The sequence below is a fragment of the Haemaphysalis longicornis genome, unplaced genomic scaffold (genome assembly GCF_048455015.1).
Source record: "Haemaphysalis longicornis isolate Haplotype H1 unplaced genomic scaffold, Haemaphysalis longicornis Haplotype H1 scaffold_2, whole genome shotgun sequence".
Classification (NCBI taxonomy): domain Eukaryota; kingdom Metazoa; phylum Arthropoda; class Arachnida; order Ixodida; family Ixodidae; genus Haemaphysalis; species Haemaphysalis longicornis.
In genome coordinates, this window is record NW_027526295.1 from 13,134,504 (window position 1) to 13,278,682 (window position 144,179).

The 144,179-nt window shown below is 48.0% G+C and overlaps 1 protein-coding gene and 1 long non-coding RNA gene across 3 annotated transcripts; one reads left to right on the plus strand and one right to left on the minus strand.

The window, feature by feature from the left end:
• Positions 1–12,575: 12,575 nt before the first annotated feature.
• On the minus strand, positions 12,576–80,558 carry LOC144168756 (N-acetylneuraminate lyase-like). 2 transcript variants are annotated; one of them, XM_077697717.1, is made up of 11 exons: positions 80,406–80,557; positions 67,194–67,249; positions 61,854–61,924; positions 61,660–61,747; positions 61,059–61,116; positions 58,025–58,100; positions 53,067–53,159; positions 43,936–44,081; positions 33,712–33,843; positions 31,346–31,385; positions 12,576–12,861 (listed from the first exon to the last, which is right to left on the minus strand). In XM_077697717.1, exons 1-11 carry the CDS (start codon positions 80,424–80,426, stop codon positions 12,716–12,718), a joined length of 927 nt encoding a protein of 308 aa, XP_077553843.1. In that variant the 5' UTR covers positions 80,427–80,557; the 3' UTR covers positions 12,576–12,715. The 2 variants fall into 2 exon arrangements, with proteins under 2 accessions (XP_077553843.1, XP_077553844.1); XM_077697718.1 differs by lacking the exon at positions 12,576–12,861 and adding an exon at positions 16,454–16,512 and having other exon boundaries at positions 80,406–80,558.
• Positions 80,559–80,576: 18 nt separating this feature from the next.
• On the plus strand, positions 80,577–97,832 carry LOC144168757 (uncharacterized). Its single transcript, XR_013322223.1, has 3 exons — positions 80,577–81,126; positions 93,486–93,600; positions 97,445–97,832. It is a non-coding gene; the product is annotated as an uncharacterized LOC144168757 (long non-coding RNA).
• Positions 97,833–144,179: the final 46,347 nt, after the last annotated feature.

Below are 144,179 nucleotides of genomic sequence, written 5' to 3' on the forward strand. Positions count from 1 at the left end.
GTAATTTCGACATCTAAATCTCCCACCAGCCCAACTGGCATTTCATCGGTAGCGGCGTGAAGCCTAGCTGTGTGTGCACGACCCCCCTATTCAACCTGCAAACAGTGCACGGATAAACCGGCAACCGGTGATGGTGCATACTTAGGCGTGAAAGACACCGGCGAAAATGTCGCTCGGAAGGCCTTCCAAGCTGAACCAGAAATATGGGCTCAAGCTGGCGTTCCAACTCGGGAAGTTTGTCTTCTACCGTGAGGGATTCGCAGCTACTTGAGGGTGTAAATTTGAGTAGAAACGGCGTCGGCGGGTTTCGGTTGTTTTAGGGGGCAGCTCTTTCGCAGCCGTTACGCAGGCTTTGTGGGAGCGGCGTCTGTTTATATCCGCGTAACCGAGTGAGTGAACCCGGCAGCGACGAAAGAAAATAAAACGGAGAGGAGCATCTACCGAAGAGGGAAGTAGAGTACGACACGTGCGGCTACGGCGTCATCTCTCTCAGTGCCTTTTCCTCACACGTTTCATAGGTCGCCACCAAGGAGCACCTTCCCCCAGACACTTTTCCCAGACGTTGTTCTATTCTCCGCTAATCCAAACCACGTGACGTTTGTGCGGGAGGTTCAAACACGATATGCAACAACATGCTCACTTCTCCCTTGTGCAGGGCTAATCCGAACCACGTGACATTTGCGCAGGAGGTTCAAACACGATTTGCAACATGCTGCCCGGCAGCGGCGGCGCACTGCGAGGTGTCGGCAGAGTGGCGCACGCCGCCATAGGTTCACTGATCACGCGAACACTTATTGATATGCAGCAGAAATGCGCCGTGACCGAGAAGACTGCAGCTCGCGCTGCGCACAAATTTCATATTACGGAGTGTAGTAATCGGCAGTGCATTTTTTACGCCCATCCGCGCTTCTGTTTATTTTTTGCAATCATCTGATAAGGAGATTCGCCACCAGGGGGCTGACGCAGCCAGAGGAGCTTCGCTTCGGCTCGCGCTTTATGCCTCCCAAACAGCGAAGCTGCACTAGCGCTGACTAAACGACCACTAATATCGAGCGCCGGACTTTCAGACGTCTCATCTGACACCAAGGTGAGACAAATCGGACCTCGAAAGCCCAGATTGTCGGCCACGGGAAACAGCCAGCGCGCAGCGCCCGCTAGGCCTACTTTGTAGGCCTAGCTCTTTGAAACAACAACCGAGCCGCCGCCAGGTGACCATGTGCAAAGTGCTATCACAGCCCGCACCCCACATGGCCGACATGGAATTCGATCAGCTCAGTGGACGCACCATTCACCCTGACAACCCGTGGATCCAGCACATCAAAAAACGCAAGCCAACCAACGTCCCGGCCGCGCAAACAAGCCCGATCGCCCATGTGCGCCGACCACCTGCCACGCCGCCCTCCAAGACGGTGGCCTGGGATCCGCCACCAAGACTCCCAACAAGCAACTACACGATCATCTACCGACCGCGCGCCGGGCTCAACCTCGCTCGACTGACCACCACACCACTCACCGAAGCTTTTGCAGCCAAATGTGAGCTCGACCTGCCGTCCTTCTATAAGAAAGTTACCCTCCTTGTGCAACCGACTCAGAATGTGATCGTCGCAAGTACGCCCGACCCTGACCTTGCCATCACACTCAGCAACATACAAACGCTTCAGATCTCAACAGGACTTTGCGAATTTGCCGCCTATATGAAGCTTCCACCCGGCACCTGCCGGGGTATCATCCACGGTCTGGAAGCCACCATTACCGACTCAATCCTCCACAACTATCTTCTAGGAAATGAGCCGGCCCTCATCCACTCACGATTCATGGGTCAGACTGGATCGGTGCTTCTGACTTTCCAAGGTAACCACGTGCCCTTCTACGTGAAGGTGGGCAGCGTCCTCCACCGTTGCCGACCATTTCGCCGGTGTGCGAAAGTTTGCCGCGTGTGTGGTGAACTTGGGCATCGCATGGACGTGTGTCCCCAACCTGAGGACTCCAAGTGTCCAGACTGTGGCCAATCCTCGCCAGCCAAGGGCCATGCGTGCCAACCAACGTGCAAACTCTGCTCACTACCGCACACCACAGCAGGCAAGGACTGCCCGCGCCGCTTCCGGCCAACCGTGCGCAGTTGCCAGCTCGAGGACCAGGAAGCCCTGATCTCTCGGGCGAAGGCGGCGGCGGATGGCTACCCACCGCTCCTAACTCTTTCTCTCCCCTCCCCTCTCCATTTTTCTGAATAAACGTTTTCCTCCTCCTCCTGCTGCTCATCTGATAACCGCACTACCGCCGTTAGCTGCGGACTGCGCATCTTGCTAAAGGGTCATCGATGGAGGCGAGGGGGAAAATAGTTGTGAAAGAGGTGTCAGCGGTGGTTAGGGGGAATACCGGAGCGGGGCCGAGTAAATCGATGACACCGGAATGAAAAACTGGGAGGGTTGGACATATACTGCTTTGCTGTAAAAACAAGGAAATTCACCTTCTGCAGAAAGATGTTGCCCGTGTGACAGTGAGCCAGAGAGAGAGGAAGACGAGCGCACGTGGCCGATAACAACTACCAAGGTGACGATAACAACGACGAAGAACTTAACTTAACTTTGGTGTGGTGGTTTTGTGTGGTGGTGTTTCCATGTTTATGTTTCCAATGCTTTCCGATATGGCCGGAAAATAAAGGCCAGTTGATAGTTGCGCTTTCGTAAGTGTGCATCTTGTCTTCCTCCGTTCTTCGTGTTCGTTAATTTCAATTTAGTGCAGTGTTTTTACAAGAAATAATGTACCAACTAGCCCAGAATCAAGCTCTCATTGGTTGAAGACTTCCTCCCCATCGAGCAACCACATATACGTGGGTTGACTGATCTTTTAAAGATTTTGACGCAACAAAATGCTTATTTGGCCCAGATCAACTGACAACTTGAAACCACCAGCAATATTGAAGCAGAGATGTTTGACACGTTCGGTTTTGAATCCATGGTAACATTTGCAAAACCGAGACTGAAACTGAGTATTCCTGAGTACAGAACTAAGCAAGCGCGCATTGTGTCCATTGAACCTCGAATAAGGTGCGAGCTACGGCAGCACTGGAAGAATAAAGAGATAAATTTGGAACATATAGTCGTGTACTTCCTCTAAGCTTGGAGACGACGACGACGAAGCAAAAGCTTCCAGCCACTTCTCTTCAGCGCGTGCTGCCGGACTGACGACGACGAGGAGGAGGAGAGTGTCTCGGGCAGTTGTGCAGAGAGTACGTGCAGCGACCTGGGCGAACAAGAACGTCAGTCCAGCGCGTGGTGTGCTGGAGCGAGGTACTTCATCGCTGAGTTGTACAAGTTCGCCTTAATAAATTACCTTGACTCAAATGGACTGCTTCATCCTCATTCTTGCTACGTGGCACAGGTGGGGGTGCGGGGTAAGCACCTAATATCGAAGACCACTCTTGCCTCTGGTCTGTCCAGCCCCGAAAGGCCTGCTTTCATGGCACACCAGTTTATCGCTCTAGCCGGTGCCTGTTAGGCTTAGCTCCCGAGTTCAGAGCTCTGCCTGGAACACGCCATGCTCGTGGCCCCCACGCGATGGCGTCAGCCAATGCAGCACAGGTGACCTTCTATCAGCCACGTGCCCCCAGCTGCTTTAACGGGAAGGCCTTCGAGGATGTAGAAGACTAGTTGGACCAATTTGAATGAGTCGCCAGGTTCAACCAGTGGGACAGTATACACAAACTTCGTAACGTGTACTCCTCTCTTGACGACGGCTAACAGACCCGGTTCCTAAATAACGAGGTGAATATGCGGACGTCGGGAGAATTCCGTGAACAACTTCTCGAGACGTTTTCGGGAACGGACCAGCGTCCCCACGCGATGCGTTTGCTCGACTCCCGCATCCGAAACCCAAACGTATGTTGCCATGTTTGCCGAAGATATGGCACGTCTGTTCGAGCGGGCTGATCCTGCGATGGCCGATGCTAAAAAGTTGCGCTAACTGATGCATGGGGTAAAAGAGCAGCTTTTCGCCGGACTGGTGCTGGATCCTCCACTCACAGTGCAGTCAAGGAAGCCACTGCCATTGAACGCGCCCTTGAAGACCGGTCTCGCCAATACAGCAGGCTTACGAACCAGGCATCGGTCAATGTTAAAATGTTGTCCACCGTCAACGAGAGGGACCTGGGTGGCCTTGTTTGGACCATCGTACAGGCAGAACTGGGGGAATATAAAGTTAGCTCCCCAGAGCCGGCAATCACTTCCGCCTCTTCGATCGCCGAAATCGTACGGGAGGAATTCCGACAGACACGTGTTCCCCCGGAACACAATGTAGAAGCACCCCAAGTAGCCTATGCAGGGGCTCTCCGCCGCCACTTCGTCCCTGCAGCGCCACATCAGGAGCCGCCAGCTGACTTCATGCCTTCCCCACGGCCTACCTTTCGTACTCCGGTCCACAAGATCGACGTGTGGCGCACCGCGCACAACCTCCCCTTGTGTTACCATTGTGGAGAACCAGGCCACGTCATCCGTGGATGCTCGTACCGCGAGATAGGGATGCCGGGATTCTCGCCTGCTGCTCGGTGCCCGCGCGTTGGAGAACGACCAGGAGCAAATGAAGATTACCTGGCTAATAGGCAAACCAACGCGCCGAACCCTCATCGGTCCCGCTCTACGTCGCCGGCTCGTCCCAGTTCACCCTATCGCCACAGCGAGACACGAGGAGCAGGGTCGACGAGCCGCCTTCGGGGAAACTAGAAGCAGCAACCTCAGGGAAGGCTGCCGGCGGCCGAATTCCTAATGACCCTCCATCAGCGCCGTGATGCGATCCACCGACGAATCCCCATGAAGAGGTGAGCACGGGCCATTCCGTATGCGGCAACGGGCACCCCATAGTTGCTTTAGTGGGCACCGGCGCCGATTATTCAATCCTGAGCAAACAACTTGCAGATCGCCTGCGGAAAGTAACAACCCCATGAACTGGATCCCAGCTCCCTTCCGCAGGGGGTCATGTAATGACGCCAATTGGAAAGTTTTGTCCGGGCTGAAATGGGAAACATGTCTGATGTATCAGTATGATGTGGTGGTATATTCACCGACGTTGGAAGAGCATGTCAAGCGGTTGTCCGCACAGGCTATACGGTCCGCCGGACTCACACTGGAGCGAGAAAAATGCCATTTCGGATTCAAGGAACTACGCTTTCTAGGGCACGTCGTCAGCCGTGATGGAGTTCGTCCAGATCCCGATAAAATTGCAGCTGTTTCCAAGTTTCCCACTCCGGTTGCTAAAACTGTTGTTCGACGGTTTTGGGACTCTGCTCCTACTACGGGCGCTTTATCGCAAACTTCCCAAATAGCGGCCCCACTTACTCACCTCACCCGGGATGACGATGTTTTCCAGTGGACCGGCAAGCAGCCGACCGACAAGCAGTGGACCAACTTTACACGAACTTAGACACCGCCTACAGACACCACCCGTCCTAGCCCACTTCGACGAAGAGGCTCTCATACAAGCCGTTCTCACACAGCTACAGGATGTGAGGTGAGGTGACTGTGAGAGGGAAAGAGGTTCCCAGCCTGCACCACATTTGTATCGCAGGGAGAGAAAAGGGTGGGGAGGGGGTAGAAATATGGGTTGAGGTAGTGGTACAAAGGTGGATGGGGCAGGAAAAGGAAGGAGTAATGTGGAAGAGAAGATAGATCAGCGTCCACCGCCCGGCAACGGGAAAACTATCAGCGGGCTTTTTTTTAACACGAAAGGAAAATTTCCTTGTTTGAAACCAAAAATAAGACAAATCTAGAAGTATTAAAAGAAAAATAACAAACAATAAACCTTAAGAACACTTCGTTCTAAAAATTGATCACTGTCGACTTGGATCCTTGGTAGACGTTTTGTCTTGTTTGTTCTTGTTCTCGAACTTTACTTGATTCTTGATTCTTTGATCTTGGTTTGTTGATCTTCTTCTTCATGATTTGTTCGTGACCTGACTTGACCGGGTATAGAGATCTGTTACGCCTGATGGTTTGTGATTGTGTGTTGTTCGTGTTCTGCTTGGTTTCCTAGTGTTGTTATGGTGTAAGAAGGGAATGACTGGAGATGTGGGCGGAGGAAGCCTCACTAACATGGCCTTTCTGCTCCATCCCCTTATCATATGCCATCTTTTATATTGTCGTGATTGATCGTGTTGGTTATGTTTGGCCTATTCTGATGCTTGTAGAATGAATTCAATAATTTTTAAAACCATCTCTGCTAAAATTAATCTTGTTTCCTCTTCCTTAATTATTTCCGGTTTTCTGTTCTCCAAGTGCTCTCCTAGTTTTTTTAACGAGTCTTTTCCTTTCATTTATTAAGAGTGGGCATTCTGTTGGATAATGATCAAAGTTATCTGTATCCTTGCTACACTTGCATGTAGATGCCTGAGTTATTCTGAATCTTGAAAAATAAAACGGGAATCTACCATGCCCTGTCAGGGCTTGGGAAGAGTAGAAGTTTGTAGGAAAGTGGTCCCGAATAAGATTTACGTTCTTAATCAACCTATAAGTATAACTTGCTTTGCCATCTTTATTCCACACCTTATTTCACTCCTGGTTTAACTTGGTACATAAATGTTTCGAAATGAATGATTGTGTTATTGGAACAAAAGATGGTTCTCCGTTTCTTGCGGCATCTTTCGCCAATTCATCTGCAAAGTTATTGCCTATTGAGGAGCTGTGTGGTTTTACATAACTGAGTTTTATACTTACTGCTGCATTCTCTCTAAGGACTAGCTTTAATTCGTTAATTATTGGATTTGTGTTAAGTGGGTTTTTTAGTGCTTGGAGTACCGACCAACTATCGGTAAATAGTTGATGGCTATTGTTTGCTTTGTTTGTTATTCTAAATCCTATTGCCTTTTTAATGGCTATAAGTTCAGCTTGGTAGTTGGAACTGTATTCTGGAAGCTTAAATTTTTCCGTTCTTACTATTTGGTTGTTATTGTTAAATATTACAAACGCTGCTCCTACTTCTTTTTCTGTCTTTGAACCATCCATATATGTTGTTCTTGTTTCTTCTGTGGGAGTGATTATAATACCGCTTTTATTTACTTGGTGATCTGTCCAGAGTTCGTATTTTTTCATGATTTGATTACTTGTGTATAGCTTGTCGTCACATGAAAATGTTTTACCCTCTTTTAGTACTCCATACTGTTCAATTTTTTTTTCAATTGTTAGATACACTGGCGAGATTTTCGCCATAATGTTTAAGGACAGGTTTAATGTTCTTTTAAAAGCTTTCGTTATCATTCGTAACGGTAACCTTTGGATCGCCTGTAGTTTCCTTAAAATAGTTACCTTCCGAGTGTACCACACCGGTGCTGCGTAGGTAACGATTCTTTCAATGCCGCTCTTATACATAACTCGCACTAATTCTCTTTTTGAACTCTTGTCGTCGTTTAGCGTCCTGTTCAGGTTGTATGTTAGCTTAGCTATTTTTCCTTTTAGATATTTTAGATGAGGTAAAAATGTCAACTTATTATCTATTATTACACCGAGTAATTTCATTTCGTTGACTGTTCTTATTCTGCTTGAACCCATTTGGGGTATAAGTGGATTGGTTTCATACTGTTTTCCTATTATCATTGCTTGTGATTTGTCGTTATTTATGGTTATTCGTTTGCTTACAGCCCAGTCATTAGTTGTTTTTAATACTCTGTTTGTTTTCTCTTCTGCATCTTTTCTTGATTTAAACTGAACGATGATTACTATATCATCTGCGAAAGCTTAGATGTGGGTTTCATATGGGAGTTCTTTACCTAGTAAGTCAGCTATGGTGATATTCCAGTAAAGTGGGCTAAGTGGTGAGCCTTGTGGCTAGCCCAGGTCTAATGGCTTAATAACCTTAATATTGTCAGATTCGTAGACAATCTTCCTCCTTGTAAGTAGGCTAGGTGTTAGTTTAATTAAATTACTGTAACATTTGTATTCTTCTAGTTATTTTGTTACTATAACTGGGTTAATAGAGTTGACGGCTACAGGATGGCGTCGAGAGAGTGGTTACTTACGCAAGTAGGTCTCTGTCTGGGCCGTAGATAAACAATTCAACAACCGTGAAAGAATGTCTAGCCGTTGTTTGGGCCCAAGGCAAATTCCGTTATTGCTATGAATTGTTGTCACACTGCTGTTTTTAAGTCATGCCAAGCCTTTGGCATTAGCAGGGAAGTCTTCGGAGCTCCCTTCGTGACTCAAACAAGGCAGAAAAAGTAAGCCTAATATTAAATTAGAAAGGGCATGAAATGTGCGCTATGTCTTCGCCCAAACACCACGACGGCCAAGGTACTGAGTTTGGGTGTATACCTAACACTATCGACAAATTCACTGAGGCGGTACAACAGCTCGTCGGTACAACAATAAATGCGTCGGTACAACAGCTGCTGAGCAGCAAGACGGCTCGGAGAATATTAGAGCGTCTGGGATACCAGACAGGTGAAATTGTCAAATACAGTATAGAGCTGACCAAGCAGCTCAGGGAAAAACGTATTGTGTAAACCCTGCCAAGAAACATCAGCCCGTCGCATCACGAGGCTAGACGCAAAAGTGGAGCCATAGCCCTGTAAATTAGGTATGGTGGCAGGACTGACTTCCTGTACACAGACGCGGCGAAATATTAAACGAAAAGAGATTTCGCGGCAGTTGCTGTTACGGAAAACGGGGTCACCGTCTCGTGCTGCACGGTACTGTGCAAAGACGTACAGAGGCAAAAGATTCAGCCATCGCTCTGGCGATGACTCAATCAGGAATGAAAACGATCGTGAGCGACTCGAAGTCCGGCATCAGAAATTTTGATCAAGGCAGGATCTCCGATGTCGCATGGATGATCCTCGCGAACGCAAAGGCGCCCATGGAACAGGCAATATTAGTGTGGGCACCAGCTCATAGGGGCTCGTCGGGAATGAAAAGGCCCATGCGACCGCCCGAGGTCGGACAGTCCGTACGATCGCCGCTGCCACCGAGACAGACTTGGTTCCTCCGTACGCGGAGCTACTCCCGAGTACAGACGACGGGCTAGGAAACTTCCATGAAATAGTGGAATACATCGACTTGCGAGGAAAATACTACCCCCTGCTTACCCGCACCTCAGAAGGAAAGAGGAGATATACTGGAGAAGGTTAATGACGGGGTCTTCCCAAACCCCGTATTGTACCGTAAATGGCACCCCAAAGTATCCGACTGAAAATGTAAAAATTGTCAGGGTATAGCGGAACTCGCTCGCATGGTCTGGACGTGTCCTTCCTACAAAAAACCTCACAGAAATGCCGCATCCTGTGAGGCCCTGCTACTCAGGCAGGCCTCCAGTACTCAGAGAAAAGTCATCGGTCTCGCCCTAGAAGCCGCCGAATCTCAAGGGATTCTGGCTGACTGAGGGGAGGGGCACACCTTTTTGAGCTCTTTGCTGGTGTAAATAAAGTTTCACCTCCTCCTACCCCAGGGTGTTGTGCACTCCCACCTGTAGTAAGCGCGCCGTGCTCGTGGTTTTCGTGAGGCCCAGTGCCGATTTGGAAGCCTTACATACGAGTATTGATCTTGGCCCGCTTCATGACCCTCCAGTTATGGTACGCGGCCACGTACGCAATGTGTCTGATGACTAAGGCCTGGACGAGTCCCACGAGGTTGTCCTCCTTCATACCCGTTCTTCTCGAAGGAATACAGTGGATGAGGCGAATTGCCCCGGCCGTCTTGCTTTTGAGCTTGGCAGGCGTTTCACCATTTCTGTTGTTCTTCCAAATGATCATGCCCAAAACCTTGAGTCTAGTTACTTCGGGGATGTGTTGCCCCGATGCGGTGACTATCTTGATACGGTCGGCTTCGCACTGCGGTGTCTTTCCCGTGCATTTCGGTGCGATCACGAGTAGTTCAGACTTGCTAGGCTTTGGGTCGTTGCTTTCTGCGGCTCTGCGACGCTTTTTGCGGCAGTGGGAAAAATATTTGCACGAAAGATCGAAAAGTCCAAAATCCTTCACATCACATGTATCCATGACCTAAACAAGATCTTGCAGTACAACACACACCACAGTTTTTCCATGCTGCGCACATGGATTCCTAAACTCTGTCAGATTTCTCAGTTATTTCGAACAAACCAAACCTTTCATGCCTTCACTTAAATGCCCGATCCGCACGAAACAAAGACGACTTAATTATCACCCTTCTCGATAGTTCCAACATTCACTTCGACGTTGTAATGATTACAGATAGGTGGTATCGTGATAGCAGCGAAGTCCTTAGTCAACCTTCTTATACGTCACACTTTTTAAACCGAATAGGGGAAAAAAGCGGTAGAGTACTGATGTTAGCAAAAACTAGTTATCAGTGTGAAAAAGTCGCACAAATTTCTCAAATTACCGATAATTATGAAATAGCCGCTCTGCAGTGTAGCTATGATATATGCTCTGTGGTATACCGCCCCCCTCAAGGAAACGTGACCACATTTCTTTCCTTTCATGACACCTACCTAAGTTGAGCTATTGAAAACAAGCACAGGTTAGTATTAGGTGGTGTTGCGACCAGGAGGGCCGACCCGAGCCGAGCTCCGTCGCCTCCGGTAGCGTGGTGTGAAGCGAGCGGCCAACCGCTGTTCCAGCCGTGAAGAAGTCCAGAATCCGTAGGCTAACGTAACTGGTTACTTCATAGCGAGAGGTCAGCCGAAGCCAAAGAACAACGCCCCGACGGGCGAGGCAACCGTGCAGGACTCGAGCAGAGTGACAGCAATCATTCACTGCTCGAACAGGAATGGGTTATAGCGCTTGAGCGGGGTCTATAGCCCTTGAGCGGGGTCTAGCCACAAGGCCACGTGGCCTTGTGCGCCAGATAAAGTGCAAATTTTCAGAGGAGGAGAAGGACCGGCGTGAAAGAAAATGTGCTGTAGTCCCGTACGTCCATAAAATGTCGCACGGTTTGAAGAACGTAGGGTCCCGATACGACGTAAGGGTGTTGTTCTCCGCAAAAACAAAAGTGGGCAGTCTCTGCCGCATTGTTAACAACAAGACCTGGCCTAAGAAAAAGACGAACGAGTGTGGCGTCCCCCATACGCAGCCTTTTGTTCGTGGTGTGATTGGCGTCGTTTACAGAATCCCGTTATCATGCAAGTCTGTGTATGTGGGCCAAACTGGACACTGTTTAAACATTCGTTTGAATGAGCATGCGTCAACTGTGAAAAATTCAACAGGCGCCAATTTGCTTGCTCATTGCAAAAAGTGTAAGTGTCATCTGTTGTTTGGTGACACAGAGGTGCTTTACAGGCATAATGATCAAACTGTCAGAGAATTGGAAGAGCCATACTTTATCAGGGAACATAATGACAAGTGTTTAAGCAAATCACCCATTATTCTTCACGGGAAGGTACACGCTCTAATCGGCACAATGTTTGTTTAATCTGTTTTGTGTTCATGTATAAATTTGTTTTTTTTTAATAAAACCAGTAGTTGCGAGTAAGTGCGTGTGTGTGTCCCTCCTCTTTGTCCTCTTTGTTTGTGCGCTTTGAAGTTTTTCGATATTGTAACTAACGCAGTCAACACTGAATTCATTGTATATGCTAATGACACCAGCTTAGTTTTTTCCAGACACGACTTAAGATGGCTTACAAATACAGCAATCAGTGCACTTGCACAACTGAACAACTAGAGTACAATAAATTTGTTAACAATACATGCTTCGAAGAAAAAAGCACTGTTATTTAAGCCAAAAAACAAGCAATAAATGTGGAAGTACGCCTTATTTTGGTACTCCTTCCGTGGAACTGGTTCCAGTAGTCAAACACTTGGTGTTCTTTTTGATGAAACTATGCTTTAGAATGAATCTTTCTATATTGTGCGGATAAGGCAGTTGATTTTGACCAGTTCTGAATTAGAGGGGAGGAGGTGGAGGAGAGCATAGCTACGTATTACGGCCTCTCTCGCCTCGTATGACCTTCCCGCCCCCCGCTCACCCTTCACTCAGCTACACGGAAGAACGGCTTTGGCGACTCCTACAAACAGAATATTTACCTAACAGAGCTCTCCTTCACAGTATTCACCCCTCCCTATTCTCCTCTTCCAACTGCACCTCATGCGGCGCGAAAAGCCCCCGTACAGCACCACATGTGGGCCTGCGCCGACGACCCCTTACCCCCAATCACAACTCCGGAGCAATGGGAAACGGCGCTGAGCTGCTCTCACCTGACGACGCAACAAGCCCTCAAGGACAGAGCAGCCAAGGTCGCTGAGAAGCTGCGGCTGCTGGCCGCCAGTCTCGCCCAACAGGGCTCGATATGATTAAATTGTTCCCTCTCTCTCACACCAAGCTACCCTTACCTCTCGCAAATGTACAAGATGCACGATTTAAATCTTACGTGACTATCGCCTACATGAAATCTTTAAAACAAAGGAAATATTTTTGAAAGAATTCATGCAGCAATGAGACACTAAAAAGCGTGCAACTTAAATCCCATTTTGAGGGGCACCATTCTTTTTTGTGTATGGTCTTGATAAATCATACCCAGAAGCACGTTGAAAGTCTTGCAGGGTGAGATAGTTCTGAATACGAAGCATGCTTCCACTGACACTGACTGAAAGCATATCAAGCAAAACACAATGACGCCATGAATGCTGTGTCATCAGTTTTCTCGAGATCGAAGCATACAGGTGTCTTCGAACTTTATTCCAACTTTAATGGCCCTTCATTTAGTTTTTGCAAACAACCAGCCGCCAAAGTACTGTTGCTCTTGTTTTACAGGGCTGAATTCATTACAACAAAATCCCCAGCTGGCGGATTTCTTCGGCCAACCTTTCAGCGCTCTCCTGCGACAGGGGGACGACGGGAATTCTTGTGTCCCCGAAGTTGAGGCCGCTGACTCGATTGGCTGCAGCCTTTAGTGACGCCACGGAGAAACCTGCGAAGCATATTACAGTGAAGCTGTTAGCCTCTCGTTAGTCGCAAAATTTCGTGTCGTAAACAAGAAACCCAGGCAGTGCCCAGCAGGTCTCGAGCGGCCATATTAGTGCAATCGCACCAAAATTCACACTCTTCCCACTGATTTAGACTATGTGTTCGTAGAACTCCTCCCGGGCACTCGCCAGCTTAAAAGCACTTTTGTTGTGAACATCCAGAGTCCTCCCTCTCAACTGCTCCCCACGTTACTCCCACTCATTCGCATCGTGCGGCAACGCACCGAAGACCAAGTACTGGTAATTGTAGGAGCTTTTAAATCCCACCACACCACCTGGGGTTACCCCAAGGACAGCAAGAAGGGCACGCAGGTTTACGAAGCCATACGGCAAAATAACCTGCACCTATTCAATGCTCCCAGTGCAACCCGTATTGGCAACCGCGTATCTCGTGACTCTTCCTCGGACTTGGCTATAACTTAAAATGTTACAGACCCAATTTGACATTCCTCCCAGACACATTAGGGAGTGATCACCACATCATCAGCCTGCAGCTGCCTCACACTAAAGCTACAAAAGCTCGTCTTGGCACTACACGCTTAACGGATTGAACACAATTTCGTCATGACACTCCTGCCCAATTATATTCATGACATCGAAGAATGGTCAGCTGCCATCCTAGACACAGCACGGAAGTTCAAAAAGGAAATCCCGCTGACCCCTGACACCCTGGTGGTAGATGCCCACCTCGATCATCTTTGGGCTGCCCGCCGTGGTCTAATCAAGCGATGGAATACTCGGAGGACCAATCGGCGCCTCCCCATACGGATCGCTAAGTTGAGCAAGGAGGCTGTGGAATATGCCCAGCATCTTAGCCAGCAAAATTGGGATCAATTTCGTACAAAGCTCCAAAGAACGCTAGGCACGCGACGACCTTGGCATCTTCTCAGATCCCTAATGGGCAACAACGAAACCAAAACAGCAGCGGCTCACCAACTGCGCCGCCTCATTCAAAAATCTTCCGGCACGTAACAAGAACTTCTAGATGAGCTAAGGGAACCATGGGCACGACCAAACGGGGGCTTGTGCCTGCCCCATGCTCCTTACACAGGCCCCCCAAACGCTGAACGCGATGCGCCCTTCACCCTTCCAGAAATTGAGGCAGTCGTGCCCAACCTCACCCGCAATACCACACCGGGTAAAGACCGCATCCAGAACAAATGCTTGCGCAATCTCGATACAGCCGCCCTTGAAGCTTTATCAGAGTACATCAACAAACAATGGAATGCGGGTACACTACCACAACTCTGGCGGCACGCGGATATTACTCTTATCCCAAAGCCTAAGAAACCACTGACTCCAGCAAACCTTTACCCCATTTCACTGACATCGTGTGCGAGGAAACTGTATGAACATTTAGTGCATAACCACTTGGTAGTACACATTGGGGATAATGATCTGTTCCCAATGACCGTGTTTTGGTTTCGACCCCATCTGCCAACGCAAGATATTTTAATCAAACTTAAGTCGGACATTATTGATCTCCTCACGTCATCCCACAAGCGCTGCATACTCACTCTGGACATCAAGGGTGCTTTCGATAACGTTTCACACTCGTCAATACTTGCAGGACTCGCATCTCTCGGATGTGGACAGCGCATGTATGACTACGTCAAGGCCTTCTTAACGGACCGTACTGCGACAATTGGTATCGGATATCTTCGATTGTCCGCGTTCACGATTCAAGCGAAAGGTACTCCGCAAGGGTCGGTCATCTCATCACTGTTATTCAACATCGCCATGAACGACCTCTCACCGCAAATGCAGTCAATTCCCCACATTAAACACGCACTATATGCGGATGACCTTACCGTCTGGACGCCTACTTGTTCCATTGGAGAGCAGCAAGACGCCTTGCAGAAATCGATTACTATTACCTTTCACTACCTCCAGACACGAGGCCTGCAGTGCGCACTCGAAAAATTGGCTTTGCTGACGCTCCACTCCCAGCCTTCTCACAAATCTGCTCGAGGTATACCTGAACATCAACTGGCCATTGCAGGGCAGCCAGTCCCCAACGTCCCGCAACTGCGGGTGTTGGGTCTCACAATACCCAAAAACGCCTCTGGACTGCACACAATTTCCCCTCTACATAAAACCCTGTCGCAACTGATGCACCTTCTGCAACGCATCTCCCACCGCCGTCGAGGCCTTAAAGAGCACGACACCCTACAGATATTGCAAGCATTGCTTATCAGCCGCATTACCTACGGAACCCCAAACCTCGCTCTCAAAACAACCGAAAACGCTCGACTCAAAATCATCATTCGGGAAGCGTACAAAACTGCGCTTGGCCTCCCCACTGCCACTGCGACCCGAAAACTACTTCCTTTGGGAGTCCGCAACACGTGGGAAGAGCTGCAAGAAGCCCATCATTCAGCTCAATTACGGCGCCTGCAATTGACTCCCACAGGTCGACAAGCATTAGGACACCGCCCGATACCCCCGAGGGAACAACAAAAACGCATCCCTCTAGCCGTGCGAGATTGCATCCGAGTGGCCCCAATCCATTGAAATATGCGCGAAAACTACCACATTGGCCGCCGGGATTCTCGTGCTCGAGCCCTTACTGCGCGATACTGGAACGACCCCAGCGCCCTGTACACCGATGCTACCCCCTATCCTGCGTGCGCCGGCCACGTAGCCTGTGTAGTGACACATATTGGCCAATGCATCAATGCCGCTACTACTACAGCAACCTCAATCGATGTCGCTGAACAAATAGCCATTGCCCCATGGCCACCACTTCCCGCTCTCAGCCAGTTACTATCCTCACCGATTCACAGACAGCCTGCCGAAACTACCAGATTGGCCCCATTTCATTATCAGCCCTACTCATCCTCCAAAACACCTTTGCTAACACCTATGCTAACACCTTTGCTAAACACCTATGCTAACACCTTTGAAGAGATTTGTTAAAGTGTCGTATTTTTTGGACTGTACCACTCCTGTATGAGCCTTTAATTTGGCTTACAGTATGAATAAATAAAATAAATAAATAAAAACTGCTCGACAACCCCCGATATCTGCATCGTCTGGGCTCATGAAGTGGCTCATGCCGCAGCCCGGATTTGATACACCGAGCCATTGCCGATGGTGGCCAATGTCTACCCTCTCAAGATAAACCCCACCCACTGAGCGGCCAATGTCTACCCTCTCAAGATAAACCCCACCCACTGAGCGGCTACACAGAGATTCTCTCCCATTACAAGCAGCCTCCGCAGCCGCCGCACCCTCCCACCACCACACTAGCGCCTATCCAGAGAGGAAGCTACAACTTGGCGGCGTCTCCAGACAAATACCTACCCACATCCCACCCGCCTCCACCTCATCTTCTCCACCCAACAACCTTCCCTCTGCGCCTCCTGTCCCCAGCCTGGCACCCTCTACCACATCATATGGAGTGCCAATGAACTCCAGACTTGCCCCCCACCCCCCTTCCAACCCAACCTTCCAGCAGTGGAGGGCTTCCCTGGCCAGCCCGGGCCCGGATATCCAGCTTACGTTGGTGACCCGAGCACGGACGGCCAGCCGAAGTCAAGGCATCCCGGACTAGTAATGCCTTCCACGGAGCGAGGCCCGCACATCAGCCTCTGCTGGAGAAATGAAAATATATTTTTCTCTCTCTCTCTCTCTCTCTCTCGGCGAAGACGCCGAGTGCATGCGCCAGGCTAATCAGGCGTGCAGCACAGAGCTCAGTATTTGTGTCAACAAACTACAAAATAAGCTTCGAAACCGCATGACGAGCGATAACGTGCCTGTGAACAATGGGAACTCTGCCCCCCTCATGTGTTGCTGGTAAAGATGAGGTTTCCACCTGCTCTCGAAAGGGGGGAGTAAATGTAGGTTCGATGTTTCTTGATGATGATCTGCGTTGGTGCCTGATGGTCGCGACACTGATGCCACGACGACTATAGTTGGTGAGAGTTTTTAAAACTGTATATTGAAGCGAAAGACAAATACGGAATATTTACAGACTGAGGATAGAGTTAACGAAGTAAGAAATAACGTGAGAGTCCTCAGACAGCTAAAACTGTGTGCACGCGGCACCCCGTCAGCGACGGACCCTGACCCTGACCCTGACTGCCCAAGTGGTGAGATCCTCCATAGCCGAACCTGGCTAGCCCGGCAATACGCCAGCCATGCATTGCACATTAAACCTTGAGGATTCGACCACGAGACCACGTGTCTCCTGATTTAATGGGTTACTTAGGCTCCACCCCCGATACACAGGCCAATCCGTATCTCCTGGCGACCTGATTGAATGGATTACCACGACCAGCCTAAACCACGTCCGGCATAACCCTGAAAACCCGGTCACTCTCTCTCACCAGAAAAAAAGGAAAAGATCAAAAGCAACCAAAACAAATACAGAAAACCCTCAGAAACCCGCGGAGGCACGTGCTAGTGGCAGGGACAAGCTTCTACGAACGCGGCCCGCATCACCTTTTCGCACGCCTCGTCCAAGACCGGACAGCCATTCCCAGCAGCTGCGACCCATAACCATCCGCCTTAACGAAACCCGGTGCGCCTCCAAGATTCTCCGCTGTTGACAGGCGATGCCACGTTAATTGGAATGTGGGCCAGAATTACCGCGTTGGGAACACAGGATACGGCGGCCGTCGCAGGCAACGCATCTCACGCATCCACCCCGAACACCCTTACACGCCCTCACTCCGCGCGTGGACGGGCCAACAACGGGAGAACTATCGCCACAAATCGGCCGCTGTATAACCACAGTTGACAGCTCCAAGCTCCCCTGTCTCCGGCGGTGCGACGGACCGAATGGTTTTACAACCGGCCATTCTGCTAAACGTACACGCAGTGGGCCACAGAACCAGCTGCCGCCATGCTCCGAAGTCAACCCTTACAGGGGGTTGACTTCGTTCGAGGGCGAGTACATGCGTCAGACTAGGCATTTCAGCCAGAGAGGCAGAGTGCAAGTGAAAAGCCAGCCCAGACGACGAGGCAGATTTCATACACTCCCACATCACCATGTGAAGTGGTTTACAACAGCTTCGCTGGACTTTGGCAGGGCGGGAAGAGGTTTTTTTTTTCGTGGTGTTGCGCTCGTAAGACCTGGGGTCCAGCGTGGGAGATGTTTGATCTGCTGATTGATATTTACAACCCGGTAAATATTTTGTCGCCAGCTACATTTCTCTTGTTCGAACAACAATCTCCCGCTTAACGCATGCGGGATGAGTTGTGAGGTGGCTGCCAGCTGGGCCAGATGATTTCGTGACGGCGGCGTCGACAATATGGCGTTGTTACCTACCCATTGGTAGGTAACGATGATTTTAGGTTTAGTGTGTGGCTTAAACCTAATAATTGTATTTCAGGAAGATGTGGCTACGCTCACACAACGCTTGGCCCCTCGTCTTGTCTTGGTCCCCTTCCCCGCTGTAACTATTTAATTGTGACCCACTAACTTGCGAACAGCTACACGTGGCTCACACAACACTTGCGCGCCGGCTGGACTGCAGATTATCCCATACGCAAGAACGCCAAGGGATCTGCTGGTCTGCGCTGATAGGCAGAGAATGCATCTGCATTTACTTTGGCCTATGTCGCTTTATTGCCATCCTGTGAGACTTCTTGGGATCGGACAAGGCTTGTTGAATGTGCAACTGTTTATAAAAGTACCTGGTTCCAAAGGGCATACTGCCTCCCCTCTGAAAGTGCATTTTGTTGTGGCACGTACGTAGCAAGAAATAATGCAAAAGCGGAACGTCGGAAGAAGCCGAATGCGACCGTTCTTCAGAATTTCAAAGGTATAAATTTTGAGCTTTCTCGGACACGGCAGCCGCTTTTAGATGCGAAGCATCTCATGGTCGGGGCTATGTCCCTCGATTGTCGTTGTCGTTGTTGCGTCGTCCACACCCCCACTACGCACGCTCGGCTTGCTGAACGCCCTGTCCCTTCTATGGCTCCTGGAGCGGCAGTGTTGCCGGTGTCTTCCTGGGCCGGCACGAGACGAGCACGCTTCACACGACTTCAACGTTTCATCGTCGTCGGCAGCGGCGTGCGTCGGCGAGTCTCGGCGGGCCGTGATTACAAGCAGCCCACAACCATCCGGGGAACGTGCATCGACCTCATCTTCAGCAACTTTAGGGTTCATCCACTACAACAGCCCTTGACTTTACATTTCACAGACCATAAGGCGGTTATAATCAAAGCGGAACGCCAACCACAGCTCGACGTCACCTACGTTGAACATGATGATGATAATGCTTAAATAAAGACAAATTCATACCACGTACAACGTCTCTCTCTATCTCCCTCTCTCTTTAACGCCTCTCCACTCTAACACCCCCCACCCCCCTCCAATAAAATTACACCATCTTCCCGTAGAGGAACCCTGAGGAGTATGCGAAAAAGCCATGGGGTCAACGCAATTTCCCATTTCGTAGTTCCGGTAAGTGAAAAGGGTTGTATTTACCATGGAAACCAAACGGTAAATATAACGGTAGCTACGTGCCTCAACCTCACGGAAACGACGAACTGAAAACTAATGGATACTTGAATCGACCCCGTGCCTGCTTCGCATACTACTCAGGGTTCCCCTACGGGAAGAGGGTGTAATTTTTCTGATGGAGGCGAAAAGCGAAAGCTCGCGTGTGTTCGAGATTTCGGCGCACGTAAAGATCCCCAGAGAGGGAAAATTATTCCGGCGCCCTCCATTACGGCGCGCCTCATCGCCTGTGTAGCGTCGGCGCGTTACACTTCCTAATCAAAGAACATTTCCATTTCATCGTTTGTTTGCTCATCATTTTTGCAATAGAGTCCGCATTTTCTTGATATTGGAAATACTGATATAAATTGCCGAAAACGTCTGTGCTTTATATGTCAGTTCTCACAAGCCTTTACCAACAGCAGTTTCGTTAAGATGAATGGAGAATGCGAAAGGCAACACCAGCTGATTTGAAACCGTGCCCCTTAAACTGGAGTATGTTGCCTCTCCTTGCTCGCATGCCTGCACACGCCGCAAGGGCGCCGAAAAAACTGCTAGCGAGGCGCAGTGACTCGAGCAAGTAGCAATGACCACCTGGTGCATGTTTACTAGAGGCGGAGTTGATCATGTCAAGGGGATGGCTGCTTCTTCCACCGTTGCCGACGCCAGTAATCTGCCTAGTTGACAGGGGACGCTTATCGCGGAAGCACGGGCAGCATCTGTATCGGGCAGCGTCTGTGTATCTCGTGTTGGGATCTTCAGGCAATTTTCGAGCGAGTGCCTCGGATCTTGCCTAGAACAGGCCTCTCAAGCTTGGACGTTCCCTGAATTCCCTATAGGCGGCGTAAAAATCGACGCCCCACGTGACCAACCTACAGCGCAGTTTTCGACCATCAAGTCCACCAGACGGCGCAAACGAAAAGTTACTTTTGGTGGAAAATACAAAACATTCATTCCGTGACTCAGAGAGCCAACACAGTTCGCGTACAATGTGTTGTTTAAAAATATTATTAACAAGTTCCGCATCAAACATCCGTTGAGCAAAAATGTATGCCACTTTTTACGAACAGCTGACTGGTGCAACACCTCGCTTCTGAATTCACAACCACAAAGCCGCCAATTCAAATTGAAACCGCTGCAATGGCCCACCGTTTCTATGTGCGTGGAGCACTGGTTTCGTGACTGTTATTGCTGTTATGTGCTTTTGCATCCATCAGTTGTTGAGAGGACTGGCAAAACACGGGAATTGAGTGCTTGTGGAGTGACAAATGTGGGAAATTCCGCATCGGAACACAGCTGTCCAGGCCAGAATATTTGATTCTTCCAACAGAAGGTGAGTGTTATGCACTCCGCTAGAAAGACGGTGCAAACGAAACCGTTGTCGCCGTCAATACCTCATTTGTGCAGGACTTCCGCTGGAATATTTTCTTATTACATGATTCAAATATAAAAATGCCGCATTCCTCGGAGTTTTTTATCGGGGTCCATTCGGAGTTAGCCAAAAAAACTTGAAGAAAGAGAAAAACTCTTAAGAAACAGCCTCTCAACTCTCCTGGCCGCTCTCGAACATCTAGAACCAGAAAAGTTGTGAGCGCATTTGCCTCAAAAGGTGTGGCATTATTTCCGATGGAACTTTTTAGGCTACCAAAAGACAGCAATTCGCCCAGGCTTTACCTAACTGTTGCCGTTCTGTTTTGACGCGTTAGTGAGCATTTAGTCAACAGCGCTTTGCTACAATTAAAGTTTGCCTTCATAGAGACGTGGTGATGCGAGTTAGGTTATATTAGCATGCCTTGTGGCAGCTGATCCTTGCGTCATGGTTAATACGCGTGAACTAAAAAAATACTCGGTTATTTTTTTTTTCAGAGGTCGGTGTTCATTTCGACATTCTGGCTGAACCTTCAACATTGTCGGCGCACGCAACAACTGCACCAAGGACTGGCAGGCCATTTCAACTCTTCGTGCTTGCCTGATATGACAGCCATGCGCCCGACTGGTGTGTTTATGTATATTTAACTTTTACTTATAGTTGTTTCCCTGAATTTGTCTGACTTGATTCTCTTAACTATTCGCTCTTGCAATTTAATTTGCATTTTTCATTCATTCCTTGTTTTTTTGCAGATACAACCAAAGAACACACCGGAAGGCGACCACATCAAGTTCTCAGCACGAGCAAATGTATTATTTTGCCCGCAGATAAATGTTACAAAGTTCCAGGTATTTTCACCAAATCTTAAAAAGAATGTCAGCATATGTCAATGCGTTCATACATGTGATGTGCATATTTCTGAGTATGAATGGAATAGTTGTTGTTCAATTCAAGAACAGGATATTCGGTGTCTAAAAATATTTAACTTCGGGGAGTATTCGGTGTACTGCAAATATTGAGACGCATCGAAATGTGCGAGGTGATATTGTTACATAGCTAGCCACAAAGCTCACTCTAGCCCCGAAATCCAACGTTTATAAATAAATCACGATGCGTACATATTGGCAAATGTAAGAAAGCAAATGCGTGTTCTAGTTTACTTTCTTCCATTCGCTTTCACTACTGCTCAAGCGTACATCACTTTCCCTGTACATTTACGACACTTGGCACAAAAAAATTGCTGTAAAACCAACTGTACAGCTCCTGTTATCAGCCTAAAGCAAGTTCGTGCAAGAAGCCGAGAGGAAGTAAACTTTATCGGAGCAGCTCATTTCTGATAGACACCATAATTCTATGCTCTGGTGATGGAGTAAGTGTCTGCTTTGTTAATAGCGCTGTGTGGACCTTGCAGGTGGGCTTTAAACCTATGTACACAAAGAAATGTGAGGGGTCAGAGTTTTTCTTGGATGTCTGGAGAAGTAGTAGCCCGGGTCATCTAGAAACGGGGATAAGCGTGTGGCAAAAGTGAGGAAGGAGGAGGTGTGGTGCTTTGTACCGCTAGGGCAGATTGCTTTAGCGAGTTGGATGGGTTGCCTGCGAATACCTCGCAAGGGCTTTTTGTACGGAATATAATAAGGGAGGCCACTGCTACACTCAGTTATTAAGCGTGTGAAAATCCCAGATCCCTCCAGGGCACAATTTTACATGTAGCCACCGACTGTAAATTGTTGCACAAGTTGGTGAAAACTATTCAATCAGTACACCATGATGTCACTCTCAAAAATAGTGCACGCAGGCAGGTCTTGTTCTAAATTCTAAGGAATGGAAGATAGTAGATACTATTGGTTGAACCTACAAGGAGACTAAGAACTTTAGGTCGTGCAACGAACTGTGCAGTGCAGTCCATGCATTGCAGTGTCAAATCATATTTGTAAGTTTTGCTTACTAATGTGCATGGTTTTTTTACATTTATCATTCACGGAAGCATAAAAATTGCTTTTAAAATTTTACTGTCAATACAGCATAAGGCCATCCACATTACTACTGGCAAAATTCAACATTTCATTTATTTACACCTGAAAGGGCATTACATAAGGGGGGGTGGGGCGGGGACTCTTGGCTGAAGTACAGTCAGCGTTGCAACGCATACAAAAAATAAGACGATGAGAACAAACAGAATACAAGATTAACGAGGTGAAATTCAACTCATTGCAGCAAATGGTGTTAATTAGGGTAGTGGAACTAACAATGTGGCTCTTCGACGTGCAAGTGCGAGTGAACACAGGGTCCGTAATACGTTATTGTGCAGCTATGTTCTGAAATCACATTTATCCTCTCTTGCTTACGGAAATTAAATTTCATCTCGCATTTTTACTGTGTAAATATGAAGGTAAAATTATTTAGACCGAGCGTGTTTCACCACATTCTATAAGTGATCAGCAAGCGAATATCTCATTCATGAGTATTAATTACAGAACATGATTCGTAACCGCCCTAGAGCGTAATCAACAGCTGATACCAACGTTATGTACATCCTATTGTTGAACGGTAAAGCTACTGTTTATGCCAGCATCAAGTATAATAATGGGGCATGCAAGAAGCATCACTGTAAATAAACTAGTTAGCAATTTTCACGCAACAGAGCATATCGGAGTACTTTTAAAAAACTTGAAGTGTTGGTAAAGAAAGTCAGATAAATATTTTTAATGTCGCAGGTGTTTTTCTTTTTTTTGCTTTTCTTTCGATTTGTGATGCTGCTTAGCGCGTGCTTGGAGCCTGTCGCACCCGCCAAAAGAGATAGAGAAAAAAACGCCGTGCCTCCAACACTCGCTCATGGATTTTAGTTCTATTGCTACGTTCAAATGTAGATATGTTCGCAGTAAGCGATAGAGTTCGCAATAACTATCGCTTTAATCCGAGAGAATTTCCAAGCGTCTGTGTCCTTTGTAACTTGTCGCGACATCCAAAAAGAAAAAAAAATATGGGCAGCAGAATATTGGAAGCAATGTGCCCTTCGTTGGAAATCTTAGCGCAAGTGAACGAGTTGTTATGGCAAAAAAATGTTCTAACGAAAGCGACGTACAATTGCAGCGATCGAAAGGAAATGATGTACTGGCCTCTGTAAACTTGCGGATGTCAATAAACGATTTGTTCTCACTTGCTGCTCACTGTGGTCTGTGCCAGACGAGGCCATCTGGTCACATGGCGTAACATCACTTCACTAACGCGGCGCAAGTAAACACGCGGTCAGCGTGCCAGCCAGGAACCAGCAGGAGCAGTGATCCGGCGGCCGCCGTGCAAAGGCAGCCATGTTATTAAGGAGCTCAAGCGGCCTGTGCAAAAAGCATCCGCCATGCTTACAAAGCCTTGTTTACAGCGGCATCAAGCGGGCGTGCTCGGTAGTTCACGACGCCGCCACTGCACTTTTTCTGGCAGTACAGGCAAAGCTAGACCTTTGCTTCTCTAAAATCCTCCCTGTTCTGTGCCTAAGGGCCCTATTCTCGACTCCACAAATTGCCGGCAATTCTGGCAATTTGCCGGAAGTGTTTTCTGATTGGCTTTCAATTTTGGTCACGTGCTTCCGGTTGACAAAGCGGTTGTGTGTGCTGTCGTCATTTTGACGTTTCATGTCGGTTGCGGACACCAGTGCTAAAGTTTGCCTTATTTCTCGTTACTAAAGGCGCATAATTCTTGGCCGGCAATAAAAAACCAGACTAAATGAAGCGGACATGACAACGTAAGCCTGTCTTTGCTATTCAACAACAATACTGCTTGTAATACACACCCCCTCTGTGATTGGCTGAGTAGGCGTGACGTAATTTAAACAGTTGGCGGGAACGATTACGTCATGCACTGGCAACTTCAGCCTGCGTAAAAGTGACGTAATGTTACGTAACAGCTTGAAAATGGCGGCTGTTTTTGTCGCAAAATACAAGCAAAATAGCGCACAAAATTGCCTCGGCTTACGGCTCCGCGAAATGTGCGGCAATTTGCAGCAGGCGCAGTTTCGCATGCGCGCTGTTTAAAGCATGTTTCCTACCGAAACAAATTATAGTTTCAACTGCTTCCAAGTCAGCGATCATGGAGCATACAAATAACGTACAGTATTTTGCTTTTATGTTTGGCAATAAAATAAAAATTATTTGTTTGGCGTGACCGCAACATAAGAGGGCAGTACAAGCCTCTCCATGACAAAGAGAACCCAATGCATGGCATCTGTCCATACTCGTCCTATAACTGGACGAGTAGGGGCGGCTACTATTTTTTTATAGTAAGCTGTTGGTTCACTATGACATGATCGAACTCAAGAGAAAAATAACAAAGAAAAGTGACTATTTGGTTCATGACAGCACTGATTGAAGTCGAGCTTGACGAATGAGCGTATCGGCGAAATCGGTGCGCTCCGCGGTTATCAGGCGTAGCGCTTCGCTGCTCTTATGTGTCATACTAGCGATGGTATCGGCCATCTTTTTCTCTAATTACGCCATAAACTTGTAACATAGCAGCAGACGATGGCGTGGCGGCGGAGCGGCAGGGAAGGTGATAACGCAACAAAGCTTGCATTGAAGCAGAGAGCCCAGCTATGTTACTAAAAGCGATTGAGAGAAATAAATAGATAAGGTAAAAAAATTGTGTGGTGTTCTTTAGCTCGACATTCGCCTTTCCCTCGCTTTTGGATCAACGTTACTCGATCGCTTTTTGGTGTTGACGCCAAATTTGACCTCCAGAAATGTGTTTTTCTTGTGAGCCTCAGCTACCATCCTAATTTTCATATTACATGCCAAGTGTTTTTATATCTTTCTTGCACTATATTTGATACCTTGGTAGTAATCTTTATGAGTGACTCGTCAAATTACACTGCATGTCGTCATAGCTATAGGTGCAGCACGTCACTGATTGCTTACGTCGTGCTTACGCAAAAAAACATGGGCGAATTGCCGGCAATTTGTGCAGTCGAGAATAGGGCCCTAGGATGCATGTTACGTGGAATCAACACACACAGATGGTTTCTTGTAGTGTTGGTGATATTCTGGCTTTCTTGTCGGCACCCGCGATGTTTCGGCTTCGTTGCAACTGAGACAGCGGAGGGCTCCTGTGCTTGTAGTAGTGAATTCTGATTAGCCGGCTTTGTGGTCTTCGGCCCACGCGTTGTGTACGCCTCGTTTGAGCAGTTTGTCGGTGGTTTTCATGACAGGAAGGCCCATAGTGTCCTTGGTTGCTTTTCTCATCCTTGGTTTACACTCTAAAGCCCGTACTACATGGAGCGATTTCGCCTGCGAATTCGCTGATGCGGCGCCGCTCGTGCGGCAAAACCGCCTTTTTTCGTTCCTGCGGCAAAGTGCGAAACATTTGAAGCGGTCGAGCAAACACCGCTCGTGCGGCGTGTGCGGCGTAGAGGGGCAGGACCTGCGGCCAATAGGAGCACAGCTCGGCACCACTTGCACGCTTGGAAACCAGATGGCGTTGCTTGTACGAACGCGACAAAAGCGCGGGCACACCAAAACGTTTGTCTTCTCTGCTGTGTGTGCGTATATTGATAAAGAATTGGCGATTCTTATATAAAACTGCAAATAAACTTATATTTACCGTAAACCAGGCAGAAACAACTTGCCAAGAAAGTAAAATAAAACCACCCTTGATAAAATCACAACAACCTTTGCTGGTGGCAAACTTAATTCAGTCTGCCAACAAGGCGCATCTGAAATGCGAAAATCGTGGCGTTCGCAGGTCCCATGTAGACGACAATTCCCGGCATTGCGAACTTCGCAAGTGCGAATGTTCGTTCCAGCGGATTCGCAGGCGAAATTCGCTCTATGTAGAACGGGCTTAAGATTTCGGCGTTTTAAAAGGTCAGGTGTGGGGTGCCGATACGTGACCCTGCTTGTTGTAAAGCTCCGTCAGGTGTCTTCATCTTTCAGCCCACTTCGTCGATTCGAGATTTTTTGACGACGTGGGTGGCCTGTCTGGCTTCTTGCTGTAGCTTTGGAAGAATGGCTGCGACCGATCGACCCGTGCGCGCCAAGGCCGAGAACACGAAGGGAGTTGACCTTTCGAATTTCCACTCTCTAAAGAGTGACGCACGAATCAGGATCCAAAAGTTTGGGTCCGGTTCTTGCGTTCAAGCCTTCAGCACGAGATGTTCAGACCACTCCGGAGCGCAATATACACCGCAGCAGTCCAAACACATATTTTACTATACCGTCGATACCTTCTTGCAAGTGTCCTGCTGCTGTCCAGTTGTAGGAGCTGTCGCCTATGGGTGAGAGGTCGTGAGGTCGTCTGCGCGGGGTCGTCTACGTAAAGTTTATGTTTTCGTGCTTCGATTGTCTTTAGTTCATCGGCAGGTGTAACATGGTAATGTTAAAGAATTGCGGTAAGATCACCGAGCCTTGCTGCGTTCCCTTGTTGGGTTGGTGAAATTTTTAGCCTCGACGGTTGCCGACGCTCACGGTTGCCGTGTGATTGCTGGGGAAGCATCACGCATATTTATTTATTTATTTATTTATTTGTTTATTTATTTATTTATTTATTTATTTATTTATTTATTTATTTATTTGAAAATACTGCAGTCTCTTTCGAGACTTTTGCAGGGGGGGTACAGGTAAGTAAATGCAAATACATACAAAATATGGCAGCAAAAAATACAACATAAAATGCACAACAATAGAAATGCATATCTTATTACAAACACTTTTCAAATGAAGTCAATGACTGCTGTGTTACCGCTTCGTTAATGAGGTCCTTCTATTCAACAATTGTTTGAGGAAAAAATGAATATTTGTAACAGTTATTTCGAGTGTTCAATGGGGTTATAGAGTAAGATGTAAGATGGCAAGTTGGGCTAGTTGGTGCAGATTAAGATTCATGGTGAAAAAACAGCGTAAGGAACACGGGGACAAAAGAGTGGCTACGACCGATACAAGACGCGTGGCGGCGTCTTGTATTATAACCGTATGAATATTTTGGGATGCTACAAGTGTCAGCGAAGTAAAGCCCTCTAAGTAATTGAAAGAAGAACTTCAGGCGGCAAATCCGGTTTCTTTCTGAGACGGGCAACATCCCGATTTGTTCAAGGAGAGCTGATATTGAGGTGCGCCCATACGAATTATAAATAAATCTTGCAGCCTTTTTTGCAACCTTTTTAATTTATTCATATCGGATTTTGGGAATGCGTCCCAGATTACTACTGCGTACTCTAATATTGGTCGGATAATTGCATTATATGCAAGAAGTCGTACATTCGGTCTGGACGATTTTAAGGAACGCCGTAGAAAGAATAACTTGCTTAGTGATATAGCTGTGATGTTGTCTATGTGTTTCGTCCAGCGAAGCTTGTTCAATATCCATAGGTCGAGGTACCTGTAGTGTTCTACTTCCTGCAGACGAATATGATTAGCGGTGTAATGGCACTGGAAGGGAACCTTTTTATGGGTTATTTTCGTGAAGGCAGTTTTTTAGAAGTTGATAGACATTTTCCACTCGTTGCACGAAGCAATTATTTTATGGAAGTCATTATTTAGTCTTAACTGGTCTTGTGGAGTTCTAAGTTCTAGTTATTAGTTCTAGAATAGTTCTAAGCTATGGGATTACAACTCGCAGTTTGCAGATTCTTTAAGGTCTTGTCGTGCTTGATTGGTCAAAGGCGACTTTGACGTCGATGACTTGTAATTCCTGTCTATGCGGTTCATAATGTTACCCGCGAGAGGCAATAAAATGTCTTCGATAGACAAATGTTGTTCGTACAAAAGCATGGGGCCCGATATGAACCCAGCCGCTGTCCTAGAGATACGCCTTGAGACGTGCATATACTATATGCTCAAGTAGTTTACTCTAGCAAGTCAGCGATATACGGCAAAGATTCTAGATGTGTAGCGGCTTGTTTGGCCTATGAATCATAGTTACTTCCCGATGCTTCCGCTTTGCTTTTCGTTCTCCCGCTTCCCAGCAGAATTTTTTTTTATTTGGGATAGTATGCCCTTTGGCATAAGGTCCTAAAGGTACAAGTTGGCAGCCGTTTCCCGGAGTAAGTCCAGAAGACAGCGGTTGTGGGGCCCCCTCAGCCATCGCTGAAGATCGGGGGGTCTCTCAGGATGCAGGCCTGTGCCGCGAAGGTGTCGGGATCTCGCTGCACTCAGCGAAGGGCATGTCCATAGCAGGTGGTTGGTGTCGGCGTCTTCGGCAGGAGCCGTAGAGAAGGGGCAGTTTGTGGTAAACGGGGCATAATATCGCGGTGGCCACGCCCGGGTTACCGAAAGAGAGAGGGCCACCCCAACTCGAAGTCTACTCAGCAAGACCTCCTCCCAGCGATCCAGCCCACTGGGAACGTCTGTTCCACACGGTGGGATGAGAGCGCGTGTGGTGCAACGCAGATCTTCCATTAGTTGGAGAAATTGGTCATGTCCGTCAGTTGTCAGCAATGGCAGGGACCGTGGAACCGACGTAACATGACGGGAACTATCCGCCGCAATATGAGCGGTGATAGTTACACGCCGGATCCACGACAGTCGGAGACCGCTGGGGTACGTGTCCAGCAGGTTATGAATGTCTCTTGAGACAGACGAGTTCGAGGCTACACGTCTCAAATCCCGTATGGCCGCCGTTGAGTCGGTGGAAATTTGTGCCGTAAAAGTTCCAGGAACTTGAAGAAGTGCCGGTAGTAGCGCTTGCAGTCCGTCCCGGATGGCTGTAAGCTCCGCCAGCATAGAAGGCCACGTGTGGAGTGTTTCATAAGCGCAGTTTTCGTTCACTTCTGAATGAGAGGGGCATTCGATCGCCGTAGTTAAAACGTCGTCTTGGGCCCCAGAGTCCACAAACACCTCTACAACTTGGGGCTGGTTCACAGTGACCGTAGATTGCGCGTCTGCGTTTCCCGCCGACCGACTGTGGAGTCGAATGAGCGGCCGGTTGTCGGTCACTTGATGCTACAGCCAGGGCGGGTGAAGAACGGCGAATGTAGATCGCCAACGCTACTGCCTAGGAACAAAATTAAGTTTGTGCTGGCCTGCGGAGCGGCGTTTATGTACAAGCTCATCCAGGGTGTTAAGTTGAGCTTCGGCCTGAAGAGTTGGTATAGGCGTTATTTGAGGGAGGCAGGTGATCGTCCGCATTCCAGCTCTATTAATTGCTTCAAGTCGGGCCCACTCCGCTTGGAGCATATGCTGGAATTGAACCTGATAGACAAGTCGAGGCTGAAGTATTGACCGTTCCAAGAGTCGGGACATTTTGAAGCACGAGCCTCCAGACTTTTGCGAAATGCGTCAGCTAAGGTGTAGCATTCGACCTCCTTGTTGGCAGGCCGATCGAAGCCACAAGGAAGCTGACCCTGACGATGAAAATCTCCAATCCCAGAGCGCGAAGAGAGGTGGCAGTGCGCACAGGGTGGCCAGAGAGCTGTAGCGGGATCGGTGATATCTCCAGTCTACGACGGCCCTAAGCATTGTCCACGGACAGAATGGCTGTTTTTTCGACTGAAAGCGACAGACCAGCGTATTCACATCATTTCTGGGTGTCCATTAAAGCTTGTTGCAGGCTGGATGCTTGCCGAGACAGGTCTGGGTGGACAGTCCATACTGTAATATCGTCCGCATACACCAGACGGTGTAGGTCTAATATGGAGCCAAGATGCCAGGCAAGCGGCAGCATGACTACACTAAAACAGAAGGGTGAAATCACCGACCCCTGAGGCACTCCACGGACAGGCGTAAAATGGCCATAACTTTTTTTTCAGACGTTAAAATACTGTAAGAGCACCATTGAGGGTAAGTTACGGAGAAGCTTTTTGGTAATCTTGTATTCGCCGGGCGAGGTGTTCCTTTGGATTTTAGTCAAGGCGGCCTCCTTGTCAAGCTTTTGTTGAGATGGTTATCAAGGTCGGGTTTGTATTTTTTTATTTACAAATACTGCTGTGCCAGTTTCTAAGAAAAAGCTGGAGTGCGTAAAGATGTTCATCACGAAGAACAAGTTGCTGCTTGGTATTTGTGAAACCTGAGGCGACGCCAGAGGTAAACTTACGTTGAATCTTGGGGGTATGAAGGTTCACTACTCTTTTCGCGTGGCGCTCCCCTCCCAGTGGGTGATGATGTTTAATGTCAAGAAATGGCCCAGTAATGGCCTAGCGGTTGACGTGGTCAAGGAATTGGAGCAAGGGCGACAGTACCGTTTGGTGTTCGGCATACTACGCGTGATGGTGCGTATCAGACAGAGCGTGGGAAGAACAAATGAGAGCTAATATTACTCAATATCAGGGAAAGTGATTCAACAAAAATGGCTGTTGTGACTTAGCTAAATTACAGGCGTTTAAAGAAAGCCGAACTTGAGAAACGTTGCCTGCGAAGAGCGGCGGAACAGTGTCACAATTTCTGCCAGGCATGTATACAGAGAAGATCGGTAGTTTCTATCTCGGTGGCAGGGCGAAGTGTTTGTTCTAAAAATCATCTCAGACTCATCAGGAGCACGCGGCAATCATAACTAACTTCGAACAGGCAATTTTGCCTATCCACATTTCTGTTACCCCTTACCAACAAATATTTTTTCATGCTAATATTGCCTAATTTGTTTACACTAAATTTGTTTCCACAATTGTTGCTTTTAAGACACAAAAACCACTTACCATGTTTGCAGAGGGTGTCAATACCATGCTTCAGCTTGTCCTAAATAAAAATAAGTTGCATCAGAGGTTGTGTACTCGTCTTTTTGTTAGGAAAACACATTCCAGAAATGGTTCGAATTTCGCAAGAAAGAATTTGATTGTAGTAAAGCCAGGAGAAAACGTTTAAAATTACAAGAAATGGCTCATGTGGGGATAATAAATGCTTCAGTATAGGAGTGGTTTTTTGGGCGAGTTAGACATTCATCGTATAAATAAGCGCGAAAGGAACAAGGACAAATGAAGTGGATGGGACACGGCGCTACTGTCAACTCAATATTTTTACTGTGACGTTCGATTTTGTACGGGAAGATTTACAGCGAAAGAAAGAAGGAAAGAAAGGGGGAGGAGCACAAGCAAATACATAAAAGTGGATGATAACAGTTCGAAGGGCCGCATTGCAAAGGCACTTTTGCAAGGCAAATCCAATGATTGGATAAGAATTGCAGTCCTTTCTTTGTCAGTGATATAGAAGCTGTGCTAACGCGTTTGTCTTTCAAAGAAACTATCTGGTAGGCCTCGATGATTTCTCTTGTTAGCTGATCCTCGTGTCGGGCTACCATGCTGGCCTCATCAAGATATGGCCTACACTCACAATCTCTGCAGCGTATGCCTAGATGTCCATTAATCGTCTTATCTACATTGTTCCTATGCTTTCTAAGCCGATCATTTAGGCAACGACCTGAGTGTCCGACGTACTGCCTGCCACAGGATAAAGGAAAGGAATATACGGTGCCTTCTGAAAAATTTAAGAACCGGTCGCGATGCTACGTTGTGCACTTGTTTTTTTCTTTTTTTCCTTTCCATTGACCCTGCTCATTAGTTTGGACAATTTCTTGGGAGCAGAGAAGACAACGTAAACGATGACGTGTTTTCTCATTTTCTTGAGATTGTGTGAACTGCCGTATAGATACGGCACGACAGCGCACTTTAACTTTTCTCTTTCTCCCTGGTTTCCACGTCTGGCTTTTTCCTAAGCTGTTTAAGCATTTTATCGGCGACCGACACCAGAAGAAATGAAAGGACCCTGGAAGACTTTAGACGTATTGTCTGTTTTTTGACACTATCGTCCAGGACATGGGAGCAGGATTTCTTAAGCGCATTTGTAAAACAATACCTAGCGATCCCACGTTTATTCAGCTTAAATAAAGTGCGCCGACTGAAAAGGGAGAATCGGTTTCTGGCTACACGGATCATACTCCCAACAGATTCGCCCCTTTTGCTTCGACACATGAAACTCCAAGTTCATGTTCCATAAAATTCCTCGACCTCAGGCTCTAGTTCTGTCCCAATCAAGTCTGTTGGGAGTATGATCCGCGTAGCCAGAAACCGATTTTGCCTTTTCAGTCGGTGCACTCAAAGCTGACTAAACGCGAGATCTCTAGGCATTGTTTTACCAAGCTGAAGAAATCCTGCTCCCATGTCATGGACGATATTGTCAAAAAACAGACAATGCATGTAAATTCTGCCAGGTACCCTTCATTTCTTGTGCTGTCGGTCGCCGATAAAATGCTTAAACAGCTTAGGAAAAAACCAGACGTGGAACCCAGGGAGAAAGAAAGAGAATGGTTGAAGTGCGCTGTCGCGCCGTATCTACACGGCATTTCGCACAATCTCGAGAAAATAAGAAAACACGTGAACGTAAACGTTCTCTTCTCTTCTCTAAAGAAATTGTTGAAACTAATGCACAGGGTCAATGGAAAGGAAAAAAAAAACAAGTGCGAAACGCAGCATCGCGACCGGTTCGTGAATTGTTGAGAAGGCACACTATATTTCCTTCCTTTATCGTGTGGCAGGCAGTACGTTTCGCAGTCAGATCGTTGCTTAAATGATCGGCTTAGCGAGTATAGGAACAATGTCCATAAGACGATTAACGGACATCTGGGCATACGCTGCAGAGATTGTGAGTGTAGGCCACATTTTGATAAGACCAGCATGGTAGCCCGACACGAGGATCAGCTAACCAGAGAAATGATCGAGGCCTAGCAGATAGTTTCTCTGAAAGACAAATGCGTTAGCACAGCTTCTATATCACTGACAAAGAATGAACTGCAATTCTTATCCAATCACCAGATTTTGATTTGCAAAACTGCCTTTGTAACGCGGCCGTTCGAACTGTCATCCTCCAATTTTGGTATTTTTGTATTTGCTTCTGCTCCTCCCCCTTGCCTTCTTTCTTTCGTTCGCTGTGTATCTTCCCGTACAAAATCGGACATCAGAGTAAGAATAAAGGAGTTCGCCGTGTACCGCCCACTTCGTTTGTGCTTGTTCCTTTCGCGCTTACTTTTACTATGCTTCAGTATACTAAGTTTAGCCAGAGCATTTCTTACCTGGAATACGCGAGCCACTGCCATGTCCCCACTCTCATACAGGTCTATAATCTTCTTAGCGAGGTGGCCCTGGTAAGTGAAGGTTCCTCCAATCGCGGCCGTCAAACCCAGTGCCAGCCCGGCAAGAAGCATCTGAAAGTAAAGCAGACGGTGTTGTTAGGGAGTAACCTTACACCGTGGGAGTAACTGGCTGGTCACTGGCCAGGGTCTCTGGGAATTTCGACGCCTTTCGCACTATATTTCTTTAGGTGATAATCCCTTCTCAGGTGTATATATGTCGTGCCTGGACATTTTCATTTGAATGGTCGGTTCAGTTTAATCGTATTGCGATTGCGAAATGAGAGTATGGAGAACTAACTGTCAGCTCTTATTAACATGAGGCATTAAAAACTACGGTATCACGATCTCTTTGCCCGAAGTTTCTAAGGAACTCTCTTCAAGGGCTGCTGACGTACTTTTCAGAAGGAAAAAATTGTTGGGGGATTTACCTTGGCGTTTTGTCGACGCTGAATTCGAAAACACGTTTACTGCATGAGTAAATACACGCAAACCACCTTACTTCGCCAAAACCGAGAACCCCTGCACAGGGCCCAAGCACAGCACCGGCTGCTTTTCGCAATTAGCCCGCGGTACATGACGTCATATCCGGAAATCCTTGCACTGCGCTGACCCTTTGTCCTGAAGAGCTCATTTTGTTCCCTTATGAAAATGATTTTTTTCTTTCTGTTTACTTTGTGTCTCCTGCATGTTGACTGCGTGGCCTTTCTTTTGACTTTTCCTTTGTGTTACCTCTAGGACATAAGCAGGCTGTGTACTTTTTTTAGACTGCCGGACAAACAGCCATGATGTTTTACCTTTATATGTACTATGGTAAAAACGAAGTTTAAATTTCTATACGAAGGTTTTATTTCAGACGAGAAGTCTAAAACTTTAAAACTGACTTGGCTTCTTCTCTTTCTGAGTTCCGCTATGCTATTCCCCATGTGTGTACTCAAGGCAAAATGAAGTTAAAAGACTTTGGCCTATTTACCCTGCGTTGCCTCTAAGAAATTGGGTGGAAGATAGAACTTGAATTTGCTGTCTTATTTTTCTGTGTGCCGTAATGAAGGCAAAATGAAGTCAAAAGACTGACTTCTGTCCTTTGTGTTGCCTCTAGGACATTGGGTGGAAGATGTAACTATTGGTTGCCTTTAATTCTTTTTCTGAATAGCCGTAAACTAAACAATCCTGCTGTGCTTCCTCAAGTAAACATGAAGTCGAGCATGTAAGCCTTAATCATACTCGAAAGGTTAAGTTTTTTGGCTTGGCTAGAGATGGTAAGAAAGAATGCCGATGGTTTGTGGAAATTCTGCAGCACTGTATACGTTATTTCGTGCTAGTGAGGTCTGATAAATTCGCAAAATAATATTACGAACTGGTACGCTTGTATGAAACAGTGGCGTAAGAAGGATACAGATATATTGAACGAGGCTGTTCGAAGTGCCTCCTCCCTCCCCTTACGAAAAAAAAGTGGGATGGAGAAGATATACAGGCCAGAAAAAGTAAAAAAAAAAACGAATAGAAAACAAAGCAATGAAAACAAAAACAACCTAAAAAGTGGCTTCCGATTGTCCTAGTCTGTGTTATCCTTCAGGGTCGTTGTAAAATGGCTTATCCTTGCAACTAAATGCTGAAGGCGTGTACTGTTTATTGGGGTAGAGCTTGCGGTAGAAATATATTGCGACAAAAAAAAGAGGGACACAGCCAGAGGAGAGCAACAAGAGCAACAACAGCGTCAAAATATAACCTAAGGCAAAAAACTTCAATTAAAACACAGTTAAAAAAAAGGTCACTGAGGTGGTTTCAAACCACCGCCCTTTGGATCAGTAGGCGAGTACTTAACCTCCAAGCCACCGAAACAGAATGTCGCGATTTTCTAAACGTAGGTCTAAATATTTGAGCTTGCGTAGTCTTGCTAACCCTCCATTTGAGTGAAGAATTATATTTTGTGTGCGTGCGTGCGTGCGTACGTGAGTGCGTGCGTGTGTGTGTGTGTGTGCGTGTGTGTGTGCGTGCGTGTGTGTGTGTGTGCGTGTGTTCGCGTATGCGTGTGCACGTGTGTTTGTGTATGTCTGCGGGGAATAATTTTTTATCCGCCCGTTCTGTTTGTGAAAAGTAAAGAAGTGAATGCTTAGACGCTAACACACAAGACAGTCAATCATGATGTAGATGACGATGATAATAACTTTGTTAATCCATTTTTATTTGCTTTTGAGTAGCAACAACTTCCTACAACAAACGACGTTGCTCGCATCAAGAAAATATACTGCAAATATTATATGTTTGCTATTATCAACTTTAAAAAACTACTATAGTGGCGTCTGCCTAGTTTGCTTCAGGGGTGATCATGACGTAACCAAGTAACTGCTAAAACTCTATGACTGCTATATAGCCAACTGTAGTAATAAGTCTAGTCTAGGCTAGCATATATGCAGTCATTGTCATAGGTGCGCTATGGTCTCTAGAAATACATATTCTAGGGACCATAGGTGCGCTGTGCAAGAAAAGACGTGCCTGGCTGGTTGTGTGCGGTTTTGGTGGTTTGTTTTCGATTTGCTGGTGTTACGTGAATTACTACGCGCTCCTCCTGCCGTAATATTACGTGTTAGTGCTCTTGTGCCACCTGAAACGTCGTGAGTGCTGGCAAAGCGCCTGTGTCGTCGCCGTACTGCGCTGCTGTAGCAAATGCACATCGAGGTCACCATTTGACAAAACACCTGACAAGTTGTGCGTTCCTACGTGAATCAAGAGTCTCTACTGCAAGTTCCAGTCCGTCGGCGCGTCGTGCGAAAAATGTTGCGTGTTCTGCCGTAAGTGATTGTTTATCGTGGTGCATGTTAAAATTTTCGTCCGCGTTCCGCAGCGCCGTTTTGTTAAACGTGTTTAGTATTTTCCTTGGTGTTCGGCTCGCCGCGCTTCTTTTATTATAAATTACCGGCTGCGTCAGCGCGGTCACATGAATGGGCTTCCAGGAGCGGCGACCAGTGTGCTGTGTGAGTGATCGACCCCCTTGCCATTGCCGGAAACGAAAATATTATCATGCTGACGACCCAGCGGCCGCCGCTTGCCTTGGGTTGATTCGACCGCTAAAGCCTGTTGCATGAAAAAAATAGAAAACTGCGTTAATGGTTGTAAAACAAGGCGCTGACTCCCCGATTTTTTTTTTTTGAGGGGGCAGTTGACCCACAGTATATTTTTTACAGGACGTTTTCTCCTCATGTATGGCGGTATTATCGTGAATAAGTTATCATTCTGCTCGGTGAAATGGATTCCGCTGTTGTGCCTGCTGTCTCGCTCTGTGAACTTGATTCTGCTGTATGTTTTCTTGTTGATTTCTTATGTACGTAACATAATTTAACATGTATAACATGTTAAACATGCCTCCTTGTAAAGGGGGGCCCGAACCCTTGTCAAGTGGACTAGTCTCCACTTATTGTTCGGGCCTCCTTCCAAATGTTCTTTGGAAAAATAACGATGATTTGATTTGATTTGATTAAAATTTTTGCCAGTCCTCAAGGCACATAAATTCCAAACATTCAAATAATTCGTACTGCATATTCGCGCTTTCAGTATTATAACAAAGTTGTACAAAAGGAAATTTATTAAACAAAGCTGTCGGGAAAGTTGGTGCATTAAAATTGAAAAATAAAGTGGGACTTCGACAACGACTTCAAGGAAGAACGACGGGACAAGCGCTCACTGCCAACTAACATTTATTTGAAACAAAACCTTGGCCGCCTGTGCGCAAATTCCTGGCAAGCCCAAACAAAAACAGTGCGAAAAGAAGCATGCCAAGCGTTTTCATGCGGGGAGGCCTATATAGACCAGACTGGAAGATGTGTGAATGACCCGGCACGCGAGCAGAATTCTTAACTTAACCATGATACGCGCGCGCATTTACCCGCGCATTGCGAAGATTGCAGGCCTGCAGTTCTTTGGAAAAATGCAGACTTTCGTTTGAGCAGATTCGAATTCTCGGCAGGAGTGATAATACAGTGGCGAGGGAGCTCTTGGAAGCGTTTTATATTAAGAAAAAATGGGACAAGTGCGTCAGCGATACATCTGTGCTTTTGCGTGGCACCGAGTTTGACTTTTTGCAAACGTCACTTTGAATGTGTCCATCACCTTTTGGTACTTTCTATATAGTGAATTCCACTGTGCATGCTCCTAATCATACCCTCATAAATACGAAAAGATGTTTCAAATGAATCTTAGATGCAAGTAAGCGCTTGTCCCGTCGTTCTTCCTTTGTGGCGTTATCGAAGTCGTGCCTATTTTTCAATCATTGTACAAAAGGGTCATCGTTTATTGGTTTTGCTGGTTTTTGGTCTACCCCTTGTCCCTCTGCTTGCAGGATAGAGGTTGTGCACAGGCACTAACAACCCTGGACTTAGTAAGGTCCATTGGGAATACACCTTCCCAGGCTATTTTCTTTTCAACAATTTTCTTTCAAGCACTAACCGCAGTGAGCATCCACACATGTCTTTAGCAATTGCTGCCCTGACCATACCAGGAAACGTTAAAGGCCCCTGAGATGGGGGTTTTTGGGGGGTCGATGGTATCGGAGCACAACGGCTATTTCTTGAACTAATCGTGACGTAATATTGCGCTCTTGATTAATTCACTCTTAGGCAGAAAGGACTAAAAGTTCGTCCTTTCGGGGACTAACGGCCTCTGCCACAATCATTAGTCCCTTTTGGGACTAACCGCGAGGGGACGAACGGTTAGTCCCCCACCCGGATGGTCCGCTCCGATACTCCCCAAAGACGAACTGCGTAGAGTGCATAACAAAGAAAAAAAACTCCAGCACCGGCAGGGATCGAACCCCTGACGCCCGGATTTCCTTACAAGGAACCCGAGGCGCTATCCACTGGACCACGCCGCCGGGGGGTTCATTAGCCAGATAATATTCAAGTGTACAGCGTGTAGTTCTGTGCATAACGCAACAGATCCATTGCAACTGGTGCCCGAATTTTTATCTGTGCAAGCGAACGTGACCGCGTTTTGCGCCTTGCGCTTAGCGCTTTGTTAGGTTTAGGGACTATTGCTCAGTTCGATTCGAAGTAGAGCCTCACATTCATAGTTTTTTCGTAAATAACAATCAACTCGTCGTCGCCTAGTTGAGATAGGTAGCTGGGAGATCGGACGACTCATTTGTTTCCGCACAACTTAGCGCAAGCTAAGTGCTTTCTTAGTGTTCGATACATATGTTATGTGCTCTATGTAACGTATGTGAAAGGTGTCGTCTGTGTGAGTGTCAGAATAAGAAAACATGCCATATTTTCCTGCATCGGCGAAAGCGAATTCGGTGTTGCTTAGCCTGAATTCTTCAAATTCGCGTCGCTAAACGATTGCGACTGTGAAATTCAAGCGGGTTTTACAGCAGTTGCAGCATTGTCATAGCTTTGGTGCCCAAGGCAATTATGTACCGAGTGTAAAAGATAACTTCGAGACGCTTACCTGTAGCGAGCCTTTTTGTTTTGCAGTTGTCATCAGCAACATGCGTTTTTTTTCTAGTCTGTTAAACATATACATATTCATTGCGCTCAGGAATCCGCTTTTGCTACTGTCACTAATTTTTGAGTTACTGTTAAGGCGCTTGAAAGCTTTCATTGGCCGTTATTATCTCGCACGACTCGTATGCAACACAGCGTATCAACATAACCTCGCCGAGAAGCGTATGACAATCGCGCTTCGCCGCTCCTTGCCATTACCCGCCGCTCTACTAACCCTAGGCGATTTTCTCCCGTGGCACCATCTAAAGCACCCAGTGACTGCAATGCCTTGTGTTTCGGAAATATAAAACTGTTCGCAGACATATGCGCGAAAAAGCAACGACGCCGCCATTAGGGGATTTACGACGCAGCAAAGAGACTAACTGCATGCGTTTCGTCTTCCCGTTACTCCTTATATATCGGCGGGGACGAACAGTTAGTCCGAATTTATGCACACGGCACGTACTCTGCCGCAGATACTCCCCTTGAAGATGAACGGTCGCCCGCGAAGACTAACGGCTGTATTTTAGTCCCTATTTTAGTCCTTTTTGCCTAAGAGTGTTTAATCCATTTTTTAAGAGCATAAAAACATGAGAATGCTACAAAAAAACATCTTTTGTGTGTGTGTGCGTTTACACAGTCGCATATATTTGTTTTATACCGGAGTGTAAAGCACTTCCACAACGGACCAAACCGGGCTCGACTATCCTCCGTTCTCGGCGGAAGGATACAGCAGTGAGCGCAAAAGCAACGACGCTTGCAGCCGGCGTGATCGCTCAGCGCTCCGTGTCTGGTGTTGGATATCATCAGTTTTCTTTGCGTTTGCTTTCTTGGACGCTGTACCCGAAAGGATTCTTTGCACCATCTGTGTTCAGAGCGTAGCATCGACGTTTCAGTTATGAGGTGGTAACGAACAGCGCGCCAAGAGAGCGCCGCGCAGACGACGAAGGAGGAGCTCCGCACGCAGCGCTTGGACGACGCCGGGCACTGCTCGTGATCACGAGCCGCACGCTCAAGTGCGCTCACGCGCGCTGAATAAACCAGTTCAAGCCCAAACGCTGTCGCAGCTGATTCTCTGCGGCGGTCGCGACAAGGGAAAGCGCATGCGCATCCCGTAACGACAACTCCTGCCAAAGCGTTTCATTTCATTGCTTCTATCGAGTCATTGTCGCAGGAAAGTGTGGTTTGCTGCACCGGCCTTCTGAATGAACCTTAGCGTGCTTTTCCATTTACCGTGTTAAATGAAGCAAGAGTAGCCGTTTGCCGCTGAAAACGAAAGGATTGCACTCTGCGGTTTCTGCATTCCGGCTTACCGGCTCTGCCAAGTAGCGACATCTGGCGAATTTGTCTCGAAGCAAATGACACAAAAGTTTGCTGCCCAGAACTGTTCGCTTACGCTTGAAATAGCTTGAATATTGGACGTTTTAGATTGAGCTCTCACAATAAAATTATTTACTTTTAAAAGAGCCGTATACTTCTGCTGTAGAGCTTACGCCACCGCTAAATATTTCGATATAAAATGAGTAAGATATATTGTAATGATTCCGCAGTTACCTATATTACCTTGCCCAACACGATTTTAAAAGCATAAAAGAGCTATGCTAGTTCATAAAGGCATCTGAATCATTGGAAGCGTGGGAGGCTGGAGTAGGGGCGGAGATTTTGCTCGCTCATTCTGAAAAAAATTGTCATTTATGGTGCGCCTGATCATCATTTAGCAAGAATGTAGTAAACAACATCAACTAAGATTGCTTGCATGGAGCGCCGAGCGCGGCGCATTTGCTGGGCCGTAAAGTTCCGGAATAACGCGCCCAAATTTAAGTACAGTGATATCAAGTGAAAAATACCAGATGGGCGAACTTTCGGGTCAAGCGCGGAAAGGACGAATAAGTGACCGCATCTACACATGAAGAGATTATTCGGGTTTGTTTTGTTCACTCATCGGCGCTAAAGCCATGGATTTTACGGGGTGGGCGCGTCTTTCAGTAAATTGAATATTTCACCCGTAAAAAGGGGTGGGCGATGTTTTGGGGGAGGGCGTTCACTCGAAGCTTTCCGGCAATCTAATCAAGATGCGAGCGTACATTTCGCCGGCGCAGGGGGCTCGCTACTACAGTCGCTAGAAATTCTAGCCTGACGGTAAAAATACGTTACCGTTCACGGAAACTCTCGCGCATGCAAGGTCGACTTCCGCAATCACCAGTATCTCCTGCTCAAAGTCCGTAATGACTGAAAAGGTAGCTTAAAAAAAGGGTGGGCGTCGTCGTCTCATGTGCGACCCATTCGCTGAAGTAACCATGGTAACGAGGACGCTCTAAACCAAACCGCCGCCGTCAAAAATCTCATACATTCCGGCGGCCAACCATGAAATGAGTGCTTCGCCTCGGACGAGGTCGGACTATGTCGTCATCGCAAGCCGCCGAGCCAACAAATAGTTCTGTCTCGTCGGGGTAATAACTTTTGTTAGCGTGAGTGAATATGCTTACTATTTTTGGACGTGTTTCTACAAGAACTATAGAGTAGTTTTCTGACACAAACAAAAACACTTTGAAATCCATCTCAGGGCCCCTTTAAGGTATGTATTGAGGACTTTCATTAATAAATAAATGTCTACACTACGACCAGCCAGGGTTGTCAACAGCGAGTGGGATAAAAGAATTAAAGGAACAGCATTCGCCGCTTCAAGAAAGACTAGCACTAGACTGCAAGAGCACAAGCACGAAACTAATTCACTGTTCTAATTCACAAGCACGAAACTAATTCACAGGAATTGGGAAGCCAGGAACGCTTAGTCATAAAAAGGGTGCCTCATGGATTGTATGTACTTGCACGATGACGAGATTTGTTTGCTTCAGACATACTTGTCAACTTATACTATACATTCGTACGCTTCATCTTGAAAACAGGCGCGGAAAGACGTTGACCAAGAAAGACGTAGACCAAGACGTTGACACACGACGACGCGCTACTATCAACTGGCAACATTTATTAAGAAACAGAACTATATAGGGTGACCAACCGACATTATCCAACTGATTAAGACTTATACAGAGATTATCAATAAAAATTCATCATCACCAGCCTATCCACGCCCACTGCAGGGCAAAGGCCTCTCCCATTATTCTCCAATTATCCCGGGCCAGCGCTAACTGTGACCAATTTCCCCCGCAAACTTCTTGATCTCATCTTCCCTTCTAACTTTCTGCCGCCCTCTGCAACGCTTGCCTTCTCTAGGGATCCACTCTGCTACCGTTAATGACCAACGGTTATCTTCCCTAAGCATTACATGCCCTGCCCACATCCATTTCTTTTTCTTAATTTCTACTAGTATGTCCTTAACACGCGTTTGTTCCCTGACCCACCCCGCTCTCTTGTCCCTTAATGTTACACCTATCATCTTCCGTTTCATTGCTCGCTGAGTCGTCCTCAATTTAAGTTGAACCCTCTTAGTGAGCCTCCAAATTTCTGCCCCGTAGGTGAGTACAGGTAAGATGCAGCTGTCATACACTTTCTTCTTCAGGGCAATAAAATAAAAATTACCCCAGAAATAACAAATACCACCTTTAATATGCTATCACCGCACGTGTCGTCCCAGAAACGTAAACTGTGCGTCTTGCAGACTGACTAAAGGATTACGTGCGCACATCGACCCCTCCCGGCTGACATACCAAGCTTCCATAATGTCCCTTTGTGTCCTGCCCTGTGCCTGAGTCATCCGGTGCGTGAGTCAGCCTTCAGTCAGTCTGCAAGACGCAGAGTTGACGTTTATGGGACGACACGGGCGGTGATAGCATTTTGTAGGTTGTATTTTTATGTCTGGGGTCATTTTTATTGATAATCTTTGTATAAGTCTTAATCCGTTGGATTATGTCGGTTGGTCGCCCTACATATTTCTGTTTCTTAATGTGTCCAGTGGCTAGTAGCGCGTCGACCTGTGTATTTATTTACTTGGTCAACGTCGTTCCGCGCCTGTTTTCAAGATGAATAAACACCAACTCGCCCAACTTTCCATCCTGTTAAACTTAATTCGTACACTGCCACATAACTTAATGCATCTTTGTCTGGGGCTGCACATATAAAACAGCTCTGCTGCTGGTTCTTCGGTTACAAAAACGAGCACTTCGAGTAGTTTTACGCTTTTCACACAAAGGAATAGTGAGCATATTTGAATTTTTTATGTACTTAATACTGTAACTTAGTGACATATAACATCCCCAAGGCCAGATTTCCATTGATCCAGAGGAAACCTGATCCGCTTGAAACCTATGTAAACAATACGACATCACTGAATCGATGACTTTTAAGTGCAAAAACACAATTAATTCTTCTTTTTGGTATCATGTTCTTGAATGTGCATGTTCTTGAATGCGCATCAATTTTCACGTAATGGTCACATATACGGGAGAAAAAATTTGTACTTTCCTTTCTTACGGTAATTTTATGCTTTGATTTGTTAAAACTCACACTGTTGCTGACTTCAACTGCGTGTGTGCGCCACCAGCCACTTTTTTTGCTCCAGTCATCCCCAATATATAAATTGTGTTGGCAGTACGTTACACATAAAACAGATAAAATCACAAAGTGTAATTCCTCAACAATACACGACGATGGATAAAAAGTTTAATCCACCATTCAGCTGTTCCAACAAGCGACACCCATGGAGGCCCCGCTTTCTGACAGAGGCACCTACCTCTTCGAATCCGAAGAATATCTTGAACTCTGATTTGTCCTTGCGCAGAAATCCGGCCAAGTCACTGAGGTCAGCGCAGGAATACTTGGCTCCACACAGAGCAGGAACTCGGAGCTTCGCTTCAGGCAGGAACTCCGACATCCGCACTATTGCAGAACCCACAAAAAGGCCAAGTCAGGGAATAACTTTAGCTCCTCCTGAGGCGAAGAGCTAGTAATTTTTTAGCCATTCCAGTTGTAACACAATAGTGGATACATATTGGAATATTGGATCAAGTAAAATAGCTTAAATCGAGTAGTACCCACTGAGGCATGTCTGAGATATTAGGTACTGTTAGTCGGGAAAACGTCAAATGTTTTTCCGAAGTATTGCGAGAATAGCTTGAATTGGGTCGGTCGCTGAAAGCAATCGACAGCGTACGGAACTATTTCTTGTCACACAATGGTAGTGAGGGCGAAACGTTTTTTTTCGGAGGCAGGCCAGGCTCAAACATCCGTATTTGTTCCATATGTTGACGTCCAACGGGGTCGCCGGAGACAAAACAGTAGTGTTTGTGCTTGCGTGCTTTAAAATGGCGCGTACAGACGATCGTCAAAGGTGAAAAACTCTTATTTCACAGTACTGTATATTGGCAACAAAGACGGCCTGATATGGGCGACAAATAGGGTCGCATATCGAAGGACATGAGTAAAACTTTCTGACTTCCTTCTTAGTGTGGAGACACGCTTTGACCGCGATCACCTAACTCACATGAAAATTTTTGCTCGCTGACAGATAAATAACAGGGGTGTCGATCTTTACTGGGTACCCTATGAATTTTTTTTTTCGTGTGTGAGCGCCAATATAGTCCTTCATGAGGCTACATTGAGGAAGGCCGTAACAGACTGCATTGCCGTTCATTGGCCATAATTGCCAATAACGCCAATGTAGCCCACTTGTTGCGGATTTCCAATTTGCCGCCAACATGGATAATGATGATTTATTTATTTATTTTATTTATTTACAATATACTGCGGTCTTGAAAAAGACCAAGCAGGAAAGGCACAATAATTAAGTGGGAAACGCACGTAAGCGTGATAGATGAATGATAAAAACAAGCGTACATAAAATACAAGAAGATAAGTACATTATACAGAGATGTATAGATGAGCTTAAACACAGGTTAACATGACCTTCAGAACAACGGAGATGAGTATATCTCCCTATTATACAATCACAATTGCGATAAACAGTAAAGCAAGTCGAGTACAGACTACAGTACAGACAATATGGCACGCTCAAAATGGCAGATGGACTGAGATGTGAAGACCACTTCAGGCAGTGAATTCCATTCCGATACTGTACGTGGAAAAAACGAATTCTTGAACATGTTTGTGCGGGCTCGATACGGAAGCAAATTGTGCGTGTGCCGATGTCTCGTGGGGCGCGATTGAAATGGCTGAATGTATACCGATGCATTTACCTTTGTGGAACCAGTATAAAGAGCAAACAACAGTTTCAGCCTATCAATTTTTCGTCTATCTTCCAGGGTTGAAATGTTGTTCGCCAGCATTAGAGAAGTTGGTGAGTCAGTGGTCCTATATTTGTTGAAAATGAACCGTATAGCGCGTCTTTGCACCATTTCAAGCCGGTATTTATCTTTTTTAAGGAAGGGGTCCCATACAACCGAAGCGTATATGTGCGATATCGACTCGGCATAACGGCGCAAAAAAGCATTTGGAATTAGGTCTGGCCCTTCTGACGACTTTTCATTTATATCCAGCAGAAGTGCGAGAACGCCTTCGCAAGATATAAATGATGATTTAGAAACGCTGAGAACAAAGTGGCGCGTTTGCATGCACGGGGACTGCAGCAGGCACGCGCATGAGTTTGGAACGCTGCGCTTGTACTACCGTGTGGCACGGCTTTGCGTCGCTCTCTTCACGGCGCTGAAGAACGGCTTTCCTCTTGCGTAACATTGGTGCCGAAAATCCGGGAAGCAAGCCAGCATCGCAGCGAGCCTTTTTTTTACGAGCTGGGTAAGTCTTTTCTTCAGTTGTGACCGGCATGGATCGAGTCAAGAGCAAGCGCGCGTCACAGCGGGCTATGAACACGAAGATAATCAGCGAGGTGGACCAGCTGCTCCAGTCACAGCAGTTTGACCTTTCGGCCTTTCGTGTCATTCACGGACGTCTCCGAGCAAGCAATTCAGCATTGTCTGCACTCAACGCCGAGCTCGAAGCCCACCTGACCCACAAACAAACACAAACAAGCTTCTGTCAGGGAGTACGAAGACGCAGCGAACAGAGCCCTGGCGTTATATGGACGTCCTGAAATCCCCTTCTACGTCCCAGACTTCTCCTTCATTGGATGACGACAGCAGGGACCGAAGAGCTGCGAATTCGGGCGGGCAAGCTTTGCCTGCTACCCGTGAGTTTGGAGCAGGTCTTCCGAAGTTAAAACTTCGGCGTTTTAATGGAGCAATAACGCGATGGCAGCCTTTTTGGAACATGTTTTCACATTCCATCCATGCTCCAGTCCATGCTCCGTCCATGCACCCGGCTATCCAACACCGACCACTTCCACTACTTAGTTTCGCTTCTCGACAGAGCTTCTGCGGAAGCCGTTGCGGGCATTCAAATTACCGAGTCCTCTTACTCATACACTCTAGATGTCCTCAAAAATCGTTTTGGAAACGTAAAGCTCATTGGGCAGAAGTACTTAAAAAACCTGCGGATGCTCAGGCCTGTCGATTAATCTAGTAACATGGCTGCTTTGAGGAAGCTTAACGATGGCGTGCAGGTGAACCGGTGAGGACTAGAAAGCCTGGGAATAGCATGTCATCATACGCGGCTATGCTGAATAAGGTGCTTTGGAAGGTGATAACTGGCGACATGGTTGTGGACTACTTAAAACGACAGAGCCTTGCTGCGAGCACATCTTCTACAAGCAGTCAAGCTTCGTCGGAACAGGAGATGGAACATCTGCTCTGTTTTCTGCGAGTGGAAGTCGAGTGCAGAGAAAGAAGCTGTCAAATCAGCAAGCCACCGCGAAGTCATGACGCCGAACGCGGATTTAAGAAGCAGCCGTCTATTCCGGTCGCTGCGGTTCTTCGCAACAACGCAAATACCTCTGCTTACTTCTGCGCCTCTACGGATCACAGGAGTGAAGAATGTTCTAGCGACATTGACTTAGCTGACAAGCGAACTCGCCTGTAAAGTGACGGCCGATGCTTCAGATGCACCGCAAAGGGACATCTCGTACGGAGTTTCCGAAGGAAGGTCCAATGTCAATCATGTAAGCGCCGACATGCTACCACGATGTGCAGCTATGGCAGCGCTAAGAATTCTTCGTCGGAATCGGCTCGAAAAACGCAACAGGCAGCGATGCACATCGCCACACGCAATCAGCCGTCCCGCGACTCGTCAGCGACGTCCTACTACAGACGTTCAGGGAATTGATGACGACTTCGTCCCATTGCTGCTACGTACGTGTAGTTTTTGATAACGGCAGCGAACGCACTACCATTAGACAAGATGTTGCCTCTAGGCTAAAGTTGCTGCAATTGCCGAAGTCGATCTGGCCATCAGTTCTTTCGGCCGATCTGGAGGTCCCAAGAATAAGTTTAAAGTCGCCAGAGCGACCCTTCGCAGTCACCATGAAAGTACGCCTGCTGAGGTTGAAGCCATCGTCGTGCTTTTCATTTGTGAAGACGTGGCTGAAGCACCGAAGGACAACACGCTTCTGCAACGCCTGGTCTCCCAGGAAAAGCTTCTGGCTGACCCCATTGCCTTCCCCGGTATGGAGTTCAAGCAAGGAGTAGGCCTTCTCATTGGATCCGACCAGATCAGGAAGTTCGCGCCAAAAACGAACAAAGTACAGTGGGAAGAAACGAATCCTGCTTTGGTCGCCGTCCGCACAAGCCTGGGATGGACCTTACAAGGACTGCCATTTCGGGAAGATAGCTATACATGCAAAGGCAGCAGCCTCGTGTGCGTTCTGCGCATGGACGCGCACGCGAATGAAGACTTCTGTTCCTCTTTTTGGCGGTTACGGGAGGTATACAGAGTTGGCCTTATGAACACGCCGAACTTGCATCCCAGTGAACGATTCGGACGCAGATCCACCGACTCAACTGTGTTTTGAAATGAACGCTATGAGGCACAACTCCCACAGAAGTCCACAGCGGTCTCCATGGCAAGAAAGCCCTTTCGGGAGCTCACGGAGTATCTCCACAACATTCTTCAAACGAAGACGGGATAAGATTGTACGAAGATGCTGTGAGGCAATGCCAGTGGGGTGACCACGCAGAAAATGTGAAGGGAACGTATTGTCCGGATAATGCCTTCTACTCGCCGCATCGTGAGGTCCTCCTAGAGGCGTCAAGAACCACTATCCTTCGTGACGCTTTTGACGCATTTTCGGACGCTGTGAGAACGTTGTCCTTGAACGACGTCCTTTAAGAAGCATCATCCTTTAATAGTAACCATAAAAAGGAACCGAATCTCAGCGCGGCATCGGACAAAGACAGATGTCCAGTACAACTGCCAGAAGATCATCACTATAACAACCCCATTTACAGCGGTCATGAGCGACTTCACCGTGGAGTCAGCAATACTTTCGTTCAAGGCCGCAATGGTGCCAAGGTAGTTCGAGACCGACAATTCGGGAAGACAGACCACAGACGTTGCGAAGTGGATTCACTCGCCTTGTCCCTCCGGCGTCGTCGTCGTCGTCGTCGGCGGCGGCGGCGGCGTTGTCCAGCCCTCCCCCATTCTCCTCGCCGCGCCAGCTGCGCTCTCCGCCGCTCACCCCCTCTCCTCTCCGATAGCGAACACTCTCGCGAGGGGCATCGGATTGGATTCAATTGGGTTGGCTTGGCTTGGCATGGCTTGGCTTCGCTTCGCTTGGCTTGGCTTGAATTGGTTTGGATTTGGATTGGATTAAAGTGGATTGTGTTGGATTGTGTTGCGTCATAGCCGCGGCACGTTGCGTCATAGCTGCGGCACGTTGCGTCATAGCCGCGGCAGACGCGCTGGGGCCGGCGCATGTGCAGTACTCTCTCTTCCGCGGGTTCCTCTCCTTCGGGCGCGCTGCGCATATGACCCGTGTGCCGTTCTCCGGCGAAGCAACATCCATGCTTGGCTCAAACACCTAGAGTCCACGCCGCTTTACAAGTACGCCAGCGTCGTCATCGACTGGGACCGGCTTACGCAGTCCCCTCAACGTTATGCGCGCTATAAAACGCGGTCCCTTCGCCGCTCCGCCTATGCGTCGCATTTACACAGGGGTTCCCGCGAGGGGAGGTGAGAGTTTTTCAAGCTGCAAACTACTCAGGCCACAGCGCTACCGACTGACAGTCAGCAAGATCCTGGTGACGTTTTGGAAACTGGACAATATGGAAATGGTTAAATACCGACAGGCTATGGCAACTGTTGTGACTGTTCTTCTATGCGAGTGAGCATTTGGTGGGCGCGGAGGGTGTTGCGGTTTTCTTATTTGCCGCCAACATGGACAGTGATGATGATTTAGAAACGCTGAGAACGAAGTGGCACGTTTACGCGCACGGGGACTGCAGCAGGCACGCGCATGAATTCAGAACGCTGCGCTTCGACTACCGTGCACGGGTTTGCGTCGCTCTCTTCACGGCGCCAATACAATGTGAAGAACGGCTTTTCCCTTTCGTAACACCATTGAGGCCTTCGTGTCCCTTTTTTAAATGTGAATGCATTTCTTAGTCGGGGGTTGTCGTGCTCCGTCGGCGTGCGCCTGCATTCCTCCAGCGCGAGCGCACGTGAGCGCGCGCCTCGTAGTTCTGCCTTCGTCGTCGTCGTCGTTGTTTCGGCGCGGCGGACCTGCGCCGCTACAGTCTTTTTAAATGCGAATGCATTTCTTAGCGGGTGGTAGCTCGGGCGGGAGTAGCGGAGGGCAAGGGGAGAGGAGGAGCGCGCTCGGGCGTGTGAGGGCGCTCGCATCGCGGAGCTCGGGCGGAGTAGCGGAGAGTGAGTGGAGAGGAGAAGCGCGCTCGGGCGTGTGAGGGCACTCGCATCGCGGAGCTCGGCGGGAGAGAGAGAGAGCTCGCGCGCGGGACGGGCGTGTTGCGCGGGTCTCTCTCTCCTCTCCGCGTACCCTCTCTCCGCTCGCTGCGCTCGGAAAATGTATATAAATGCAGTGGAGCGCACGCCTCTCTCCGTTACTGCTTGCCGCAGTGCACTCATCGGTGCATCCAATGCATTCGCATTTCCGCACGATCCCCTTCGGGGAGGTGGGGGGAGTATTTTTTCTTTTCTCGCCTCTCCCCAGCCACTTTGTTGAACGAGTAGACCATCTATTGACCGCCATTCGCACCATATGTCATTTCTAACACCCCTTCGCTCGCCTAATATGAGAAAAGGTGTATTGCCCCTGGGTCTGTTCCTTAAGCAATGTAATTCATTTCTCACATCCAAGTGTCACTCCCATTATTTTTGATGGTTCGGTTGACGGACGCGTGTGCACGGTGTCGCAACGAAATGAAAACCAGAAACAAAAACAAAAAAAAACTGAATGTCTGGCCGGAACGAAAACGAAAACTTAACAATATTTATTACTTCGTTCAAGAGCGAAACCAAAAAAAATTTTGTTTTGGTTTTCGGTTTGAGTGGCATTTCATTCGTTTCAGGATTCATTGAATTTCCATTCAGAGAAATGGGAAATTTCCGTTGATTGCTGCCATGAAATCATCTTTCCTCTCTATGGCACCCACTCTCATTCAGAGGGCTTGCTGCCTGCTTCCATACTCTATCCGTTTGTGCCGATAGGCGCGCTGCTGAGGTGCACGCGTTATTGCCACGGGCATCTGGCTTCGATGCAGACGTCATGTCCTTGTTTATTTTATTAGATGCGACGCATCTCTTGCTCTCGGGCTTGTCCCTCCTGCGTCGTCGTCGCGGCGTCCGTCCGCATCCCTCCTCCGTTCTTCTCTCCCACAGCTGTGTGCAACACTCTCACTCCGGCTCATTAGCAACACCAGCTGGCGCGCTTGTTTGGCGCGCGCTTCGCTGCGTTAACAACTGCTCCGGTGCGCGCAAGTGCGCGCTTGCGCGAATCTCCTCTGTTGTCTTCTCTCCTTCAATCGCTGTGAATATAAAGCGGGTGTCGCGCCGCGGCGGTTCAATCAAGCGCTCGCTCTCGCACTGACGTGACCTTGCTTTGACTACTTCGTGCTTGACTTGATTCTTCCGATGAAGACGTGATGGAAGCGACGGTTCCTTCAGTGAGTGGTGTGACACAACAATTACGCCCATCGTCCCGCGTTTAGGAACACCCGCATGTGATGGAAATGCATCACCCGCGTTCACAACACGTTTCACGCGATTTAGAGAATCAACCCAACGGAAACACCAATTGAACCCCCCGATGCGTCGCATCACACCAGCGTACCCTCGCGGGAGATGGGCGTAGTTTTTTATTTATTTATTTATTTATTTTAATCAAGTACCCACATTAGCCCCACGGCATTGTTTAGGGGGTGTGATACATAAAAAAAAACACTAATATTCTAAAATACGACTTAAGAACCAGAGGCAAAGCGTACAACCTTTTATATGAACACCAGCATACACCACTAGCAGCGCAAAATGCAGATTACAGATTACTCAATGCAAACAGCTACAAGTCGTGTTGCTCTTGTAAGCGAGTGCTGCCAGAGCGCAGCGGAAAATACTTCATCAGGAGCGCGGAAGCAACAATGTCGGGCAGGGCACTCCTATCTATTATAGTATTTTAGAAAAATACGCTTGCAACGCGGAAGTGCGCAATACTTATTCACCAATTTTTGTGCTGATATATATGGTGGAAGGGGGGGGGGGGTTTCTTAAGGTACTGATGTTAATTCATTGCTGCATACTCGCAAACAATCTCTTTTAAGATTAAAAACAGGGGATTTTCAGTGTTCCGTGAGACAAACCGTTTTAAACTTCTAACAATAAGATCACAACTATATGAGTTTTTCAAAAATTTGTTTCAAATCAATTATTAAGCATAACTTCATCTCCTGTAACGTAATTTCACAATTCTAAATTCTTTCATAGAATTTCATAAATATCAATTTTACTCGCGCAAACACGAACCGTTATGAACCATTACGAACCACTATTTTTTTCGTTCCGAAGCTGAAACTAAACGGAACTTTTATTTATGGAACTAAACAGAAACCGGAACGAAAAACATTTCGTTCCGACACCCTGCGCGTGTGTACTTTCAGGGTAGTTAGTAAGAACCCAAGTTTATTACCAACCCACTCACCACAGACCGGAACTTTAGATTGGTTGTATACAACTCTTCGGGACAGCGGTGGGCTACTGTTCGAAATATCAAAATTTTTCCAAAGGCAGACCAGCATATAGGAATGATGCATTTTATTTGTTTATTGTGGTTTGTTTCTCGTGGTTTGGACCAGGACAAACAGCTTTTACATTGACCAACTTGTTCTAAAATTCCAAATGTCGATTGAACATTACCCTCAACACCTTTACGTACTTCTTTACTAGAAAAGCTTTCTAGCCAATGTTATTGAAGTATGCCTAGAAGCTTTGAAGACAATGTTTTTGCTCTCAAAATTTTGTGTCCAAAGAGTGCATAAAACGACGTGCCCCGCTAATGCACGCGGATATTATTCATTTGTTCTTCTACTTGCTCATTTGCTCTTTCACTTTTGCCGTCAACCTTCCTAACTTAGGCTTCACGGCATGTAGTAAATAATTTCGGGGAGATGATGTCTTCTTGCCTCACACATTTCCTAATAGGAAGCTTCTCACCGCAGGAATGCGGGCTAGCTGGTGATGGGATTTCGACATGGTAAAAGGCGCGAAAAAACGGGGACGCAAGGAGGAAAACTTGAACGGAACAAGCGCTGGTCTTAAACAAGCGGGGGTCCTGTGCAACACAGTGCGATATTTGCGCCCGTATTACTCAGCACGAGCGGCAGCCTTGCACTTGCGTCCGTTCCGCGTAAGTGCTCTTTCATGTGTCCCCATCGTTTCGCGCTGTTACCATGTCAAAGTTTCCCACCTTCAAGTTTAAGACTAGTTTCCGTGCATACACATACAACAAGTGTGCAATGCAATGCAATACAATACATATTTCAAGTACTCCCGCAAATGCCGACGCACCGTTCACACGTGTGAAGTCCGGAATGTGGTAGTATATGATAGGAGTGTTCGGCGCTGCCTTCGCAACTTCCTCGATGTAACGGGCAAGGTGATCTGAAAAAGAACAAAAGGTGTATGTTGCTTCGGGAACTAGTTTCTTAAAAAATTAAATCTATCGAATCCAAAAACACAATGCGCTTTTAGGAAGCTGCGACAAACAAAACCTTGACGTCTACAATTAGTAGCGGATAAAAAACATGAAGTACAATAACATACCAAAAGAAGTCATCAACACTGGAATGAGAGGGCACCTCAAACGTGTATTCCAATCATTGCTTTAATGCTTAACTTAAGCCTCACACTCGGTAGCTCGCACAGACTTGAGTCCAAAAGTCACTTTTGCCAATGAATCGGGCCGGCAACGCAGAGAGCGGCAAATAAAAGCGAAGACACAACACAGAGTGAACGATGAAGAAGTTTGGTCGAGTTGGTTTTTCACATTAGGATGAAACGCTTCTTGCGGCGAACATTCAGCAATACACGCGCTAGCGCGTTGTTTCAGCATGCCTCGTGTCTGTAAGCTTCTCGAAATGCCTTGTTTGCAATTTTGAGGAGCCGCGAATGTTAATTAAAATAATTGACACGGCGCTCTTCTGGAATTATTCAGCAGAACACGTGCAAAGCACAAACTAAATGATGTCACAAAAATGACCAAGCTCTTCTGAATGGCAATTTGCCAGTATGTACGATCACATTGACCAGACCGCCATTTGCATTGGTGCAAGGGGCCAAACACAATAGTTTCAAAGTTGCATTTTAGTGTGCTTGTCACTGGTTTTCTTAATAAAATGCATAAGAGAAACATAATAGCTACATTCTGCGTCACAGATATAGGGTGGTTTGTTCCACAGGAGCTTTGTGATGCTATTCGAATGTCTTAGGGGCGGTGGCTTGAAGACATGGTGTAAAAGCTACAATCGAATGCACCCATGACGCCAGAGGAGGTACAATTTGCCTCGTGAATTGTGCCGTTTTAGCAATATAACGTCATGGTTTCTTTCCAGGTAGTTCCAATACCACAGAACGGTTTCCGTCCATTCGCTTCCCGTTGATCTCCTTCACGACTACTCGGTGAACAAACCAATCATAACAAGATTTCAAGCATATAATAATCGAGGTTTACATACAGGTGTGTGCGCGGCCAACTGCAATATGACTTTCTCAAGATAATTTCGACCAAATTGAGGACTAGAGGCATTCGCGAGAAATCTGGTGTTATTACAAAACGGATACCTTTGATGGACCACCCCATGAAGAAATCCCGAATGAGCCATGCAGGGAATCACTCTAAAGCAGCCGTTGCAAACCGCTGGTGAAAATATATGACCAGTAGCTAAGCACTCCAGTGTGCTGTAAGCTTCAAAGTTGAGTACGGGATTCCCCGTTGCAACGTGACTCCATTGCGAAAAGTTTTGATGTTGCTGCCGCTCATTCACTTCCATTCTCAGGAATTCGCTCGCCTGGCTCTGGCTCCTGCATGGGAGTGTCACGCCTTTCTTCGAAGAATCACGGGCTTCTATGGATCTATGGCCCTCGCATTGTGGTTCCCACTGCCGGAGGAATGGCCCAAGAAGTCGGCTCTGATCCTCTTTTATATTCTCGTTGCCTGCTTAGCGACCTTCTCCGCCGTCGGTGTGTTTCACTGCGTCCGAGTTCCTCTCCCCCCTTCTGTCGTTCGGGAATGTTTGGGGAAACTTCTCGACTCCCTTCGAGAGCTCCTTGCCAGAGTGGCACTTGGGCTCGCATGTTGGGTGTTAAGGTGGTTGTTAAAAACGGTAGGCCTTGTTGCACTTTGTTTTGTGTCCCGGGCACACGTCGGTTCTGTGTAACAATATTTCTTAGGTTTTTAAATGCAGAGCATTTCTTTAACTCACGGTGTCACCCGTTCTTGGCGTCCGTAGTTGTCCGCATCGCTGGCAGGTGCGCCCTGTCGGCGCGATCGTGGCCTGATAAAGGCGGTTGTCGGCGAGGCTGGAACGCGCTCATCACCGCGCTATCTCGTCAGCCCCGCTCCTCCTCGCCTACTCTCCGCTCGCATCGCGCGCTCTCTCCGCGGTCGGTTCGCGCCCAACAGGTGGGGGCGCGCGCGTCGCGGGATCAACATCTCTGGCGTGATCGTGACGTCAGCATCGCGCGCGCGTGGCGCGATCGTGGCGTGATAAAGGCGGCTGTTGGCGGTGCTGGAACGCACTCATCGCCGCGCTCTCTCGTCAGCAGTTGCCACAAGTGCAACAACATTAACGTAACGCAAACTACTTAACGTCGTGCGCCCCCGGAAATGCTCTGCATTTGATCGTGCCCCTCGCGAGGGGGATGTTTCTTCCATCAGGAAAACGTCTACCGCTGGCGGGAATCGAACCCGCGTCCTCGGGCACAGCATTTCTTCCACCCGTCGTCTTGTCATCGTTCACTCAGTTAGGACGGTGGCGCTGCTGAGCCCAGAAACGGCCGCCAAAGGGCTGCGCCCTAAAATGACAGCTTCAAAATGTTTTTCTTTTCGGGTGTCATGCTTCATGTGTAGGTAGCATCACATTTTGTTTCCTGAATATTAGGCCTTAATAAATGACCTTTCTTCGTTCGAAGATGATGATGAGCAAGCTAGGCTTGTCCACGCATGTTGCTCGAGCCATTGGATGCTTTGTGTTAACCAAATTTCTCAAGATGTTCTCCGGCGTGTCATTTTGCGGGATGTTACGTATAACGCCGCTGGACGTGTTTGTTCACGGTGAGCGCACGCCATAGCTTCGTAAGTTACTCTTCCAACGAGGAGTTCTCGGCGTTCTTGCTCCTTCAACGAGAAGTACCGTAGGCCTCCACACAGCCTACGGTAGGGCGCTGATCACGAAGGCATTTAATTTTGAGCTGGCCCGTCACTTGCATTCCTAGAGCGACAGGCATTCGCCCGCAGCTGTGACAATTCAGCCACGTTGTTATGCTTCACTAAATTCAGGCACGTCGAGGACGTTTCTACCCGCCGCGGTGGCTCACTGGCTAAGGAGCTGCTGAGCACGAGGTCGCGAGTTGGATTCCCGGCCGCGGCGGCCGCTTTTCTGATGGAGGCGAAAAGCAAAAACGCCCGTGTGTACGAGATTTCGGCGCACGTTAAAGATCCCCAGGGGGTCAAATTAATACGGAGCCCTCCACTACGGCGCGCCTAATCACCTGCGTTGCGTCGGCGCGCTAAACCCTGCAACCAACCGAGAAAGTTTCTCGGCCGTGCTATAATTTCAGGTTGTCCCACAGCAGTTGCGGAAGCATCAGGTGTTTGTTTTTGCTTTGTTACCGTTCCCAAATTGCGCTCAGGGTTGTTGATCGTGGTAGCCTGGCCATGAAAGCCCGTTCTCGATATTTCTAGCGCTGATCCGAGCTTCTCGACTTGTCCACGCCGCAGCTTACTGTGGCTTGGAGCCATCCGGAGGTATTGTTGGGTAAACGTGGCTCACTTTCGACTTAAATATCCATTGGGCAGAGGTTCGTACGGTCTGGCTCTAGTTTTCGGGCTGCACTTGCCCCTTCGGCAGCCATGGCGGCCACGCCACCGGCACCCGTCCGGCCATAGCCTTAGCGGGGCGCTCATCCAACACCGGTCGCCAAGTGCCTAAAATGAGTGAGTCAGCGGGTGCTGTCCGGTAGTGCCGACGGTAGTGCCATCCGGTAGTGCCATGAACAACAGAATGACACTTATCTTGTAAATTTCCGTTAGGAATTAGCGAAACCCATGGAAAACTTATTGAGGCGCCGATCAACTGCTGAGGCATTATATAGAGAAAATTTAAAGTCGATTCGCTTTGGTCGATGCCTGAAGTATTCTTCGATATACTGTTTTTTCTTTTTTTTTGCTGCTGTCTGTGTCGATCATTTGTATTTCGTGCTCCCGTTCCGAGGTGCGTGCCCTTGTAATTTCCCCTCCCCTTCGGAATCGTAGCGCTCGCTTTAACCTTGGCGTCGTTTACACGGATATTCAGCTCGACAAGCGCGACGTCTACTTCTTATTTTATTAGGAGAGCTTTACCTGCCCATGCAGTGAAACTATCGCAATACGGTGAAGGCGTTAGATACGGGTATCAAGCATGAGGAGATAAGACCCCATGAGCCGGAACGCGGCAATATATAAGCTAACCTTCTTTGTGCACTTTCGTCTGCCCTGCGCCAGTCCAGCTACATGCGCTTTCTATCAGCACGATAAGCAGCCCCTGTGCGTGGCATTCCCGACATGCCTCGCCAACGTATTGCTCGTCCAGGCTCTTCATTGCGCACTCTCAGTCCCTCAGTGAAAAGTCCCGATAGAAGAACAAACGCGATTTTACAATATCAGGCACATGGAGTTTCGCGCTGAAAATGCGGGGCTTTCCAACTACCGAAGACAGTGTGCCCACACCGACAGATACTCCATGCGGGGCACAAGAGCCGACAGTCCCGAAAACAATTGTGGCACTCGCAGGCTTTGCGGCATAATTATAATTTTTTATACCACTGAACTATTAAAAGGCCGACAAAGGCTGCTTCATAAAAAATTTCAAGCACTCGCGCCTCCTCGTGGCTGATGGTTTGTCTGTGTGTTATACCTAATGTTCTCGTATGTCTTTACTCCCTTCGCGCTATTTACGAATTGTCTGTAATACTTTTTGCATTACATTATGCCACATTTCTGAGTGTATGTGCGGAAAATGGTAATTTCTTATGTGTTTTAAGCTGTGTAATCATTTGTTCGGCTCATACGCCCACTTGCTGCTTCCACGCAAACCATTTGATCTATTCATAATCGAGGGTGTTGATCTATTCATAATTCACAGTCGATTGACTCTGGGACCCCCTTCGGTACACTAATATGTTTGTATACGTTTTATGCAATAAAGTTTTCCTGTCAAGAAAAAATATAATCACTGCCCTGAAAATAAATCCGGCGATCGTACACTTACCATTCGTGGGACATCTAAAGTAAAATGGAGGCAGGACAGATATGGCGTCGACGTTGAGACTTTCCGCGTGGGTCGCCTGGAGGGAAGGAAACACGACAAACAACACAGACTGCTTTTGGCAGAATTTTGGTAGAATACCCTGTGCACAGAACACACAGTTGGTGCAAGGTAAACATACTTGGTCAATTATGTACACACGCTAATGTATGAAATCTGTAAGAAAATTTACCTTACGTTGTGCGTGTTAAGGACTCTGAACTTTTGTTTTGTTGTAAGAGATTCTTCAGCTTTTCCTCTTGCTTTCAGTGTATGAGGCAGATGTACTCGTCTAGAATACGTGTCAGAAAAACAGCGCGACCGAGGGTACAGAAAGGTAAGTAACCACACGAGTAGCGCTGAGGGCCATCGCGATAGCTACGCCGCACCGCCACGCAAGTCGCCCGCTGCCACGGCATGGGCACCACTAACTGAGTATAGGACATCTTCGCTCCTAGATCATCCATTCGAGTCTGCCGTCCCAGAGTAGCTTTCCAGGGTTGTATTTTTGTCGTTAAAACCCATGCCTGTGTGAACAGAGTCTGTTTCCTGTTCCCTGCCACATCTTTTTTCCGAAGCTCTGAAATTAAACAGTAACGCCACGCGCCCATTTCCAGTGGTATCGTACACACGCCAGCTTTCCTACAAATTTAGGAGTATTTCTCTTCGATCTGACACCCAGACTGCCTTTTCAGCCCTGAAAGAACTTCGAAGCTTGGGCAAGACAGCACGGCCTCCTTTCGGCTATCCGAGAGCTTCGACAAGAAGCATAGAATTCATCCAGTGACCTAAGTTAGCGATTCGTGTGACAACTTTTCGAGTAGTTCATGTGTAATATAGAAAGGAGACTAGACAATCGCCCAAGTGAACTTTAGAACGACGTCGAGAATCAGTCCAGTAGATTTCTTGGTTTTCACCTCACCTCGTGCGGGTGTTTGGCTAAATTAAAAAAATGGCTACAATCCACGCTGTGAAGGTGCTTGGAAAGCAAAGCTGGAAACGACACCCACAATAATCGCCACTCTAATCGTCACTTCAATCATCACTTGAACTCACACACGTGGCTCTACGAAGAGCGAAACCAGAGATTCTGCCAGCCGTTACCTGAGATTCGCGGGGCGGCTACCTAACGCGGCAGCGTCGGCCACGGCCGGGCTAGACAGGCGGACGCTGCCACTGTAGCCAGGCCGTGCGTCGGCAGAAAGAAAACGGAGAGACGCGTCTTTCCAAGGGTGCGACAGCGAAACGTAGCGACACTGATGTGCAAGCTCAGGACTACACCACCACGCAACAGAAGCGCAGACACCGAAAAAATTCGTCACTTGAGCTTAGTGATTCCCAGTTATACCGATTTAAACTAGTTAGTGTAGTTTGTGAATTGCGAGAAAGCTGAGGGAACTTTTATAATCGCTGTTTATCAGATACAGTTTCTCCTTTCGCCTGTAATACCTGTTAAAACACAACCGAATTGGTATTCACCAATTTAGAAAATGGAGTCCCATTCGCGGCCAGCAGTGCGGAAGAGTTAGCGTTTGTGTAGCGGCCAGATGTCTGTATGTGGTCTCTACATTTTGTTTTCCACCCTGTAAGCCAATCCTTAATGTACCTTCGCCATGCGACCATAATTCCGTCCCGTCCGCGTTACCAAGTAGGTGCTGTCGAACAAGTTAATCAAGCCGTGCGAAGGAAGCGCGCAGTGAACGCGAACCTGCGCCAAAACGAGCCCAAAGCAACCGTCGCTCAGGTAGGCGACAAAGCCGGCGGATTAATTCCCGCTCCTGCCCGCGGGGAACGCTGGGTAATAGCGCCCATTCGCCATGCTCAGTAAGGGAAACGCGCCCTCCCCGCCCAAGCCGCGGTGGGCATTTCTTGCGGCGCACGCCAAGACGAAACGGTTGGCTGGCAGAGGTAGAAAGCTGTGCTATAAAAACGGCGAGGCGTCCTGCACAAACACAGAATGCAAGCGGCTCGTGTCATCATGGCAGCCGAGCAAACTAGAAAGCATGCGATAAATGTGTGTCTTCTATTTCCATCACTCTGACGGAGAGAACTGGTGTACCTCCGCGCACAGTTTCCCACGGTTTTCTTGTGCATGCTATGCATTTTCGGAGTCACGATAACAAATTTAGCTCACAGTCGCTTTCAGTGTCCGACATTCTTGTTCCGTGTTCGCCATAGCACAGCTGGTTTTATGTGATGTTATATTACTGCAAATATTTTCTGATACAACTGGATAATTAGAAAACCGTTGAGATCACTATTAGCCGGTGATATTTTTACTTTTTAAATGCAATGGTGCCACCTAAGCCGCATAATTCATTCGGAGCGCCCATGTGGTCAGATAGTGTTAGATTCACTACCAAACGCAGTTTTGAGAAGTAATAAACCCGTGCATATCGGACACATATATAACGCCGCAATTGGCCCCAGTTTCTCAACTGTTACAACTGTAATTTTAAAAGCTTCTGATCCCACACTACGCCAAAATGACTCTTTCCCCACAAATCCTTACAGTTCCCCACGAAAATACAAACCAAAATGAACGCACTAAGGACCACGACCTAATCCGGATGGCGTCGTGTGCACTACTTTGTCTCTATGTGTGTTTTGGTGTTCTGAAGGGTAATTATGCAATGTCAACTCGCTTGAACCTATAGGCATTAACCCTCACCTGTGGGGCTTGCATTCGAATATTTCTAATCCTACACCACGCTAAGAGAGAACGCTAAGAACAGCTTACAATATACTCGTCGTTTGTTAGGAATGTTATGTTTACTAAATTGCATGCGGAAGCAAAAGAAAACTTGTAAAAATGTGAGTTATCGGCATTTTACTCTAGAGTGTGGATTCGTCGAGATAGTCCTCATGTAAAAGTCAAACAAGTAATCACGTCATTGTTTAAACACGAGCACATGCTTCTAAACCGTTCATGCTTCTTATGCGTACAACAGTAGCTATTTGATGGTCCGCATGACGTTCCACCCTCGCAAGAACTCACCAATTCCTGTGTATCAAGTATGGATGACGCCGTCACGTGAGCGATTAGGAGCTCTAGCCTGCAAAAGAGAAATTCCTCAATCGGTATTTCTAAACGTCACAAACTTTACATGCCTTGCTTGATTGTTTTGAAGCATTTAGACAAATATGAGTGGCTCATGAGAGACAACGCAGCTACATCCTATTCAACCTGTAACCGGTTTATGAAATGATCACAAAATACTCCACATAACATGTAAAGAGGCCCATGTTACTTTTTTGCGTGCTTGTCTTCGCACCCACTTCGATATTCAGAGACTGTCGACCGGAAAGTGGAAGCAAAAAGTACAACGTTTGTACTCTTCATTTTTTTAATAAAATAAGTCTCATTTAATTTCCCGAACACTATTATTGCAGAACAATTTTTAGTTCAAAAAACATGCAAATGTTCTCTAAAATTTCGCTGGTGTGACATTTTATGTATTCTTGTTACAAGCACTTAAGGTTTGTGACTGTGTATTCGAGTATATCTCTCGCACTTTTCCTGTGGAGTAGAACTGATCACCATTTATTAGAAACACTCCAAGTACCTTACTTAGTAATAATCAATATTGCAGCCTTACTTTCCCTTTGAGCATTGGACCCATCTTTCAGTCAGTTTTTTCCTCTCCGCGACAGTCAGAGAAACACCTTCGCCTGTTGACCCATTCACTGTGGAGGAATAAATGAATACAAACTCGATCACCACAGTAAGTATGCATAGACATTTAGTTTGTTAATAAGGGCTGGTTAAGTAGTGTGGACGCTTTCTTCGTACCAAATGCTCCAGTAACACTTTGCTTCCGAAGAAGTTCCACGTATTCGTCGATCAGGTTGAGGTTTATCTGCCTGAAAAGAAAACAGTGTGCCTAAATATTCAATCGAACGACAGCAAAATGGCGCGAACTTATCTCAGCTCACTTCAATCACACTTGCTCAAATGGCATGCAATAAAGTATCACGGCACACTATGTAATCCGCCCATTCGGATAGTTTCTACTCAAGGAGCAAATACAATGTATCTCACCCAGGCCTATTTTGTGTAAACGTATTTACTCATCAGGTTCTAGCCATCCTAGTTTTTAGTGCGTAGTGGAACTCGTTCGTTTTGTTATTGGCCATGGTATGAAACGACTACCTTGCCCAAAAGCACGTTCCTCAAGCAAATACGTCTGCCATAATCAAACACCTCGAAGGGACTGCCTCCTAGGCGTTCCTACCTGGTGACAATGCCCTAAAAAGGTGACAGCAGAGCTTGCGCAAACGCAGCGTACACGCCTGAAATCATCCGTAGACGGTTAAATGGCGCCACGCTCGGAGCCCTTCTGCTGGGCGCATTAAATCGGGCACTGCACAAGCTTGAGCAGCCGTGACTTGCTTGAGAAATGGCGAGCCCCTACTCACCTAAATGCCAGTCATGGATCAGTCCGCAACGAACCATGTTTTCCCGGGAAAACTGGCCGCTACGCGCTGAAAAGCGGTCTATTTCGAGCACTCTGAGGTGACCCTGGTGAACTTCCCAAGACGGCATTCCTGGCGGAACGAACCGAGCTATCCGCCGGCTATATTCCCTAACCACTCTTGGACTACGAGCCTCATTAATCAATCAATCAATCAATCATTTATTCAATCAACCACGCAATAAATGGTTTTCAGTTGCGAATGCTATGTTGTAGGACTGACCAGATGCGGTGCGAACTCGAAAACATGGAGCTTTGAGCAATGGATGGCGCTTTCGATTCTCCGCAAAATTTTTTTTTTTGATGGAGTCCAAGAACGAAAACGCCCGTTGGCGAGATTTTCGGCGCAGGCTAATGATCCTCAGGTAGTTCATTACACACAGCGATTGGGCAAGTTGGTGCATTGTGATTGAAAAATAGAGCGCAAAAGAAGAACGACACAAAAGAAGAACGACGGCACAAGCACTTGTCCCGACGTCCTTTTTTTCTGTCGTTGTCCGAGTCGCGCTCTATTTTTTGAACCCCAGGTAGTGCATATTACTCCGCAACCTCTACCACAGTACGGCGCCAAACCTACGTTCAGTGTGTTTAAGGGCGTTAAAAGACCATCCAAAAAAGAGTAAGACACTATCTCGCTACAAACTGTTCACAGCTTCTCTGGAGGGGTACGTATACGCGGAAAGCTGTTCCGCGAAAACGCAGGTTTTAAGATAAACAGAGAGTAGTTGAGTCATTTGAGATTTGCGGACGGCATAGTATTTCTGAGCGAGACTGCAAAAAAATGCTTGAGGAACTGCAATAAAAAAACATGGCTGTGGGACTAAAAATAAATATGAATAAATCTAAAGTAACGAGGGATAAGCATGCCGTAAGGCTCTCTTCAACTTAGGAGACGAAGCGCTAGGAGAAGTACAAGAATAAAACCACCTAGGTCAGATGGTTAGTGCTGACCTCAACCACGAGAGGGAAATCCGGCGCCGGATAAGTGTGAGCTGGGCAGCCCTCGGCAAGCACTCCCAAATAATGAAAAGCAGGCTACCTGTGTCACTAAGAATAAAATATAGAACCAGTGCATGCTGCCTGTTATGACATACGGAGCCGCAACTTGTCACCTTACTAAACAAATGGAAAGCAAACTTAGATCTTCTCAACGTGCCAAAGAACGAATTATGTTAGCAATAACATTCAGGGTCAGGAACCCGGATCAGAGAACAAACTAGAGTAAAAGGTATCATAGTTGAAAAAATAAAAAAGAGATGGGCTTGGGCTGGCCATGCAGTGGGACGAACCATCCGGTGGACAGCGTGGGTACCCAGAGATGGGTCTAGAAGAAGCGGAAGGCCAGTAACACGATGGAGGGATGAAATACGGGAGTTCGGTGGCCAGCAGTCAACTGGAGCGGCGCTGGACAAAAGGTGTTCGAAGTCAATGGGGGAGGCGTTCGCCCTAGTGGGGTCCTGAGTACGCTGCTGCTGCTGCAGATGATTGAAATTTCACACAAACTAACCGTTTACCCTAACCCAAACGTTAAGTTGCCTGCCTACTTTCGCAATTGGCTTTATCATCCGCGTTTCGAAATCTTAGTATGGTTCATAGCTGAGACACTAAATATCCCTGCCTATTACAAAAAAACTGCTGAAGCTCGCACTAAGTCGCGCAAGGTTTGACCCATAGCGAAGCTGCGGTATTTCTTCCTATGAGCACTGAAGGACACATCTTCGCGGATTTTTACAAGTGTGAAATAGTTTATTTACATGTTACGTCGCTTCGCACTGTGCCAGTATAGTAGTCCTGGTCATATGCATCTATATTGTCGGGTTCCTAATGCAAGCTTTACATTGGCGGGAGCGCTTCACGATAGCTGGGTCGCAGCGGCGGCGCGTACGTGCACGACGCATGGGCGGCGTTCCTAAAGTCGCGTCGAGGTTCTGTGGAGCATGTGTTGCGCCAGCTGTGGCATTGTTGGTTGCTAGGCAACGCGAAGCGCTCCTCGGGGTTTTCACCAGTTTTTTTTTCCCTTGAGCGCACAAACGCTCGGCATTTTCAGGGTATTTTTAACGCTTTTCACCTTACCCATTACGCGCCACACATTAAAGCCGGCTATAAGAGCTTCCGCTGTTAAAAGTAGTCTGCTTAGTGCGTAGCGCTTAAGCGTATGCGTCCTCGTAACCGAGTGGCGCAAGGAGACACCGAATACCGAAGGAAAACGGAGGAGAAACGTGTGGCCGAAGTGTCGTGTCCTCGACCATGGAGCGTTCCGTTCCTTAGACGCAGCTCGCGCAGTCGACGCAGAGGCTTACCATCGCTGACATTTGCGCGGAAGGTTCAAGCACGATTTGCAATAGCATGCTCGGCGGCGGCGACTCGCAGCGCGATAAGGACCGAGTAACGCGTGCCGCCGTGCGTTCTCTTATGAAGCGATCGCTTTCTGGGACGCAGTAGATATGCGCCGTGACCGACGAGACTGCAGTTCGCGCTGTGCTCAAACTTCGTTTTAGGAAGCATAGTAATCATAACTATTTTTTGTCAATAAACTGATAATTTTGTAACAATGGACTAGAATAAAACGATAACGGTGACTCAAAGTGCGCATGGTTCTATTCAAAATGAGGCCTACTTCCCTGCATCCAACTAAAGTGTGACCTTTTAAGTATTGTAGGGATTCTCCCCTATGAGCCGTCGCGTCGCTCCATTCGAATTACCGCGCGCCACCTCTCCTGCCATCTGTGAACGCACTGCGGAAAGACGGTGCGATGGAGGGGGGCGTGGCACGCTTGGTGCCACGCCCCCCTCCGGCGGCCGGAGCAGACGGCTGGAACTCGTGATTTATGCCAACTATCCCGAAACAAATTGTGCCATGATTATTATACTATACCATGATGGTGTGCCTAAAGGACTACGACGCATAAAAAGTATTGCGTGGAAGGTGTAAAGAATACCCATCAGTCACAGTTTTAAAATATCATGGGCTCCTACGGGAGGCATGTGGTTGCAGAAATTTTTGACAGATGGCGAGAGCTAGGCGATGCGGGAAAAATGAACTGCATTCCACTTCGAGATGAGTGTAATATAAAAAATTCCGCTTGCCTGTTATGGTACAAAGTGGTACAAAATACTCACATTGGTATTGAGGCAAGATTATGGGCAGCATATATTGGGAAAATCGAAGTGGATATATCAACAGGCTGAAAGGTTATTCATAAATCCGTTTACAAATTTACAAAACAATCTGGTTCTTGATATTATATGGCTGTTATGGAAAAATCTTGTACAACAGTTTTGACACAGTTGTGTTGGTTAGGTATATCAACGAAAAACGTGTTTGAATTAAGAGATTAAAAGATTAAGGGAAATCAATTTGGAGAAAACGGTTCATACTATTTATATATTGACCTTTAACAGCAGAGCTGTTTAAGCTCTTGGTTGCGCCGTCCATGAACAGAAAAAACAAATACCGAGCGCGGCAGCGAGCGTCCAGTGAGGAGCTCATGCGCTTGCGCCATTTGAGCAGCTCGCGAAACGAAAATAAAAACACCGAGCGGACGTGAGCATGCGCCTAGTGAAGAGCACCCGGTATCGCGTTCAACTCCACCTTCGAGAACAGTCTGCCCAAAGTTTGTGGCGTGATGTCTTGCGTGCTCTCCTCTTCGCCAGTTCACGCCGAGCTCGCGAAGGTGGTTGCCGCCGATTCTAGAGCGTGCTAACGAGGTGCACTTGATGAGAGACGTGAAAGGCTGCAGACAAGACGATACGGGCCTGCCAGTCATGGAGAACTTTTAGAGGTTATTTTGGAAACACACGCGAGGTGTAACAGCGGGGTACCCGCCCAAGGCAGAGGGGCCGCCAGCTCTGCCTAACACCCCTAGAGGAAACTGCACAAATTTCTTTCTCTCAAACGTGCTCAGAGTTGTCTTTTTGTTCAACAATGTTGACAGGTTACAGGTTAGTGTGTTACCTGATATAGTGGTCGGAAATGTTTTTTATATAAACTTCTCATTTCAGTATTTTTTTATGTTTTAGCCGGGTCGCCGAATTCAGGGACAAACAGACAGACATACATGAAAAATTTACGGTTTACGTAGCTTAAGAAAGCCTATCGCGTTTAAAATGAACACCTGAGCGGGATATTTCTTGCGCGAAACACGAGCCGTCTCTGAAGTAAATGAGTCTACGCCATGCCATGTCATTGGCCCAGCTTTGTGCCGCGAAATACTTTTAAAAGCACAGGAACAGCGATCTTGTCGAAATAGCGACGGCCATTTTTCGCCCTCTTTTTGCTCGAGGACTAATAGGCTGATCATTTAAGGCAGACAGTGCGAGCAGTTTTCGAAGACTATATTTGCTGTCATGCATAAGAGCGGTAATATTGGCTTATGCATTTCCACTCCTCAATACGAACTTCGGCCTGTGTACACGCGTGTGCTAAATATGCTGCACTTGTTTACTCATTGCTACGCTTCTAAGCTGCGACCTGATTTTATTCGAATAATTTAAAAGTTGGTATTCTCACAACAAGCAATCGGAGCTGCCTTCTTTCTCCCCGTAAATAACGGGAAGTATTCGTTCGATAGGGTGCTTCTTGGTTCGCGACGCAGTGCGAGTTTCTATTGACGCCGGAAGGTCTCCTTGTTTCGCTACTGTAATCTGAGTTATCTCACCCCCGCTGGTCGAAAGGCGTGAAAGGAGCGGCACAGAGTCCTCTGTAGGCTTGTATCTGGAAAGAAACAAAAATTTATTGAACATCTATTGACTGCAGGTAAACATTTCACAGAGATGCATCTAGCTGGGAAATTACAAAGGAGAAATGTGCCACTCACGTTGTACGGATATGAGGAATAAATGAATCTAGCCGCTTGATTCCGGACTGATTCTAGTGCGTCGGTTAAGTATGCTTGATGAGAGCTCCAGATAGGCGACGCGTATTCAATTGGGGTGCGAATTAAAGATTTCTAGGCTAGCAGTTTTACATGAAAGGGCGCATGACGTTGGTGTCGTTTTAAGAAACTAAGCGACCTGATGATATGATGTTAGTAATATGTGCACGCCATGATTAATCGTTTCTCAAAGTGACTCCCAAGTACATTTTCCAATGCAAAGTTACCGATTTGATAAAAATAGGTGAGGGGGCTACGGCGACAGTGAAAGGAGAGGGACTTGCAGGTATTAGGGTTTAGTGTCATGAGCCAACGATTGCACCACTTAAGCACAAGGTTAATATTATCTAGCAATTGCAACCTGAGCTGATCTGTTAGTAAAGCTACAGTATATTACACAATCGTCTGCAAACATGCGAATATTGCTGGATATATAGAAAGGTAGACCGTTGATGTATATTACAAATAATAAGGACATGTTAATTCTGTGGTCACATGGACCTTATTCAGTTAACACAAGCGTGTATGACTGTCTCTATTTTTTTTCATGCACAAATAACGGTTAACATTTTCATTTATGTGAAAGAAAATAATTATAACAAATTGTCTGAATGAAACACCGAGCCTTTGAACATGTGCTGTCACAGGCTAAAAGGCCAAGAAACGACCCCTTTATATAACCGTTTGTTCAAAAGTATCTTGGATGTCCTTGCAAAGTATATTATCGATCATGAATCATTCAAAATAGCCTTAGGTAACATTGTATAATGATAGGTTCATTTGTATTTTGTTTTGTCACGCCTTACGCCTGAGCTAAAATTGTATACTAAGAAGCCAACCTGCCTGATATATTCGTTTTTACCTTATCATGCATTAGCTACAATTGCATGTTTAGGAGCCGTTTTTATAATCTTTTCACTTCTTTTTACTGCTTTTGTCATTCCTTTTTTGTATTTAACCACTCCCCTCTCCAATGCCTTATGGCCCTGAGGGTACTGTAAATAAATAAATAAATATATGTACGTCAGACGAACCCACAAAATATCTTAAAGGCTACGTTCGCCATCCAGTTCACACTTTCTCATGGCTTTCACCCTACTGGACAAATCAGTTCTACTGGCTAACAAACCACAGTTATTTTACGAAGTGTCTACAATCACATAAAACTGACAAACACTTCTGCTTGAACTCAGCCCAATCGTCATCTTTGATGTAATGGCTACTCCTCCGGGTGTTGCTATAATTCCAGGTTGAAACCTGTTTTGTTGAAGTTCTTTTCTGTGGCCATCGGCAGAGTGCTTCGATAGCTATTCCTCCCGACAGCTTCTCTTCTAACGCGGAACACCGTGTCTTGAATTTTACTGGTCAGTGAAGCCGCTACCGCTCACTGTACAATAATACAATACAATACAATTCGGTTTATTTTCCACCAATGTCACTACAGAGGGGAAAAAAGCGGCCGGAAAAAAAAGCTCCAACCATGCAGCTTGACAGAGCTCCGTCCGCCGACGCAGCAATACCAGGCTAAAAACTAAAGGTGTACATTGAGGAAAATGATTATACAAAATCACAAATGCGGAAAAATTACAAAATGACAAAAAGACAAATGCGACATTAAATAAAAATATCTATGATGCGGTCATCCTTTAAAACCAAAATTTCCTGTTTGTGAAAATAATTGAGCGTGCTGTGAAGTGTATGCTTTAGTAGCTGCTGTCCATAGTTAGTCCGGGATGATGGGATTTTCCAAGGAGTCTTATATCGGTGTGCGTATACATATACAGTTCCCTCTAACTGTGCTAGGCCCATAAAAGTATCCAGTTTGCTTTGTTTTGCATACCTGTAACTACGAATGAGTTTATATCGATATATGTTTTGAGCTTTTATTATTCGGTGTTTTTGAAACAGTTCTTTCGTGTGCGCTAAAAAGAGAACCTTTTCAACTTCACGAATGGCTTTATTTTGCAGTGTTGTTATTTCCTGCAAGTTTTTAAGGTCGTGTTTGCCCAGACTAATGCACAGTAGCTCAGATGTGAGTGGAAGAGCGCCTGGTATAAAATTCGCTTTACGCCGCTGGGTAAGCAATGACGACACCTATTTATGATACCAGCGGCTTTTTGCACTTTCAGGTAGAGTGACTTAACATGCTCGTACCATGACATGTGCTCTGTAAATGTGACACCAAGCGTTTTCACACTTTTGACCCTGGTAATTTTATTCGGGCCTAAAACAATGCCATCAGGTACTACTACTGCCGTGCCTAAAGGGTGCAAAAGTGCTTTTGATTCATTTAGCGTTAGGGAGTTCTGTTGCGACGCCTCTTGGATTGCGTAACATAGAGACGGTGACACGGGCACTATAGTCTCCAAGTTATTACCAGAAACAAACAGAGTGCAATCGTCGGCATATATAATAAACTTACAGTTTATCCGTATGCGTGTAATGTCATTTATGTAAAATAAAAATGGAATAGGCCCGAGAATGCTCCCTTGTGGCACGCCAGTTTTTATAGGCTTTGTTCGCGATTTGTGGTTATTTACTTCTACGCACTGAGAACGCGTCAACAAGTAAGTCTGCATGATGCCACACCCCGAAAACCGTGTGCAATTTGTTAAGAAGAAGTACATGACTGACATGATGAAACGCCTTACTGAAGTCTAGGTATATGCCTAGCGTAAGTAGCCTTGTTTCCAAAATTTTCAAGGATCGTGTGTTTCTGGATTAATACCGCGCTTTCGTTAGAGCGTTTTTTTTTTCTAAAACCGAACTGGCAGTCAGTTACAGTCAAACCCGTTTATGGCGAATTGCAATATTGTCACGGGACATGTACGTGGACAATACCCCACATCGCCCGTGAAGACGACGACGAAGAAAGTGCTGGTGGACCCTGCGTTGGCTCTTTAATGGCCGCCATGTATATACTGTACATAGATCCTTCTACCGTTTAATACACCGCTTCACTTCAACCATGGTTCGAGTCATTTGCTCTGCTGCCACGTTACATTTGGTGGAGAGTGCGGGTTCGTCATCCCCGTCCTGGCCCCAGCTTCGCACCTCATCAGCATCGGCGGAATCATCGAGGGTGTGTGAACCGCGTCGGGCAGCCCCAGCCCCGCCGCTAGAAGCACTCGACGACATCCCCCCGCCCCGTGTCCCCAGCCCGTGACGAGCCGACCCAGACCCGCCAAGACCCGACGACATTTGACGAGACGACGATGACGTGCCCCCAGCCTTCTGGTCCGACGTGGTTCCAAGCCCTCACCGGTTCATCGTCGCTTTGCAGACGTTGCTGCTGCGGGACTTTGCTCACCAACCCTTCACTTACATCTGTGTTGGCAAGAGCTTCTTCCCTGTATACTCTCATCACATCGTTCATCTTCACTGAGCTCATCGTGCTACTGCGTACTCGACCGCGGCACTCGCCTTCGAGGAGGAGGTATGTTGCGCAATCAAATACGAATAATACGACAGCGGCGTGTAGTGTCACGCGCGAGCACCTGCGACGACGAGGAAGGTGGGTGGGACACGCTGCCCGACATGTGTTTTCCCAAATTGCTCGTCTGCTTCACCATTATCACCGCGATGCAGCTTCGACCGGGACGGTCGCCCTCGACCGGGGGGTAATGTCACGGGACATGTACGTGGACAATACCCCACATCGCCCGTGAAGACGACGACGAAGAAAGTGCTGGTGGACCCTGCGTTGGCTCTTTAATGGCCGCCATGTATATACTGTACATAGATCCTTCTACCGTTTAATACACCGCTTCACTTCAACCATGGTTCGAGTCATTTGCTCTGCTGCCACGTTACAATATGAACCGCGATTAGTTCGATATATCCAATAGTTCGATATAGCCGAACCCGCCTATAAAGAACTTATCATTACAAGTTCGCAATCCGCGGGAGCCCCCCTCCCCCTTCTCAACTCCACCATCCCCGCACGCAAAAACGAACACAGTAAAGTAGCCGTTACCATACCCAAAGTAATCCATTTATTGCAAGTATTAAAGCTACTGTCCGCCTGAACTGCCTATTTGAAAAGAAAAAAGCGGTGTTTTTTGTTTTCACTTTCGTTTTGGCGGCTTCAACTAGCATAGCATTCTCTACACGAAACATTCTTTGCACCAGTTCGAGTCCGCGTCCTCCAAAATCTAAGAAGCATTGGCGGAGCACATTGACTGCCGAAAGCGCTTCATTATAAGCGTCGGACGGCTTTCACTCGCGACATCATCGGGAATGTGGGGGAGCTCTTCCCACAGTTCACCGATGCTGCTGTCTTGGTCCGTACTCGCTGATTGCGCGGGTTCCGTCGTAAGTCCCGCGCGTCGGAAACAGTTACAAAAAGTGTTGGGCGTCATGTCGCTCCGTGCGAGACGCAATGTCTAAGTCGCAACTCTTGCTCCGTGGTCGCGGTCAATCCGCATCTCAATCGCCGCTCCGAGACCATGCATTTCGGCGGCCATTCTAGGCGCGCAAAGTTCGATATATCGGATGTGAACTTCGTTGTAAGGACTATGTTTCCCATGTATTTCCGTAACTGAAATATTTTTGTTCGATATATAGCATAATTCGCTCTATCCGGGTTCGTTATAGCCGGGTTTGACTGTATAAGGTTGTATTTCCGGGAAAAAATTTCTATCTGGTTAAATATTATTTTGTAGAAACATTTTGAAAAAACTGGTAAGACTGAGTCCGACAAAACACCTGATGAGAGGGCTACATTGTAAATGTCGGTCAGTACCTCTGCTAGGAGACCCGAAACGTACTTAATAGGCCGAATTTATAAATGGTCAACATCACTGCTATGACCGTTTTTAAAATTAGTTGTGTCTATTACTTCACGCATGCACGTGAGCTGAAGAAAGATTGTGTTTGGAAGGGACTCAATGTTTTGGGCAGTCTGATTTAGGTTACTAGCATCCCCGAGTTCTACGAAAAAATCATTAAAGTCGTCACCGAGATAAGTTTCACTCAGTACTTCGTCATGCACCTTGAGACTGTCGATCGCTGTACAGCAGGATCTCCTGCTCAGTAGCTCATTGAGTCTCCTCCAAACAATATCCCAGCTCTTGAAACAACTTGCATCGAAAATCCGGTTGTAATATTCTCGTATCACCTTTTCCTTTTCTTTATTTAAGTTGTTTCTAAATGACTTGCATTTATCACATTTCTTTGAATCTCCAGTTTTAACAAACGAATGGCACAACTTGTTTTTCTTTTCAATTTGGTTTCTTGGGTAACCGGTAATCCACGGCTTGCGCGACTTCCGAGGTGTATGGTGCGTTTGAATGGGAAATGAAGTAAAGTAGTGCGATATGAAAATTTTGATAAAGCTGCCATAAGCGGTACTTGCATCCGTTATGGCAAGGACTTTCGCCCAGTTTGTTTCAGCTATGCGTTTTCGAAAGTCTTCCAGCGTATTTGGTGTTATCAGACAATAAGTAAAGGCTTTCCCGTTTTTCTTCCTTACACTATCTTGTGAGTCAGCGATAAAAAAATGGGCATGTGATCACTAATATCCGTGCTTAGGACTCACTGAAGCCAAGACCAAAGTGGCAATCGCTAGAGAAACGTCTGGTAATCTGAAATTATGAATAATGATTCATCCTTAAGAGTAATTCTAGCTGGTCAGTAAGCGGATGCGGTTTGGCCGTTGGGTCAATATTAAAACAGACTCGTGTAACTGTGAGCAGTGAAAAAGGTGTGACAGAGACTCTGGCTAGTCAGTGAGCAGAAGCGGTTTTGCTGCAGCCAATACAGAGTGCGTTGAGAGGCCGTCACTTCAGCTTAGTAAAACTTTATTGAGGTTAGGGAAGGTACCATAAAGGGAGAAACCTGGGGGAGTCTTATTTCCAGGGCTAAAGAAGCTTGAGCCTCTGCCCAGGCCCTGTCGATCAGTCGACCAGGCCCCGTCGACTGTGTCATCGAAGGCCTCGCTGGCCAGAGTCGCCTCCCATGTTTTTACTGAATGAGATGTATTGATCTCGGTTTGCGAATATACGGTGTGGAAAACAGTGGCTTTTTCGTTGCATTTAAAACAGTCCTCACTAAATCTGTGGGAACATGATAGCCAGCCTTCATTTCTGTGGAATCTGTTTGTATTCTTCTAGGTGTTTCTGCATCGTGGGTGTTTATTGCCGCGTGAGGAGTGTAAAGTGTTCGCTTTTATATCTTTTTCGTCTAAGACGTTCTCCGTAGGATTCGTATGGTGGAAGGGCGTAGGAGTGGTCCTCGTCGCTGCGGTTGGTAAGACTTGTCGCAAAATAGTCAGCGCTCTCATTTCCTTCTAAGCCTGCGTGCGCAGGTCACCATGTACTGTTGTGTACACGGTCCAGCTCTCGTGGGATGATATCTTTGGAGCTGATGGGTATTAAGCCGGCAGTGATGTTGTTGATGTCCCTTGTCGAGTCGATGATGTTATTTAAAGCTCACGTTGTTTGCTTCTCCCCATTTGATAACCATTAGAATAGCACTAATTTCGGCTTGGTCAGTGTCGTGTCTTCTGAGCGTGGCGTAGTCTTCGGGGGAGCCTTTGAAATCTTGTATTGTACACATTCTTATTGTAGCAGACAATGAAATAAATTCAAATTCAAATAACTTTGAAGTCGATAACTGCGTCAGTGTGGGCAGTATTTGCATGGTTTCGTTTTATTTCAGTTATTTTCTTCTTAATGGCCCGAAGGCATTAATTACTTAACGAGGGCGGGGGGCTTGTGCAAAGGTGCAAGAATACATACAGTGATAACAACAACAAAAAGAAGACCACAATAGAAATCTACATCAGTTAGGAATTGCGAAAGTATTGCAAACATGATGAACTGGCCAGAGTAAAAGGGAAAAAAGAAAAAAAAAGCACTGCAACGTAATTTGCACAACCGATTCGGCAGGAGTGTCACGTGAAGGCTGAAAGGTTCGTTGTTTCAAGTTTTTTTTCGAAATATTTTGCGGTTCGGGCACGAAGCTATTTCATTGGATAGTGAATTCCGCATTGCTATTGCGTGAGGAAAGAAAGAAATATCCATTGATAATGTACGGCACCTGATTCTAGAGATTGGGTAACCGGGCTTCAGCGGGCAGAAGCTCTTGGTGGGGGCGTCAATAAACCATGTCGTGATTGTGACGGGTAGCGCCTGAGCTATCACCATTTCGTTCTGATCCGACGGTGATGCCAACGTACACATTTGATCAGAAAACAAAAGGTAACAGCATTGCGAAGTCTGTAAATCACTGCGGATGACCCAGGCGCAGAGACACAAATCCTAACAGCGTGGAGTAGAACACTCCATGTAAAACGAAAATACAGCGCACTGCATCACCCGTGAGAGAGTCCGCACACTGCAGGCGCCCGTACATTTTTGCTTGCCTGGACGCCGTAAAAAGCTGGAACATTTTGAACACGACAACGCTAAAGACGTTGCACAGTACCAACTGGCGCCTTCCACTATCTATAGTTACGTCTGCTAGCGCTTGCTGCATTTTGTCAACATGTAGCTCTGCAACGCGCGCCAACTGCGCTACTTTGTCGCCGCCATGTTGCTGAAGGGCGATAGGCCGAGCCAAGCTCGACCGGAAGTTGGTACGGAAGACCTTTCCAGCCAAAATTTGCTCCTCGATTTAATTCGGCCTCTCGTCCGCAGTGGACCAATAGAACCGGTTTTTAGGTTCCGGAAGGGTCCTCCGTAGGTACGGACCATGTCGGAGGGAGAAGAAATCAAGCTGCACAAAGCATCCAGCTGCGGAGCGTTGTCTGTGCATGTGTGCAGTGCAGGAGATTTCGAGGGCACGGTTTAGGCTTTGTGCAGTACTCTGGATAGACCACTACTCAAGTAGCGCTTTTCTCCTTTCACTGGTGTTGCTTAAGGGGGTGGTGCTTCCGCTGAGGTAATATCAAATCGTAGAACCGGTACTCGGTAGACTTGCTCATGCGTGAAACCAGTTTTGGCGCCTCTGCGCAGGCGCAGTGGCGCCGATCGCGCACCTGGAACCATATTGGGAGCGTTCTGTGATTTGCTATTACTCTCTATATAGTGTGTGTTATGAACGAATGGGCAGTATCGCGCGGAGAGCCCTTATGCGGACTACTGTTTCTAAGCCAACACAGGCGTTATATTCAAACTACAATCCAAACAGGCAGGCACGGAAAGCGGGAAAACAACATTTACGAAATTCCGAGAGGACCAAAAAGGAACTTGTCAATTGAATCCGCTGGGGCTGGCACGATGAGCAGAGACGGGCTGTGGATTCGGCGAGTCGATGTCAATTGAGTCTGTCCGCAGATATGGCGAGCTGTGTGCGCCGAGGATCTCCAAACCGGCGTTATGGCCCCACGGCGAAGAATGCGGTGGTGCCGATGACCAGCGGCGGCCGGAGAGAGCTTAGGCCGGAAACGAAACCTCGCTGCCCGCACCGGCGCACCGCTCAGTCGTGGGCCGGACACGGGCTGCTTCCGGCGGCCTCCAGGGCTGTCGTCTGGCCTACACCGCGACGGATGGTGACTTGAACGGCAGCGCCGGCGACGGACCTCGGGCCTACACCGCGAGGGCATCGTCTCACTGCCGTCTTGGCCGACCGCTTCCGAACTCCTCTTCTCTCTCTTCGTATTTCCTGCTGGGTCTTTCTCTTCCGCAAGCGCTGGGCCCTCTCTTCAACGGATTGGCCATGACACTGCACCAGGCCCTTCACTACAATGTGGGCGGATGTATCCCAGTGCAGGTCATCGGTGATCGTCTGTCTGTGTTGCCTTGGGGCCTTCTTCGTGCCTGATTGGATTCGGTAAACTGCTCGCAGCGCCAATGTATGAGGAGGGGTGCTTGGCACATAGCATCTCTTGTACCACACCAGGCGTCCTGTCCTTTGCTGAAATCTCTAAGTCACGCAAGGAGCTGGCCAAGCGCACACGAAAGTTTACGCACGATGCTCACCCATTCGCTTAATTGTTCCATGTCCGTGGCAATGGCATCCTGAGGCCATCTCTCATCTGGTCACAAAGGCATCCCCCGCTATTATAGTGCTAGTGTTGCGGCGTAAAGTGTCATGTTGCGGTTTAGTTTGGCTAGTTCACGGCAAAGCGCCCGTTGTGCTTGGGGAAATCCCCAAACACAACAGGCGCTTCGCTTCACTTTCACTTTTTTCCACCCAACCTTTTCAACCTTTCACCCAAAGCTTTCATCCTTTCAAACCTTTCAAACCTTTTACACCGTTCACTCAAACCTTTTTAACCTTTCACCCAACCTTTTACCACTCTACCTTTCCATGTGCGTTCGATACTGCGCCATGGTTTCCACATATTCTGTAGGCGAGCAACGGCGCATGACAATGAAATTCTGGGGCCTGCCGGGTGCTGGGAGAATGAGATCTCCGAATCCCACAGCCTCGCGGAGCACGGAGCCGTCTCAAACCTTCACCCAGAGTCCTGGTTCTTTAACCTTCGTCGTACACACCATAGCATGTTCATTCTAGTACCCATCAAATTTAAAGCCTATATAAAGTGCTAAAGCAGGATGATGCGTAGGAATAAACAACGCGAAGGTTTTTTGCTCATGTGGTCGCTGCATGGATTTTCCAACGCACACGCCTGACATAAGCACACGATATAACCGCTCACGGTTAAAACAGCGCAGAAAGGACGAAGGCCGAGATAGGGTGAACACACAGATAAACGCGCAGTGAGGCATTCTTTGGGACTGCGTCATTTCTGCTTCCTTTAGATGTTTGGCAGGACATCTAAAAACGCTCTCCACACCGCAAACGAAAGTGAAAAACGATACAGCTGATTAGGTGTCGTAAATTCCGTGAAAAAATGTGGGCCTTTTCTCATTGCGCAATGCTCAAGCACTTTGTGTTTGGCACTGTACTTGGAGTCGTTTTCAACAGCTCCGCTATCTTGAACTTTGTGCCCTTTCAAGGTATTTTAGGCATCCAAGCAGGACGTAATTCTTAGAGTTAGGCATTAAGGCGCGTGGAATCGGTATTTTGACTGTCTTATTTTTCTCCTGAAATACCACACAATTAAAGAACCTGAAGTGAACCTGTGGCAAAACCATTTGGAAGTTCATTGTGCGGCGAACCACTTGAAATTTCTATACGCCTGCTTAGTGGTAGTTTGCTATCGTAAGAAACGGCAGGAGTAAAAAACCATGCGCCGTCCACTCCTGCACACAAACTATTCCAGTGACATTAGAGTAGTTTCCAATGTGTTTTGTCGCTATATCAGATTTGAAAATGTCGATTTCCTCCAATTTCGCGGCAATTACGGACTTTTTCTACGTTCACGCAAACGTTTATCAACTTGTTTTTTGTTTTGTGTGTTTTGTGAGTTTTGTGTATTTTGTCGTTTAGTGTGTTATTTTCTGCATTATGGTACTATGTCATGTTTCTGTTGTTGCTGTTTCGTTCTCACCTCAGTTTGTGATTATAGTGCTGTCCCTAACTCCATGCTCTAACACGGGCCTGTAAGCTATCTTGAATATCTTAAATATCTAAATGAAGCACGCTATCCGCCTAAATAGTCCCCGCGGCCTGTCGTCATGGGCCACCACGGACGTAGATCGGTGTGTTTAATGGCGCGAGGGAAGCAGGTTATACCAGACAACCCTGCCCTCCGGAGGGCGTTCCCGCGGGGCTGCGAGAGCGAGGAGGGGAAGCCCCCGTTCCTGCTTGCCCCCGTGTTCTCCGCGTTCGGAGCTGTGGCGTCTTCGTTGCGGAGATTTATACGTCGAACCTTTCCCCTTACGTCTGCTATTTCTGGACGCACTGGCCGCTACCCACTGTTCTGAAAAAGCAACAGTACGCCTAGCACAATCATACTTTAAAAATGGCACCCGCGACTTCAGTTAAACCCAGGCATGCCCTGATTACAAGACAAAATTAGGCAACAAAAACCAACTTAAAGCATTATTTGGTATATTCCAAGGGCAATTAAAAATACGTAAGGACCCAGGTAAGCGAGGCGTGATATCGAATCCTTACGCCCCCCATTGAACCTTTCAAGGCTAGTAGTGAAATTTCCCGGTGATCATTTTTTCCAGATGCGATAGAACAATGCAGTCGTTTACCGCTCCATGTTTTTAATAGTGCAGGTGTGCAAATTTTCTGTAGTAAAATAGATGGTTATTTCATTCCCGCTTCAACTACAACCAATTCTCCTGTCTTGTGTGCATTTATTTGTTATTGCCCCTTATTTTAATTATTTTTGTACTCACTATTCTACTCCCCCCTTTTATGACCCTGATTTAGGGCTGACAGCATGACTGATTGGCTGTCAGCATAAGAGGGCTGGCACTCGATGTTTTTATTTGCTATTATAAAGCGAACCCCACGTGTATTCCTAATGTGAATAGCTCGGGTACTGTTGCTTATGTACTTGCAGTTTGCCTCAGATGCGCCTGAGGGTTCTCTTCCGCTGAATAAGGAGGACACGAATGACCCACGGTAGCGGTTTTTGCAACTGTGCTGCCAGTGTATGCTTCGCGATCAAGAATTCTTTCAATCTGCCTTTAAAACAGGATCATGTGAAAGACAGACGGACGGACCGACAGACGGACGGACATACAGACCAAAATTTTCTGGATTAAGTAGCCGAAAAAAGGCTGTCGTCGGTAAAAATGTGATGATTTTTACAACAAGTGGTTTATGATATAAGGAGGGTTAGACTAGCCCATATTATTCAAATAATATCCCCAAGCAGAGATTACGCACCGTGTTATAAGAATAATGCAGGTCCCTGCACAGGTGCTAGTAGAACGTCGGACGCCCTATAAAAAGCGCAGAACGAAGGCTTCGGGAATTCGATCGTGGTGTGCAGAGAAATTAACTAGGGTTATGCGTCTTTATCGAACTTTAAACATTACAAGTATTTGATGCAGTGATCAGGACCTCCGCACCATGGCGTCCAGGATGGTCACATCTACGAGCACTGAGTACCACTTTCTGGAGTAAAAAAACTCACTGTCCCTCAAAACATCATTCAGCCACCTCTCTGTCAAAATACACATCAGCGAAAGTTGCACTCATGGCACATTGAAAGTTTTCCCGATTACGAACATCAGTGAGTAGATTATAAATAATTGAATATGTTAGTATTCGATGCGTGTCCCATGCCCTCGTGAGCTTACTGCGGCCATGCCCAAGAAAAGTTCGGTTAACAGATAATACCTTTTAGACAATAGTGGCTACTTAAACTCAGAAATTTTGGATCGTCTCTATGTCTGTCTGTCTCTCGATTCCGCCACCCGCCAAAAGTAAAATGAATACTTGAACGAGAATGTTATTTTACGCCAAACCTTTCAAATCCGGAAACACACTTAGTTTTGTTAAGCCAAAGTAAAACAATGGGCACATTTGAGGCAAAACCTCGATGCATAGAAGTTATTTGCAATATTCATTTAATTTAAATCACATGGATCCAAGACATTTGCGAAAGAAAATAACAATTACGGGTTCAAAAAAATGTTCCGACCCTAAAATACAAAAAAGCGCACCCACCCAATCCTACAACACCTGACGCATCTCAAAAGCGCAAGAGCAACAAAATGCTCGAGCAGAACGCGGGAAGTTTGAATTGGTATGAGGAAACCTCCACCGTGTTTGTCACGGGAGGAGCGAGACGCGAGAGGAAGAGCGTGATCGCTGGTCAGGAAAGACAAGAGGCGAATCAACGGGACAGAGACGGCAGAAGACAGACATCATCTTTCGACAACATTGCAAGCGAAGTCAGCAGATAATCGGCCATTTTTCCGTCGCTATTTGAAATTTGGGTCTGAATTGGAAAGTTGGTCGGCCCTGTTCATACATCACCGGGTGATACCACTAGTAAGTACTAAGAACAGTGCTCACACTGAGATGAGTAATTATTTCTCGTAACTTGCACGTGATGAAATATTTAAGTGAGGAAATCCTCGAAGAATGTTAAAAGAGAACTGGAAACAACACCTAAAACTTGCTCATTTTCGTTTCCAAAGAGAGCGGCGACATAACGCCGGTGGGTGTACTTGCCTTGGCTATCTTTGCTTCCATGTTTCGCTTCAGTCGAGCAACTGAGCCGTGCTTCCGCTGAGGCTGGGTTTGCTGTGAGGGCTGAAGGGCACTTGGTGGTCTTACATCCCACTATCTGTTTCCGATAAGACCACCGGACGCTCCACTTGTCAGAGATATATCTCACTCTGGCTCCAAACGCTGTTTTCTAGGATGCGTGATTAGCAGAGGTTGCGGGAACGTTCTGAAGGTGCGGCGGCTCAATGCAATCGACTACGATGACGATGATGATTTTTAAGATCTTTAGCTTTTTGCCTTTTGGCATTTCGTGTTTTAGGACACCTCCGTTTTCTTTCAGCAGCCGAATATTTGTCTCGTGGAGGTTGGCGCTATCTTTCATAAGTGAATGTTTATAAAACAATATATTTTTATTTATTTTAGGCGACAGATTTTTTTATTCAAACACCGCACACAATATAAGGCCACGGGGATGCTTGGAACTTTCGAAGAATGTGGAGCAAAAGCGCACGCTCCATTTGAACTTTGAGCTGAACTTTGTGCTCAACTGTCACGTTGATTTGCTCGCGTCGGGCCGCTGCTGCAGCTTTATGCACAGCCTCCCGACGGCGCTTCGAGCTGCTGTAGCCTCTTTTGCTGTGGCATACTTTATCGGTCTTCCCGGCCGCGGCGTCGTCACCCATAGCGACGTGTAATGCATGAAGCTCTCAGCATACGCCGCCACGTAAGCCTTTAAACGGATGACATTTCTCTCCTTTCCAGCGGTACTGTTTCTCAGCCGTTCCCTTCAAACTCTACAAATGCGTTCGTCACCTTCCTCGGAATACGGCGCTGCTGCTCCCTTTCCCGGCGCATGCTCCACTTTTCGGAGCAACCCCTCCCCCCCCCCCCCCCCCCTTAAACCCGGAATCTATAAATTGTCATAATTAAGGCTAACATTTTGTTCGTTATGGAAGAAAAGTAGTACTGTCTGTGTAGCACTCGAAACGCATTTTCAAGCGCCTTCACGTGTGATACCATCGACATCGGGAATAAAACTAGTGCAAGGAAATATTTTACTAAACCTTACAGGAACAGCAAAACTTCCGGTAGTAATGTTTCAAGGTGGACTCACCTGTTGTTCACTTTCCATTGGGACTAACTGCTTCATGACCCAGGGTCTTAAAAAGCATCCCGCAAAAGTGCAAAAAGTTCTAAAAGTACATATACGCGTGCACAACGGCCTAGTTTGCTTTTTTTAAACATATGTAACTTCTGTACTGAAATACAAAAATAAAACTCTCGCATGGAAGACCCCTAGCGCCATATAACGAAAGCTAAGTAAAATAAAATGCATTTTTTATTTCTGCAAAGATGGACCGTATTTGTAAAAGAAACAAATTAGCCATTTAGGAACATTTGGATAGATTTGTAAAACTTTTCGTATCGTCGCACGATGCTTTTTAAGCCCATGGGTCATAGGAACCTGATCATGTGAGTCCCCCCTAAGGACAGGTTTCGAGAATAGAAAAATTGGCCAGGTTCTTGTTAACACTGAAGGCTGATATTAACAGCGAAGTTTCCTGTCGTTCCATAATCCCAAGGGACTTCTTCAAGCCAGCAGATCGATTCTAGTTCACGCCAATTCATGTTTGCCGCATTCTACTGGAACTTTTTCCATATCAAAATATCAGTAGAACAGGGCACGTCTGCGCACACAGCGTCTCGGTACCTGTCACATGCTATGGTATTGATTTATTGTAGGTTTTAACGCGCCGATGCAACTCACGCGATGAGGCCGTACTGGAGGGCTCTGGATTAATTTTAACCACCTGGGGATCTTTAAAGTGCGCCGAAATCTCGAACGCACGGGCGCTTTTGCTTTCCGCTTCTATCAGGAAAGCAGACGCCGCTGCCGGGAATCGAACCCGCGTCCTCGTGCTTCACAACAGAACGCCTTAGCCACTGAGTCACGCGGCGGGTATGCTGTGCTATTGCACGCAGTATGGTAGCCCAAACTAGGGCCTTGTAACCAACCTGGTGGCGAACCAATGCAAGCGCCACCGCATGAGGGTAAACGCCCATTACAGTGGGAATGTGCTAGAAGCTTGAGCGACGGGAAGGAGTTGGAAGGCCGCTTGTTGGGGCTTTTTTTAGAAATGCAAACGTCCGCAAACCGCGGAGTGTGCAGACTGAGGCGCGCGCTTATCTTATGTGGGAAGCGCAGCTATCGGGCCCGGTCGCTGACACACCGGCCCCTGGGTGCGAGGGGAATTATCACAGCTCTGCAGCAACTCTACACCCCAGCAAGAGTGAACGCACGTGGCTCCTGCCCTGTTTTCTCTTTTGAAAGCCGGCATTTTTCGGTCTTTGCCACAGCTTGGGTGCTGCTGAAACCACGAAATGCGTATTGTGTTTCCTCTCGCTCTCTATGGGCTATGGGTGGATTTCTGAATACCCAGTATGAATCACGACCAACTATACTTAAAGTTGCTGGTGGTATGAATTGATCTTTTCTGTCGCTCAAACAAGCGTACGCGTCTTTGGAATGCGCGTCTTCAAAAAATACTCCCTTTACAACCTGCTGAGTCTCTCGAACGAAAACTTTTGAAGAAAAGCATCGGCTTATGGCCCTTTTTCTTCAAAAAAAAGCAGGTTTCAGCAGCGTCGTGATTTGATTAGCAATCGGTTCAAAAAAGGTTTGCCCTATTTGAGAAAAGTTCGACTCTATAATTGTTTCTTATGCTCATAGGTGTAGGAAACCTAAAATGGCTGAGTCCACACCCGTTTATGAAAGCAGGCGTTTTTAGAATGCAAGGGAATTGACCGGTAGAAAAAGAGCTAGACGAAAAGAGAAGAGCAAGCCGGTTCTTGGAACAATCGGCGACATCCTGTATCTCTTATCCCCGCCGTACCTTTCCATTCGGTGCCGAAATTCGTGCGGCAACGTCCATTCTCTTCTCACGAATGGTAGGGCCTGATCTCTCTGCTCCGCCACTTCGCGTTTCGAGTGGGCGAGGAATCGTATCAACCGTTCACTGAAGATTTCTCACAACTGCGCGGGCGCGTATCTCGGCAGGCCCGGGTCTCTGATCGTGTCGCATGGACCCATGTGGGCCCGTCTGATTTGAAGCCCCCACACCCACGAGAATCGCTTCTCTACTGCAGTGCAGCCGTAAGCGGTGACGCAGGAGACAGGCTCGTTGTTTGACACGGTACAGTACAGTATCACCGCAGGCATTTGCGCAATAGCGGGAAAGGTTTGACGGTAAGCAAGGCGAAAACGGGGGCTAGTGGGTTATAGTTTCTTGAACCGCGCTGTTTTAAAACTTAGACAGGGGAAAAGCGCACAAGGACGGGACGAAGCGCGGCGCAGTTAAGACATACTTAAAATCATGCAGTGCACGTCTGTGTATCCTGCTGACTGTTAGTCCTCGTTTTTCGCGCTGTTTTCCCGTGCAGAATGAACCAGCTGGTTACATTTGAGACGCAATTCACCTAAACGCATGGTTGTGCAGGCAGTAGGTCAGAGAAAATAGTATAATTATATTAGGGTGGTATATGAAGGGTGTGCCATACTGAAGCCTTCTTGTGCAACAGATGCCTCTATTTTGCTTTTATAGGTACAACCATACTTGGTGGCACAAATAATCCTTGCAACCTTGGAGCTGCTCCTTCCTCACTGTTAATGCGTGAGCATAACTCGCGCATTGCTCGACTCAGCAAAAATAGCAGTGTCCCCAGATGCCGTTGCTAGAACCTGTTATCAAAATTACCATTCGCGGCGTGTAGCCAAAAACCTCTAATCGAAATTCCCTGTCGGCTCCGAACTAGGGTATGTTCCGGTCGAACGTCCCAGTAGAGTATATGCACTGGCCACTCGCCTGCACGGTTTTTCTACCTGCATGAACAGTGGTTCGGATAACGCGGTTCACTTCGTGCTAGTGCAGTGTCATCCCCGTGCACCGATTTCCTTATTTCTTGTGCAGCTTCATAGGACCGCGGTTCGAGTTATGAAAATTTCTCCACTCAAGCCTGCGACGAAATGTTATGTTGTGGTGGCGTGTGGGGAAAGACGCTGGTTTTATTGTGCCACCTTTCCGTGCACTTCTTGGGAAGTGTGAGAGATGGTGATGTGCGCTGGCGAGTGTTCTGATGCATTCATTGAACACGTGACCGTCCTCCATGGGAAGTCTCAGTGAAGCTGAGCGGTTATGCGAAGGGGCGGGTTGAAAACAGTCGTGAGGTATATACTTAGATGCTTTGGCGAACACGGCCTCTTTTGGGGTAACAAAGATTCCTTTCACCAATGATTTTTAAGTGCTTTCTTTTTTCGGTGTAGACTAAGTGGAATTTATAAACAGAACAGGGTCACGGAATACGCTTTGACTTCATTTAAACAGTATAGAGACACGGAAGTGTGAAGTTACGAACAAGAGCACTGTAGTTTGTCACTTCTTAAATCCTTGTCTCTGCACTGTTTTTGTATTAGTCAAATTGTGTACCCAACTAGCGTAACGTAAGGCTTTCGTACGTTATCACAGAACACACTTATCTTTAGGGAAATGTCGAAGGTGATGAGAGTGGGATGCCCACAATTACCTACAAGAGGCACTGCATGTACGCGCTTTCACCTCAAAACACTCTAGGTTGAGGCTGGGCGCCCAGTTGGGGTAATCTCATCCATAAAGTACGGCAGCAAGCTTAGTGAAAATTTCAAACACTAGGTAACGTTTCAAGCATGTGACAGGGCGTGAGGTGAGAACTTTGTTGCTGCACCGTTCTCACATGAAATGAAGCGGCCGCCACAGATTCGTTACTGGTTTGCACCATCATCACTTCGTTTTTTTTTGCGAATTTTTCGCTTGCAGTGAAACCGTCTTCAACCACTGCCGTAGCTTTCACTTCGAAATAGCAAAAAAAAAACCCTGACACACTTGCTTTCATTGTGCAGCCTTCTTTGGGTGTGCGGTCGTAGGGAGCATGAACAGTGCAGCCGGCATATCGAAGTGAAAACAGTGCTGGCCATTCCTTACAACAAGGTATTTGCAAACCCGTGAAGCTTGGTCGCTATGATGTAGCGTAGGCTCTACGTAAGACCTCGAAATGTTTAAGCATGATTATGGGCCCAACAGCATGCCCACTCAGGTGGACTGTGCAGCGACAATGGAAGCAACCATCAGAAGTTTCTTGCCAATTCCCATTGGCAGGGTGTCACCGTGCGCACTCACGCAGGCTTTCACAAATTAACGAGAAGGCTCACGCATTCTTAATGGGAAGCAAGGGTGCCCCTGCAACTTTATTTCTGTTATAGTTGATAGGTGCTAACAAAGCTCATCTAATATATAGTCCGTTTGTACAGGACACAATGAGCATTTCCTTGAAAACTTTATATTTGTTACTAATTTCACGAGGCCAACTGACTGTGTGGAACCATTTTCCAATCCCCTTGAAAGGAATTGCTTGGTTCGGCTGTAGCTTGTTTTCTTTTAGAAAAGGTAATGGAGCAGTATGGCGCAATGTCTGTGCAGTTACATGCCTTACCAGAGTTCTTTGGTGCTCTTTTAATCACAAACTTTTAGCCAAAGGTTTTTGTAGGGACAAGTGCTGCCACTAATGGGGCCACAAGCGTAGCGGGATGCAAGCCGTTGCCAGAGCTGGAACTTTAAGCATACTGTGCTAAACTTTTTCATAAAACTGCGTGTGTGCTGCTCCACTTCATAAATTTTGTATTATTGCATGCATGAATACCCCCAGATGAAATCTTCTAAAGCGGAATACAGTGTTGACAAGGAATGGGGTTGTGACATCACAGGCATACTACTCACTCATGAGTGTAGGCGTTACTTGTAAAAGAAAGCTTTTTTCCTTGCAAGCTATGTCTTGTGATAACTGTTGTTCAGGTACTTCACAGCCTGGTTACCTGCGCAAGTATTCGGCTTCAAATCAATATTCGACCATGCCAGAGATGCATATTCTTAACCTCATGTGTGAGTCTGTACTGCTAACTTAGCTCGAGGTGTTCGTCTTTCCGTCATATCACAAAAGGGGGAAGGAACAGGGCTGTGATGATATAGGAATGCAGATGAGAAGGCCAGTTGCTTTCTGTAATATTGTGCTTGTCTGTCACCCACAGCAACCCTAATTTCACTAAGTGTTCATGTCAACGACAATACAAGTTTTTTTTCGAAACCTTCCAATTAAACTCGTGCGCCCTCATCACTACGTTGGCCTAGGGGCTGCTGACGTGCGATTAAGGGAGGTGGAAGTTTTTTTCTGCGGGCCTTATTTAAAGGGTTTCTCAAACACAACTTTTACATGCCTGGCAGAACGACAGCGCTTTTCCTTATCCTCAATACCAGTCACAGTCAACATGCAAAAGCGCGATGCCTTTGCACCTAGAACGACAGCTATTCATTCAAAACAATGTAGGCATGGAGCACAAGCACCTAATGCGGCAGGGACCGTGCAAACTTTCTTGTGGCAGTGCCAACCGAGTAGCCTTCACCCTGTGCTGTCTCTACCGCAGTGAGCGCTCTGACAGCCAATTCTTTCAGCCACTGTTGCATTGAATCAGCGTATCCGGCTCTCCCATAGAGTGCCTGAGAAGTTCCAAGACCAGAAAAGCATTAATACACTCTTGTATCGCATTCAGCTACAGCAGGTAGCCTTATTCAGCACGATTTAGAGTGCCAACAGGATGCATCTGTGCAGAGAAGTGTTGGCTAAGTAGACCACGTGCCATATGGTGGAGCTAGTAGCAATTATTTGGACTACCAAGGCCCATTACTTGCATGTGAAAGTTGCAGCCTTCTGAGAGGGCTAAATGGTAAATGATTCATCATCATCATCATCACCAGCCTGTCTACGCCCACTGCAGGGCAAAGGCCTCTCCCATATTTCTCCAATTACCGCGGTCCTGTGCCAACTGTGACATATTTATCCCTGCAAACCACCTCTTGATCTCATCTGCCCATCTAACTTTCTGTCGCCCCTGCAACGCTTGCCTTCTCTAGGGATCCACTCGGTTACCCTTAACGACCAACGGTTATCTTGCCTTCCCATTACATGCCCGGCCCACATCCATTTCTTCTTAATTTCTACTAGTATGTCCTTAACACGCGTTTGTTCCCTGACCCACCCCGCTCTCTTCTCGTCCCTTAATGTTACACCTATCATTTTCCGCTCCATTGCCCGCTGAATCGTTCTCAATTTAAGTTGAACCCTCTTAGTGAGCCTCCAAGCTTCTGCCCCGTAGGTGAGTACCGGTAAGATGCAGCTGTCATACACTTTCTTCTTCAAGGACAATGGAAGGCTGCCATTCATTATCTGAGAATGCCTGCCGTATGCACTCCACCCCATTCTGATCCTTCTAATTATCTCTGCCTCATGGTTGGGATCTGGGGTCACCACTTGGCTTAAGTAGATATATTGGCTTACGACTTTCACTGCCTCGCCACCTATCTCAAACCGCTGTGCTGTCCCGACGTTACTGATCATTATTTTAGTTTTCTGCATATTAATTTTCAGGCCCACGGTTCTACTCTGTGCCCCCAGTGAGGAAAGCATGCTTTGCAATTCGTCCCTCGAGTTGCTTACCAAGGCAACGTCATCAGCAAATATGAGGTTTCTGAGGTATTCTCCATTAACCCTTACTCCCACCTGTTTCCAATCCAACGTTTTGAATACTTCTTGTAAACATGCTGTGAATAACATTGGAGAGATTGCGTCTCCTTGTCTCACGCCCTTCTTTATAGGTATTTTATTGCTCTCCTTATGGAGGATGATGGTTGCTGTGGACCCCTTGTAGATATTTTCTAGTATTTTTACATAATGCTCATCTACACCCTGGTTTCGTAATGCCTGAATGACTGCTAGGGTTTCAACCGAGTAAAATGCTTTCTCATAATCTATGAAGGTTATATATAGGGGTTCAGTATACTCAGCGCACTTCTCTATCACCTGATTGATCGTGTGAATATGGTACATTGTTGAATAACCTTTACGGAACCATGCTTGTTCTTTAGGTTGACTGAAATCTAAGGTTGCAGAAATTCTGTGAGCGATTACCTTAGTAAGTACCTTGTAGACGACTGACAGTAAGCTGATCGGCCTGTAGTTTCTCAAGTCCTTCATGTCACCTTTCTTATGAATTAGGATGATGTTCGCGTTCTTCCAAGATTCCGGTACAGTTCCGTTATTTAGGCATTTCGTATACAGGTTTGCCAGTTTTTCAAGTACAATTTCTCCGCCATCTTTCAAGAGGTCTGCTGTTATATGATCCTCACCTGGTGCTTTGCCCCCTTTCATTTCTTTCAAAGCCTTCCTTACTTCTTCGGTCGTTACTGGTGGGATGCCTATCTCCTCTGAACTACTTTTTCGTTCAGCATTATCCTGCATGTCCCTGCTACTGTACAGGTCCCTATAGAACTCCTCGGCCACTGTGACTATTTTATCCCTATTTGTGAACACATTGCCTTGCTTATCTTTAAGTGCATACATCTGGTTTTTCCCCACGCCAAGACGCCTCTTCACCGCTTTCAGGCTAGCTCCGTGCTTTACAGCGTATTCAATCCTCTCCATATTATACTTCCGTATTTCAGCTGTCTTCCGCTTTTTGATTAACTTCGAAAGCTCCGCTAGTTCTATTCTGTCAGCTGGGGTGTAGGTTATCATGGTTTGCCGTTTCCTAATTAAATCTTTCGTCTCCTGGGAAAGTTTACCAGTATCCTGTCTAGCCATCGTGCCCCCGACTTCTACTGCACACTCCCTGATAATGCGTGTAAGGTTGTCGCTGGCTTCCTGTGTCGTAAGCTCGGCTTCCTCGGTAAGAGCTGAATATCGGTCCTATAGTGCGATCCTGAATTCTTCTACTTTACGCCTTACTGTTAGTTCGTTAATCGCCTTTTTTCGTACTAGCTTGCTATGGTCCCTCCTCAAATCTAGCTTAATTCGGGATCTTACCCTACGGTGGTCACTACACCTTACCCTTCCGAGCACTTCCACATCCTTCACGAAGCCAGGGTTATCGCATAATATGAAGTCTATTTCATTTTTATGGTCGCCATTCGGGCTCCTCCTCGTCCACTTCCGACTCTCCCGTTTACAGAAGAAGGTATTCATTATGCGAAGGTTATTCCGTTCTGCAAACTCAACTAGTAGGTCCCCCCTGCTATTTCTACAGCCCAGACCATAGTTCCCAACCGCCTTATCTCCAGACTGATTCTTGCCTACTTTAGCATTGAAGTCCCCCGTAACTACGGTATACTGTGTTTTTACTTTAGCCATTGCCGATTCCACATCTTCATAGAAGCGTTCCACTACCTGGTCGTCGTGGCTAGATGTTGGGGCATAGCCCTGTACCACCTTGAGCTTGTACCTCTTATTGAGCCTAATTACAAGACCTGCTACCCTTTCGTTAATGCTATAGTATTCTTCCATGTTGCCAGCTATGCTTTTATTCACAAGAAATCCCGCTCCCAGTTCTCTTCTGTCCACTAGACCACGGTAACCTAGCACGTGTCCATTTTTCAGCACAGTAAAGGCTTCACCCGTCCTCCTAACCTCACTAAGTCCTATAACATCCCATTTAATGCCCTTTAATTCCTCATTGAGAACCAGTTGGGCTTGTTGGTACATAGTTAAAATGGTTGCAGCGCAGAAACGACGACGGACGAGTAAGGAACAGACGGGACGAGCGCTAACTTTCAACTACTTTATCTGAGAAAACACATGTAATATACACCGGTCAGGAATGAAAAAACCCATAAGCAAGTAATCGCTAAAAGTGCACACACGCAAGTGCACAAAACACACGTGGCACTAGGTAATCATCGCCGACATGAAAAGTCACGCAGGAAGTCCAATTCTTTATGCGTCAGAGCCACTGAAGGCGCACTTACACAGTGTTCCTTCAGCCTGGCTATCTCGGCAGCTTCGATAATCTCCCGAACCGTCTTGTCTTTGTGCCTGGCCAAAATGCGGGTGCGTGTAAAATCGGGAATGCAGCCACAGTCACGGCAGTGGATACCGAGGTGGCCACTCACGGCACGAGTCACGTTGTAATCATGCTCGCGGAGCCTGTCGTTCGTGCAGCGGCCCGTCTGACCCACATACTCCTTATCGCAAATCACAAACCCCTTATCGCGGACCAAGGGAATCGAGTAGACGACGCCCTGGTTGCACTCGACAAATCTATTCTTGTGATTAACAGAGCAGGATTGGGGTTCCCTCGTGCCTCCATTGACGCGTTTGCAAAGCGCCCCCAATTTGTTAGGTGCGGAGAACACGACATTGACGTTCCCACGTCTTCCTACCTTTTTGAGGCGGTGGGACACGTCATGAATGTATGGGATGACCACTACCTTTTTCCTATCTTTTTCGGTTAGGTCCCCCTAACTAGGCACTTTGCTCAACTGCTTCTTCAAGCGCTCGGCAACAGACACGACCAGATTTGTAGGATACCCCGCTGACGACAAGCGGTCCACTTGCTGATACAGGCTGGTACGCATAGCATGGTGGCAGGATTTCTTCAAAGCATTGCCTAAACACAAGTTAGCAACACCCCTCTTAACAAGTTTGGAGTGCGCAGACTTGTAAGGCAGTAACGGTTTGTTTGCCCTAGGCTCATACTTCCAGCAAACGTGGCCTCTGCAAAACGTGAGCGTCAGATCCAGGAACCTGATCGAGCCATTCTCAGGCACCTCGTGGGTGACCTCCAAAGGCTCAAGGCACTGCCGAAAGCTCCTGAGCACATCGAGTACGAAGTCATGTGGAGGGTGTAGCCCAGTGTCACACAGAATCAGATAGTCATCCACGTAGCGAAACACTTTCCGAACACAAGTGCCTTCCAAAGTGCGCGCGAGAACTCTGTCCTTCTCTGCTAGAAACAGGTCGCTCAAGACTGGCGCTAGGCATGAGCCGATGCAAACGCCTGTTTTTTGAAGGTAGACGCACCCATCATACATTACACACGTGGATTTCAGGTACAGGCCCAGCAGCTACTCTATACCTCAACGTGAGTTGTTGGAGTGCGTCGAGAATAGTATCGACTCATATGGTGCAATCGCGTTTCAGAATGCGTGCGGTGTGTCAGTGCAGGGCTTTCTGGAGCTGCTGGGCCTGTACCTGAAATCCACGTGTGTAATGTATGATGGGTGCGTCTACCTTCAAAAAACAGGCGTTTGCATCGGCTCATGCCTAGCGCCAGTCTTGAGCGACCTGTTTCTAGCAGAGAAGGACAGAGTTCTCGCGCGCACTTTGGAGGGCACTTGTGTTCGGAAAGTGTTTCGCTACGTGGATGACTATCTGATTCTGTGTGACACTGGGCTACACCCTCCACATGACTTCGTACTCGATGTGCTCAGGAGCTTTCGGCAGTGCCTTGAGCCTTTGGAGGTCACCCACGAGGTGCCTGAGAATGGCTCGATCAGGTTCCTGGATCTGACGCTCACGTTTTGCAGAGGCCACGTTTGCTGGAAGTATGAGCCTAGGGCAAACAAACCGTTACTGCCTTACAAGTCGGCGCACTCCAAACTTGTTAAGAGGGGTGTTGCTAACTTGTGTTTAGGCAATGCTTTGAAGAAATCCTGCCACCATGCTATGCGTACCAGCCTGTATCAGCAAGTGGACCGCTTGTCGTCAGCGGGGTATCCTACAAATCTGGCCGTGTCTGTTGCCGAGCGCTTGAAGAAGCAGTTGAGCAAAGTGCCTAGTCAGGGGGACCTAACCGAAAAAGATAGGAAAAAGGTAGTGGTCATCCCATACATTCATGACGTGTCCCACCGCCTCAAAAAGGTAGGAAGACGTGGGAACGTCAATGTCGTGTTCTCCGCACCTAACAAATTGGGGGAGCTTTGCAAACGCCTCAATGGAGGCACGAGGGAACCCCAATCCTGCTCTGTTAATCACAAGAATGGATTTGTCGAGTGCAACCAGGGCGTCGTCTACTCGATTCCCTTGGTCCGCGATAAGGGGTTTGTGATTTGCGATAAGGAGTATGTGGGTCAGACGGGCCGCTGCACGAACGACAGGCTCCGCGAGCATGATTACAACGTGACTCGTGCCGTGAGTGGCCACCTCGGTATCCACTGCCGTGACTGTGGCTGCATTCCCGATTTTACACGCACCCGCATTTTGGCCAGGCACAAAGACAAGACGGTTCGGGAGATTATCGAAGCTGCCGAGATAGCCAGGCTGAAGGAACACAGTGTAAGTGCGCCTTCAGTGGCTCTGACGCATAAAGAATTGGGCTTCCTGCGTGACTTTTCATGTCGGCGATGATTACCTAGTGCCACGTGTGTTTTGTGCACTTGCGTGTGTGCACTTTTAGCGATTACTTGCTTATGGGTTTTTTCATTCCTGACCGGTGTATATTACATGTGTTTTCTCAGATAAAGTAGTTGAAAGTTAGCGCTCGTCCCGTCTGTTCCTTACTCGTCCGTCGTCGTTTCTGCGCTGCAACCATTTTAATTCCTCGAACAACACGCCTAGACTCGCTTCACTAGATAGGGTTCGCGTGTTAAACGTTGCCAGGTTCAGTTTCCAATGGCGGCCTGCCCGGGTCCAGGTATTCTTAGCACCCTCTGCTACGTCACAGGTCTGACCGCCGCCGTGGTCAATAGCTTCGCAGCCGCTGGGGACTGAGGGCCGTGGATTAATTGGCGTATTCATGGGAGGTTGTGGCCGTCACTACACCGGGGTGGCCAATCCTGCTCTGGTGAGGGAGTGCGTTACCGGCAATGGTCGCCGGGATCAGGCCGCACCCCAAGCCCCAATGTGCAATTCCAAAATTGCAAAGAAAATCCCTCGTGCCCAGCTCCGATAGTCGGTATTGTCATCTTTGCAGCTACACTTGTGATGCTGATTGCTGACAAAATCACTGATGTGCATGCAAGGTTTTTGTGATGTGTGAGACCTATTTGTGGCATTAGTGAGGAATGTCAATACGGCTCGTGAAGAATTGCAGGCCGTAAATGCTTAGGCAAAAACATTGTCAAAGCAAAGGCGGATTTGTATTTGTTTCTTTTAATGCCTTCAGCTATTATGCAACCAACCAGCTCCATTGCTTTCTTGTCTGTTAATTATGTGTTATCTTGTTTTTAGACTTCTAGATTGCCAGAACTCTTCAGGACTTGCAGTGCGATGACAAGGAGCCAGGATGACGAGGACAAGAATGACAAGGAGCAAGGATACGCTTGCCAGCTCTGTTCGACACAGTGTAATAGTCCAGACATATTTGTGAAGCTACCAGAGTTGAGCGATATGTGAATGCTTAATAGCAGAAGTACAGGGGCCTGTAATAATTATTAGGAAATCATTCACAAGCTAGTAACCTTTAGCCTGTAGTAACCTTTAACCTTTCAGGAGCCTTTTTACCTTTTTAGGAGCCTTTTAGGAGCCTTTAACGTTTAAACTTGAAGCTTTTATTTCTTGATTTTGGAAAAAATCACCTAGCCCCTTAGCCTTAGTTAGTCACTAAGTTTCAACGTTTTTTGGCACCATTGTACACATTTGTTTACCATCTTGACCTGTTCGAGGTATGAACAAAAACATTTAATCTCACTCGTGGTTTCATTTTGAAATGCTGACTGGCAGCTCAGTTTTCTTTTTTGCAACCTGTATTCATAACTGCCTAGAAAAAAGTTTGGGGGCATATAGGCATTCATGGAGCTTTCACTGTCATAGTTAGTGACCTAACTTACTGTAGTGCTTACACGGCTTCTACTCTTGATTGGCACCTCAATTCTTTGTTGGTTCTGCGAAGGGGTCAGATGACCTATCTTCAAGAAAATTCATTGTCCTTTACGGAACCCAAGCAGCCAGTGACCGCACAAAACAGCTCACTGTTCAAAGTGTGCTCTACCAACTAGAAATAAAGGTACAAGTGTAGCATGCCATGGCTGTTAATAGCAAAAAGTGTGATTACATTGCAAGAGGTCAAGCATAAATCTGATTTTCACAGTTATGAATTGTCTATACGATGAATCAAATTAAGCAAGCTGTTGCCGCACATAATGTCAGTTGATGGACCAAGCAGCATGTACAAAGATCGAAGTCACCTCAGTGGTCGGTCTGCCATCGGTCAAGGTGGGCCACAGGGAAGGCGGAGGGGGATCTGCATTCGCATGTGTAATGCATTGCTTGCAGTTTCACCTGTACGTTATCAGGCACCTGCGTTCAGTGCAATTTTACTTATAGTACCTTTTGTGGTACGTGTCTTCCAAACTGCGGGTGTGAATGCTTCTACAATGCGGTTCATCCACTTTTGTCTTCTGTCTTTACTCACTAGCTGGCAGGGCCACCTTCATTTAAGATTAAAGTCGTGGGTTTGATAGATGCCCGTCTGGTGGGGACGGTGCATTTCAACGAGAAAGAAGGCACCGACCAAAGAATAAAAAACTGAAAAATTTAAGACTTCAAATTTTAAAAATTTAGTTCAGTTACCACACGGAGCCTCGTTCACAATGAATTTACTGCAGAGAAAAAAAAGGCCTTAGGAGACTTTAAAACCTGACGTAGGCACTATACAAACATGGTGTGCAGGGTTCCAATATTGCGAATATGGGTGTGAGGCGTGGTTTGTATTATTAGCGATTCAAAGTTTATATTTTTGGTCAAAATCTTCTCCATGGTGGTGATGTGTGCATTTCCCCAGTTTAATGATGATGTTCGGATTTTTTATGGCGCAAGGCCGAGTGAGGGCAAATAGCGCCAAAGGATGGTTAGTCTATTTCAGTGACATGAAAGTAAAACTGAAGCATTTCAGTAAAAATAAACGAAGTAAAACACAAGCTAATAAAGATGCAGGTTGTCATGATGCATGAAAAGAGATGAGATGTAAAAATTACACCATCTTCCCGTGGGGAACCATCACCGAAGCATCATGGGGGTTCCGTGTGGTTCCATTGTGTTGCCGTTATGTTGAGTAATCTAGTGTTTAGTAGCGCCAGAGGGAATTCTGCGTCCGGGTCCACACCGGTGGCAAAGGCACGCAAGTACTGTTGTGTTAGTATGAGTAGGCGGTGGTTCTCGAGGCGCCGAAACTCGCCCATCATGTTCTTTTCGATGTTTGCGTCTCTGCGGTAGAATCGGTAGTCTCTGTCAGCGTTGGTGAGGTAAAGGTTGTTGACGTTGGTGCACCGGCTGAGAGCAACGTACACGCCCTTCTCTTCGCAGCTTTGGCTTCTCCTTCTTCTTCTTCGGTGGTTCCCCTACGGGAAGATGACGACGGTGGTTGAAAGCGAAGCTATCTCGTGATGAATTGTTTCTTTGGTCCCAGTCATCATCAGAGGTGCTGCGGACGGGGCACGGACGCGGAACATCGCCCCCAGCAAGAGGTGCTCGGCATCTAAAAATTGGTATCTATGACAAACTTAAAAACACGCTTGATGGAAAACATGGGCTCGTCTCCTAAAAAACATGATGGGTGAAACAGGATGTGTTATCTGTATAGTTTTGGGAAGTGTTTGTCTCGTGTTGTGTCAAGTGCCTTGCATTGAATTACCACGCTGCACATGGGTGTTGGGGATCCCGTGAGCAGGTGGGAGTGTGTTGCATGTGTGTGGCCTATCTGTAATCGAGCCTGGGTTACTTCATTGTATGTTGTGTGTGTCAGTGGTGTATGCTCCCGACAGTGGCTTTACAACGTGTAGTTGTCTGTTCATTCCAGTGTGCTTGCCATGTTGTGCAAAGGTGTTGTCTGCTGTGTGACTTGGTCGGTGTAAGGTATTCTGGTAGGGTATGTCGACTGTAGTAAGTGCAGCAGCGGCAGCCATTCGGTATTCGGTCTCATTACCTGCAATCCCATAGTGCCCTGGCACCCAGCACACGGTCACTTCAAGGTTTAACGCATACACAGACATAATAGTATTAATGAGAACATTGACCACATGGTTTTTAGACTTTTCCCCAGTCTATCTCATGCGGTGTCAGCTCTGGATGCTCGGTGAGGACATTTCGTAACACCTTATTTGTTTTTACATCATAACAGGGCTGCTTAAACAGTGGAGCTTTCGAAAGCAGCCTGTTTCACCTTTGCACGCGGAGTTGAAGTTTGTACAGGGGACCTGCGGGAATATTTTTCCTATGGAAGCGCAGAGTCGTCGGAACTATTTTCTGATAGGGATCCCTAATATAGTCTCCATCATCATCATTCGCATAATCATCATCGTCATTTATTTTCCTTGAGGATTCATGCATGCGCAGTATTCCCGATGACAAGACTAAATGAATAAACCATACAAAATCCAATCAAATTTTTATCCAACATCGCAGGTGCTGGAGAGCAGTCAGAAAGACCGCTATTGTTTTGATGGCTTCAGTACCCTCTACAGGGCGACGGTAGCACGCACAATGCTAAATCTAAATATTTTATGTATCGAGGTACAGAAAAGCACTGCACGCTCTTGAAACATATGAAAACACTAACAGGGAACTTACAGGGGTAGTGCAAAATGCCAGATCATGATTTGATACACCTTTCTACTCTACCGTGTGGGAACAGCTCGTTGCACACCGTCCTCGACAAACTGCCGGCTCACCGCTCTGACGCAAGAGTGTCGCTCGGTTTTCCTTCAGGTTGAGCCTGGGCAACTTGAGGCTACTCCCTTGGCCCACCGTTCAGTGATTCGCTCGGCCTGGGGGAGTACCTCGAAAATGTCCGGCTACCCGCGTCAGGCGCGTGGCTAACGAAGGTTAAGCGCAGGTGGTGGACGGCCCCAAGGCTGCGATTTGAAGCGAATTTCGTCTGATCCTTCAAATCTTCTGGGAATAAACCAACTTTCCCAGAACCGTCTGAGGCTCAGCGAAAGTCTATGGCTGCTCTTTGACTGGGGGAGCCGTGCTCCCCCATTTGTACAATAGGGGGAGCCGTCACTCCCCCTGTTCCGACGCCCATGTGGAAGCGTATCTTTTACGTTGGTCAGTGTGTGTCGCAGCTTCTTGCAAGCTGCCTAGCAACATGCAGGCTGCCTAATTACGACTCGACCGAGGAACAGATTTGATCTAATTAGGAACCTAGTGTAGAAATGCTCCTCCTAAATAAGAATGTCTTTCCTTCGCAGGCTGCCAATGTCCTGCCACCATCCTGTGTTTCCTGGCCAGAGCGACACACGGATCAACTTCTATTCCCTCATGGTGATCAGGTGCTGTCTGCATTGAAGAATGCTGAAGAGGGACCTGCAGCCCAGTGATGTTACCACACAGAATTTCATGATTATTTTAAAATGACCTTCTGCACATCTCTGTTTTTAATGCTATCAAAACTTGAACGACCATTTTATTCTTGTTTGGAGGCATTCATTGAAACTTGTCACGTTAATGAAAATGAGGTGAATGCTGCAAGTGCCCTAGTGGCTTAGGAAGCTGTTGACGCTGTACCCAGTTCAAAAGAAAATGCAGCCACATTTTTTGCTTGTGTTGTAATTTTTTGCTCACTGCCATTCTAATAAAGAGTTATTGATATTTCACAACTTATTTTTGTGTTAGACTAATTCTTGTTTCTTCGGTTTATGTCGATATTTATGAATCTGTGTTAGAGTGGATACATAGGAAGGCTGCCTTTCTTCGGCTCACCTCAAAGCATGAACTTCTGATATCATGCAAAAATTATGGTGTGAAACATTTTCAGCCCAAAAGGCTCATGTGAGGTACCTCGTCTTATGAGTGTCAGGCACAAATTTTTTACATGGGGGTTCAATGACTCTGTAACACTGTTGAACTGGCTGTAAACTGTAATGTATACTGTTCCTTCACGCAGGCATTGAAGCAGGAGTCTAGCCAAAGGTCAACTAGGATATTCATGATAGTTCGTGTATAAATGTTTCTTATGCATTTCAAGTGCCTGTACAATGGAAAACCAGTAATGTGCTTTGCAGACCTCTTAACCATGTTTGTCGCTACAGCGGCATAGCCTTATTCCTTTCTACTGTTACATGGATGACATGCACCACAGTACAGCGGTGCAAAAAATATTTCAGACGGTTAAGTTCTGCGCTGCAGGGATACAGCATTCTCCAGTGCTCCTGCGATACAAAGAGGCTTTTGTAGTACTAAGATACGGCACAAGTTCTGGGGCAGGGATAACGGAACATGTTCATAGTCCTCTCAATGGATATTTTCAGTATATCTGCAATACGGGTACATTCTGCAGCCTGGTGAAACGGTCATGTTGTGTAGTCTCGTTATACAGCCAAGTTCCGTCGCCTGGCGGAACGGTCATAATCCGTGGTCTTGCTTTAAGACCACGTTCCGTCGCCTGGTGACACAGCCAGGTTCTGTAGTTACGTTATACGGCCACGTTCTGTAGTCTGACGTAACAGTCATGTTCCGTAGTACCGTGACACGGCTATGTTCTCTAGTTTTCTGACATGGAACATTTTTCGTAGCTAGGGGTACGGAACAAGTTCTGCAGCAGCATGGCATGACCACGTTCCGTAGTCCTTTTAAATGGTTATGTTCTGTAGTGTACTGACATGGAATATTTTCCATGGTTTGGAGTACGGAACAAGTTCTGTAGTAGCATGGCACGGCCGCGTTACGTAGCTTCCTTGAGCGGCTATGTTCTGTGGTGTCCTGACACGGAACATTTGTCGCAGTTGAGAGTATGGGACAGGTTCAATTGTAGCATGACACGGCCATGTTCTGTCGCCCTCTTAAACAAACTATGTTCCGTGCATCTTTGATGCGAAACATGTTCCGTAGTCCTGCAATATGGTTAATGTCCCTTAATACGTACCACGGAACATATTGCGGCAACAAGGTTAGCACACACATGTCCCGTACTTTGACGGTGATTTTTTTACAGTGCACAAATAAATGCTAAAAACACTAAGTGCGAGTAAAAGGAAATTCGGTCATGTCTCCGGGGCGCGTAAACGCCACGAACAACGAGACAACTCAACCTATAACACTGATGCGCGCTATAACTGCAAACACGCACTGACATTCCGGCACTCGACAACAAGAACAAAAGGAATAAGGACTGGCAAACAGCACGGGCAATTTTGCTGTCAACAAAACTAAAACGTTAAGAAAGTTTGCATTGTCACTATGCGCACGCCCGCAAATGTCCTCCTTGATGGCGTTCAAGAATGTTCGGCTGTGCTTTCGCTCACTTGCGGTGCACAGAAAGTTCGATTCGGTGGGCGGATCGATCAATTCGGTTCACAAATCGAGCACCCAAGGCATCTCGTCGCGCACTACCACGGCACACACACACACACACCACCAAGGAAAAAGGACGGGTGAACGGGAACGTTCACGTCCGTCGTGGCGGTGTTAAGGCTGGGAGGCAATTCAATAGTGGCCCCCCAAGCAACATTATGAAAACAGGGTAGTGCATTCGCGTATTTCAAAACCCTCTGCAACTGGCCCCGACCGTGGAGCGTTGCAATGTCAACGCAAGTCTCGACAATTTAGCCCCATGAGGCGAACACAGCTTCGGGGAAGACGGAGTGGTATCGCAAAATGCGACTTCGTTTCCTGTCCCATAGGCCAAGTGGCCATGCCTCTCCAATGCCCCAACGTAAGGCAATGCTGCGCGCTGGCAGCGTGAGCGCAGGGTTGATGCTGGAGCGGGACGGCGGCCCGCGAACGCGACGACCTTCTCGGGATCATTCTTTCCCTTACGCACAGACTGCCCCACATCAACAACCTCACAAACATCTGTTATTACCAAAAACCGCTCGTGCGCGCTATGTGCATTCTGAGTGGCGACCTGACCAAAACAGTTTTTCGTCTGTCCCAGTACGCATTCATCCTGGCACAACTCAGAACTCGGGCCTGTGACGCACTGACAGGTCGCAGAACTTAGTGCGTCAACCCGTCCAGCGTGGCTCGCGACTAAATCTCGGAAATGGCCGCAACCAACACTACAGCTACGAAGCTCTATCTCAGACACCGGTTTCGCAAAATCGCCGATTGCGTCTCGTTCCTCTGTTCCAACTGTAGCTGCCTCCTCACATGATTTTTCCGTCTCCTTCGCAGCCTCCTCGGGAGCTCTCATTCTTGGTTTCGCCGACTCCACGCATGCGTTTTCGTGTTCTCCATCGGCCTCCTTGGTTACACTCTCTCCATCAAGACTACCAAACCCACGCAACATCTCCGTATCGTTCCTACCCTCTCCAAACATTCTGAGCTCCACATCCTCCGTCTTCTCGCGTTCTCTCTCACTTCCTCTTCCATTTTCTACATGTTCAACCCAGTCTACCTTTACAGCTCCCTTATCCGCCTGTAACTCCTGCTTTTCCTCAGCCTGATCGTCAACTCCGTCTCTTTTTCGCTCCGTCTCGTCACATGCTTTCTCGTCTTCTATCTCTTTTCTCTTCTGGCCGAGCTCCTGAACGCCCGACACGTAGTTCGCTTTCTCGTGCAACTTTCGAGCATAATTGGGAGCGCGGCGGGCCCCAAGACTTTCCTGCGCGCCTCCAGTCTCCTCCGGTCCACCGATTAGAATTTGGGTACTGCCCATGCCAGCAGGTTCAGCATGCATTAGCGCAGTGTCCAGTGCAAAAGCAGCTGGCGGCCCTACACCCGCGACGACGGGGCTACCCCTTGACTCTGCTCCCATAACGTACGCGCTCGCTGGGATGCTCCGCGTGCTCTCTTCTCTTTCCATGCAGCTGGTCACGGCCGAGCCACTCGCTTCCTGTGCGCAGCCACGGCCGCTTTTCTCGTTCTCGCGCGGCTTCAAATGGAAAAAACGGGCTGCCCCCATTCAACTTTGCTGTCAGTCCATAACTTGGCCTGTTCGAAGGTTTGTGTCTCATGCGCTGCAGCTCCATACTGAAATTTCGCCCGCGAGGCTGCTCGTCATATTGAAGCATTGCTTCATTACACCGCTCTACGGTATAACCGGACGCGCTTACCTCGTCGCTTCTCATCCCAATGTCCGTCTCCACGCGTTCGACACCGGCGGAAATGCTACCCTCGTGTAGGGAGTCGCGGCTGCTTATTTTGTCATAGCAATGTTCAACTTCCAAACATTGGCCGGAACCATTACACTTCGCTGTCGCCATACAACTGGCTGGATCTGTGCCCCATTGTTTCTGCTCGCGGGTGTCCGAGCGCAAGGGCGTCTGCCTTCTCCGCTCCAGCTCCAACTCATACCTTCGGAGCCGCTCTTCAGATTCGAGCTTCAGTTTTTGCATGCGCTCCTTCGATTCTCGCGCCTCTCTTCTCTCTCTCTCCTCCGCCTCTCGCGCTCTTTCCTCCGCTTCGCGCGCTTCTTTTCCCTCTCGCTCCTCCGCTTTGCGCGCTGCTTTTCTCTGCCGTTTTTGAAACTCCAATTCCATTCTTCTAATAACTATTGTTTCCGACTCCGCTTGGACCACCCCTTCTGCCGCTGTTCCTCCTTGAGGTGGCGCCTCATGCGTCTGACCATTTCCGTCTCCACCTTCCGCCATGTTCGCCAGCATGCTCCGCATGACTACCATGCAACCCCAGACTCCGCCTACACCGCCACAACGAAGCGCAAGAAATCCCACTCACCCGCACCTTCGGTGGTCGGCTGCCGCGTCGTTGGCCCCGTGCGCTGGCTTGGCTCTGCCGCTCCACTCCGCGCGGAGCTCGGCTGCTGCCGATGAGGGCGGTGTTACGACTCACTGGCGCCCTGTTTGCGTGGGTCATTCGCCCGCCGGTCAACCACCCCACCGCTTGTCGACGGAAACGAAAAGAGGCCGACAAGACGTGGCGGCGGCCACTGATTGACAGCGACTTTTGAGCGGTGTTGAGTGTTGTTGCCCCAAAGAGATTAAGGAGCCGCTGCTCTTCCCCCTGCCTAAGCAACTGAACGCGTGTGCGCGTGAAAGCCCAGACGGCTACGACCGGACAATGGGACCCCAGTGGCGGCGGGGGCACAGCGAAGAAGGCAGTGGCAGTGGCAAGCCATTAACTCTTCCCGGAGTGATTCCACGAACCTTGATAATCTGTGTGGTTAAGCTCCCTGAGAAGTACGTGCGAGAAGAACCCCGCTGTGGGAACGCAGCGCGCGGCTGACACCAAAAGGATACGCTGCGCCCGCGCGTCTTCCGTTCTTCTCCTCTCCTACAGGCTCCTGACGAGTGGCAAGGGTGTGTGTGTGTGTGTGCTATGCATCTGTCGACATACATGAAAGGAGTGTCCCTACCCGAGGGCGGTGCTTCACAGCGAGGAACTTACGCATCACCATTGGTCCGCATTGTTTTGTATGGGGATTCCAAACCTGGGGAACTAGGGATCGGGGGTCAACAAAAAGGGCGTGCTGCGGCCCGGCAAACGCTGTCTTCATCTCGACAACTCTCTGTAAAAATGTAAATAAACCCGTTGAATTTGCTCTAAGCTCTCCCCTTGTCCTGGCTCGACGGAGCGACGGCGACCGGCCCCGCTACCCGCAGACTGCGGTCGCTACAAGACGCTACAACTGGATGGCAAGCGGTTGGATCTGAGCCTGGAGGACGGAGAATGAACAACACGCCGAGATCATAGAAACTGACAGCTGTGAACTGGTGAGTGCTGGCTTTGGCTTTTTGGTTGCCAGGCTGATAAGATAGAAGTGCAATCTTTTCGCTGGTAGAGGCTACCACACAAGCAGTTGTTTCCAGAACTTCTGGGTAGAGAGTGAGCCGCACCACACTAGTTCTCTGTCATGGATTGGAAGCGTTTGTTTAAGAATCAGCTGCTGATTCTGGGGGAGGAGCTAGGAGCAGAAGTAGATTCGGGGATGAAGAAAGATGCAATTGTTCACGCTACGGAGGGCTTGAATCTGAGCAGTGAAGATATTACAGAAACGTGGAAACAGATTCAAAAGCAACAGGAACAGGAGCGCGAGAACAAGCGTGAGCAACAGGAGTGCCAGCTAAAGCAAAAAGAACTGGAAGTAGAACGGCTGCGCCTGGAGGTGGAAGTGAGGAAGATGGCTGAGGTTCAAGGAGTAGAGGTAGCAGGAAGACAAAATCTTTGTGATTTATCTAAGCTAATGCAACCCTTCAAAGTAGGGCAAGATGTGGGCCTCTTTCTTGTGAACTTCGAGAGAACCTGTGAAAAAGCGAAGCTTGGCCGTAGCACATGGGCTCAAAGTTTGTTAAGTTTGCTGCCATGTGAAGCAGCGGATGTGATCGCGCGGCTTCCGGTGGAGGATGTGGACAATTATGACAAGGTGAAGGATAGCCTTCTAAAGAGGTTCCCACTTTCGTAAGATGCGTTCCGGCAGGGGTTTCGCAATCTGACAAAGAAGCAGGGCAGCAGGTATTCTGAGTTTGCCTACGAGTTCAAGGTCAACTTAGTAGAATAGATGAAGGGAGCCAGCGCTTTTGGGAACTTCAAAAATGCTCTTGAAGTAGTGGCTCTGGAACAGTTTTTTCTAAGCTTTCCGAGCCAATGAAGCTCTGGATCCAAGATAGGGCCAGAGTAGTAACAGTACAGGCAGCTGCCGACTAGGCTGATGAGTACGCGTCATGCCGGGGAGAAAGGGACGAGGTTCCTCCAGCAAAAGCGGGAGATAAAGGAAAACCTTGGACGGCGAAGCAGGGGGCTTGCGCAGGTATGACGGCACAGAAAAAGGCGGACTTCGCTGCAAGTAGTCAAAGATCACAAAACAAACATGACGGAAAGGCTCCGGAGAGTTCTTCCAAAAAGAGTCTTTTTGACGCTCGGCAACCACCTACCTGCTACAAATGCAAGGAGGTAGGTCATGTTGGTCATATTGCCGTAGGCTGTCGTAGGCCCAGGCCAGCCCTTTCGTATACTTGTGACTCTGCCACTAGCGAGGAGCTTCTTAGTCCGTACCTTTTTAACCTAAGAGTGAACGGAAAGCCATGCCGCGTCTTACAAGACAGTGGGGCAACCATTGATCTGTTGCACCCTGACTATGTGGCACAAGCAGACTACAACGGCAAGTGCGCATGGATTAAACCGGTTTTGCAAGAGGGAAGCATTTGTCTCCCTGTAGCTCGAGTAGTCATCACTGGGCCGTTCGGCGAAATAGAGACGGAAGCGGCGGTGTCAGACAAGCTGCCCTCGCAGTACTCCTACTTGTTCTCGAATCAGACCGACCGTCTGCTTAGAGAACAAGGTAAAAGTTTTCAGGACGGAACCGTCCAAGCCTTGACTAGAGCTAAAGCACGCACGCTCGCAGCCGAACTAGAGCGGAAAGAACCGAGTTTCACCTGAAGTACAGCAACACCAGCTGGAGTCAGCACAGCGGAGTCTAATATCCCGTCGCCTACTGAAAAAAAGAGAGAGGGCTCAGAGGAGGAGACTAGCGCTGATATAGGTGAAGGGGAATCGGAAGAGGGGCTGCTCGTGTTGCCTGTATCAAAATCACTAGGCAATGTACAGGGGAAAGTGACAGGAGACGAGCTCATCAAGCAGCAGAAAAGCGATCCCAGCCTCAAGGAGATTTGGAACACCGTCAGGGAAGGGGTGGAGAGGACGAATGTCAGTTTTCCCGTCAAAAATGGCATCTTGTACCGCCACTACTGGGATGCAAAAGGTCGCACGTTTGACCAGATTGTAGTTCCGACTAAGCATCGGCATGACATCGTTGATCTCTGTCACGGAGTTGGTTGGTCGGGACATTTATGAGCTCGGAAGACCAAAGATAGGCTCCTAACGGAGTTTTATTGGCCAGGATGCTTCAAAGAACTTGCGAACCAAGTAAGAGCGTGTGACACTTGTCAGAGAGTGGGAAAACCGCATGAGAAGGGAAAGGCGCCACTTAAGCTTGTTCCGCTCATTCTCCAGGTACGCGTCTATTTTGTCGCTCAGCATGGATGCGCCAGACTGCACTGCAAGCACTAAAAAATTCATGTTTGTACTTTAAGATATGTACAGAGCAGTAAAACATCCTAAGATGACTCGACACCTATACAGGTAAGAAATGTATACGTAGTCAACTCCTTTTCTGTAGGTTCCCTCCATAAGTTCAACTTTTTTCTCACCAGATTCATCAGCTGTGGCTGAGGTATTCATCGCAATGTCGTCCAAGTTGACAAAGCAGGCACCAATAAAAGTATTCTCACAGTTATTCCAGTTACAAATCGAAACACTCGCAGCTTCGTATCGTCAGTCTAAAACTGGCACTTACCCACGTCGTCTAGAGCAGGACCTGAAGTCACTACGTCTACAGTGCCCCCCAGTAGCGGCGTAGATTCACCAGGAAAGGCACTCCAATGTTGCAGGCTTTCTGCGTGGCTGGTGGTTACTTTTTTTTTTTAATTGCGAAAGTTTGCTCTGCAGCATAAAACGGTGGAGGCGAGTGTGTTTAAATGTACATAAACAGGAAGTTTTCCCTAAGAAAGTCTAAAAGGCTCCGGTGATACGGCCCAAAGAGCCAGCGTCTGTAGTCGGGAGGTCGGCCTGGGTTGAGTCCCACACTATGTAGTACTTGCTGTCGGGAACGTTCGAGGCCACGGCAAGTCCACAGAAGATGGTGAATGTCTGCGGTCGATGCCGACGTGGTGCAAAATGGGCATGTCCGGCCAAACGGAGCCCGTCGATCCGGGGGCCAGGTGTGGGTGACAGCTGGTGTAAGAGCAGCCCCGACGCGAATCCTTCGTAGCGCTACCTCCTCACGGCGGGTGAGCCCACCAGGGAGGTTTGATCCACACGGTGGAATAAGTGCGCGTGTGGAGCGCCGAGGGTCTTCTTTGTCGGTGGCCAACTTTGACATTGCGTCAACTGGAAATAAGGGCAGTGGATGCGTCGTTGGAGGTATACGGGTCGCCGCATCCGCCTGTTGCTGTCCAGGGGTCGATGTCCTCTGGGCCCAAGTAATCTTCACTCTGAAACGTAGGGCCGCAGCCTTCGCGTGGATGGTTTGGGACCTGGGCACTTGATGAAGCACTTTCCGGAGGTCTCGGACTGCTTGCATTGAATCTGTAAAGATGTTGACAGGTTGCGATTGGTCTGGCCTCAGAAACTCTATAGTCGTCAAGGCGTCGAAAATCGCCTTGAGCTCAGCAAGTGTTGACGGGGGCCTCTGAGGGGCGTAGTAATGGCAGGTTTGACAAAACTGTATGGCTGGGTTTACGACGGCTGTGGTAATAAGGCTTCCTGAAATACTGGCGTAGACGTAAAACGTATCTTGGCCAGCACTGGATGAGAGTTGCGGCGCAACACGGCTTGACCGACCCAGAGGCTTGCAGTCAGTAATTAATATTCGGGTCCAAGGAGCGGTTTCTGGAGAGGGATCTGGCGGCGTGTTAGTTTGGAGGCCCATATACCGCCTTAAAGCAGCCACAGATGTGTACACCTGCGCTTTAAGAGATCGTGCCTGTCGCCGCTGGTGAACCAACTCATCTATCGTGTTAAGGCCAGCTTCTTCCTGTAGTGTGGAGATGCGCGTTAAGCGAGGAAGGCAGGTAATAGTCCTCATGGCTTCTCTATTGATGGCCTCTAGACGATCCCATTCCGCCCTTGTCATGTACTGAAACTGAGCCTGGTACGTGATACGTGGCTGCAGGATTGCACGTACGAGAAGCCGAGCCATCTCTGTGCGAGCTCCTCCCGATTTCATGGAAATCCGGCGAACTAGATGTAGCAGTTGAAGGGCGCGCCGGCGAGCTTCCCGGAGCCATGGCGTAGCTGAGCCGGAGGCCGCAACGTCCAGGCCAAGGATGCGGTGACAAGTAACTTTCGTCACTGGCTCGCCATCAAGATTTAGTAAAATGGGTCGGTTTTGCAGTTTTTGTCGAGCCCTTCGATTGGCGACGATAAGTAACACTGTCTTATCTCGGGATAGCATGAGTCCCACGCGTTTGCACCACGTGTCAACCATATTTAAAGTACTCTGAAAAGCGTGTTCTTGATCCGCAATGTCTGGAAGTGTCGACCAGAGCGTGATATCATCCGCATAGATGAGGCATTTTAGATCTTTCAATGCCCCTACTGTCCAAGCGAGCGGGAGAAGGGCAAGGTTGAACAGTATGGGTGCCAGGACCGATCCTTGTGGTACCCCGCGGCATGTTGAAAAGGAGCCAACCGCCTGTCCTGAGACTCTAATTGAAAATGTGCGGTGTGTTAAAAACGACTCTATAAAGGACACCACAGGCGCCGGGCACCCAAGCCAACGCAGTATTTGTAGGATTGCTTGATGGCTCACATGCAAACTGCATTTTAGACACACCAGTTGGCAAGTCCGAGCGGGCATGTTGCTGTAAACTCGGTACGAGTTTTTTTTTTACTTGTTGGAGTAGACATCTACTGAACGCGAGAACTCGGCTGAGGAAAAAACTTACCTCTCTGCTCGGAAGAAGCTGAACCTTCAGCTCCTGTCGTGTCCACGTGCAGCACCATCGGCTCAGATGTCTCCTGCCATTCTGTTTCCCCGGCAGAAAGAAGCTGACCTCTTTCGTCCGGCTGGCCTGGGAATTCTGTGATCAGCGGTACTGGCTGCTCTGGTTTGCACTGTGGATTGTATCTGGCAACTGAAGTGCATGAAGCAGATGGGAAAGCAGTATTCCACATTTCATGCCCGCGAAGGCTAAGTGCTCAATCTTTCAACAAAATTAGCTGTGAACTACATACTCAATCTGGGCATATACAAGTGCTCCATCTTTACAAAAATTAGCTGGGAACTACATACCGGGGCTGTGCTCTCGCTTTCTGTAGACCTTCTTCGCTGGGATGGTTGGCACTGCTTTCCATTTGAGAAGCTTCCGACCGTCTGCCCTCTTTGTTTCAAACTGAGTTTCCTCAAAGTGATCCTTATAAAAGACAGCATATAAGTTGAAAATTAGCACCAGATGGCACGGGCAAAAATGTCTGAAGTCATTTCCTGGCACATTTACGGCCAGTAAATAAAACAAGAGGCAGCATAGGTTATTTTCGTGCCCCGAATGGGGGCTAGGACAAGTAGAATGCCTAAGACTATTTTTTTGAAGGTCTTCTGTCTCTAATGAGATCTAAAAATTAATGCTACACACACTCGCTGTTATTGCAAAGACTCGAAGCCAGAAAACGTCCAACCACTACATTTCCTGTGGGCCATTTTGTCAATGGCATTTAATTCTGGTGCTTGTACGCAATGACAAGCTGAATCAGTTATGCTCCGTGCTGTCACCGCATCACTTGAAGATTGCCCTTTCGCTACGAAAACTAAACGACAAATATTTGATTTCCCCTTGTACAACTCATACCAGGCTACAGGTCACTTATCCACTAACGGCAACTACCGCTTCATTTAGAACCCCCGAAAGTGCGAAGACTTAACTTCAGGTCTTAATTATGACTGAGTGAGGCTAGAGCCACTAAATAAGCTACGCTTCTTCATCTAGTGGGTCTAAGTAAGGCAACCAGTATCGTAAAGCTCACGCGACAAGTATGTGCCGCAGGCCTAACCGCTCGATTAACAAAACAGCAATATATTTCCAAACTCAGTCTTCCTAGCTAAAGAACTTACATCGCAGATCTTTCAGTACGGTGTGGGCTTGAAATGCTCGCGATCGACTATTTTCAGCCAAGCGTTGAGCCGCGCAGTGTCATTCTTCCCCAGCGGGAAGCGCAGCATGTGTTTCCCACCTTCCGGCCGGTTCAAACAGCCAAGTACAGAGCAGCACGGCATCGCTACTATGTCTTGTGCATAATAACGCACTCCCAACGCATCACACAGTCGCAATGCAGCCCCAAAATCACAGTTTATTCAAGAACGCGCACACGCGGCAACTCGGTGGCACCAAAATGTCAGCGCCTATGACTGTCGCGGAGTAAACAAATGTCACGTGATGCGGGTTGACCAATGGCCGCTGTCGGCGGCAAAAAACCAATGAAAGAAAAGAGTGCCGATACTCTGGAAACTTCACCTAGTGACTAATACAAACGTATCCAGCGGCGCACCGACGCGGCGGCTAGCGCGTGACTATACTAGTACACTATAGCGTGACTTCGCCGGCCTCATGTCCCTGTGACACGGCAGTTTCAATCGCGATCGAGCTCGATCCCGCTCGAACTCAGTCCTGGTTCTCAAGCACGATCGAACGAAAGCGGCGATACTCTCGTCCCCGCTCAGTAATAGCACAGAAGGTGACAACTTCAACTAACGCCACAATTTGTGTCAAATAACTTGAGCCAAATGAGCGTCCGGTAACATTTACATAGTTACCTATACCTACGGCCGCGCGTAGTTACCAGACGCCGGCCGCACGTACATTGTTAGCGACATCTGGCGTACACGAGTGCAACCGGTACACCTTCTCGATCGCGATTGAAACGTGCCGTGAAGCAGCGGCCTGGTAGCGGCAGTGCGTCGAGCGCGTTCGAAAACTCGATCACGATTCACTTCAATCGCGATTGAAAGTGCCCGTCTCTGCGCGTTGCCGCCGAACGACGCCGACGCTCGCGCGACGCGTGATTTCGCGTCCATGTAGTTTGGACTTTAACCTTTTCGTACCGCCAGGAGATCGTCCTATAGGTGGCGCCGCTTAAGTTAGGGGGCGCCACGGCAAATTTCTACAGAGGGGAAACAAACGACAAAAATACATGTATTCACAGGGCCTTGGACCGCGCGGCGGCGGCGACGCCATAGGCTCCGGACAGCGTCCAGAGGGCGACACGGAGCCCGCGACACCCAGCGCCCCCTTCGGCAGTATGCGCAACACTGGGTCGGTCCCCGCAAGACGGTACGCTGCTGGCTCGGGGGCGCTCTTCTTTTTGCAGCGCGGATTAAGCATACTAGTCGCCCCTTTTGAGCTTAAAACGAAGTAAGAGATTGTAAAGTAATCCTGCCACGTAGTGCATGTGAATGGAGAAGGATTTATTTGGTTGAACTCACGTATGAGAAGGCATATGAAGGCCGCATAGGCGTGATGCCCAGAAGAGAAACGCTTGTACAGCCTGACTGCGGGGCAAACCTTTCTCAAGATCAGCATGTTTCGCTTCAAAAGAAAACGTAATTTATATTGCTCACTCCACTAAAGAGGAGGCTTTGTCTGCAAATATATCAGACGTTGCGCGATGTTTCCGCGCGGGGTATTCAATCCATGTGAGTGCACTTGCATGCGACTCTGGACCACACGGGAGTTACATATAGGTCTTTGATCCGAATGTGATGCTCCATACATGTAACAGTATAAAATTCACGTTTGTTGGGGTATAGCGAAAGTGCGGACGTTAATTAGTGCCCGCTTCGCCGAGAAACTTTTGGGCTTCCAGTTGCAGCCCAGTACGTTAGTTGCATATACGTAAACACGCCCCCAAAAAAGAAACTCATCACGAGAAGGCTATCACAAGAAATTCCTTTGGACAGGGATGGGATGGGGGAGGGGTAAGCAGAACATCTAATAGGCGTATCGGAATAAATTACGGAATATTCATATTCGCGTATTTTTTTTCTCTCCATGCCAACGGTTCGGCAGGAGACCTCCCTTAGGAAGGAATAGTAGCGCTTTTATTACCATCAACACTTTTGCAACAAAAGTCACGGGAGAAAAAATTTAGTTCCCTGAGTACACCCCTCACTGGTCCGGAGTGACCGCAATCACAACGGATGGGATAAATAAAGTTTGTCCTCCTCCTCCTCCTCCCCGAACGCGAAAATTTTTTTTCCTATTTACATATTGTTCCAACTTTGATTGCGGCACGTCTTAGCTCTATTTTTTGTTGCTTTTCAGTGGCTTAGACAATAATTTCATTGTTTCTTTTGCAAGAAGAGGCGGTGATTTTACGCTATCCAAATTCTCGCGAAACATTTGGGAACATTAACGCCAATAAGTGTCCGCGCCCATATGTGGTTATATGTATTTAATTCGGCGGTATAAGCACGTGGAATATTAGATGAAGCAGAGTAGAACCGCTGGGTGATAAACTACTCTGCTATACCTGTGTTCGGGGGCCCTCTTTGTTACCAAATTTAATGCGCATTTGTGTGTATTTACCGCCTGCTGGCCACCCTACTAGCAAGCTTCTCGTACACCAAGGCAGCATGTAATCCGCTCGGTTAATGTGGGCCTTTCAAGATTCAGTAACCATGATCGGTATCTCCGAAAAAAAAATAGAGAAGAAGAATCCGCGGGAGAATGCAAAGCCTTGAACACATGCTTCCCAGTTGTGCTAGCCTACGGCTCGGCAGCGAGGCGACAGCATTTTATCAGTGCCCCGTTTCATTTGGAGGCTTCCCCCGACTGTATAACATTTTGCATGACTTTGTTGCTCTATGTAGTACTTATACGCGCAAATAACGGTATAACAAACGTTTTTTGCTAAGTTGCGTTCACTGGCGCTGAAGGCAGTTAGCGCGGCGGGACCGACTCAGAGTTGCGCGTGTCTGTCGCGGCTGGCGCTGCGCTCGCGCGGCAAACTTCGCTGTCCGGAGCCTATACGCCTCGAGATTCGCGATCGCTGCGCCGCCTGCCGCCGCTTCTCCGCGGCGTTTGCGGGATTAGCGCTGCGTGGCTGATAGGTGGTCATGCAGTGTTTTGGTTCTCTTTCGCTTCTCTTTGCCTTTCCGCGCACTAAACTACTTGTTATGGTGACGTCTGTAAGCTAACTGCACGTTTAGGGTGTTAAAAAAAACAGCTGCGTCTTGGTAGAGCGCTCGAACGCCAACAAGAGCTACCCGGGGAGGCGGTTCTGCGCGCTTCTTGGCCGCTCTTGCGGGCGTCGGCGACGGCAGCAGCATATCACCGCTGTCACCTTCGAACACGTCAGCACAAGTGAATTTTATTTATTGTTACCTCGTTTAGACCTAATATTGACACTGTAAGAGGTTGGTTCGTTTTGCAGCGCAGACAACAAATGCGGCTTTGCTTCGAGTACGTACGTCGTAGAAAAATATGTTTCAGGGATGTGATAACCCAATAGCTGACAAAAACTTGTGCCTTTCATGGGAATATAAGCCACGCGAAAATGTTAAGTACACTCAAAGGCTGTGCATTGTCAGATATGTGTTCACTCATGCCTTATAGTAAGAACCAAGGTATATGTTAATGAAACCACGGGAAAATGAATGGTCTGCAAGTCAGGAATAAATAGAATAGTCGTACGGGAATGAAAAAAAAAACCGAGTGCAGCTTCTGAAATGCTAAAAAGGTTTGTTTGAGCAAGGTAGTAATCACCAGACCAACTAGATCCGAAATGCGCTGATATTTCGCTAGGCATGGGGGGGGGGGGGTGAGGAGGAGGACGCTCAACTATCGTTATTTACAAATGCGGAGCGAAATCAACGAATGAACGTTTTAGTTATCACACACACAAGCTGCGTGTTCATTTTTCGTTTGTTTTTCGCCTTCAACGAACGGCTGATCACTCGGCGGACGCATTTTTTTAAGAATACAAGGTAGGCAGTTCACAAGAAATACGAGGTGTCGTTGAAAGAGTTGATTGATTGATTGCAGGGTTTAACGCGCCGACGCAACGGAGACGATGAGGAACACCGTAGTGGATGGCTCCGGATTAATTTTGACCACCTGGAGATCCTTAACGTGCGCCGAAATCTCGTACACACGGACTCGTTGGAAGAGTGTCGTATCTGATAAGGGACTCTCTGATTTCGGTTTATGCTAGATTCTGCAGTCTCCCAGTGTCATACGACTATGTTTCGAAGAAGAGTGTGGTCGCGGACGCGGATTACTCTATAAGCCCATCTTCGCGCTTCTCGTGGAGGATAAATGTAACAGATGAATTTCTTGCGAGCGCTCACCTCGGGACAAGACGACCCAGCATTAAATTTGTCGTCGTGTGCTGACTCCGGAGTGTAATTTTGCATTATCCATCGTACTTCTTTGGTACAATGTTTGCGAAATTTATGCCGCATTGGCTTGTTCAGGGTACTGATCAATATCTGATATGTGATATTGGCAGGCGTAACTTTCGTGCTGTCAGGTATGAGTGCTCCGCTGGATTTTGTAGTGCACAAAGTCGATTTACATCATAGTGTGTATGGCCGCAACATGACCATCGGAGGAAACACTGCTTACGGAGACACTGCCACTAAATTTCAGGGCAGTGGAATTGCAATCAGCTGCATGCAAATACTGGCTTCGGGACGCCGGCCTATGACACACGCCCGGCGCTCATATAGATCTTTCTAAGATCGCGTCATAAACGTTTATACTCTCGTGAACACACCAGGCTTGCAAACAGAGTGCCTGCTCCACGTTATTCGGTATTTCGAACGCGGACAAGCGGTAAATTGCTGTCTTGAACGAGCCCCAAAAGCAACGGCGACAGGGGGAGCGGGCCGGGGACTCCCGCGCCTGCTTTCGAAACGGGCCGCTAGGGGGATTTCAGTGGCGCCCCTACAGGCCGCGCTCGAGGCGTATACTTGAGGTTGCACTCCGCCGCGCGGGCAGCGCGTTTCCCGACGCGAAACGTTGTTTGCGGCGCGCTGCTGACAAGAACGTTCCGTAACGAGTAGCCAGCATTGTTTTCGCTGCGAAATTACGGATGCGCTGTTCAGGTCTCCTGCAACCGCAGACCCGAAGCAGGCCGAATGACGAAAGCAAGCGCGCCGTTTTTGTTGTTGCTGCTGTTTCGAAGCGAAGGCCAGGGCAGTGCTTGAAGACGGTACGATTTCACGCGACGAATGCAACTGTCCGATGGTTTGACAGGCGCGGACAGCGGCGTGCATAGCCCTGTCCGTTTTGGCGATTTCGCGCTGTGGGGTCCACTGTTAAAGGGAAACGGCGAGCGCGTGGATGCTGCGCTCCGCGAAGCGCCGTCGCCGAGAAGTGGCGAGAATCGGAGACAGCCGGCACATGCGCACTGGCCGCACGAGGCGGGAGAAGCCACTGTGTCGTCTGCAACGGCGCTTCGCCCGGCCGCTCACATACATGCTTCGAGTGCGAAATCCCTCAGCTGCTGCAAGCTGAGCTCCTCTGCGGAGCACCGTAGCAGACGACAGAGCGGCTTCTCCCGCCTCGTGCGGCCAGTGCGCATGTGCCGGCTGTCTCCGATTCTCGCCACTTCTCGGCGACGGCGCTTCGCGGAGCGCAGCGTCCACGCGCTCGCCGTTTCCCTTTAACAGTGGACCCCACTGTACATGTCATCCCCGTGCGCCTTATTTGCTCCATTGCTTGAAGCGACCGTGGCACGAGTTAGAAAATTTCTTCACCCAAGGCTGCGAGGATATTTAATGTGGTGGTGGCGTGTGAGATGAGGAGCTGGTTTTACCGTGCCACCCATGTTGCGCGCTTCTTGAGGAGTATGAGAGATGGCGAGGTTCTCTGGCGACAGTGTTCTGTGCATTGAAAGCACAAAGGTCGTCCATTTGAGCTCCTAATGAAGCGGAACGATTACGCACAGGGTCTGGGTGGAAACCATCGCGGGGTAAGTACGTGATAAAATGAGGTATGGTGGCGACGACAAAGATCCCACTGATGAATTTCAAGTCTTTTTTCTTTCGGTAAAGACGAAGCGGAAATTATAAGCAGAACAAGCCTTGCTACTTCGAAATCAGCGCAGAGGCAAGTGATAAAGGCTGCTCTAGGTTGTCCCTGCATACACTAACGTTTTAGTCTCTACGCTGTTTTTGAAGTAGTCAGACTGTGTATCCATCGTCAAGCTTTAGTGCCCGATCACGTAACGCGCGCTTGGTCATTAGAGAACAGTCGAAGGCGCCGAAGAAGAATTGCATCAATTTGGATGCCCGCAATTACCAGGGAAGCGAAATTGCATGTACGCGTGCATGCGTTCACCTCAACACTCGAAGTAGCCCATGTTGAGGCTGGGAGCCCAGTATGGTTCGTCTCATCTATAAAGTACGCCGGGTACCTTAATTTGTGAACATTTTAAGCATGCGAATGTTTCAAACATGTGACGAGGGGCGAGGTGAAAGCTCCGACGCCCATCGTCCCGGGGCCCACCTGAATGAAACGGGCTCCAACAGATTCGGTACTGATTAGCCATATTATCGATAACTTCTTTGGGAATTCGTCGAATGAAGACAGACAGCCTTCAAGCACTGCCCTAGCCGTCGCTTCGAAACAGCAAAAGGAAAAAAAAAAAAAAACACGGCGCTTTAATTTTGTCGTGCGACCTGCTTCGGGTCTGCGGCTGTAGGAGACCAGCGCAGATCGGATTTTCGAAGCGAGAACAATGCTAGCTACTCGTTACGACGAGGCATTCGCAAACCCACGAATCACGCAGAAAAAACACCGCCGACACGAACGTTCTTGCCAGCACCGCGCCGCAAACAACGTTTCGCGTCGGGAAACGCGCTGCCCGCGCTAGCCACATTCTAGCCACTGTTACGAATGGGCCAGCGCCGCAGTACTTCCCCGCATCACTCCTCGGCTGTGCGGCGAAGCCACTCGTGCGCCTTCGCAAACAGGCGCAATCATGTCGGTGGCAAGTTGCGACAAAGCCGCGTCAGACGCTTCGCTCTCTGCGCATTCGGCGGCTGCCTGCACGGCTCGTCTCCACGCTCTTCAAGGACACAGAGGCAGGCCCCGGTGATCGCAACGGAGTCCTCCTCTCTCCCCTCTCTCGGACTCAACGTGCCCGAGGCTATGAACGGCTTACGAACTCTGGAAAGAGTGTAGTGCGTGTTCCCACGTGTTGCGTTTGACCGTTACCGCTTTCGGGTATAAATAGAGCTCCCAAGCGTTGTAAACCATTCCTGTTAGAGCAGCGAATCGATGTTGTCGCTCTGCTCGAGTCCTGTATTGTAACCTCGCCCGTCGGGGCATTGTTCTTTGGCTTCGGCTCACCTCTCGCTATGAAGTAAACAGTTACGTTAGCCTACGGCTTCTGGACTTCTTCACGGCTGCAACAGCGGCTGGCCGCTCGCATCATACACGCTACCACTCGTATGTCGGAGGCCACGGAGCTCGGATCGGGTGCCCCCGCCCGGTCGCAACAACTGGTGGCAGCGGTGGGATAGCAACTTCGTAACACCTGGAGCCAGCGGTGCGAGACCCAACACCACGGACGTCAAGGCGGCTTCGGACTTCGCAGAATTCACGGCGGTCAATGGTGAGTGCGGGACTTTTCTTCACTGAGTTTTACCAGGCTTCTGAGGATAGCTGGTAGGGCGTGTGTTTTTGTCGCGTGGGTTATTCGCGCAAAACATTTTTGGGAGCAGTGGGAAAGCAGTACTCTATACCGGCCATGAATTTGAAAGCGTTGAAAAAACCGCAGTTGTTGGAGCTTGCAAAAGAGTTGCGCTTGGATGTTACGGACGCGCTGAGAAAGCCAGAGCTGATACAGGCTATACTCGCTGTCGGGGCTGACGATGAGGAGCTGTCGGAATGCATTGAGCTGATCAATGGCAGGGAGACCGCGAAACGTCAGGCCGCCGAGGCAGAGGCAGAGGCTGAGCTCCAGCGTGAGGAGCTCGAGAGGCAGAAACGACAGCAGGATCGCGAGGAAAGCGAACGAGAACACGAGGAAATTATGCGATGGTACGCCCTCGATATCGAGCGAATCCGAAGGGAAAGAAAGAAGCTCGAAAGAGAGAGACTCCAACGGGAGAACAAGTACCTAAAGCATGAAATTCAACTCGAGCAGGAAGAAGTGAAGCCCGAGTTAGAATTGTTGCTCAAGAAAGACCTCGTTGTCGTGGATAGAGAAACTGGCCACGGTAACGAAAAGAAAGTAGCAGACGCTCGGGAGCGCGAGTCGGAAGCGACCGTTGCTGCCCTGCAGCGCGTCAAGGTTGCTGAGAGAGATAACGACGGCGCATTAGCTCAGACTGTCGGCAGAGGCGGCAGAGGGCAGTGCGTGTCCACTGAGTGCGATAATGTGTCGGCGTTTGTTTCGGAGATCTCGGCAGAGTGTTCGGACGGTTCAAATTCGCGGGAGGCCTTGGGAATGGCTGCCGACTTGAACATGAACATTTCGCTAGATAGCGAGGTTTCGCTGGAGTGCGTAAACCATGAGGTTTCCGAGACGCCGCACGAGTCCGCTGAAACGGAGGTTGTTCCTTCCGACGGTAGTGCAGAAACGAGCGACGTGGTGGGAAAGCCTGCAGTCGAGGCAGAAAACGGTTTGCACGGTTCAGCTGGGAGTCATGACGATCTCGCCACTGAGCAAGCCGATTCCGTCCTGCCACCAGCTCAGGTAGCTGATCTCGAGCAACGGCCAGCCGAGGTCGTAGAGATTCAGGCGTCTGGGGCGGCTGAGCCGTCCTTTGAGACAGGGCAGCTTGGATCTAGTGTAGCCTTGACAGCCGCAACACAGAACGAAAATACCCTTCGGTGTTGGCTTGCTGAGGCTGTCGCCGAAAGCGCTAGGGACGACGAGGTAGTCACTGTTCGGAACTACCAGGTGTCTAATGAGCACGTCGTGCCCTTGCCACTCCCAGCTGATGCTCCCGAAGATAGGCCAGCATCGGCGGAGCTAGTTGAGGTTCCGGTGTCGCCTGTGGCTGAGCCGAAGTCGGGAACCGATCAGCCTAGAGGAGAGAACGTAAACACGTTCCGATGTTCGCTTGCCGAACGCGTTGGTAAAAAGGCGAGCAAGAAGGATAGTGGGAAAATTTCCTCACGTACTTGTGGCGCGTGTTTCAGTGCGGGCACGCCCAGAGGCAAGGCCATGAGCTCGCATCGCGCCAAGGGAACGCCGCCTCCTAGAAGGAGTGCGCGCCTTACGTTCGAACGCTGGAAAATCTCGCTCGCTCCTCCGCGCGCTCGGCCTTTGTCGAAAACAACGGCCGGTGTCATTTCACGCGGTCGCAGCAGCGTTGAGGGAACGGCTGCTGACGTGAACGTGAACACTTCGCGAGATAGCGACGTTTCGCAGGAATGCGTAAACGATGAGCTTTCCGAGACGCCGCACGAGTCCGCTGAAACGGAGGTTGTTCCTTCGGACGATAGTGCGGAAACGAGCGATGTGGTGGCAAAGCCTGCAGCAGAGGCAGCGAACGGTTTGCACGGTTCATTTGGGAGAAATGACAATCTCGCCACTGAGCAAGCCGATTCCGTTGTGCCACCAGCTCAGGTAGCTGACCTCGAGCGACGGCCAGCCGAGCTCGTAGAGATTCAGGTGTCGCGGGCGGCTGAGCCATCTTTTGAGAATCAGACAGGGCAGCTTAGTTGTAGTGTAGTTCTGGCAGTGAGAAAAGAGAACTGGAACGCGCTTCGGTCTTCGCGTGCCGAGGCTGTCGCTGAAAGCGCGAGGGACGACAAGGTAGTGACTGTAGGGAACTACAAGGTGACTAAAGAGCTCGTCGTGCCCTTGTCACTCCCAGCTGATTCTCCCGACGCTAGGCCAATATGGGCTAAGCTAGTTGAGATTTCGGTGGCGCCTGTGGCTGAGCCGAAGTCGGGAACCAACCAGCCTAGAGCAGAGAACGTAAACGCGTTTCGGCGTTTGCTTGCCGAACGCGTTCGTAAGAAGGCGAGCAACGAGGAGATAGCGAAAACTTCCGCGGGTACTTGTGGCGCGCGTTTCAGGGCGGGCACGCCGAGAGGCAAAGCAGTGAGCTCGCTTCGCGCCAAGGGAACGCCGCCTCCAAAAAGGAGTGCGCGCCTCTCGTTTGAACGTTGGAAAATCTCGTTCGCTCCTCCGCGCGCTCGACTGTTGTCGAAGCGAACGGCCGGTGTCCTCTCACGCGGTCGCAGCAGCGTTCAGAGAACGGGTGCACCTAAAGTGCGATACAAGAAGGGGAAAACTCGGAGCAATGATGAGAGCTCGAATCGCAGCTCTCAGCGCGAGAAGTGGCCTGTAGACGCCTGACTTTCTCAATTTCATTGTTTTTCCTGACCCAGGTTTCGCCCTTTACGATTACATTTCTTTTTGTGTGGGACATGTCCAATCACGCGAAATGTCACCTTTCAGGTTTGTCACTTGTCTAAAGTACTGCTGGGCAAAAATATAACTAGAGTAGTTAGTTATTAGCGTACTTTTTCGCAACTAAAAGCCTGGTAGAGCTTCAGTGTGGATTTGTCTTCGCACTTGCCGGCGATGCGGTTGTGTCTTCCTGTGTTGTTCTGTTGCTTGCCTGACCAAGCCAGAGACGTTCTTGGGGAGCCGCTACTCGTCCAGTGACCCGCCCGGTGAAGCTCCAGCACGGTGTCGTACAGCCAAGGCCTGGAGTCGAGCGTCTGCCGAACACTTCACTTCGACAGCATCCCTCCGGACAACGGTTGCAGACCCTTATCCATCGGGATCTCGGACCCCCGGCGGAGAAGCTGTTACGAATGGGCCAGCGCCGCAGTACTTCCCCGCATCACTCCTCGGCTGTGCGGCGAAGCCACTCGTGCGCCTTCGCAAACAGGCGCAATCATGTCGGTGGCAAGTTGCGACAAAGCCGCGTCAGACGCTTCGCTCTCTGCGCATTCGGCGGCTGCCTGCACGGCTCGTCTCCACGCTCTTCAAGGACACAGAGGCAGGCCCCGGTGATCGCAACGGAGTCCTCCTCTCTCCCCTCTCTCGGACTCAACGTGCCCGAGGCTATGAACGGCTTACGAACTCTGGAAAGAGTGTAGTGCGTGTTCCCACGTGTTGCGTTTGACCGTTACCGCTTTCGGGTATAAATAGAGCTCCCAAGCGTTGTAAACCATTCCTGTTAGAGCAGCGAATCGATGTTGTCGCTCTGCTCGAGTCCTGTATTGTAACCTCGCCCGTCGGGGCATTGTTCTTTGGCTTCGGCTCACCTCTCGCTATGAAGTAAACAGTTACGTTAGCCTACGGCTTCTGGACTTCTTCACGGCTGCAACAGCGGCTGGCCGCTCGCATCATACACGCTACCACTCGTATGTCGGAGGCCACGGAGCTCGGATCGGGTGCCCCCGCCCGGTCGCAACACCACCTTACCCGCGCGGCGGAGTGCAACCTCAAGTATGGCGTCGCCGCCGCCGCGCAGGTAGCGCCGCCGCGCGGTCCAAGGCCCTGTGAATACGCCCTATAGGCACCGGACACTGCAGTTTGCGCGCGACTCCAGCGCCGCCTCTCGCCCCCGCATAGCAACTCCGGGTCGGTGGATGTCGCGACCGGCCGTTCAGCGCAAGTAAAAACACGCGCGCTGCGTGCGGTTCGACGTTGTGTATAATTGCAAGTTGCAGGGTCCGAAAGGATCAAAAGGCTACAGGAAAGAATTAGTAGTAGCACCGCTACTGCTGCGCGAAGGACAGCCACAATCGCGAAAGGCAGCCTGCCATCGTTCAGTACAGGTTTCGCGCTCGGGCAGCCGTGGGAGAATAAGCGTCGCAAGAAGTGATTTTAGCAGTAAGAAAAGTCAAGGAAGTAAGAAAGTCATGACATTTTTTGTCAGTGGAAGGAGTAAACTTATGAGTACGATTACCGTTTGTGCGCGGCGCAGACAGGAAGGGCCGTAAAACTAAAACGTTTGCTTTCAGTGTTCATACACATCACGCGCTGCGATGAATCGCATGCCGTCGTAGTAGTTGCATAACACAAGGTATTACCGCTTCCGCCACTATTGTTTAATCAGCAGTAACCTTTTTGTAGCAACATTCACGGCACCGAATGGATACCAAAAGGCGACACAAGAATATGCATTCACAGCACTTCGCGGGTGATGCCAAAAGCAATGTCAAGACGGTCAATACGCATCCCGCTTACTGCCTTACTTAGTTCCCCGAAGTGTACATAGTTCGGCCACGCATTCCAAGCGAGAGCGTGGAAAGCTATCAAAAGCAAGGTTGCATTCACTCGCACTGACTTCTTTAATACGTTTTGCGTACTCTGAAAGTTGAGGTTATTATTGTTTAAGCAGAGGATGGGGAGGAGAATTCTTTAATGCGATTTTCGTACTCTGAAAGTTGAGGTTATTATTGTTTAAGCAGAGGATGGGGAGGAGGAGGAAATGCTTTCTTGGAGAATTCCGAACGGCCTGAACAAACTGTATCACAATTAGCCGCTAAGACGACTCTAACATTACTCACAAGATAGAAGCCGAAATTAAACGGAATCTTCGTAAAGACAACCGCCACTCCGCAGCAGATTTCGAACTGTGTGGAACTGCGTTTACTTTTGTCAACAGCTAATAACGTTTGGAATGCGTTGTTAATTAGTGACAACACCAACCGAGCTGAAGAAGGGCAACCGAAAAAGTAACCGTAGTGTGGTTGCGCGAACAGAGGAAACAATAACACAAACACGGTTCTGTCGTGGAGCGCCGTTGTATACGCTGGCTACTGACCTGAATTGGCGCTGTAAATAACCTTCCCTTGTGTCAGCTTGATCGTGGCTCATATTGAGTGGGAAAACACTGGGGTTTGAGAATTTAAAAATATGTTTAATTAACTGAAAAAACTGGGATTACATATATACGGAGGAGCACTCAAAGAAGACGTCTGACGCGCTGCTCGGGCGTGGGGCGACTCCCTTGGGCGAACAGCACACACATGACACACACGCACCACGCGAGAGACCAAAGCTCGCACCATACACGCTCGGTGGTGTGAACATCCGGCCGCGGTCGCTGCGGCGGTAGTGGTTTCGAGTGCTTCGTGATCCGAGCCCGGTCCCCTCAGCAGGCCGCCGGTGTCTGCTTTCGTTTTCGCCTCTCGGCGCAGGCATTCCCGGCGCGAGAATTATTTGGTGCTTCGGAGACGGCTTTCACTTGCTGTGAATGGGACTTCGCAACGATGTCTGTCCCGTCAATTTCTTTGACGGCGCACACGCGCGCGGGAACGTACAATCTCTAACTTTTCGCGCACGCGAGGCCGACAGTAGTAGGTCAGCCCCGTAATTGTCCGGAAATCGCACAGAAGAACTTGAGACACGGGGAAACTATTTGCCAGAACAGTTTTCAAGGTCTAGACACCTTTCAAAAACAATTGCAGAATCGCAAAAACAAACCGAGAGGTGCCGAATATATGAACGCGCGGCCGCCGTCTGCCTCTCACCGACCCGAAGTTAGCTCAAGCTTCCGCGGGGCGGCGCTGGGGGTACTTTTTCGTCGCGCCCTCTGAGCAGTGACCGGTGCCTATAGGGCACTGGTCGGTCAAACAATGTTCTTAACTGTACGGGTAAATTATGCGCAGTGGGGCAGCGGAAATCTACGAAATACACATCAGGCATTAGCCTGCAATGCTTCCCGCAGGCGGAAACCCAGCGCAAGCTCTCGACATCAAAGCTGAAATTTTGAAGGAACGTTGGACTCGGTCGGTAGTACGCTTCAGCGCAGAGTGTTTCAGGCACATCTCAGACGGAAATGAAAATAACAGCGCAGAAATCCCCACAGACACGAAAAGCCGACCCAAAAGGCTTTGCAATCATTCGCGGCAGTGAGAAGACAGTGCCTTTTTTAAAAGAACAGCTGTTCCGTTGGACAATTTACCCGTGGTGAACACGACAAGCCGCCGAAAGTTGCAAGTTTTTCGATAACTCCCATTGAACGTTCCGCCTTACCGTTCACAAAACAAGTTTGGCTCTAGGTCACTTTTGATGAACCCTGTGTGTGCGTAGTAAGTTTCATACCTACGAATTGAGTCGCGAGTCAGTGCGGCAATTTATAAGGCCCCGCTTGCGAAGCCGATTGATACCCCACACTCCACGCTACGCCGAAATGAAATTGAACACGCCAAAAGCTGCTCTAATAATATTTTTTTTTTGCTAGCAACCTTCACTTCAAAACAAGGCCTCCGAGAGTAGTCTAAAAACGCGTTCATTTTATTAAACACGCGTACAAGTAACATCAGCGCCGGTCACCTGCAACGATCACGCCGCAGGCCACCGTTAAAACAAGCTGACGTTTCCAAGATGAAAGCGCTGATGAAGAAATGCCATGAGACGCCTCCACAAACGAACTACAACAAAAAAACGAGCACAACACAATAACACAGAACGATCTCTTTGCACCTGTTGCACAACAGTCAGGACCGCGGTACTTACAGGTAGCAACGCAAAACACGCTCTTTGCGCGGACGACCCGATTTGGTATCCAATGGTCATTAGACGTCGTCGCACGGAGAGCCAGCAGCGCATATAAGACGGGCGAGCTGACACGCAGACAGTGATGGAACAAGAACAGGTGATTGAAGGCAAACCACGAGATGTACACAGTTTCACAACTCCATGGGACACACTGCACACCGACACAGACGAGCTAACTCAACGAGCGATTAGCGCCCATTTCCCGCCCAACCTTAGCACGTCGAGAAAACCAGTACGTTTGAAACAAGCTGTTGCCGCGACACGAACACTCATTGGTCTAAACAATCACGCGACCCGCGGCTGTCTGCAAATAAATGCCTACAAAGAAAGACAAGTTGACGTTGAGGCAGACGATACGGAGGGGAATCTGGCCGCCGCCTCCACCACCCCCCTCTATTCTTTACCCTGCAGTCGGCGCTTATTGGGTGGTCGGAATCAATACAAACACACAAAAATGCGGGAGGTCACTGCTCTTTATGTTCCCCTCTCCTGAACAACAGCATGGAAAGAAAGCGCAGGCACCCGTTAGGGCAGGAGGCGGACTCTTAGCCTTCACCCCAGCGTCCGGGCTAATTCCGACCGCAGCGCCAAATCCTCCCCTATACTGCCTGGGGAAACATAAATGAGTTATAACTGCCATGGCAACGCTGCCGCCATTTTGGCTTGGAGGCGTTGTAGTTGTCATGGCAACACTGCGAGGAGGAGCAGCTGGGGGAGGGGTTGTGCCCTCGTTTTCTCGTGCGTGTGTCGTCATTTTTATTTTTTTTATTCCGGCCGTTCGCCCCGCTCGCGCGCGCGCCGCACGGCCGGCGCGCGCGGCCGTGCAAGCGGGGCGAACGGGCCGCGCGGCGAGCGCGCGAGCGGGCCGAACGGGCCGTGCGGCGCGCGCGCGAGCGGGGCGAACGGCAAGCTGACCGAGCGAGCGCACGCACCCGCACGCCGGCGTACTGCGCCGCGGTACCGGCGGTACCGTCCCCGGCATGCTCGCTGCTTGTATGACGTTACCTTTGTCGCTTCTCTCGTGTTTTGTGCTTCCCAACGCAGTTTCTCACAATCATGTTCTCTTGAATATCCAGGGGGAAAAAGCGCCAAGTCGTGGCCACTCCCCAGACAAAAAAAAAAAAAAAAGCCAAAGAAATACACCTATAAAGAAATATTCCATTGAGTTTTGCACAGTCGAGGAATAGTGAAGGCTACTATCTCAGAGGCCGAAAGTAATGGGCGTGCATTTGCGTGACTGTGCAGCTAGGGCACACGTCAGCAATTACACCATCGTAAAACAACAGTTTCCAAGTTTGACTTTTTTATTGAAGCTGTCTGTTGAAGCTGTCTGTTATACATCCCTTTATACAGATGCTACTTAAACACACTGCAAATTATGAATACAATATTCGCATTGAGAAATAACTATATAATAACGCATCTACAGGACGGCTTAACTTAGACGCAAGTACAATATGTGCAAAGAAGGGAAACGGAAAAATGTACATATGCACAACGGTTTTCTTCAGCAATGTTAGTTTCATATGAGTACACGTGCTTGTAAAACTGCTTATCTTAGTTGGTAGGCAATATGGGCAAACAAAAAAGAAGAGTTATGTACATACACAGAACTGCTTTCACCAGCAATGTGAGAGCACTGTCAGAACAAGAAAAGAAGCAACCTGATCAAACTTTCTTTACATAACAATTGACAGGCACGTACGTTATGTATTGATTGATTGATTGCAGGGTTTAACGCGCCGACGCGACGCGGGCGATGAGGCGCGCCGTAGTGGAGGGCTCCGGATTAATTTTGACCACCTGGGGATCTTTAACGTGCGCCGAAATCTCGTACACACGGGCGTTTTTGCTTTTCGCCTCCATCAGAAAAGCGGCCGCCGCGGCCGGGAATCGAACCCGCGACCTCGTTCTCAGCAGCGCAACGCCTTAGCCACTGAGCTACCGCGGCGGGTACGTTATGTATTTTGAGGCAATCCTTGAATATATCATTCATGGCCAGGCTTACAGACCATGGTTTCCTTCAACAGTGATTGCTTCAGGTTATTCATGCTCTCACTGACATTCTCTGAGTCATTGGAACGATTCAAGAAAATAATTCTGACCGCAATACAAAGGTGTTCACCAATTTGACACCAAGGGACATGGAAAAGAAATTTCTGGAGCTCACAGTAAAAAATTGCCTGGGGATTACGATACTCCCTCATGCGATATTTGGACGCAGCGGCATTGCGCTGAGGCAGCACTCGCTCGTGGGTTCTCTCGACGACAGGGGTGATGAGCCTCTGCGTCGGCAGCGCAAAGTGCATCTCAGGAAGGGACCGCGAACTGCGTCTTAAAAGCGAACGCACCTCACGTTCTCGCCAAGCGTCATGCTGTTGAGCGCCTCGTGCGGGCACAGCATACTGCCCCCTCCCCACCCCCACCACACATTTTCAGAGAGCGCTGGATCACGCCGCCACGGCGAACCACCCTCCCCTTCCAATTTCAAGACACTCTCTTTCTTTGCTTTCTTTCATCGTTTGCTTTTTCTTTCACTCGTAGGTCTTGCCTTCAATCACTCGGTTACGACGGTGACGTTAAGGCGTTGCGCTGCTGAGCACGAGGTCGCGGGTTCGATTCCCGGCCGCGGCGGCCCCTTTTTTGATGGAGGCGAAAAGCAAAAACGCCCGTGTGTACGACATTTCGGCGCACGTTAAAGATCCCCAGGTGGTCAAAATTAATCCGGAGCCCTCCATTACGGCGCGCTTCATCGCCTGTGTTGCGTCGGCGCGTTAAACCCTTCAATCAATCAATCAATACGACGGCGACGTGGCTCAGCCAAAAAACAGCCGCCAAAGGGCTGCAGTTTAAAAAAAATATATACCACCATGAAATGAAAACCTGAATAAAAAAATTACACCTTCTGGAGCTTCCGTTTGGTGGCAGACTTTCTGTCTTTCGTTTTCTTTAAAACCCTATTGATTTCTTTTACGTGTAGTACTATCCTTGTGCGGCAAAAATGCTGCACGATGTCTCCGTGGCAGGCTTCACTGCAGCACAAATTAAGTGGCAGCCTTTCGCGCACTACAGTCTGAAGTGCCGCCACTGTGCCATGAAGATGTGCACAAACTCCCACATGTTCCAGAAATTCCTTCTCCATGTCCATTATGGCCTCAAAGAAGCCATGGGAAGGCGCTGTGAACTGGCCAAAGAGTCCACCTGGCTCATCATGAGACCTCAGCAAGGCTAAAATCTGGTGGGAACCTGAGAAGACGTCCTTCTCGTTCCTCAAGAGTGGCCCGCAAGCACACTCTGCTGGGCGACTCTTGAGGAATTGCTGCACGAGGTGGCCACTGAAACAGAACAAGGTGTTCTGTTCCAGGATGTCCGGCAGGCCTTCAGCCGACACCTCGCTGGAGCTGGGAAATTCTGCCACCTCGAAGAGTGGTGCCTCGTTAGGGTTGCCCTGTGCCAGACGAGCCAGCACATAGGTGTCCTGAATTTCACAGTTCCCTCGAGATGTCAGGTTAAACAGCTTCCCAACAGAAATGTGCTTCAGAGCAGCAATGAACTGCAACACATTTGGATGCTCATTACAGCCATGCTTCTGCCTCACTGAGCCAAAGAAGTTCTCCAGAGGGTCCTGTTGCAGGTTGCGAGTCAGGAGACAATCGAAATCAAAATTTTGGGAGAGTTCTTCCCACAGCATGAGGACAGACTGTATCGTGACACGCCAGCCACGAATTGTGTGGGGCTGCCTTCTGGGGATGTCAAACCTCCAGCTTGCAATCCATTCGAGTGCCTCACGAAGAAATTCCAAATGTTTCGAATTGGCACTGATGGCAAAATTGTACTTTCGAGGGTCAGTCATTTTGGGGTGCTTGCTGTTGAGGCAGTCGAATAGATTGTCCATTCGCTCAATGAATGTCGCTGCTGGTTCAGCAGCCCCATCTAGTGCTCCAACAGCAATCATGACTGACAATGCCGTGGATACAGTCTGGCTAAAGACCTGTGTCGCAAACTTAACCTTCATGCTGTTGAAAGGCCTCTTGTAGACGTGGTCGTCAGTCAATTTAGGGGCCAATCTTGAGATCAGCTTATCGTTGCTTTCATACAAAGCTGTTATGTATTTCCAATCAACAACTTCGTTGCCAATGAAAAGCTTGTGGGGGTAGCGCAGGTTATTTCTTGTGCACTCAATCAAGTGCGGCGTGTCAAACAAGAAGTAGACCTTCTCCCCACAAGCTTCGAAGAAAGGATTTTCTGGGGTCACATTTAGCATTTCAAATAACTGAATGTTACTTGACCCCTGATCGCACACCACTGCCTTAACAAAGAGCTGAAGTTCTCTCAGCTTCTCAATTAAGGCAAGCAACAGTCTTTTGATGGCTTCTGCACGCAACTTCGTTTTGGCCACTGCGAAAGCCAAAGGCTGAACCCAGGTGGTTGAGAGTCCAGAAAGAAGGGCCACAAAGGCTGTGTTTGCCACACCTGCTGTCCTCTCCGTGCCGTCGTCTGAATACCCAATGACAACATCGTTTTTGGTGTCGTACTGTAAATTTGGGCGCAACGACATTTCATCAAACATGATTACGCAAACCCGATCTTTGATTGGCCAATTTTTGACAGCGTCTTTCAAAGCATCAAACACTCCAGGGATAATTCCGGGTGTCATGGGCACTTCAGCCAACCACCTTCGGAGTGACCTCGGATGTGGCAAACACAACGCTTCGGAGATCCGCCGATAAGCCTTGGGCCCACTAAAAAATAGGCTCAGGGAAAATTCTTTGATATCCTTTGACCACCTTCTTCCTTTCGTCTTCCTACCCTGCATTCGAACCTGGCTACACAGAAGGTGGAAAAACTCTGCGCTCACAAGTGGCTTCAACGTTTGCAGTGCAGCCCTCTGGCCTAAATCCCGTGGACTCTTCTGTTTCTTAGACCTGGACAGCGCCTTCCGGAACTTCTCCTTCTTTCCCCGCAGTTCTGTCACAATCTGTCCCGTCCGCGGCGTGAAGATCTTCCGCTTCCTGCCCCGGCGAACAGGAGTTGCACCTGCGCACACAAAAGCACAATACTTAATATCTCCTGAGGAATTTTATGTCTCGTTTCTTGGGAGTCACTGTCATTGTCTTTGTTTGACAGGTCTGAAATAGTACACAGAGCTACCGTTCAAAAGAGTCCTGGGAATACAATCCGTTTGCAGTGCACAAAGATCATGGCGAGAAATAGGCAGCATCAGCATTAAAAAGTTGTTAAAAAATATTGCAAAAAACGCGCTCAATCTACGATCAGTAAACAACCAAGAAAACCCACAATACTAGGCTTCTAAAGGTCTAGTTGGAAGATCACCGATTGACACCAGTGCCCAAACTGAACACTGTGGAAGTTCTAAGGGACACAATTTAGAGGTTCATGTTATTAGAGGTTCATGTTATAAGGGCAGTTCGGCGGCTCTTACATCCGCACGCGATTAGCGAACTTAGCGGAGCTTTTCATGCGAATATAACGTGTTCTGTTCAGTGTCGCGCGTATTTGCACGTGCATAGTGTGTGAAAGCCTGTGAAGGTATTATAACTCTGCCGCCTTCAGCGTCAACTGTGTGGGACTACGTTCAGTGGGGGAGACACATTTTTGCACCTGTCGGGGGACCAACGTACACCGACGCGAATGCAGTTTCTTACCAAACTGGAATTTCATTCGAACGCCGAGAACTAAACAACGTTGGAGACTTCGCTCCTCTGTTTCTTCTTTTAGTAACTGACTGAGTGCGGCAGCTCTCGTAGAGGGACGGCTGAATGTTAGGTAAGTGGGGTTTTAGTTCGGACAAAACGCTGTAAAACAGCGAGCAAAATCTTTTCCGGAAATGTGTACAGTTTGAGTAATTCTTTCAGATCAACATATATTCCAAAGTGCTCCCAGAATTGGATAAATGGCTAATTATCGTTCTCCTGAAATATACGGTACGACTTCGGCCATGTGAAAAAGCCTGTGTCGTCTGCTTTGTTTCCCCTCTATTCAGTTTCTCGTTGGCGCCGCTAGGGGCGCCACTTTAAAATCTCCTCCCCAATACGTTCCGCAAAGCACTTTCACTAAAGTAAAGACAAAAATTTCTTTTGGTCTTTTGTGGTCGCGCTGCTTCGCGGCGGTCGATGGTTTTGCCCCGTGCGCGCGCATGACGTACGCGCTGGGAAGCTGAAACACGAAGTATACCTTTGCATACCTGTTCTCGCTTCTCACTCTCCGAACTCTTTTGCGAGCCTGCAGACGCTCGTCTTCCATCCTGTTCCTTGTTAAGCTAGCGCCGGGCGCGTTGCTTTAAGTGCGCGCAGACGGACGCTTTTTCACGTACATGTGGTCATTGTTTACGTTCCTGAAAGCGAAAACTCTCGATCACTACAGTGAAGACGAAAATGTTTTTTTTTTTTTTTAGGCGGTCTTTTGGATTCCGTACGGAAGCGCACAACGTTTGCTCCCAATCGGTCGAAAGCACACGCGTACGTCGGTCGCTCATCAGCGAGCGTGTTGATCCGTTTTTATAATTATGTCATTACCGTCAAATCTGAACAAAATATGATAGGATGATGAACAAAGACGCACTTAGCACAACTTTACCTGCTACTTGATTTAACCTTGATGTTATGTACGGACTGCAGCTTGATGAATTCAAAGTGTGGGCAAAGCAAATTTTGGGGCTGCCTTGATACTGAGGGCACCGTCGAACGTCACTTGTAGGTTAAACGGCAAGGCACTCTGGTACTTTATAGTCTGTATTGGCTAAGGTGATTGGCCTGTAGCCAGTTACAGACTGAAGTTTTGCCCTGTCGTCTGACTTTGGGATTAAGACAGTATGCGTTCGCGAAAAAGAAAGCGACAGAGCAGCCGCCTCGAACGCTTCACATAACACCCCCCACAGAAATGGTGCTAGGATGTTTGAAAACCTCCTGTAAAAAACGGCACCCAAACCTTCCGGGCCAGGAGACTTGCCTCCCTTTAAGTTGCCTATGGCTCTCTCTACTTCGCTCATTCTAGTGTATTTTTAACATCGTCCTCGAGACGTGGAATGAAGCGAAGGAAGTCTTGCTTGAAGTTTTCGATGTTAGCAACGGCAAGACTGAAGAGTGTAGTGTAATTTTGTACAAAAGCCTCTTCTATGACCTTTTTATCTCGGGTAAGCTCTCCGCTTACCAGTATTTCATTAATCGAGTTGGCTTTAGCATAACGTGCCTTATCACTTAACGCTCGTTTCGTGGGGGCTTCGCCCGCCACATAGTGTTCGGCTCGCGCGGTCGCCCGCCTGTATTTTTGCTTATCTATTGCTTTTAGCTTGTTCTTTATTGTCTTTATGTCATCCCGGAAGGCGCCAGGTGTTTTGCATTCCAGCCTGATCATCTTCCTCAAATTAAACTTCAGGTTACTTTTGGTTTCCTTCTCTTTCCTTCTCAGTACAGTCGCCCTCTCTATCGCGTTAAGCTTACAATCCTGTTTGAACAATTCCCATTTTTCTCCCCAACTTATACCTTCTGCGTTTGTGTGTTTGCAAAAAGCTTCTTTTACGGACTCCACGAAAGTGTCATCATCCAACAGCTTTACGTTTAACTTCCACAACTCTCATGTAAATGCATTATACCCTCCTCTCTTTTCTCCCATGGAAAAAGAAACAAAACAGTTATCACTGAAAGAAACGTCGTCTACGCAATATTTTTGGCATGTGGAAGCTAGATCGCAAGAAACGTAACCCCTATCTAATCGCGCGTGGCTCGCTCCCTGAAAATGCGGAAACCTCAGCACATTTTCGTTTCCTGCGCAGTGTGCAACTTCGGACAGTTCACACTCTTCAAGTAATTCAAAAAGAATTTCCACACTCTTATCCGCTCCTCCCCCACCCCCCCTCGTGGTCCATTTCTGTCCCTTCCCTCGCAAACACAATTGAAATCCCCCAGTAAAATAATTTGTCCTTCCGCTCTTAAATAGTGAGCGAAGCTTTCAAAAAAGGCCGCTCTTTCTTGCACGACGTTTGGGCCGTAGACACAAAGGGCACGGAATTCAACACCATCGTTATCAAAATCGCAAAAAACTAACCTGCGCATTTCACACGAAAAAATGTTTTGTATTTCAATACCAATATTATTCCTAACGAACAGACAACACCCTCCCGACGTGACGACCGCCTGGCTGACACAGACACTAAACAGGTTTTGAAAGGGCTTAATGATACTGGAGGTGCAGGTATCACTTTCAATCTTTGTTTCCTGAACAGCCAAGATAACTATTTCTGTTTCCAGCATTAGACTTTTCAGCTGGTACTGTTTGCGCCTGTCACCAAGGCCTCGCACATTTAGTGTAGCGAAACGAAGTGCTCTTCTGAAGCCTGCCATGATTAATAACTGCACCGTCGGCACTAAATAAATTAACGAGACAGTGCTAAAACATCAACAATAAAACAACACAGAAAGAAGCAATGAAAGCAAGCAAAAGGAAAACCGAAACGAACCCATTTCCGGAAAAGCAGGGACGCGACGAGGTTTCCGACGTCCTGGTGCTCGAGAGGCCTGCCACACATAGCAGTCCTCTGTGACCACACCTTCCAAAACTCCCTTTCCCCTCTCCACCCCACACAACCCGCACTTGTAGCGCCGTGTCAACAGTCCGTTCACTTCCCTTGGGTTTGTCCGGCGGAATATTTACCTTGGCTCCAGAGCGTCTCGACTGCTGCGCGGCCTTCGCTGGAGGCTTCTCGGGGCTTGGCCCTGCGGCGTCGCTTCCCTCAGCCCCACCACTTTCCCTTGCCCGTTTCCCCGACACAGCACTTGCGCCTGGGGTTCCGTCTTCATCTTGCCCGTCAACGCTCATGTTGGCTACGTGCGACTATCAAACACTTTTGCTGGCATTAGACACCTCGGCGACGGCAACTTGTTCCTAGGGGGTTTCAGGGTCTTTCCCCGGCACTGCAGACGGGCTGAGCTCCGGCGGAATGACGCGAGCTGGCTCAGGGGGCGTCAGCTCCTTCGCCGGCACCTCTACATTGCCCCTTGCTGCCTCCTCTGACTCCTTTGTATCCATGATGAACTCAGACGTCTTGTCAACCCCTTCTGGGTCCTGCAACGTTTGCGCTCTCGTCGTGGCCGAAACGGCGACAAAGAGCACAGCGAGGCAGCCTACACTCTCGTCGAATGTGTCCGCTCCGGTGACAGCGGAGACAGAAGGGCGCACGCCCGGGCACCACGACCAGGGCTTGCTCGCCGGCGACGCGTACCTGGTGGAGGATGTCGTCCACGCTGACGCTCGACTTGAGCTGTAGGGTGACGAGGCGCGTAGTTGAGAGCTGCGCGGAGCAGCCTGGCACACGCCATCGGTCCCGGGTCACTTCCGTGACCTTGCCGTAAAGCCCCAGGGCGCTTCGCACCTCGTCGTCGGGGACGTTGTGTAGCACCCAGTGGAGCATTACCCGGATGTCCTGGTGGCGGGGATCAATGACGATGAAACGACGGCCCTTGATTTGGAGTTCCCCGGCGGCAGCAAGTTTCTTCGCCCCTTCGGGGTCTTTGGAAGTAACCGCCCACAAATAGTTCATCTGGTACGCCCCTAAGGCGATAACTTCAGGGAACAGCTCCAGACGAACCAAAGTGTCGCTGAATTCTTCGACCTTCTGCGGCCTGGCTTTCAAATCGGCGTGCAAAAAATCGTATTAAGCACAGATGGTCCGGACGGCGGTTGCGGCAGCATAACTTGATAATCATGGGCGTTATCAATACCGGTTGCCCTGTTACCGCGGGCCGCAAGGCCCGCCAAAGCCGCTCCTTCAGCGGAGCTCGCCATCCTGCGTCTGCACTGCGCAGTATCTGGAAGCAGAATCCCCTCGACCACGCCAGGAGAATACGCGGGTGCCAGGAATTTGGTACCCTAACAGAGGCTGCCAACGAATATTGTCGAGTGATTTGCTTTGGTCATATTTGAGCGATTTGAGCCGTTGTAACGCTTGTTTCTTACGCACCCATCTTGGATGCGAGGGCAGTTATGCTATTACTACAAGCGATCTAACCACAGCCCCTTATTTGAGTCAAAAAAAGCTATCGCAAAACCTTGGTCTTCCCTACGCAAGCCACGGTAGCAACACTCTTAATCTGGTTCCATGTAAGTTCCAGTTAAACGGGTAGATCCACATATTTTTATCTGGATCTCAACGAAGAATAACTGGAACGAGAGATATAAGTGGATCTTATCTGGAACTGTCCATTTGTTTTCTTTAGGTTTGTGGTTATTATGTGGAACCGAATAAATGAGGGGATGCGCTGTCGGCCGTTCCAGTTACTGTTCCACTTATGTCTCAGTAAAAAGTTTGGACAGTGCTTTTGTATATTTTTTGCTCGTGTCTTGTTCCACATAACTTGTGCGCTGCAGTGAAGTATGCACTAAATCGTGCATTAACTGGAACAATGAACCACATATATATTTGACGCGCTTTGGCGCACAAGCGCACGCACAAGCACTTGCACGCACACGCCCACAGACATAGATACAGACACGAATGCACACCCGCGCACCCACACATACACACACACATGCATGCAGTCACACACGCACACACGCACGCACCACATAAAATTTAATAAACTTCGTCGATATCTATGGAACTGTCTTAGAGCAGTTTACTTATATAAGACGGCTAAGACGTATTTTTAGTGACGTTATTTGACAGTAAAAAATATGTCCACTGCTATAACAACACCGTACAAAGCATGAAAGGTGCGAGAAAAAGGTATCTTAGCGAAAATAGAAATTCCACGAACCCCTTTCAGGTTGTCTGCGGCGCTCAGACCGCTTTAGTGAATATCGTCTTTTGCTAATTGCAGACGCGCAGTACGTCTGAAATCACCAATGACTTGAATTTGAGAAGGACCAGATGTCCTCAGGTTCTCCTTCTGCGTTTGGGACAGAGCCGTGGTAGTGCTGAAGAATTCATTGGGCTTTTGTGGATACCTCATAAAGAAATATATATGGTTGTTGAGACTATTGCATGTTCTGCATTTGGTTCACAAAGCGTCGCAGAAACATTGTTTTTTGCTCAATGCTCAGCCATCAGCTCGCTGTGTTGTAGTACGTGCACAATTTTAAGTGCTTTACAGGAACGTATAAATGGCTACAATCTGCTGTAAAATAGGTACTTAGTCCACGTTATTTATGCCCTGATGCCGTATATACATAGTGTTAACCGACTGTGCCGCATTTTACACTGCACGCAGCATGTCACGCATGCAGTTATATATGCTTGGATGTTCGTTAGCATTTTTTGTCTCGTGCATGCTATTAAGGGTGACTCACATGATCCAATTCACATGGGACTCACTAATTCATGACGCAAATTCATGAGACTAATTCAAAAGCACCATGTACCGATACAAGAAGTTTTCAAATTCACAGAAATGACACTAACGACCCGGTTTGCTTCTTCTAGAAATACAGTAGACCCTCGTTAAGACGAACTTGGTTAAAACGAACACTGATTAAGAACCACAACATTTTTCTCTTGTAACGTCCACAATGCAATACACCTCCACGTAAGACGAATTTCGGATAATACGAATACATTTTTACGGTCCCTTCGGGTTCGTCTTAACGGGAGACTGCTGTATATCATTTCTTTGCAGAGATAAAAAAACAAGAAACGCATTTTGGTTTATCCAGTTTTCACTGGAAGGCGCATGAGGTCTACCATGCGAGAGTTTTATTTCTTTGTTTCAGTAGAGAAGCGACATATATCTAAAATAAGCAAACTAGGCCGTTGTGAATATCGGTATGTATTTGTAAAACTATTCGTATTGGTGCACGATGTTTTTTAAGTCCGTTGGTCATGACGTAGTTAGTCCAATAGGAATGCTAACAGGTGAGTCCCTTTTAATTTCCACAAGCAAAAACAAAAGCCTCTTTGCAGGGAGCGGTTGACTGGGTGAACGGAACTAAACTTGGACAACTAAATATACCATGTGATACCTGCATTATTTTGTATGTATTAATGCTGAAATGACATTGTAATTCCTAATTATGCTGTGCAGTAACGGCAAAAATGCGCAGAGTTAACTTGCTGTTGTTGTGTTTTGTCATAGTTAATAGTCTCCAGCTACTTCCCCAGTTGCTGTTTTCCTGTAGAATTGGTGTTCAGGAGGGAAAAGGGCTGGGAAACGGGCCGATGTATTATTACTCGCTAATTAGCTGTAAGTAGCTTTATATAACGTGGGTATCTAAGAGCGTCGCAGTATATTTTATTGACTACGGAAAGGCTTGCTGTCAAGAAAAGCAGTAAATGAAGCCACGCCCTTTTGCATTCATTGTAAACGGTAACGCAGAAATTGTCATCCAAAGTTAAGCTCGGATATCGCACGCACTCACGGCCCTCCGCGAGAAACAACTTTAGCCAGTACTAACGCGCTAACGCGGCTATTATCTGAGCTTTGTTTCGGCTTCAGCGGGCGTAAACGTCCGCACGTCCGCTTAGACGCACATGCTCGTTTTCCGAATCAAATAAAAGCCATCACGTGTGCCGAGTTTGTATGAGCTCTTATGCGGGCGCATCGCCAAAGCCTCCGCGAGAACGAAAGCTTGCCGAAGCTAGAGTGAACCAGAATACTTGTATTCTAGTTCACTCTACCGAAGCCATGAGGAAAAGACCGCCACTGCAGTAGCGCATCCCATGCGCATGCGTCAGCAGCAGCACGGCAGAGCTGTTTTTGCGTTGATTCACGGTACAGTGGGGCTGCAACGGGTACGACGACGACGGATAAAAATCGGGACTGCGTCAACACTTTAAACGACGGCAGCGCTCCCATCTTCCAGGATTCCCTCCGCTAATTTTACGGTCTTCCGCATGCAGCGCCACCAGTGGCATTCCCAAGCGGGTTTCTCAATTGCTCGCGCGATGCGCCTGATATTTACTAAAGAAATTCTCGGTCACGCTGGCGAGAACCGTTAGCGCCGTTAGCAGTTAGATTGGGTTAATTGCGGCGTGAAACTGCGAATTTTTTCATATCCCCGGGCTGTATTACCTGTTCGACGAAGTGGAGCTTTGCCAGGAGGCGCAAAAAAGGTCAGTGCTGCTTATTTATGTGCTAGTAATGGTTGTTGTTCAGTGACATCCTTGTTAACTGCGTTTGATAAACATACCGCTTCTCTGCCCGTTGTTCGTGTGTCGTCCATGCTTGTGGTCGCGGCGTGTAACATTTTGTGTTGGAGAAACGTTTGCAGCCGTAATTTACCAAAACTTCCGTGTTTGTGGGTCAGAGTCGGCTGGACATTTCTGACTGCGTACGTTAGCCATTGCTATAAGGAAGTTGCTGGTTTGCGCGTTTCATGATTGGATGTTCCCTTACTGTGTGGCTTTGCTTAGTTGTATCAGAGTCCGTCAGTGCTTTGAAAAGCATTGATGGACTCTGGTTGTATATTGACGGTTGCTGTGTATCTCTGCGGTAGCGAATCTTCTCGGGTTAGTCGCTCACGATAATCGCGCGTGCACACGTGTACAACTTCCAAGCAAGTTTGTCGGAGCGTCCGTCCTTGGATTTATTGGTATTTTTAAAACTTGCGTGGTAATTGCGGCGTTGTGTTACTGCTGAGTAGAATGCATTTACTGTGCTTACCAGACCGGGAGTCTTCGACCTTGCCCGTTGCGCGCAAGGTAGACGCTATTTCTAGTTGTGTTGATGTGCTTTCAAGGCGTCATCTTACGTTTATCTGTTCCATGTTTCATGTTTATGTTCCATGTTTCTTTAAATTCCTTTGACCAATTGAGATGATCTATTTTAAATAACATTGCCTGTAGTGTAGAGAAATGGAAGGGACAGTTGTTGTCTTAGCAGTACCGCAGTAACAAACCTTTCTTTTGTAGAGGGGAAGAAATGTGGAAACACGCAGCGGGTATATAGAAAGTGTGCTGCCGTTTGTATGCTGTTAATGCCAGTGGTAACTTGAGACTTCAGGATAATTATCCAATATCCATAATTAGTGGTTGCTACTTCACGAACCGCGTTAGAAATAAGCCACTCTTGCTTTTTTATGCCGTCAATGTCGGTGGTAACCCGAGAGTCGAAATAATTTCCGACAACGCTCAGGTGATAAGTTCTTGCATCACTATGTGCACCCAACATTAACCCATTTCTGTGCTTCCTTGAACTTAGAAGATATACTGCGAAAGCAGATTGCTACATTCTGTATTCGATCTGTATAACCTGTCCAGATGCAGACTATGGCTGACTGTGGAGACATTTGTCTCTACACCGGTAGTTTGCGACAATTGTTTTCCTTTGTCTGAAGAACAGAAATTAAAACGAATTATTTCCATTCCTTACATATACCTCTGAAATCATGACTGTGGCATTCACTGTGGCTGAAGACATCTTCGGCACGCCGAGGCGTCTTCGTGACAAGTGTGGCAGATTATGAATGCCTTGTGGAAGTCATAAAGCCACGAAAGAGTGCCTCTTGAGTGTTGCGTATTATACAGACGTTCACCACTCCGCATGGAGCAATGACAGGTGAGCCTAAAAATGTTCAAATATTTTTATATTTAAAATTGTTTCGCCTGAAAACGTTACCAGGGCTCGTGCTGCAAAATAAATTTTAGCACAACTAATCAGGCATTGTACGAGATCTTGTAGTACTCCCTTCTTAGAGGGAAGCGTAAATTTATGCTTCGATATTTTTATACTGTTTTTATTTTCTAGGAAATAGGGCGGACCGGGACATAAAACAATGGAACAAGGAATGCATACTGCAATTTTCCTGGTTCTTGAAGGCGTGTGTTCACAAAAAGGAAACACATGAAAGCCGTTGTACGGATGAAATCATTGCATTCTACAAGTAAGTACGCACTCTCAGTTCTGGAACTTTGATGGTCTCTTTTTAGGTAGTTGCAATATACGTAATGGCTTCGGAACACCATTTCAGTGACAACGTGACCTATAGGTGAAAACGACAGTAAGAGCTTTTGGGAACACGTTGGCAAAACTTTACTGGAAATGCACTCCGAGGAGGCCCTGCCAGGAACGCCTGCATCTTAATTTTAGTTAGGTAAGTTGGCATTTTATTTTTGTGAGACTCAATTTATGGTATTGTTTATTGAAGCTGGCATTTTATTTTTGCGGGACTGAATTTGTGGTAGTTTTCTTTGTAGCAAAATCTTACTGTTAAAAATAAATCGTGAACTCCAATATTGGGAAATACCTTCACATTCAGCCTGTTTCGGATGCTTCAACATGTGGACAAAAAAACTATTATTTTGCATTCAAGTTTTGCAAACATTTTGCTTTCACATTGAGAGTTGCTGCTGTGATAATACGGCACCACGGCCACGCCCAGTGCGGTTGCTTTCCAGAATTAGAGAACGAGCATTGACAGTCTGTGCTAATATTTTTTGTACATTGTTAGCAGCATTCCCAGAAAAGAAACCAAGAAATCGCTGATATTTCAGTCAATTACTGGCTATAAAAGGGGTATCCTAAGCAACTCACTCATTTAAAGCCATCGTCTAACAAAATTTTTTTCTTCCTTCCTTAAAGGTACATGACGTGGTCCAGTTATTTTGAGAGAAGAAAATGGCAGCGTAAATATTGTCTGCAAGAAACACGTTATGGATTTTCCGCCTGCGTTGTCACATCAAGATGTGGTCATCCTCTTCGCCGTATATTTCATCTTAATCTCCTGAAACTTATGCGACTTTGGAGAGTTCTTGGGACTTTCGCAGAGAGTTCTTGGCCATTTAACAGTGGCCTGTTGTCATTTAAAGGAGTACTGACACGAAATTTCAAAGCTGAGATAACTATGTAAAACGCTTCCTTTTTATCAGGAGATATCTCCCAGCAAGTTTCAACAGCAACCGTTCAGCGAAACATATTTAAAATCCATTTTAATCTTCGCCCGCACGAGAAAGCCCAGAGCGGGCCGACGTGACATCATCTGCTACGTGCCCCAAACTGCCGACGTCGGGGCTCCCGTGACGAAGCCGACGCGCTGGCTGTGGTTGGCGCGCGCTGCTCGGGCGTGTGTACACGTCATGGGTTTGGGACTGACGTCATGCTGCCCGGGCCTGTGGGGACGGCGAAAACCTCGGCCGGTCTGGGCGCGCGCGTGCGCTCGCTCGCGCGCGCTTCCAGAGAGGCAGCGATACGGCAAGAATGGTGACGCCATGTGATACATGCTGTCATGGCGGCCGCTCGGCGTTTTTTTGTCGAAACCGAAACTGGCACGAATAAACGACGCCGTAAATGAATGTTTACGCTGCGCTCGACCGTCTAATCTGTCATTCTATGATTAGTGGGCTGGTAGGCACGCATAGCAGCGAAAAAAACATAACATAAAAATTTCGTGTCAGTACTCCTTTAAGTTGAAAGCTCTGTTGAAAGACTTGATGTGGTCACTCTACTTGGGGTTTTAAATTATTGTTAGACGTTGAAGCCTATTCGGAAAGATATGTCGTGGTTCAAATGATTGGTAGATGCAAGTGGTATGTCAATTGCAAAAGTGAAGTCGTGCTTTCCTTTGCAATTTTTCATTATTGGCACAAAGCGCAGGCTGCCTTTGCAGCTACTCTGTTAATGTAGTTAATGGCACTGCACTGTAACATTTTTATTATTCAAGTGCAGCTCGTAATTTTTTTCCATGGCAGTGCTGCTGTTGATGGATGCAAACGTGAGAGTAATTATTTACACAGACGGTTTGGGGCTTTATTAATCAATTTTTGTACTGTATCTTAGCTGACACCTAAGCCCTAGAAGAATGCGAAATATACATATTTGGCTTGAAAAAGTTGTTTACTTTGGACTAAATTGCATTTCTTGCTTGTTAGAGGCAGTGCTTTGGTCACAAGCATACTGTCGTCATGATAGTAGGGTTTGTATAGCACGCAACTGTGAATTTTACCTCAGATAAATGTTCCGGATGGAAAAATGCTTCCAAGTTCGCTTGGTAAAATTGGTCACCTGTATGTTTCAACGCTACCTGGCTTGGTTATTTGGGATGTCTGAATTGTTCTTGAGGGAATTAATAACGTCTTTAGAGTTAGGCTGCTTATTAAATTTTAAAATGCGTAACATGCTCCGAGCTATCTGGTTTGTAAAATTTTGTAAGATTCACACTGGGTGCTATGAGATTTTTTTTGGATAAGTTATTTTAAATAGCTACAAATTGTAAGGGATCAACGCGGCTTCAATGAAAGGCTTTTTCAGGGCGCGTATATAGTCGATTTTGGCTACAGTTAGCTTGATATTACAGTTATCTTGATATTGATATATGGTGTATGTTTTAGTTGTGCAATAGTGCCACATGCTTCCGGTAAGTTTTTCTGTGCAAATGTTATATTGTTAGTATCGGCTCCGGTGTTCTTTTCCTACACTCTTGCAGGTCTTGTGATAATCCAACCGTGTATGGCTTGTATTTTTGGCTTTTCTCTACAATTTAATAGCAAACTGCATATTTTGGAACCGGGATGCGTAAGCATGGTATGGCAAGCGCTGTGGGTACTTCCGCATGTGCGGTACCTGATTTCATGTGATAAAACAACATATTTTATGCTCACTGTTGTGTAATGCTTTTTGAGTTAGTGCGAGGGTAGATGTACAAGTCTGTTTGTGATGCGGTTGCGCTTAAAGCCATCTTTATTACCCATGTTTTTTTAGCAAAAAAGAATGGTAAATATTAGCGAAAATAGGAAAATGCCACTTAGATCGTTTTGGCCACTTGATATCGTTTTGGTACCTGATCCTGTACGCTGGTCATTTTCTGCCCAAGTGGAAACAGATATGTCTCCGTATCTCAAATGTACGCAATAATACGAGCGAATAAAATTTTCTTAGTGTTTTGAAAGGCATTGTATCATTGCTAATAGTTGGTTTGGTATGTATTTTAATGCGAGTCTTGTTTCTTTTACATGCAGCCAAAACCCAGAACAGGATGCGGCGGATGAAGCCAAAGTCTCTGTGTGCCGCTCCAGGTATCTCAGACCAACTGTTATATAGAACTGTGCTCCGATAGGCAACCGTTGGGAACTGTCAGGGACCACACTGCTCTGGCGGTTTCTGCTTTCCAATTGTTGGTATCACTGTGGGCCATACGCCAAGGCTGCGTTAGAATGGTGCTTGCAGTTTCCTTCTGATACCAATGCATCCGCCAGCCTGGCAAATGACCTCAGTTTATACCAACAGGAAAGCAGATATATTGCAAAAGTGGAGTCCCATAGACAGCTTCTCAACGTCTATCGGAACACCGTTTTATATAAACAGTTGGTCTGAAGGTACCTGGAACGGCGCACCGGATAAATCCATAATCATTTTACGTGGATCAGTGTTCCAGTAACTTACACTACCCGTTTATTTGGAACAGTGATCCGTATACTTTTATTTGGAACGTCGATCCAGATAATTTAGCGGCAAAAATATGTGGTGCACTGTTCCACTTACATTTTCAGGGTATGTGGAACACGGTTCCAAATATATAAGTGGAACTTTTTTGCAAAAAAGTTCCAGTTACTAAGTGGATCTTATGTGGATCCAGATTAAGAGTGAACGAACGGAATGGCTTGCGCCGCTAGCATTCTGGCGTTGATAAGGCTTGATCGTCACGCACCGATCTTTCAGCCAAGCCCCATGATGCTAATACTACAAGCGACATAGCCAGAACTCCCTTATTTAACTAAAAAAAAAGCTATCGCAAATACCCGATCTCCCCGATGAAAACCAAACAAGCCACAAATGAATAAGTGCTTTCGAACAGACATAGCCTGCACTTTGTCTCAAGTCAGCCGATAACCCCAAGTTAAAAAGAAATTGATTCTCTTCTGCTGAAAGGAATGACCCTAAAGCACGAGAAGGACGTGAAACCCGACCGCTGCTGCCAGCGTAGACATCGGTGTTGCTCGCGCGTCAGCTCGCGTCGCAACGCGAGAAAACGCCGAAAGTACGCTGCATGTGGTTGGGCCTTTAACTTCTACTAAATGTGCGTCACCTCCCCAGCGCCTCGCCTCGCGGACGGAGCGAAACCATCGGCCGCCGCCCAAAACGAGAAAAAAAAAAATTACGCCCACCTCCCCTCGCGGGAACCCTGTGTAGATGCGACGCATCGTGGGTTTCCCTCGGCGTTTCCGTTGGGTTGATTTTCCCATCGCGTGAAACGTGCCATGAACGCGTACGATGCATTTCCGTCTACTACGTGGTTCCCGCATCCCGTGCACGTCGCTTTGCAGCCTCATCGTCGGTGATGCTAGCAGTTCAGTTATTGGGCTGGCCGGTTCTTGTTGTGGTTGCGCCGACCATCCATTCCATTCCAACCAACCATTCCATACCAACCAACCATCCATCCATTCTCCATTCAAAGCAGCGTTGGACATCGGAGCACCGGCGCTGGAACGACGGAGCGGAGCAGCGCAGGTACCGCGTTGTATACCGCTGCATAACGGTGAGGGGAATGTGAGAGAGAGCAGCGCTTGCGCATGCGTTAACCGAGCGCTAGCGCGCGCCGACGCACAGCTGGCATTGCAAGGAGCGAGCGCTAACCCGCAGATAACGCTGCGGTGAGAGCGGCGGAGAGCGCATGCGCAGCTGGCGCGGACAACGACGACGACGCCGGATGAATGGAGGGATGCATGCATGCATGGACAAGGCGGGTGAATGAGATGCAGTCGCATCTAAAAAAATCCACGTCGCATGAAGTCGCGCACGAAGAGAAAGTGACGAGACGTCGCCGTTTGAAGGGGGTGTGGTCGGCCTGGGCCCCTACGGGATATGGTTTGGGAATACGCGGGTATGCCTTGCGCTATTACAGTTTACTAAAGCGCGTCAGAAACATTTACACTTTCGTAAACACACCCCATTCGCGAACAGAGTGAATGCTCCACATAAATATGAATTTCGGGTGCCCAGAAACGGTAAATTTCAGTCGTGAACGTGCCGCAAAAGCAACGGGGACAGTTTGGACCGGTACGGAGACTCCCGCGGATGCTTTCGAAACGGGCCGCTAGGGGGATTTCAGTGGCGCCCCTACACGCAGCGCTCGAGGCATTTACGGTTCCTGAAAAAATGTCTTCCCAACAATGCAGCCACGCATACAAGGGAACCCAACTTTTAAGGTACTCGGTGTAAAGCAGAGCAACTTGCGCTTTATACAATTTCCGCTGGCGTATTTACAATTTTTTGTAGCGCCTTTCATCCTTATGTCTCGTTCTGCATATATGATGGATCTTTACTTTGCCCTCGGCTTGTGTTGCGATCTTTTACACCTGCACGTCGCCATTACGGTATGGTGCCCAAAAGACACCCTGCATAACATCACATGAGATAGACTAGAGAAGCGCTGGGTCACTCCATTGTTTCCTACTGTGCTGCGCGCGCAAATGAAGAGGCCAACTTTCCGTCGATGTAAGGTCCACTCACGAGGTCAGTGGCCAGGCGCCCGGCCTTGCGTGTGTAAGGATAGATTTCCGCCGCTCGCTCTGCCAACACTACGCTGTGGCCGTCGTCAATGGACCTTTTTCCAGTAGCGATCTGCTCCTGCGCGGGCTGCCGGTCCGCAGTTCTTGGCAGTCGCCTCGGGCGAAATAAACAAAAGGGGGTCCCCTGAGCTTGCTCCTGCGGGAGTGGCTACGCCTGCTACGGCTGCACGTTTTTATTTTCTCTTTTCGGGCAGTTCACAGTGCGTTCGTAGGCGCGCACAAAATGGCTTTCAAAGGAAAAGGGTAAAGTTCTTTGAGGCTGCCGACGCTACAGATAGGGAGCAATGAAAATTTAAAAAACGTGAACAAAAAAGGTGCGGTTCGGCCAGTGCAGATTAGTCACGCGACCGTGCGCCTGCTACCGTGACATTCATGTGGAAGGAACGGGTGGCAAGTGGGTGCGGGAGGGACTGCCGGACCAGGATATTTCTTGCACAGGTTCCCCGAAAGCGAAACATTTTTGGGGCGCCCTTGGCTGCTAGTGTAGGTTCGCCGCGTCGGCCGCTAGGAGGACCGTTACTGGAAAAAGGTCCATTCGCTGCGGTGGGTTCGGGAGAAGACTTGTCTGGATGTAGGGAATGTCGCGGGAA

What these genes read in the sequence shown, in the direction of transcription:
- LOC144168756 (XM_077697717.1), bottom strand. Translation starts at nt 80,426, where the DNA reads ATGGAAGCAAAGATAGCCAAG. An exon ending in GGACTTCACACGTGTGAACG is followed by an intron (nt 44,082 to 53,066) that starts GTGCGTCGGCAT and finishes GTTCTGCAATAG; the next exon opens with TGCGGATGTCGGAGTTCCTG. An exon ending in CAGTGGCTCGCGTATTCCAG is followed by an intron (nt 31,386 to 33,711) that starts GTAAGAAATGCT and finishes ATTTTTATTTAG; the next exon opens with GACAAGCTGAAGCATGGTAT.